The sequence below is a fragment of the Eublepharis macularius genome, chromosome 2, assembly GCF_028583425.1.
Source record: "Eublepharis macularius isolate TG4126 chromosome 2, MPM_Emac_v1.0, whole genome shotgun sequence".
Classification (NCBI taxonomy): Eukaryota; Metazoa; Chordata; class Lepidosauria; order Squamata; family Eublepharidae; genus Eublepharis; species Eublepharis macularius.
In genome coordinates, this window is record NC_072791.1 from 21,119,948 (window position 1) to 21,264,126 (window position 144,179).

General features: G+C 42.4%; 1 protein-coding gene across 6 annotated transcripts; it reads right to left on the bottom strand.

Annotated features, from left to right (window-relative positions):
* Nucleotides 1-10,350: 10,350 nt before the first annotated feature.
* On the bottom strand, nt 10,351-99,008 carry MARK3 (microtubule affinity regulating kinase 3). Of its 6 annotated transcripts, XM_054972936.1 has the most exons (19): nt 98,015-99,007; nt 86,247-86,285; nt 83,927-84,118; nt 74,573-74,626; nt 70,176-70,224; nt 60,530-60,595; nt 54,353-54,423; nt 51,033-51,089; nt 48,634-48,870; nt 48,411-48,530; nt 45,415-45,514; nt 45,077-45,189; nt 43,174-43,327; nt 37,075-37,280; nt 27,913-28,016; nt 22,783-23,040; nt 19,045-19,071; nt 13,572-13,616; nt 10,351-11,419 (listed from the first exon to the last, which is right to left on the bottom strand). In XM_054972936.1, exons 1-19 carry the CDS (start codon nt 98,069-98,071, stop codon nt 11,074-11,076), a joined length of 2,295 nt encoding a protein of 764 aa, XP_054828911.1. In that variant the 5' UTR covers nt 98,072-99,007; the 3' UTR covers nt 10,351-11,073. The 6 variants fall into 6 exon arrangements, with proteins under 6 accessions (XP_054828911.1, XP_054828914.1, XP_054828913.1 ...); XM_054972939.1 differs by lacking the exon at nt 13,572-13,616 and having other exon boundaries at nt 98,015-99,008; XM_054972938.1 differs by lacking the exon at nt 86,247-86,285.
* Nucleotides 99,009-144,179: the final 45,171 nt, after the last annotated feature.

Sequence of the window (144,179 nt, forward strand, 5' to 3'; positions counted from 1 at the left end):
TATCTTATGAATCGTTAAATGAGAAGAAGTGTTTGGTCCGCTTGCTAGCTGTTCACACATGAAAACATAATATTTAATTATCAGTAACTTGATACATCCCTGTTCATGGTGTTCAGTTCTCTGGTTCTACCACCCTCGGCTCTCAGATGGTCTCCTGCTACCTCAAATGACTCCATCTGCGTGGTGTCATCCTTTCACTTCAAGTCCGTACTCAAAGCCCACACACTTCTTGGCACAGCCCCTTATTCCCACCCCCTTTCATCCTGAAGCTAAGCCTAAGCATCTGAAACTGGAAGGAGTATGCATTCTACCATCTGTTTACCCCCGGATTTTATTTTCCCCTTCCTCCTTTGATTGTAAGCTCCTTGGGACAGGGGCCTTTTTCTTATATTCTCCAAAGCACCATGCACACTGATCAGGGCTAAATTGATGGGGGGGCAGGGGAGTAGTCTGCCCCTGGCGCTGCCAAAGAGGGGCGTGAGGCACGGCTGCCAGCCACCCGGAGTGCGCTGGAGCTGGTGGCAGCAGCACAGGCCATTCGCCTGCCCTGCCGACGGGACGGCTGGCTTGCCACATGTGCAGGACAGGGAGTGTGCGGCAAGCCGGCCACCCCGTCAGTGGGAGCAAACAAATGGTGTGAGTGCCCTCCCAGTGCTCCACTCATCCGCTTGCGCTGCCGCAGCCAGCTCCATGGCGCATCGTGTGCCGGGGCGGCCGGCTTGCCATGCGAGCAGCACGCCTCCAGGCCCCTGCGTGATGATATCATGGAAGTGACGTCATCACGCAGTGCCGGGAGTGTGCGCGTGCATGCACACGCAGGGGGGAATGCCAGTCTTGGGTTGCCCTGGGCGCTGGCAACCCTAGACCCAGCCCTGACACTGATAGCACTATATCCTTTCCTTTCCCTTTTATTCCCTTAGAAGCTCCTTGATTCATAAATATTGAGCAGCAGGAAATGCTTATTCCTTATCTTTTTTGGATACAAAGGCTAAAAGGACTGAGATATATTTTGCAATTGCTAAGGTAAATTTACGATCCTTATCGCGAAGCAGAAGAGCCAGTTAGTTAATTAAGGGCTTAATATAATAATCTCTTATATTTTCAAAGAACCTACATTCAAACAGGGCAAGGAAGGATGTATCAATCCTATTCAGGCCACAAGGGCAAATTCTGCCAGAATGGGGCCTATTCAAAAATCTCTCCTGTAAAACCATTGTGGGTATAATATTCAATCTTGCAAACAAGAAAGCTCTGCAATATTGTGGGATGGTAAGATAGTATGAACAGGTGGGATAGCACTATTATCAATACATGATAATCTAAAAGCTGGTGTGGGGATGCTCTAATGATCGGGACAATAAATTACTACCGATTATTATCAGGAGCTAGGAAGAGCATGCGTATTACTCCCATTTTGCAGTCACTTTATTGGCTGCCCATCAGTTGCCAGGCTCAGTTTGACGATTTGGCTATTATATACAAAGCCCTTGGACTCTCCTATCCATGGGAACACCTCTCTCCCAATGTTCAGCCAAGACAGCTTTGCTTATCTAAACAGGGCCGCCTTGCAAATGAACAAAATCAATAGCTGCCCACACACATTCATTGTCTGTAGTGGCCCCCACCTTACGCAACAGCCTGCTTGAAGAGGTCAAGGAAGCTCCCACTCTCCTGGCTTTCCACAAACTGCAGAACCGAGTTATTCAGGAAAGGTGATAAGTAGGGTTGCCAGCCTCCAGGTAGTGGCTGGAGATTCCCCAGAATTACAACTGGTCTCCAGCTCACCTGGAGAAAATGGCTACTTTGGGGGGTGGACTCTATGGAATTATGTCGTGCCAAGGTCCTTTCCCTCCCCCAAACCCACTTTCTCCAGGTTTCTCCAGGTTTCACCCCCCCAGATCTCCAGGAATATCCCAAGTTGGAGCTGGCAACCCTAGCGATAAGGTCTAGGAAACAGTTCAGAGGAAATGGTTCAGAAAGATGCTTTGATTAAGGGATAGGGACAGTAGACCATACTACTGCGTACTGTATGTTACTGTCATGTCAAATTGCTTATGTTCAGTTTCAACATTGTTTCAGTTTTGTATCAGCTTTCTGCAATCTGTGCCCTTTGTATTGTTGATTGTATTGGATTACACTGTGTGATCCGCCTTGAGTCTCAGTGAGAAAGGTGGACTATAAATAATGCAAAGAAATAAGTAAATAAACAAATAACTCCTTCTCAGCTGGCAAGGTCCTTTCGACTCTTCATAGCAAATGAGCAATGTTCTCACCCCACAACCACCATTTACAAAAGTCCTTTAAGTCTGATTCAAGAGATGAGGCTTAACAGAAGCACCTTTAGTGGTCCAAGCGTACTCCTGAAAATGTAGCAGTTTGTAAAAGTAAGTGTACAGAGTACGTTGCGTTTACTTATTTTTCATTGATTGGCAGCTTTCCGAAGCAATGAAAGGATGGTTAAAAGGCAATCTCTTCAGGTTTCTGAATGTGAGAGACACCATGTGGCCTACGACCATCATTACAGTTTCTTAGGTTTAGGGCTTTGGTGTAAGGAATCTCAGCCACAGGCCCCCACAAAAATAACACACAAGACACAAAATACTCATCACACTAGGGTTGCCAGCCTCCAGGTAGTGGCTGGAGATTTCCCGTAATTACAACTGGTCTCCAGGCCACAGAGATCAGTTCACCTGGAGAAAATGGCTACTTTGGGGGGTGGACTCTATGGAATTATGCCATGCCAAGGTCCTTTCCCTCCCCAAACCCCACTTTCTCCAGGTTTCATCCCCCAGATCTCCAGGAATTTCCCACCTTGGAGCTGGCAACCCTACATCACGCATTCCAAAGACTGCTGCATTCCCATTTGCCACAGCCTAACCCATCTTAGAACTGTTTAAAACTTGCCCCTCTCATTCTTCTCAAAGGTCGCCTTCTGATTTTATTTAATGTATACCCCCCTTTTCTCCCCAGTGGGGGCACAAACTGGTTTACAGTATCATTTTACCCTCCATTTTATCCTTACAACCCCCATCCTGTGAAGTCCAGGGTACTAGTCCAGGGTCACCCAGTGAGCTTCTGTGACAGAGATTCGAACCTGGGACTCGCGGATTCCAGTCTAGCACTCTGCCCACTACACCGCACTGGCTTTCATTGCCCTCTCAGCATGAAAGCCCTCTATCACTATATCTAATAATAAACTAGACCACACCCACACCCATGCCAAACAAGAACAGTACAAAGGGGCCTTTAACAGACACGGTAGGCATCTTGACCTACGTAGGTAGGGTTACCAACCTCCATGTGGGACCTTCAGTTCTCCCAGAATTACAACTGTTCTCCAAACCAAAGACATCAATCCCCCTGGAGGAAACGGTAGTTTTGGAGGACAGATTCTATGGTGTACCATAGAGTTTAGGAGAAATAGAAGTTCTAGAGTGTCACCACATCCCACTGAGCTCTCTCCCCTCCCAAATCCCCATCGTCCCCGTGCACCACCCTCAAATCTCCAGAAATTTCCCAAGCCAACTCTCTACATGATGGATGCTCCAGGTATGTAGAAAAAAAAGTCTTTGTAAATTAACCCCCCCCCCCCCAAAAAAAACACCCTGCAAAAAAGGATTAAGGATGCTCCAGAAGCATGGAGTTGAGAGCAACAGAAAAGAAACGTCGAAATCAGCCTGTTAAGTTGCTGAGAACTCAAAGAAACTTGGAAGGGGAAGACCTTGGGAATGGGAGATCGGGATTTTCAAACGCTCCCCTTCCAACACACAATTCCGCAAGACCACAGGATATTAACTTATTTCCGATCAGGGTCTTGTGCGACCACCTCCTCCTGTGACAATGTCATGATTCATCACCCCCCCCCCTTTAAAATCTTGTCCTTTGGGGAATGCATGGCATTGGGTCATACATCTCTACATTTTAAAAAACGCATTGCTAGTGCAGTAAACTGTCCATGACAGAACATGGGGAGATTACGCCATTCTTGCTGGAACAGAACTGGCATTGGTGGATCACTGTGAATAAAGTGTTTCCTGTCTTCTGAAAACAGCCATAAAAGAGCCCGAGGCAGTGTGTGATTAATACAAAAGAGGTCATTGTATCCGTGCACTTCCTTGGTGGCATTCAACATACAAACTGCTGCATGGTTGTGACATTGCACTGCTGAACCTCAGAGGCTGCCAAATATTCATAGCTTTCGGTTCCCACAGCAACATATTTTATGTGTGCCTTAATTAAAAAGCAATAGCTTTCAAAACTTCTTATGCATAAGGAACATTTTCTACATCTATTTTTCCACCAATGAATCCTTGGCTGTTGGAAAGATTTGCTGGGATGCACACGTCGGAGGATGGTTTTGGATCGTTAGCCTTGCACTAATTAATATCTACCACTTTTCTGTAGCTGCACAGTACTGGAGGCGTTACTGATGTAAACTGGCTTGTCATTAATAAACAAACTACTTCTACTAAATGGCCTGTAAGTGTCTATGAAATCCCAGGGTTCTTAGGGACACAGTTTAAAAGCCACTGAGATAGTTAACTATTTTTCTGTAGAGAGCAAGGCTGTGTTAGCTGTTGTAGAACTCTAGTTACTTGTAAGATTTCTGAAAGACTGAAATAATACAAAAGAAACCAGGGACCAGTCCCTGGCTAAATGTGCGGTTTGTATCACACGTTCAACTATACACACACCTCGATTCTAACCTGGGAATGACTCAGCGCATGAAGAACCATCATTGTACATGGACTGAACGTGTGTCCACTGTTAACTTGTGAACAGAATTTTCACTATCTGTCATCTGAGACAGCTCAGCCCACACTCGGTTAGTTGGAGAAAAACATGATTGAAGCTAGAATAGTTCAACTTATGGGAGAACCACTCAGGTCTGCTTCTCCAACAGGAAATCCTGACCCATCAACTTTTTGAAAGCGAGCATCAAACATGTAGAAAGGGATAATTCTGCTAGACAAAGTCCGAAAAGCTTTTTGAGAAAGTCTCTTAACAAAGGTTGCTAAGCAAACCTAACAGTTATGGGATGAGAGTTTCCGTTCTGAATCAGCACCCTGCTAAGTTGCAAGGAACAATTTTCACAGCGGACCAGGTGGCCTCAACTTTGTTGAGCTTGCATTCTAGGAATTTTGAGAAGGGATAGAGGGCACCACAACAAAAGGGCTGCAATGGGAGGACGGACCAATCTGAAACATCTGCTGGGGAGGGGCAATTACAAGCGTTGGGAGGCCAAGCATCCTCCTATGATGGGGGTAGCTATTTATGGACACTCCCTGCAGACCCAAGGGGGATGCTTTCTGGAGTCTTCTGAAGCACCTTCTGCTCTAATGAGATGGAGAAAAGCCAGAATTGCCTCTTTGCTTCAGGGGAAAGGTGTATCATGGTAGAGTCCAGGGGGCATCATGGAGCTCAGAGGCATCACACTGGAAATCCCTGCAATGGAGGGACGAAAGCAGCGGTCTTTCTTTCAAGGATCTGTATGGGGAAGTGGTGCTACTTAGCTTAGTCATAAATTACAGTGGGCACAAGTGAAGTGCTTGGGTATGGAAACGTTCCCACGTGCACCCCATCATGTATAAATGCACTAACCACATATAATCTCGGTGTAGCATTAGAAGACCAGTGGTGCAAAGTTTAGCTTTACATGGAAGTGGGCCCAGACAACTCACGTCATCTCCAAGCTACCCTTTTCTTCAGTCCTCAAGCATGGGCAGTGTAGTCACGGTAGCCATGTTTGCAGATGACACCAAATTATCGAGGAGGGCAAAAACACAGGTAGACTGAATAACACAGATACGAGCTGCCTTACACTGAATCAGATCATCCGTCCATCAAGGTCAGTATCGTTTACCAACTGGCAGCTGCTCTCCAGGGTCTCGGGTAGAGGTTTTTCACATCTACTGACTAGTCTTTTTAACTGGAGATGCTGAGGATTGAACTTGGGATCTTCCTGCACACAAAGCAGAGGCGTTCCCCATGAGCCACCGTCCCCACCCCCAGTAAAAAGCCAAGCAAATCTCTCAAAACTGAATAGGCAGCAAAAACAGCAACACAGATTTAACATTAAGCTGCAGAAAACGCAAATCCAATTTCACATATACAAGCTATGGTATATCTGAACTGACTTAACTACCTAAGAAAGCTGTTCAGGTCTTGGGTGACAGTCGAAAAGATGCAACGGTAGCCACTGGTTTAGACAGCTTTAAATTAGACAAATTTATATAGAAGCAGCAGTTATAAAGCAAGCTCAAAGGAATCTCCAGCTGCTTTTGTACTGTGTTGGGGGGCTTTTTAGAAATGTCTGCCTGGCCACCGTGCAAATGAACGCAGGACTTGACAGAACCTCGGTCAGCCACAGCCAGACTCTTTCGCAGCTTGTACGATGAACAACTTGATGGGTGTTCATGTCTAATCTATAACACACTTAAACTTGGAGCCGTTTGTGTGTGAACCATGATTTCACACACATTGTACAGCCAAAACACTCGCAAAGAGAGCAGTATTGTGTCTCCTGGAAGCTTTGCAATGCAGCCCGTCAAAGCAGCAAAGGCAGGTTAAAGATCCACCAGAAACAGAAGGCACAAAAAGTGAGCAGTTAACTAGAATTGGGCGGCGTCCAGTGGGAGCAGCAAAAACTCCGAGGATGGCTGATGATACAAAATGGAAGGCTGCTCTGGAGTATATCTATGAATTTCCATAACACTGGAATAATTTGCTTGCTATGAATGCTGAGGATAAACAGGTCATTGCATTATGTCCACTTCTCCCCCCCGCCCTGAAAAAGTATGCTCAGAGCACACACACTGAACGGTTTTGACTTCTGTCCCAGGCCTGTAAATGCTTGCTTCCAGTTCCAGTGGCCGAGAGAGACCCAATTCTCAGGAGAGAATTGAGATGCATTTAGACAGGCCATGATGTTGCTTAATGAACTATAAGCCCATCAGAAGTGGTGTGGCCTGAGAGTGGGTGGTACGTGACAAAGTGATTGTTACAAACCCAGGGAAGCCACAGTTGAAGCAAAGGAGATTTAGGGGCCATCTTGAACATTATACACCAGCAGGGGTTTGACAGTGACATCCACATTGAACACACATCTGCAGTATACCCTGATGAGTGTGCCACCTGCTTCATGCCCAAATTTGCAGATGTGTTTTTCACAAAGGGTTTAGAAAAATCATCTCTTCTATGGTCTACATCTCAAAATCAAAATGTATGAAGAAGTCTTAGTCCTTACTAGAGGCCAGGAGACTGTGGCAAGCAGAGCAACCCCCCCCCCCCACACACCTTTAGCAGTGGTTTGCCATTTTAGACTCTGTCCCCGCCCCAAGGGATAGCAAAGTAGCATTGGTAAAAGATAGGACAGGAGGTCTACCAGTTCACTGAAACCTGCATGCAGTAGCCCGAGTCCCTAGAATTTTGCTAGAATTTCTGTGTGCTCATCTGTGAAAGAAACAGTGCTGAGTTGTGAAGGCATACAAAGAGCTTGTCTAGTGTATCATCAAGGTAACTACAGTAACTAGCACAGCAAGGAAGTTACAAAGCAGGGTAAACTTGGTCTGAAGCATTCATATTAACATCCTGGGAGAATCCTGATAACGGGCACATCAAAATAAGAGTCTGATACGTAAGAAAAACTTGATCTTAAAAAAGGAAACACTTTATACTGGCGCTTCGTTCGCCTGTGGTCACAAGTATTAGATCAAAATGGCTTGCACAGGAAACATTTCAAGGTAATGGAATATCAAATCTAATTAATGGAAGATATTGATAGTGGGTTGGAATAAGGTGATTTTGCACTTCTGCAGCTCGACTCAAGGAAGACGTGTCCTGTAGTGGATCCACACTGCATATCTATTTTTAGCTGTCTAGTGGCTTGTAGGAAAGAAACTGATCACCGCAAAATCCTTAGAGAGGTGTTTGCATATATGGTGCAGAGTGGCAAATTACAAAACACCCTGCAATGTAGTTAAAAACAACATGTTTGCAGCTATCAGAGGAAATCTGAAATGCATTTAGTAAGATACCACAAAATGCTCAGAAAACAGAGCTGGGCACAGCTTTCAAGAGCTCAAGGACTGGACTTCTGCATCCAACATGACTGTTACTGTTAAAAGGCCTGTCCCTGTTCCAGCATATCTACTGTTGCACCTTCCATATGTAACACAACCTACTGTTTTTTCCCCAATCTCAGACTTATGTAAAGCCCCATATTTGGTAAAAACGCATATAAATCTATATAGATTTGCACAATCAATTCCAACTTCAACCTCTGGGTTTCCTGCTCAGAGAATATGGGATTTTTTTTAAAAAAATTGAAACATTTGTTAGCCACCTTGCAACTTTATGACACTCAAGGCAGCTTACAGCAGACATAAGAATACATAAAAACTTCAATTTAAAATTGCTATATAAAACTATCAATAAATAGTAAAATTAATTGGATGCAGTTCTAAGTAAAACTGTCTTCAGCTGCCTCCTAAAGATCGAGCATGAGAGGGCCACGTTCACTTCCCTGGGGAGGTTGTTTCACAATTGTGGGGCTCCCACCAAAAAGGCCCTCTCACTCTTCTTTGTCTGATGGGACAGTCAGGAGGGCCTCTCACTGTGATCTTAACTCCTGTGCAGGAAGATAGCAGAGAAAGTCCTTCAAATATCTCATCCCAAACCATGTTGGGCTTTAAAGATGAGAATCAACACCTTGAATTGGGCCCGGGAGCAGATTAGCAGCCAGTGTAGCTGCTGTAATATCGGGGTCACATATTCCCAGCATTTGGGTCCAATCAGCAGCATTCTGCACTCGTTGCAGCTTCCAAACACTCTTCAAGGGCAGCCCCAACTAGAGCACATTGGAATAGTCTAGTCAAAATGTAAAAAAGGCATGGGTCATTGTAGCTAGATCTGACTGAAACAGGAATGGATGCCGCGGATGCACCCGCTGAATTTGGGCAAACTCATTCCACACCATGGCAGCCATCTGGTTTTCTAAGGTGATTGCTGCATCAAGCCGTAGTCCCAAGGTGCAAATCCGACTTTTCAAGAGGAGCGTAACCCCATCCAAGACAGATCTTATGGTGCTGGCAGTCTTTCAATTAACTCAGAGAACCTCTGTCTTGCCAGGATTAAACTTCAGCTTGCTCATCCTTATCCAGCCATTACAGACCCAACCACCAGTTCAGAACAGCATCCTTGGAATTAGATGGAAAACTTGGTAAACGTCATACACCAAGTTGACCAGAGCAGCAGTCTCTGTTGCGAATCTAGGCCTGAAGCAAGATTGGAATGGGTCCAGAAAACCAGTCTTTTCCAGGAGCCGCTGGAGTTGAGAAGCAAGTACCTGTTCTAATCCCTTGCTTAAGAATGCAAGACTGGAAACTAGCCAGAAGTCCTCCAACATAGTAGGGCTCAGGGAGGGGTTTTTCAGCACAGCTCTAATTATTGCCTCCTTGAGCACGGTGGTACAACTCCTGCTCTCAAGAAAGCGTTTCCCACTCTCCTTACCCACTCAGCCAGTTCCCCCGTGTGTGAATGCTCAGAATCCTTAGCTCCGATATCCACAATACTAAAAAGGACGTATGAACTAGCTCTTTGTTGACAGGCAAGAAGACCCAAGACCTCTCTCAATAACAGAGGGGCAGAAATATTACATGGGATGCACTATCAATAAATGACAAAAGAAGACTGAAACAGCAGAGAAAGTTTAGGTATTGACTAACTGCCTGACTGTCCGGCCTCTATAAGGTAAGATTTAGAACATAAACACTGATCTGAAGAGGTGGTTCTTCTTTGTTTGCATCTTCATAAATTGTGCTCACAAGAGGTGGTCTTGTCCATGGAATCTTATGATGGAATGCAGTTTGTAAGGTGCAACAGACTAACATCTGAAGCTGATCATTAGGGGTCCCCCCTTTTTGAATATGCCCAATGCATATGTAAATATAGCCAATCAGTCAGTCACAGGGCAGTTCTAACTGCTTGCTGAAGATTGCACTTTCTCTTGGCTGATGTCAACCAGCTATTGTATGGCAGGAACTTTTGTCGCGCTGTAGATGTCAGTAATGGGGCAAGCGCCAGCACACTGGAGCTTAAATACATATTCCTCCTTCAGCATGAAGTATCAAACGGTAACATTAATGTAAACTCTGTAGGCTACTGGCAAAGAGCAAGAGGTTACCCAGCACAAGTCCTGCTGTAGAGTGGATAAGCAAGAACACAACTGTCTAAAATAATTCCCCACAACACCTGTAATTTCTAGCAATAGAAAAAGATAAAAGGCTCAACTTCTACTTAGTAAGAAAGGGGGGGGGGAGAAAGAAAGAAAAACTTTGAAGCATTTCCCCACAATTTTAATTATCACAAATGTGTAGTTTTAATTGGATTCAGACTTAAATAATAATAAATAGGAGGGAGAAATAATGCAAGGCTTTGAAAAAAAAACCATGAGTTTTAAATCACCTCATGAGAGCAAATAAAAAAACCCCACAGGAATAATTGTTCACAACCATTAAACCAAACCCTTCATACTAATCTTAAACATAGCAGTGAATTGTAAAAACCTGCATTTACTGGTTAACTAGTCAGTTATGTTAAAGTGTTTCCACTTTGGCTGTTTCAATTTTAGCACCAAAATTAGCCCAAAAAAAGAGGTACTGGTACATCTTTGATGTTTTTCAATGAATTGTTTACATATAATACTTTTATATCATAATTATACACACATACTGTACATTCACACATCCACACAAACAGGAGGCATATCCAAATGTATATATTGTGTGTTTCAGAATGTTTACCAAAGAACTTGGAGCAATGGAAATAAAGCAGAAGGGAATAATATTTTACATAGTAGGCAACTTTAATGCTGTAGTGCACTTATAAAAAAAAAGTCCAACTCTCCCTCCCAGCTCAGCAGCTTGTTTTTTTTTTAATATCATGATTCAGAAGATGCAGAAGTTATTGCCCTAGATATTATTCTATACATTTCCATTGGTGTTCTCCCAAAAAAAAAAAAAACCCACTTGAAATTGCTACTTTAAATTTACAAACTCGATTGCTCTTCTCTCATTACAGCTTTAATTCATTGGCAATTTTGGAAGCAATGTTTTTAAAAGCTATGGATGTTCCCGATATCCGTTTAAAGCGAACTCCGTTCAGGGACAGTCTTGGCAGCTTACACACCTCCATCTCCCACTGCACGAGGTTTTCTGCGTGGCCATCCCCGTGGACGCAGAAAAGCAAGAAACGCTCCCTCTGTTCATAGTCACAGTTATTGGCATCCAGGACTTTGCGAATTTCCCTCATCATGTCATTAGGATCCATAGAACTGGTGGTTTTCATGCTCCAGGTAAAACGCAGGGAACGGGGCTTCGCTTCCTTGTTGTCGTCCTTCTGATCACCAGCCACGTTACGGCTGAAAGGAAATGGTCCAGGTTTTAGTACTCATCAGCTACTCAATTTCCTTAGCAGTTGTTATGTTAGTAACAGCCGCCATTTTCTGCAGCATGCATTATTAAGCATGTTATTTTAGCAACTGCTACAAAACCCCACTGTGAGTAAAGAGCTGATCTGCTGGGCATTATTTGAAAAGCAAACGCTAAACAGAGGTTACATGCAAACACGCATAGCTGACCCAAACAATCTGATTTCCCATGGAAAAAAGCCGCTGAGTGTGTGTGTGTGTGTGTGTATGGGGGGGGGAGTCAAGCAGCAGCATGCGTTTGTGTGGGGGGGCGATCACAAACTTTCCCAGCCTGTTTGGTTCAAAACCATCCTTCCAAAGTGCTTCTCCAGCTTCCACTTCCTACACAGGGTACCAAGGGTACCCTGTTTGCCGTTGCAAAGACATACAGAATTTTGAAGATGTGTAATAAGCAGACCCTAGAGCCTGCTGGCCTTCAGCAAGGTTGCTATCATCATGTACGTTCTAATCTTGCCCTGGGGCTTGTGCTAAGAGAAAGGTCACTTAGGGCGCCTGTCTCATCCTTCAAATGCAGAAACTGAATGCAGCGCTTGAGAATTTTGGGTGCAGAATCCCACAGATCCTATACAATGAACAACATTTTTCCAACAGAGAGTGCAGTAAACTTTATCAACTCAGTGCCTGTCTTTTGTATGTATTTATTGCACAGATATCCCAACCTTTCATAGTGGCTTATACAGGGACCCCAAGAGGTCTCAAGCGATGACCAGACCCAGGCAGTCTTCAGCAAGGTTTCTCGGTCTTACAAGCTCACACTGGGAAGCTGCAGCAGGAAGGTCCCCAAGGACATCCTTCTTTAACATTGTAAAACCGCACAGTCAAAGCCTATGACTTGGACAGGCCTTCCTACTTTCCCACAAATAGAAAGCAGCTAATTTTTTTTTTTTTACTTTTTGTATCAGGTGCTAATGCTCTGGGGAATAGCAGCCACGCGAGTTTAGCTGCAAGGGGATGCAAGACTTAAAATCACCGTTTCGTCTAGGCACTGTTGATCAAAGTTTAGATTGACACTGGAAGGTATTAGTGACAAAATATTTTCCACTACAGTTGTTAGAGCTAAAGCATACAAACACAATGGCTGCAGTCCAGAGAGTGAGGCAAATGCAACCATTTCTGTAGCCACAAGTGGCTTGCAGTTCTCTGGATTGTCGTCTCTCTGTATCAGAACACGCTCATACTGAGCATGAGAAACAAGAGATTCTCATATTTCTGTCTTACTACTTTCTATGTCCCCACCCTTTTGGGAAAAGCTAAGAGAAAATTTTTAAAAAGTACAGAAACGTCTAGAATTTCATTTCACTCTTCTGTGAATTATCAGCCCTGATTAACAGGCTCTCTCTGGGCATGAACTCTTTAGGAAAACAGGTATCCTGGAGTTGAACTTTGTGCATGAAGCCAGTCAGTGCACAACTTGCCGCCGTTCCACAGACAATTACTGTGAAAGAGGCATCCACGGGAGTGGCACTTCATTCAGCCTTTGAGAACGTGACCCCAGCTTAACTCATCCCACTGAAGAAAATGTATCAATGAAATCCTAGAACGTCTGTTAAAAAAGGAGCTCCCCATTTAAAACCAAGGCCTTCTTACAGACATTTCTGTGATTAACTTACAGTGGCACTAAACTGGGTTCTGTGCTACAATGCTGGTGGCAAATTGTACTCAGTTGTGTCATCTCCCTAGAATCCAGACTGGGGAGTCCAGCTGTGTACACCAATATCCATTTGGTAATGGATTAGACACTTTTTCAGCAACAACCTCCGGCTGAGGCGGGGAAATCTACTTTTCAAGCAGCTTTGTAACCTGCCAGCTTTCTTGGCTGCAGTTTAATAGTCAATGCAGCTCTAAGGGTTATAAGGCTTTTTCTGGGGAAGGTATATGTTCAAGAAATCCGAGTTGTGCATTGTAAGTGATTTAATCACAGCTCTGTAAATAGGAAGCCTTCTTGGTTTTGCACATTTGTTACACGTCAACGGGTACCGCCACCAGTGTTCTATTACCTATGCCATATGAAAAGAGCAGAGAAGAGAGTTCAAACTCACCTAAGGGAACATTTTAAGCAAAAAAAGAAACCAGTTGCCCTCACCTTGAGCCCTCATATCTCCCGTTCCTCTCATATTCAGTCGGGAGCCTCAATGAAAAGAATGCCGAAGCACAAAGGAAGCGGGAAAAAGAAGACAAATCTTACACTAGCAGGAATAAAGATGGCAGAACACTTGCAAGCGACATCTCACAATTGTAATAAGAGCCTGAGTTTAAGCATACAAATGGATCAGTCAGCTTAGAATACTAAACATGCCTTTGCACAAATGAAATATATTTGGAAACTACAAATGCTTGGCCTCTGGAGCTATCTAGTTATACACATGATAGTAGTTTGATGTGAGGATTCTAGTAACAATCCCCATTCACCAGAAAGACTGAAGCTGTTAGGCAGGAAGGAAAATTAAAGTGCTAGAAATTCAGTTTACTTTATGATAAACTCTTTTAAAAGTCCGACATTATGGGTTTTTTAGCATCTCCCAGTCTTTCACCTTTCCTTTGATATATAAATGAACTAACTCCATGATCAACTGATAACTGCTACCTACTTAGGCTCCGGTTAGGTTTTGTCACAGTATGCCTCTATCCACTTAGCACCCTCTGTTTTCCCTTAGCATATAAATCTTTGGAAAGAAACAAATGGTGCAAAGATAGACATTTTAAAACTACGGAGGGAGAAATGGTAAACAAGAACTTGAGGACAGATTTAGAATGTCCACTCTTCACTTGCTCCCACAATGAACAGTAAAGCATTTCAATTATTATCAAGGTGCCATTATTTTTAACTTCTTCTGCCTAGAGATAAACTATTAGTAGCCAACAGAAACCCTTTCTCAAAATGGCTAAGTCAGCAGAATCTCACAAAACTGAAAACACTTTGGGAAGGAAAAGGCATGTCCAGTTTCAATCTGGACACTCAATTTCAATGTGATCCTAACAGCCTTTGGGAGAACTTGTGCTGATGTGGAATTTTGTCTGAGCTCAGAATACAGAGCTGACATTATGCACAATTTTCAGTACAGAAACACACAAATTGTGTACAAATCATACAAACGGCAATGCACTTGCTACAGTCTAGTTCAGTCATTCTTAACAGGGGAAGATCTAGAGAAACGAGAGTCATCTGGGATTTTAGGCAGCCTCCTTCTCCCCACTTGCAGTAACTTCTAACAGCCAATGTAGGGAAGTTATTTACACAGCACACTACACACCCCGAGGATAAAATCCCCAATCCTTCCCCCTCAAAGCATCACACCCCGAACATTTCTTGCATTAAGAAATTAAGCGACGGCCATCAGGCACAAGAACCTCACTAAACGTATGCCTGAAGTGTACTGTATGCATATGCCATAAACATACCAAAATAAATAAAGCGGTCCTACTTGATGTGCTGTTTTTACATCCTAATTTTCAACTTGTGCCTGTGGGGGGGGGGGCATTGAAATGATAATACAGTGTGCTTGGTGGGCAACAGAGGATTAAAGGTCTGGTCTAGTTACTCCACGGCCTCACACAAAGCTGCACACCACTTCTGTCTATACGCTTCCAATCTATTCAGCACAGAGTACAGAAAGGTGGTCAGTTTCTCCAAGAGCTTTTCAGCACTATTGGATTCAGCTTATAATCTTCAATAAATGTAAGGTCATATGTTGCAGAGCAAGGAAATTTGACCCCACCACTTAGCAGAGTGATTCACTGACTACTTAACATTGAAGCATCAGCTCATTATACTCAACGGAGTCTAACAGCACAGAGTGAGCTTGACCACACAATGGAACTGCCTCATACCGAGTCCATACTTGGGTCTATCAAGGTAAGTGCCGTCTACACGGACGGGCAGCAGCTCTCCAGAGTCTCAGATAGAATTTCCAGATTCTTTTCTAACTGGAGATGCTGGGAACTGAATGGAAAACTTCTGCATTTAAAGCAGTGATGATTCGAACCTGGGCTTTCCAGGTCACAGTCTGACATTCTGGCCACTACACTATCCCGGCTCTCCACTGAGCCACAGCCCCGCCTCTTCCTCCTTGAATTTTGCATTCTTTCAGAAAAATGAGGATATTGTGGGAAACAGTTGAGAAGATAAATTATAAATAGTAGATCTTACCCCCAAGTCGGCTGTTTGTTTTAAAACCTTTTAATGGAATCTGTAGATGATCACCATGTGAAATATGTATTTATGACATTTCAGAAATATATTAACAGATCTCAAAGCACTAAAGAGAGGATCTGGCATAATACGTTTTATAACATTATTGTAGGATAGTGACTTTGAATATTGAAGCACACGTTAGCTTGAGAGAGTTTTAGCTCAGCACAATGGTGCTCCAAGATATAAAAGTTGCTCTGCAGATGCATTTTGCAACATTATTAAAACTATTGCCAGCCAAGGGATTCAAATGACTGAACAATACAAAGCTGAGAAGACCTAAGAAGTGCTGGGACAAAATACTGCACACTAGAGTAAAGAATACTGTCAATTTTGTGTATTCATTACAAGAAACTAAATACCATAAGGATGGAGTGGAAAATGCATCTAAGCCACTGTGGGTGATAACCTGAGATGTGTCAGCTTAATGGAGATCTGCCGTCGCATGGTGGTTAAGTGGTTGGGTTACAAGTCAGCGCTCTGCTGATTTGAATCCCACTACTGCCATGAACTCAGCAGGTGGCCTTGGCTAAGCCACTCCTCTTAGCTGAGCTCCTCAGCTATATTGTAAGGATAATTATAACACTGTCTATGTTCACTGCTCTGAGTGGGAACTAATCTGGTTGGAAGAGAAGTATATAAGCATATTATTATTATTAGTTATTAAACTACATAAACAATCACAGCATCTAGGGCTGATAATTTGGAGGCATCTTATCTGGGACTCAAGATAAAACAGGAATTTACCACATTATATTTTTGTATTTCTGAGTAGTGACCACATCTCTTAGTAAACTGTTGCTATGTGCAAATTGGAGAAGCATGCAATTTAAGAAGCCCAGCTGTTAAATTCAAAATGTGGCCAATCAACAGATCAGTTTTACAAGAAGCCACAGCCAGGGTTCTCCATTCTCAAGTCTGGAATTTTCTCTTGACTTGCTATAGTAACCATACTGCATTTTTTACTTTGAGAATCAATGCTATAAGGTATGACACATTCCAAAGATCATATTCTTTTATCACCTGCAAAATGACTGTTCCCCAATTTGTTAAAACCAATATTCCATGCAGGAGAACACAATCTTTCACCATTCTTATACAGCATTTAAAGTTATCTGTTACTCAAACTCCCTTTGGATGATTTCTCACGCACCCTAAAATGTACTAGAATCAATGAATTTGTAGCATTTAAACAGAAGAAGTGATCTAAATGCATTTCCGTCTAAGAGCAGCTTTGGATATGATGATGATGTGGAAGGCAAGGCATGTTTTCCTGTGCTGCCCACTCCCATACATATATGACACTTCGGAGGCTGCTTTCAAATACACAGACATCGCTGCATCCCCTGGCCTGTTGGGAACACAACTGGGCTCATCATCTCAACTAAGAACCCCACGAGGTTCCAGAGTGCCATGAACCTGACATGTGGGAACTACCTTATTTAATGAAGGAATCTCTAAATGCATATAGTGATACCCAAACAAAGTTAATAACTTGCCCAGAGATAGTAAAGTACGGAAAGGTCTATCGATAGCTATCTGCCACAATGACTAAACAAAGGGCTGGATCTTACAGAAAATGTCTGCTAACAGAAGAAAGGCATTATTTGCTCATTCCTCCCACCTGCTGGTGGGGGGGGTCCCTTGGACCCCCAGGGGTTGCTTTTCTGGGGCCATTTTGGGTTACAACAGGATGAGGATGTGAAGGAAGTTCCACTCCACTGATTGGAATCCCTTTCATCTGCAGGGAGCTACTCCATGGTTCAGTAGAAGAAACCTGAATACCAGTGCCACATCCTAAAAAGTGGGAGGCCTTAGCTTCTGTACCTTGCATGTAGGCCTGCCAGGGGCATTTGGCTGCTGGACAAGGTGGACCACTGGTCTGATGCAGTAGGCCTAATCTTACGTTCTCACTCTGCCCTTCATCGAAATGACTGGGGAAGCTCTTAATATTACATAACCTTCATACGTGCTTCAGAACATTACAAAATGTTATTGGACTGGGGGAAGTGAAAACAGTGGTTGGACCCAACAAAGTGCAAATAGGAGAAAAAATCTAAGTGCAGTTGTGCTTTCATAGAAGGGATAGCACACAATCTGGTGCAATATCATGGCTCCCATCCTTGTTCGCTCATGTACACAATTACGTACACAAACACACAATCTTGTGCAACAATCTCCTCCTTCTTCCATACTGTACTACTACTAGCTTCAGTTCTTGAAACCCTAGGATCGGTTGCACAATATCTAAGTCTGACTTAGCTCAAGCGGTTACAATGGTCTTTTTTCGTTACATTTATCTTGTGCAAGAACTCTAGTACAAGCAAGTATTTTGTGCTAGATTCAACACAAAAACCCAAGTTAGAATGTTTTGGGACCAAGCAAAGGTGCATCACACCTCAGTCCTATTTTGTGAAAACCCTGTGACAAAACTCCAAATCCTCTGGCATTACTTATGCTATGCATAAAAAGCAGCATGCATCAAATCTTGCAAACCCCCCCCCCCCCAAACTACATAAAATCTGGGGGAAACTCTACTTTCCTGAAGTGCAAGAAGCTATGAATTTACATGACAAAAGCCATGCAGTGTGTGTGTGTAATGCCAGCTTTTCTGGGTGGCTTGCAGTCTACTCATTTCTTGCCCTTCAAGAGCGACTAAACTGTTTGAACATCTGACACAGCTAGAGTTCCAGCAGGCTGTTCTCAAAGAGGCAAAATAACTAACTACTTTTACTGTTTTAGATCTACCAAGCTGTGGAGGTCTCCTCTCCTACAACTGTCATTTTAAAAATATTATTTGCACCCTCTCAAACAGCAGAGACAATTTGTATCTACTGAATGAAAAGATTCTTCACAAATTCAGTTATAAAAAGATTTGAAGACGTATCAACATTTCTGGGGTAACCACCTGTATTTTTTTTTAAAACCTAAACTGCAGAGCTAGGTTCCAAATATATTATGTCCAAGGGAAAACAAATTAAACTCTGGAACTAAAATTAAGATTAATCAAATAAGTCCAACGTTACTTACCTCTGAGTTATACTTTTCATCAATTACTACATCATTCTTCAACCATAAGCATGCTAATTGTATTAGTATAAAGAACAAAATTATTTTGGGCACTATCAAAGTAAGTAGAGCGCTCAAGGCATGCTTTGCATCTCATTATTCAGGTGCCAGAGATCCTTAAGGATTATCATTAGTTAATGAATTTCTTTTCATATCTTGGGTACATGAAGAGTATTTAGTTCTCAGCAGAAAGTTTAGTTTGTTTTTTTTTCTTGAAAGGAAAACCAAAAAGGCTAGAAAAGCCAAATTCAAGGTTAATTGCGAGAGCTGGTTCTTAAAAAAATAAGTAAAATCCTACCTTTTGATAAACCTGAATGACATGTTTCTAAAAGAAATTAAGCCAAAATAATAATTAACAAAATGTGTTGGTATGAAGTAAACTGAAAATCTATTCAAAAAGTGAAATACACAATTATAAGAGACTGATGAGCAACAGGAAACAAGTGTTTCAAAATTCACTCTGGGAAATAAAGAATGGTTATTGGAATGGATGGGTTACGTTTAGAGAAACTTAATATCCTTACTCCTTCCGGAGACAGAGACCTTCCCCTTGTGTGTGAGAGGAAGGCTGTTGGTAGAGGAAGCCCTCATTCTGCTGCTTCTTTCTAAACTATATATATAGCTTTAGCATTTAAGCACAAACACTTAAGAAGTAGTTGGAGTCCACTGTTCTCCTCATCCAATGGAAACAGTCCCTCCTTTTGTGGAAGACTCCATATTTCGCTGAAGGGAATCACTGGATCCAATCCAAGGTTAAGAAGAAATTGAACACTTCTTCCAAGAACAGGAGTTGAAGCTCATAGCTCCCTGCAGTTCTCTGTAACCCTTTCCTAAAAACCTGCTCCTTCCAGTGCTTCATCTCCCAGGAATAAACTCGAAAATATTTTGAGTCAACCACACATCTTACAATTTGAGAAAATTGTGTGATTTATTCTGAGAACAAAGTAGTTGCAATCTGGATTGGAGAAAGAAACAATCCAGTGCTTTGGCTTACTGTTTACACAGCCCTAATCACTTGTGACTAGACATGGGCACAAACAGCATTACAAACGGAAAAAACCCACGAACAGGCCTCTCGGCTGCTCGCAAACAGGCTGTTTGTGATGTGCCATTCCAGCCGAACAGACGGTCGGCGCAAGCCTCGTTCGTTGCGCTCGGCCGCCATTTGGGAAGCTAGACACTCAGGCGCCTTCAATCAATTGCCTCAGCAACGGAGGCCTGAACTCTGTCTGCACTCCCTCTGTCGCCCCGGACACCCCAATCAAAGCCCAACTTAGCTTGATGGGCAGGTCTTCCTTCCAAGTGTGGAGCTGCAAATTGGTTACAATTGGTAACGTGGGAGCAGACACCAGGGGGGAGGGAGGAGGGGGGGGCGTTCTGTGGCCATGGGAACTCCAATCTCATCCCTGCAAACCCTGTTAGGCAGTTCTGACTGTCGACCACAGGCCTCCTACATTTCTCAATGAATCTTCAGCTTATAAAAGGGCACTGCGCTCCCAGTTCTGGTTTCACTTTCAGCAAGCAGTGGAGTGGGACAGAGCTCTTAATAGCCTTTTGGGAGAGAGAGAGAGGGAGAGTGCATTGGAGTTGGGCTTTTTTCTGTGTGTGGTGGGTGGGATAGAGAGCTATCCCCTCTGGTTCCAGGGCTGCTGCCAGGCCCTGGGGCCAAGCTCAGTGGGCACTTTGGCTGAGGGCTCACCCTGATTATTAGTGCCTGATCTCGTCAGGTCTCTGGGAGTGTTGGGCTAGGGCTCTACCCCCTCCCTCTGGGAATGTATAACTCCGAGATCCATACTGCAATCTTGACCAAACTTGGGTGGTGGCTGGAGAAGAGCCTGCTGCACATTCCCTGTGAATATGGGCTCTCTAAGTGCTAAGGGGGCCGCTCTGGCACTGAAGAACACCGTGCCAGTTTGGGTTTTTTCCCCCAGTCATACCCATGTCTACTTGTGACCCCTTGGAACAACAGAGCTCCCTCCTCAAATCAAGCTTCTGGCATTTAGGGAAACCTCTGACTAAGCTAACCCTACAGACTTGTCTACAAGCCTCTGGAGTCTTGGTCAGGCAGAGCTGGCCTCCTGCCTGCCGCTCGGAAACACATGAGGCTTCAACGCAAGCTCCCCTCTTAGTCATCATATGGCAAAGAGAGGATGCTGAACTTGCAAATGGTGCGGAGTATGAATGAAAATGAGCATTATGCAGTTATATTAAATACAAAAATGGCATAACTGAAAAAGGATAACCAGAAGGGCTCAGTAAAATATAGCAGGAAGAAAGCTGCTGTAGAAAGACGACGTTTTGAGTTTTTCAGAGGGGCATTTTTCAGGGCACACAATGTCACAATGGACACTGGAAAAATTCAAATTGATATTGTCTACTCTGACAGCTGTTCTCCATAGGTCACTATCATTTTCCAGGACTGCTATCTGAGACCCTTTTTCAGTTGCAGGGACTGAACCAGGAACACGGTGTGGTGCAAACCACGAGCTCCACCACTAACTGCCCCCTCTTCATGTAATCAGGCGCTGGGCATATGGATTTTTTAAAAAAAACATGGGCCTCTTTGAATACGTAGCTCCTGGTCACAAAAACTATTCTAAGCCGTAGGTAGCATCCATGAAACTATATTGCTGAGATACGGCAGAGGGCAGAGTTGTAACTTCTTAAGTAAAAGCCCAGAGACAAGACATAAATATGATCAAGTTGAAAGTATGTTGGATATTTCTCAACTCCTCTTTTTGAAAGCATCACTCAGCAATGCACACTGTCTTTCTGCACCTGTCTCTCTATGAAGACTTGAATTCTGACAAAATGTGCATAGTTTGTGCCTCATGCTCACTACTGAGATGCTACCCTGGTGGAAAAGCAGCTGTTTTGGTGGAACATCTCCTAATCTCTTGGCCTACTCTATGAACATGAGAAGCTACTGATAGGATAATCCTTAAGATTCCAAAAATTTTATATACTGTAAACACTACTTTACTTTAGTGGGTATTATATGTGCAAGTAGGTGTGAGAAAAGGACTGCTTTGCCATGAGGCTGAAATAGGCTTTTGCTAATAAGAATTCCTTTTAGATTAATCTCAGTAGATTTAAAAGAAAATTTTGTTAGGGTTCAGTATCGATGGTATTTAATGGGCATACAGAATACACTTGATATATGAAGTGTTGGAGCTTCCACACAAATAGAGTAGATTTTAAACATATCTTCTGGACATGTCCTAAAATTCAAGCTTTTGGGGGCTGTTATTTTGGACTAAGAATCTATAATTACAAGCTACAAACAGCCAACAAATCGTGCAGAAATAGTATTATGCTATCTGAAAAATGAATTACCTGTCATAAATTTGGAAACAGTTATAATATGTCGACTGCAGCAAAAATTTGTAAGGCAATACATTTGAAAAATGAATAGAAAATCTGGAAGATGGGTTTAATGATCAACATACTATGTATGTGGTCTAATAATGTCTAATTTGGAGGTGAACAAATTCTATGAATAGTGGTTTTTATCTTTAACATGTTGGAATTCCAAATTCCAAGATGGAATCCGCTCGTATATATTTTCTAAAATGCTATAACTGATATATCATCAGTTAATAATTTGTTAAATTATTTTGTTGCTTGCTGTTAACTATTTTAAAGAATTCTAACTAAAAATAGTACTGGTTGGTTATACTGTTCAAGATTATGGCAAATCACTGCTGAATGCCAAATTCCTCAATATTTCTAGTATTTCTAAGACAGGCCAATTTAACTTGGACTTTGCAACCCAATCCCATTAATGAAACAGTCTTGTAGATTAACTGTGCAAACTATCTTCTTTACATTATTGGAGCTCAATCCCCAATTCCTTTGAAAGGAATATTCAGAGGAAAAAAGGAAGGCGAAATGTTGTATGTTTTGTCCTACCATACCTCAAACAGGTTTTTAACATCTTAATTTTTAGCATAACTAGATGATCTACTTGGCTATTAAGAACCCCCATGCTGAGCAACTTTCTTATGCAATTGCTATTTTTAAAAGAGATACATACCTTCTTGTCAGCTTTGAAGTTAATTTACTGAATAGGTTAGTGGAGCCCCTACTTCGTGTCTGTGAAAGCGGTGTTGCTTCATGGGACAGACTGGGCGATGCAGGTGGTCCATTGTACGTGGCAGTACGCCGTTCTCTAAGCTGACCATGGAAAGTGCTACGACTTGCAGTTCCTCTTGGGAAACGGATCCGATCTGGTGTTGTTGCACTACTGATGCTGTGAGTTGAAGCAACCGGGGTTCTTTGATCAGGAACAGTGCTAAAATAAGGAGGGAAAAAATTCATCTGCTTTTGCAATAATGAAAATCCTTGTAAGCTTAACAGTGCAAGTTTACAAAGAGAAGGATGTAAGTTCTACAATACAGAACAAAATACTTCCTACAAATTATCATTTAGACAGTAACTGCAGAACATGAAATATTTTTAATAAACAATAGAAACAGACTAAAACTCTGCATAGGTAAGGACTCAGTTTGTAAAGAAACCATAAGGCTAATGCAAGAAAGGAGGACCAAATGAAGCTTTTTTTGAGAAAGTCCAATGTAAGAATTTTCATTCCCTTCTCTCTCCACCTTCAGATACACTTAGACTATCTATACAATGGAAAAATCACTACATTTCATCAATTCCACAGTTATATAATTACAATATTGAAACAGGGACATTGCAGAACATTCAAGATGTTCCCCAAGAAGGGATCACACCACAGACAACCTTGACCACAAGACAAATGGGAATGATGAGAATTCAGCTGGGGAGGGGGACACTCCACAGATATAGTTTTCTAGCACAGTCTATTGCTAAAAGTTCCACAGCACAACAGCAGTGGACACGTTAGTTTCACAGTAATTTCAGAATTTCTTACACAGACCTGAAGTTATCTGTGTCATTGTTTACTGCAGGCAACATCATCTTCGCATGCACAGAGGCTGACATGGACATCGACTTCTGATGTCTCAGCCGAACACTGGTGGAGGATGTGGTGCATACTGTAGTAGCAGGGCTAGCTGCATAAGCGAACATTTCTGTCAGGCTGCGAGGGGGTTTGGGTTCAGGCAAAGGCAGAAAGAATAGCATGATCGACCAACAAACAACCATGCAAGCTACGTGTAGGAAAAAGCAAGCATCTTTCTTTGCACAAATGTTTTCTATTTTGGTTAAATGCTCATAGCTGCAATCAAACCCACAAGGGGTGAAGGAGATAACACTGCTAGGGATAGTTATCTCCTTGCTGGTCACAAACATATGAAGCTGCCTTGTAACAAGTTAAACTGTTGGCCCACTAGCCTGGTACTCTGACAGGCAGTAGAACTCAGGTAGAGAGCTTTGCAATATCAACTACTCTAGAACCTTTTAATGAGAGGGGCCAGAAATAGAATCTGCCTGAGAACTTGTGGGTATGTAGCTGCGAAGCAGTGGGGAAAGGGCATTCTCCCCCTTGGATCAGCAGCTTGCCAAGCCACTGATGGAAGCCAGCTGGAAACTATGCAGTGGCACAGGAAGGAGCATTTTAAACCCCCGGGATCAGCTGTTTTGCAGGGAAATTCCCACCAAGCAGCTGATCCAAGCCCACTGGGGTTTAAATGCCCCTTTCCATGCCGCTATGCAGCGGTACGGAAAGGGGCATTTAAACCCCGGGATCAGCTGTTTGGCAGGGAAATCCCTGCCAAGCAGCTGTCAGCAGGGGTTTAAATACCCCTTTCCAGGGCCAGGTAAGTGGGGGGGGGGGGCTGGAAGCTTCCCTCCTCACTTCAGTATGCTCCGAAACTTTACAGAGCATACCGAAGTGATTTAAATACCCAAATCTGAAGTGGCTTGCCGCTTAGGTTTTCAGGTGTTTACGAAGCTTTTTCACGCTTTGGGTAAATCAAAGCGGGGAACTTGAATTTTTTTCTGGTGCACACCCCTAGTTCAGACCATGGAAGACCGCTATATAAGACTATGCTTCGAGCCTGCACTAGCCCACTCCTATTATTATTAGATATTTATATTATTAGATATTTATATTGTTTTTCTTCCCAACAGCACCCAAAGTGACTTAAAAACATCATTCTTCTGCTCTCCTTTTTGTGCTCACTAGAACCAGCCTGTGAGCAAGACTAGACTGAGAAAGAGTAACTGACCTGTGGTCACCCAGTGAGCTTTGGTGGCAGAGTGAGGATTCAAGCCTGGGTCTCCCGGTTCCTGGTCCGGCACTCTAGCCACTACACCATGCTGCCTGCTCTCCTTCTCACAGCCTGTTTACTTTGGTCCCATGTTCCACCACTCCCTTCTTCTGTTACTACTCATTACCAGTTATGAGGGACATGCTGTGGTTTGGGAATATGGCAGCGCTGTTTAGTTCGGCCACCCTGCTAAGTGATATCAGCCTCTATAGTGTTACTAAAGCACAAACATCTTAAAGGGACTGGACACAGCAACAATTTTAATAGTTTAAGCTCTGCAACACAGAGAACAACACATACCAATATCCTGATGGTAATTAGGAGTGCGCGTTAAAAAAAAAATTGGTAATTCAGGTCTGGACTTCAGCAATAAAAATTAATCCAGTATTCCTAAAATTTGGATCAGATTCGTTGATCCTGATTCAATCCTGGATTTAACAGGCCATTATTCCCAATGGGGGAAAATGTCCGAGAGGCGCGCGCGCGGGGGGGGGGGGGGGGCATTGTAAAGCAAACACCACCAAATTTGCAGGGAAACTACTACTGATTGTCCACTAAAGACCCCCCCCCCAAATTTCAGGACCCTAGGGTCCAATTCTATGAGTCTCTGAACAAACAGCCCACAGCCACTCCACTATTTCCTATGAAGGAAACATTTCCAAGGCTTTTAAACTCCACGGCTTGTTCCCTCTCCCCCATCATGGGATTCTCTGGTTTGACATTAACTCCCTCACCAGCTTAACCAACAACACCCAACAGAACCAAAACAGCAGCAAGAGGACCAATGTCAAATCAGTGAATCCCAAGAATCCCTTTACTGGAGGGGGGGGGAGCATGTCAAGCTGAAGGGTTTAAAGGCAGCCAGCAGTGGCTTGAAGGGCTCTTCTGGAGCTCAGATGAGGGGAGGGGCAGAATTGGATGGGAATCCACTCTGCCTGCTGCCCTCCCCCAGCCTCTGTGCTACTCTCCAGCAGTGGTATGGAACTTGAGTCTGAGGTGCTCAGCTCTGCTGTAGCTGACTGCAGCAGGCGCCTACAGACAGTTAATTTAGCCCAGCAGAATCTGGTTGCCTGGATTGGATCCAGAGTTCATCCTAGGGAACCAGCCTAACTGGATTATACTGGATTGGCATAAATCTGTCTTTTTTTGCTGGACTGGGGCACACACCCCTAATGGTAAGATGACAGTCTAGGCCCGTATTCTGGATTAGGGAAGGGGAAGACAAGATGACTGTTTGGCTAAAACTACCCACTGAATCTGGGCAAAGATCTGAAACAAGGACTCATCATAGGTTCTTATCACATTCTTACCTAATGTAGTATACCAGAATTTGCTTTTTATGGTCAATAAGTAATTAGCGCACAGAGTAAGATTACTCCCTTGATTACTCCACAGTATCAGTGCTCAAATTAGCTAAGGACTGCACAAATCAAACTTTTTATTGGGGTCCCCAGCTTCATATGCAACAAACTCTTCCTATAATACCAACTGAAGTGGCTTTTCACAAATACCAAGCATGGTTACTATCAGTATTAATTAGGAACCCCCTTTTCTCCATTTCCTTACTTGTATGAACCATCTACAATAAATAAGAACAATTTAGAGAAAGGGTCTTTCATGCACACTCTTGAAGTTAAAACTACTTTTCCAAAAGAATGTTAACTCCAAATCTCCTGTAGATTAGGACTACAAATTTTGTGAAGCCTGACTAAGCCAGTCCAAACAAAAACTAGTCACATTCTGTCCTCCCCCTCTCCTCACTTTAAACAACTACAGGTGAGACACTCTCTGGGGCCAGATTTCCAGCATCTTTACAAAAGAAGGCTCACAACTACTAAAATTCTGAAATCAAGAAGTCTTTTCTGAGTCACAGACTACAGAACATGCTAGAGGTGTATGTTTTCCTTTCCCCCCTTATTAGCCGGAAGGATTCAAGGGCAATACAACCTTTAGCATAGTATAAGCCGCTGGCCACTTTGATTCATTTCTGCCAGCCCTTCCTTTGTGAGAGGCCTGGTAGGAGAGGCTCTGTGACGGTTACTCAGGTGAAGAAACAAGTAATTCTTCTTTCTTCTTTAATGGGTCTACTGTATTATTTTGCTGCTGGACAGCAAAAAATCCTCACTGCTCCAAAATGAACTCGCCCACCCCAACAAAAACATCTAGAGGAAAAGAACAGCAAGATACTGAATTGTAACCAGGCACCAGCCAGGAAATAAACTGACTTCCAAGGGTGAGCATTATCAGTTTTATGCAGATTAATTATTTGGGAAGAACAGGCTTACCATTTCTACATGATGTTTGTTTTATGGAGCACTCTTTACTGTAATATACACACTATACAAAATGCAAGACAAGACACCTGTCTCAGTGAAATTAAAGAAGGCAAACCTCTATAGAAAACCTCTGCATTCTTATTTAATTTTTTCAAAAATGGAAAACCTCTGCATTCTATAGGAATATAATAAACAACACTGTATGGACTGATAGACACAGACACACAATTTCCAAGTGTATTTTCTTCAGGTTTGTATGTAAACAAAGCTTAGTTGCATTTTATACCACATCTACTTGAAAGCTGAACACCAAAAAAGTTAAGGAAAATAAATGCTAAAGAAATGGCTAAGAATTAAGATCCCTTCATCTCATCTTGCGCAGCTGAAGTACACTTAATTATCAATCGCAATTATTTCAAAACACGCTATCAGTATAATCAAACTAATATTCCACAAATTTTAGCAGGAGAACATTAAGCAAATGTTAGAAGTCTCTCAACTTTGGATGGATTTTATTTAGGGGTGCCAAGTTAGGATTTACTAAAGAAAAGTAACTGAAAAACAAATGTTGCAGCTGATTTCTGATACACCACAGCTTGTACTCATGCTTACTACCTTCTGAGGAGGGAAAATGTACAGCCATACAATGTTATACTGACACCGAGAAGAACATAACTGTTCCTTTTCTACCTGCTCTCCTTGCCGTTTTGAATGACCGAATGCCTGTCTGCAGTGGTTCGTTCACTACAAACGTATGTGTTTCGCCGGGTCATGGCTCCAGGTGCAGTGTTGTTCTGTAAAAAAAAGAAAAAGAAAAAAGTATTTATTAATTTTCTAGAGGAAGGGATGCTCAAGTTCTTACTGGAAAACAAACAGAAGAGTCTGTATATACTGAATACAGACCATCCTAACTATAAAGAAAGTAGAAAAATCTATTGTTTTTACTAGAACAAGCACTCATAACCACAAGGTCACTCAAAAACCAGATTTTGTTCAGGGAAGAAGCCCAAAGAAAGTTAAAGAGTTACTCTGCTTCTGTCTTTCCAGAGAAAGAGTGTGGAGACATGCCCAAGCCGTTGATCTGTTTCCCAAGAACGACTGAAGAGCTAGTGGATAACAGAATGATTTTAAAAATGCTATAGATGAAGCACTCTTTACTCAAGTGTGTAAGTCAAGACAAACATGCACTAAGCAGAGCTTCACAGGAAACTAGGAATGCTGAGAAGCCCCACATTCTATCCTTCCGAATCCTGAATAGTGCAGCAAGTCAGAAGTAGGATATAATCCCAACGAGGACTAGAATAGCACCAAGCAATTCCACCACCACCACCATCATCATCATCATCTTTTATTTATTTATTATTTATGTCATTTATATTCTGCCTTTCTCACCGAGAGACTCAAGGTGGATTACATCGTGTGAGATTAGTTACAGTCAATTTCAAGGACATTTCCATAAACTATGCCATAGGGTAAATAAACACAAGTTTACAAAGACATGGCATTTAGCAGGAATCCAATACAGAGTTGAAGAAATGCTGGAACAGAACATAAGCAATTCTGGGGCTGACATTAGACAACATGAAATGCAGGAAGCTCATAGGAGCACATATTTAAAACAACAGATAGTATGTAAGGCTACAGCGTTAAACTTTATGGACCTATTAGTGAAGCATCTGAGACCCCCTTCCTTGCCCTCCCCTCAGTTTCAGGGAACAACACAAGGAGAGGTCCCCAAGTCAAGCAATCCACTGGTGAAGAAATTTTTTTAGGGATAGTTCTGCACTGAAATCTAAAAAAGTCATCTGATAAACATCCATGGGGTGGTCAACAACTGTAAACTAGACAACAGGCAGAGGGAAAGCATGCTCAACTAATCTGCTGGAGCTCTTTGAAGATTTACTGCCAGAACAGACGAGGGAATTGCAGCAGATATTTACCAAGGGTAGGGACACGCTGTCAACTGTAAAAGCGTGCACCAAATAAAGGGCAAGAAGATACTGGTACAAGGCAGACAGTGACAGAAACCAATACTAATATTTCAAGCTGGAAAGTAAGAAGTCCAGATGGGAAAAAGCCTTTTGTTGCTTGTACCAACGGCATTGAGAGCTTTCTCATTCACCAGCTCCATCTATCTTGAGAATTTTCAGATGGCTAAGAAAGTAGGTAGACTGAGAATTCTTTGTTGTGAGATGGTTTCCTAAGGGCCTTGCTTTTTGTGCTACTAACATTACCTAGTATAAGGAATTGGTGGCTGCAAGGGACAGGGCCTTTTCTGTGGTGACTTGGCTCTGGAGCAGCTTCCCCACAGTTATGTAGCTTGTGCCAGTTTATCTTTATTTTTTTCATTTACAGCACCACCATAATACTTTTTAATTTGCCCTTGATTTGGTCTCCTTAAAAAAAACAAATCAATCTAAATTGCTATGGCTTTCTAACACCTTACTAAATTGCTCTTTTTAATTTCCAACTGCTATTGAATGGATGTATGATGATCTCTTTTAGATTTTGCTGTTTTTAATTCTCTTCAGACTGCTATTGCTGCAATGAAACGATTCACTGTTTCTCTTGCTGCTGTTATTTATCAATTTCAATTTATGAAACTGGATCAACAATTAATTAGTCTTTTTGATATCCTACATGTTACCTGCATCAATGATATTAATTTTAATACTGGTCATTTTATAGTTTTAATGATTTATTTTAAACTGCCTTGAGAACCCTTATAGCTGAAAGAGTGGTCTAAACACAATCCAAGCAAGTAAACAGACACAAACAGGGCTGGCCTGCCTGAGCCTGCAATGGTTTCTCTGAGAATTACTCCCCCTACCCCTGAAACTATTGCTGGGGAGGGGCTGGGAAGAAGCCCCACACTGGAGATAACATCGCCATTTGAATGTGGAGTGTTTCTCCTAGTCTGTTTTTCTCCTCATGCTAAAGGGAAGTAGAGGAGACAGTGTGGGCAGAAGAACTCAGAAAAGGTATATAAATATTCTTACTGAGCGTATATGGATACTGTAACTTAAACTCTAAACGTGCACATGGGAACCTCTTGGAAACAGGGCGCAGTACTACATGGCAAGCTGTTGGAATGAAGCAGCTCCTGAGGCTGTTTACACAATTCTGACTAGGTCAGCATGATAATGACCTGGGTTTAATAACAGAAGCTCAGCACAGAGGGAAGGCAGCATGGTACAGCCGGATCTCGTCAGATCTTGGAAGCTAAGCATGGTCAATACTGGAACGGGTGACCACCAAGTAAGACTCTGCAGCGGAAGGCACTGGCAAACCACCTCTGCTTCTCACTTACCTTGAAAGCCTCTTGCTGAGGTCACTCATAGTCGATTGTGTGCACACATGCGCACACACACACACACACAAAGCAGAGACAAAATGGACATGGTGATGTTTGTACGTGAGTGTGTGTGTGAGGGGTGTCTTCAGACCGGAGGATGGTTTACAGCTTGTTCCACAAGGAGTTGCTCTCCAATTAAAAGGACAGCACCTGTAACATGGTAGTAATTCTAGATCTGGCTTTAGCTTTGGATACCCAAATGTTTTCCACAGATCAAAGCACTTTGGGCCAACATCAGTTTGTATACCATCTGCACTCCTTGGAAACAAATGACCCTGGAACAGTTATCCACATTCTGGATCCATCAAGGGCTGATTTACTTTAATGCATTCTTTCTGGGACTGCCTTTGATGACCATTCAGAAACTTCTGATTCAGACATATGCTACACTCAATATTTATCCTGTGCTGCAATGTGGGCACTGGCTTCTTTTTTGTTCTTTGTGCAATTTAAAGAGCTGGTTCTGACTGACAAAGCCCTAAATGACTCGGGGCCAGGATATCTAAAATCAGTGCTGCTTCCTGAGGTCTTCCCCCAAACTAAGGTGCCATGAGCAGTGGCTACGAATCACAGAGTTGGAAGGGGCCATACAGACCTTCTAGTCCAAACTGCTGCCTAATGCAGGATGAGCCTAAAGCATCTCTGACAAATATTCATCCAGCCTCTTCATGAAAACTGCCAGTAAAGGGGACTCACCACCTCCGTAGGCAGCTGATTCCACCTTTGAACTACTCTGACCGTGAAAAAGTTTTTCCACCTTTCTGCATGTAATTTAAGCCCATTGTTTCGGGTCCCATCCTCTGCTGCCAACTGGAACAGCTCCCTGCCCTCCTCCAAATGACAGCCTTTCAAATACTTAAAAGAGAGCAATCATGTCCCCCCTCAATCTCCTCTTCTCCAAACTAAACATTCCCAAGGCCCTCAGCCTTTCCTTGTAGGGCTCAGTCTCCAGACCTCTGATCATCCTCGTCGCTCTCTTCTGCACCCTCTCAATTTTGTCCAAATCCTTTTTGTAGTGAGGCCTCCAGAACTGCACACAGTACTCCAGGTGCGGCCTGACCAAGGCAGTATAGAGAGGGGCTATGACCTCCTGCGATTTCGACGCTATGGCCCCTTTGATACAACTGAGGATTGAATTGGCCTTTTTTGCCACTGCATCACACTGACTGCTCATATTTAGTTTACAGTCCACTCTTACCCCAAGATCTCTTTCACATACACTACTACCCAGAAGTGTATCCCCCATCCTGCATTTATGCTTTACATTTTTGTGGCCCAGATGTAATACAGTGCACTTATCTATGTTGAACTGTATCCTGTTCACAACTGCCCACTTCTCCAGAGTATTCAGGTCTTGTTGAATTTTAACTCTACTTGGGTGTTGGCCATTCCTCCCAATCTGGTATCATCAGCAAATTTAATGAGTAGCCCATTTACCTTTCAACCAGATCACTGATAAAAATATTGAAAAGTACCGGGCCCAAAACCAAGCCCTGTGGCACCCCACTGGACACCTCCCTCCAATCTGATGAAACGCCATTGACCTCTAACCAGTTCCCTATCCACCTATAGTCCAGTCCGCAGTCTTCCAGTTTACCCATTAGAATGTTATGGGGCACCTTATCAAAAGCTTTACTGAAATCACGTCGACAGAGTTCCCATGATCCAGTAAGCTCGTCACTCGATCAAAGAAGGAAACCAGGTTGGTCTGACAAGATCTGTTGGGGACAAAACCATGTTGACTTCCCCAGATCACTCTCATCAAACCTCTGATTTCACTGAAGTTGGCCGCACGAAAATCTAACCTACGAGTTTGGCTACGAACTTCCTTGGCTCTCCACAGCAACTGGAATTCAAGAAGGACATGGTCACTTCCCCCTAAGGTCCCCACCGCTATCACCCCATCTACCAATTCTTCCCTGTTGGTTAATATTAAGTCTAGTATGGCCAAGCCCCTTGTAGCTTCCTCTACCATTTGAAAAAGGAAGTTATCGGCCAGGCAGGTCAGGAAGTTGTGTGATTCTTGTCACTTTGCTGAGCTTGTCTCCCAGCACACATCAGGGAAGTTGAAGTCACCCATAATTATAAGGTTCTGACGTCTGGATATTCTACCAATCTGTTCAAGGAGGGCAGCATCCATTTCCTCTCCCTGGTCAGGTGGTCCGTAGCAGACTCCAACAACAATACCCTTTGTCCTTCCTCCCCTTATTTCCACCCATATACTTTCCACTGGGCTGTCAACCACATTCTCCAGAACTTCCTGACAATCAAGCCCTCTCCTCACATACAATGCCACTCCGCCTCCTCTTCTACCCTTCCGTTTTTTCTTGAACAACTCGTACCCATCCACTATCACATTCCAGTCATGGGAATCATCCCACCAAGTCTCAGTAATTCCTACTATATCGTAGCCCTCTGTTTGTAAGAGAAGCTCAAGCACTTCCTTCTTATTACCCACACCAGGCATTGGTATATAGGCACTTGTAGCCTTGTACCTTTGTTTGATCTGTCTTACCAAGGTGGGCCCCTGCTGTTATCACTTCTTCATTGAAATCCCCATGTTGATCGTCCCCTTCCCCTTGTGACATCAGTTTAAAGCTCTCCTGATGAAGCTTTCCAGGTTCTTTCCAAACAATCTCTACACGGTTTTCTCTATAGAATGTCCTATCCTGGAGATCTTTTGGCTCCTACATCAGCATCAGTCACAGATATTTTTATTCCAATGTGTCTTTGATATCTTTTCTATTGAGTGTTTTGACCTTTCCTTGTTTGGATTTGTGCAACCTGCTGATGAATTTTTTGCTTTAATTTAAAATTAACTATGGTTTTTATATTAGCCATAAGCTGCTTAGAGAAAAGGCTTCTGGAAAACAGGGTTATAAATAGTTTTAATAAACCAATCTTTCCACCTACAACAATACAAAGGAAATCAGCTCCAGTGTGATATTTCAGAAAGTCATACATGCTGCTGTGTGCACACTTGTATCAGGCCTTTAACTTGCGATCTATAGAACTTACAAACCCTACAACAGAAAAGGATTATTCCCTAAAATTCTGAAATTGCTTTCTGCTGTTATGTACACCACTCAACAGTCAACGTACAAACATTTGCAACGTGCTAGACTGAGGATAAAGACTTCACTATCAGTACATTTTTTCCTGTTTCTAAAAGCTCCAAATGTTACTACTTGAGCTTGGAACAACTTTGCTATACTAAAATCTACTATAATTTAAGAGCAGCTGTTGTAGTCTGCTAATAAGCTTTAAAATCAACTCCTCTGCCAATCCTCCCGCACAATTATGCAAAATTTGCACATCTGATTTCCATAAATTATAGTTATAATTAGGAGTGTGCACTTCGGGTATCCGATTCGGGGAAAATGCCCGAATTAGACCCGATCCATAAAGATTCAGGAGTTCCAAATCAAAGCTTCCCGAAGCATTTGGATTGCTTCGGGGCCTGGTGCTGACTTCAGTTAGCAGGCTGAAGTTTAAAGGGCCCTTTCCCTGCCACTTGCAAGCAGCAGGGCCCTTTAAACTTGGGATTCTGGTAATTCCGGATTCCCCCCCCCCCCCCGCTTCAGGTAAACTCAAAGCGGGAAGCCCAAATCTTTTGGGGGTGCACACTCCTAGTTATAATTCATATATAATTTGCAGATTTCTGACATCTAGGTAAGAACCAGCAAGGTAGAGAGTGTAAGGAGAACAGGAACAGATTAAGGGGGAAAGTGATGAAGCATTAATGCAGGTACAGATACTTGAGATTCTACCACTTGAGATTCTACTGCTGGAGCATAAACTGAACACACTGAGGCCAGAACATTTTGGGAATGACAGTTCCCTATTCTGCAACAGAACTTGTACCACACTCATGAAGTTCATACAGTGCTGAGAATAATCTCAGAACCTCTTGTTTTGTAGTAATATACCTCTATTGGCTTCAGAGGAAAAACAGAGCTCCAAATAACTGATTTCATAATTCCAGCGTCAAACTCTAGGTAGCACAAAATGATAGCTGGTGAATTCCATATACTTCAGGACATTCCTTTTAAAACATTTTTACCTACAAGATTTATATCCTGTCTTTCACCCCAATCTGGGACATCATGTCAGCTAACAACTAAAAACAGAGCCAAAGCGTACCGTAAGGTTAAAAACAAAACTAAAAGACACACTTTATTTTATTTACACACACAACAGAGAAACATCAATTAAAAACATAGGGCAGGAAGGAGGGATTAATGAGGAAATGCCAAATGAAACAAAACATATCTTCATCCACCGGTAGAAGACAGTGATAAGACAGACAAATATCCCTGAAGATGGGAGTTCCACAATATTGTTGCCACAACTGACAAGGCCATCTCTCAAATTACCATTTATCTAACCTCAGAAGGCTGGGGCATCCAAAGCAAGGTCTGAGAAGACAACCTTAGTGCTTGGGTAAGGTCTATATGGGAGCAGATGGTATGCCCAGAGAGCACAGGGCTTTAAAGATCAACACCCACACCTTGAATTAGGCCCCCAAACAAATTGGGAACCAGTGACAGGGACACCCTGGCTGGAGCGTTTTGTACCAATTGGAAGTTTCTGAACACTTTTCAAGGGCAGCCCTCACATACTGAGCATTGCAGTAATCTAATCTAGATGTTACCAGGCAGGCACCACAGTGGCCCGATTGTTTCTGTTCAGGAAAGGCTGCAGCTGGCCAAGCAAAAGCCCAGACAACATGATGTGAAATATTTTTGATTTAGAAACCGCAACAGGAACAATTCACACTGTCAGTCCTGGGAAGGAAGATGCATACGTACGTACGGCAGAAGAAAAAAGGGAGAGAAGCATTCAGTAAGTGGATCAAGGGGTCTTAAACTGTTGTCCTGAAATCATATTTGGAAACATGCCATAGTCAAACAGACAAATCTTTGGCATAATTGTGTCGATTCAAGCACCATTTGAAAGCCCAGGTTGGTGTCTCGCTTTTGTCTATCTGATACATTCAGGGTTGAAACCCACACATAAGTGTGGGAAGAGAATGTCAACATAAAGACACAATAGCTCCGGATCAGTAAGCATCCTCAACTACTTGAGCAATGCTTCAGAATGAACAGGAAAGCTGAAAGATGTTCCAAAGTCAAACAAATAAGGAAAGAAGCGTCTCTGAGCAAAACACAGTCAGTCAGCACTACATAAGAGATTCTTACTTAATGTCAAGCACACCAGCAAAAAAGCAAGCCAAGATGCTTAACAGACAAGAGAAATATCAAAGCCATCTGAGAACTTGGGAATTCTTTCATCTTCCTACTCAAGGATTTCTGAAAGGAAACAGGTTACTTTTCATTTGACTATGAAGACAGACAAGCAGATGTCAGAAAAAAGTAGATGAAGTGAAGAAAATAGTCAGGTTTACTCCCACTGGAATGTCTTATGCTTCACTGGAAGTGGCAATAATGAAAGGTTCTAGGAATTCCAACAGAGAGACCAAGAAAGGAAATCTATCAAGCCCAGAGTCTTGCACAGAGTTATTTTTTACTACAAGCGAGCAGGATACTGTAGTTACATAAACCTCTCTCTCCTACAGTGTTAACGTAAATGTAAGTCTTAACTTTTGCTTTGATGGCATTTTAAAATCTACTCTACTGTAAGGCCAGGGACTATAGGAGTGTGTTTTTTTTTTAAAAAAAAGAATTAATTGCGACTGGAAAGCTATTTCAAAAAACAGCATGATTCCTTAAACAAAGTCTTTGTGAAAGAAAAAGATTTAGGCATACAGTAGACGAGATTAGCACATGAAAACTGTAAGTAGAGGTAGTAATAAAAATACAGCTGTGACATATGCATTTTGATACCATAATGATGTACCAAAAATATTTATCTTTCTGACCGATAAAAAAAATGAAAACCAAATAATTACCTGGAAGATAACGAAATATATTTGTGAATTTTAATTCAAGGCTAGATTAACAGATGTCAAACTGAATTCAATACAGAATCAAATACTATCTTTATGACATCTTATTGAGCTCTGAGCATCACTCACTGAAACATACATACCAACACAAGCAAACAAGAGGCAGAAGGAATCAATTACAAGCAAAATCAGACAAATCTTGTCTAAATCATAGTTTTTCCTAGGTAAACCTCTTTTTATTTGAAAACTTATGGTGAAACTGCTGTACAAGCTACTGAACTGACAGTGCACCTCTGCTGAGGGGAACCAACAGGTTTAGACTGGAGTAACTTGGCACTGGATTGCACTGCAAGGTACTGGATAGATGGTTATAACACAGAACATAAGAACATGAGAACTACCCACATTTGCTTTCGATCCATCAAAAAACTGATGGCATTTCACTAAAGCCTGCTTCTGATGACTAAGACTGGCTGAAGAGAGCAAGACAAATCTGCAAGCTCAGTGGCACATCAGAGAACAGCATTTCCACATATCTAAAAACAAAAATTAAGACTCCTTACAACTTAAAAGTAATGCTTCTACTTACATTGGGGGCAGCAGAGCTTTTCTTCCGCTCAGGAATATCAGCCTTATTGGGGTTGCTGGCATTCCCGAGCATGGGGCTAGCAGGAGCAATTCCTCTTCCTCCAGCAGCACTGCTGCCGGACTTCCGTTCTTCCTTAAGGTCACCGTCTGCAGTGCTAGTCTGACTTCTTTTTGGATATGCTACTACTGGAGGAATAGATGGACCAGCTGAAAAGACAGAATATATTGTATGTTATGAAAACAACGACCTACGTTCTACTTTCTGGAAGGAAATAATAAATATCCTGGAGCTACAGGAGACCTCCAGCAAAGACCAGGGTTGCAGAGGCAGGCAATGGCAAACCACCTCTGTCAGTCTCTTGCCATGAAAACCCCGCCAGGGGTCACCTAAGTCACCTCTGACTTGACGGCACTCTCCACTACCACTTTTAAAAATAAAAGACTATCGTAGTTAGAAGATGAAAAGTTCAGTTTGTTTCTGGAGACAATGGACTGGATCAAGACTAAATTTTCTCTTACAGAATGGGAGCTGTAACTTCTGCCAATCCTTCCTTCCTGCTGAAGATCCTAATTTTGTCCCTCCTGAGGGTCCCCTGACCCCACAGAAGCAGCATTTCAGGAAATTAGTGGGTTGCAGCAGGAAGAGGAGAGGCAGGTAAGTTCTGCTCTGCTGCTGGAAGTGCCTTCCGTTAGTGGAAAACTGAGCTTAGATCCAACCCACTGGAATTAGATCCACAGTACTCCTCTCGTGGAATGGACCTTTCTCTGCACCACCAAAAAATGCATCTGAGGACCCATGGAAATAGCACTAGCATGACGGAGGGATCAACAGAAGAGGAGACTCGGCAAAAAAAAATTACACCTAGCAAAAATTCCCTTCTGTTGGCGGGAAACTGCTTTAGAATTAGAGCTATAACCCGCCGCATGCTCTCCACCCTCCTCTTTATATAAAATTTAGTATCTTTTGGGGGGAACTTTTTCAAGATTACTGGGAAAATAATTATTGGAACTTCAATCAAAGGTTTTCTTCTCAGATTTCTGGAGGAATATATCACCACCTGCGGAAAAAAGTCTGCTTGAGAAAACGTATTGTTTGCAGCTGCTTGCATGCTTGTTAAGTTCCGCTATGGCCTATTAGATCCTCTAAAGGGAATTGCTTTAATGCCCAGGTTCTGCTTCAGTTTGTTTAAACTAATTGCAGATTGTGTGATATTTATGAAGGCATTACGTCCTAGGCAGGATTTCACGATGACATCGTCAAGTGTATTCCATAAAACATTCCTTTTAATTCTTAGATATGGGTTGGATCCAGATGCTTTTTTGGTCAATTCCCCTCAGCCTCTACCCTGCCTAGCTTTTGTCTATGCAGGACCCATGATTCCCAGCATAACCTTTTATTGGTGGTCAGTGGGGACCCCATCCTCCCTTTCTCTCCAGTGGAAAAGCTAGTGAGATCCAACCATATGTTTTTTACCGCTCTTACTCTTTTGTCCAAGAGTGGTTTAATCACCAGCTTTCCTAACAAATTTGTTCTGCAACGGTTCCCATGCAAGCAAAGAGCATCATTACACATAAAATTTCAATTTTTGTTTGCAACCACATTGCATACCAATCAGCATCCATGTGGCATGTGCCAATGAACAAGTCTATAACTGCCACCCCAGCCCCTTCTCCCTACATCTGACCTGGTAAAGCACCCCTTCTTTAATGAACAACATCCATTTCAAATTACGGCAACTAGTCACAATGCACTGATATATTTAGAACTGCATTTGTGTACCATCTTTTTGGTTTCTACTAGTGAGCGTATTTCATGTGTATGACTGGAACACAATGTACTCGAAGGAACAAAGAGCATGGAAAGACCGTAAGTGTGACAAGCTGAACAACTCAAATGATCTCAGAAGACGGATGGAGAAGGCCAACTGTTCCACTGAGAAAATTAATTCGATCAATGGTTTAAACAGATCTGCTGCTTCAAACATGTTTAAGAATATGACTGCCCACCACACAAATGGTATGCCATGCTTTCAAGACAAGTTTCCTTTGCCAGCATCATCTCAGTAAAAAAATTAAATCAGAGGCTTTAACTATTGTTTCCCCACTTCAAACTAGTCAACTGAACAGCATTATGGAGTGGACACATGGAATTTCAGTTGCTGCTTGCAACAATTCTCAGAGACTGCACTTCTCAGGTTGGGATAAAACCTTGCAGTGCTTTCAAGATTCAGAGGGTGATTGCTTTGCTAGGCCACAAGGCATCTGCTGCTCTGTATTCACTAAGTAGACTTTTTGAAGGCGACGTCAGCCGCGTAGGAGAGAGGAAATGCAAAGAAATTCTGGTAAACACACAGCTTCCCCGAGTTCTTTTAAACACTGGCTGACCCAGTAGTGTCAAAAAGAAAACAAAAGCCATACACTCTTGGTAAGGCTAAAAAAAAAAGGAACTTTTGTGCTTTTCCTAACAGACCTTGCAAGAGGCTTACTAATAAGTCTTCTCTAGGATAATCATGAATACCAGCGGACATACTGCCAAAAAGAGCACACATGATTTAAGTGGTCAAGGTAAAGCAATCCACTAGTTAGCCAAACCTGTTGCTAAGTAAAACAAATCACTGCTTTCGACTAATAAATGAACAGCAATGAGAAAAACAAATGAAAAACCTAAAGAAGAGACATTCTAACATCTCTCTCTTGGGTTAACTTGGTTTTAAACATCCTGCACACCAAATTTTCACTGGACAGATACACAAAATGTGGCAAGTCCCCCAAATGCAACTGCAGTCATTTTGTTATCTTCAAATAAAGATAACTTTTAGAAAATGACTATTATTATTTATACTCTGTTTTTCTCACTGAGATCGAAGGAGGCTTACACGGTGTGAGTGAAAATATAATCAACAGCTAGGACATTCACTGAGCAAAGTACAATAAAGAACAACAGTTAGAACATTCAAGGAAACAGATACAATGGTGGCAGAACAAGCATAAAGCCAGGCACAGAGATGACATCTATCTGAAGCAAAGCGTAATCCATTTCCATGGCATGTTTATCTCTGTGGAAACTCCTTAGCAGGCGCATATCAGCAGACAGTACCTAGCAGCGTATCATTTAGTCCCCATCCCTACTGTGGCTTCTCTCCGAGGTATTTATGATACAGTCCTGTAATCTGGGTAGAAAGTCTTCCTGAGTAATTCAGTTCGGCATAGTTTGCAGAAAGCCAGGAGAGCAGGGGCTTTCCTGACCACCTCAAGCAGGCCATTCTGTAAGGTGAGGGCTACCACAGAGAAAGCACACTACTGATTCTGCCCAATTACAGAGTGGTATCTGCAGAAGGCCCTGATTAGATGAATGAAGCTGTGTGACATTGTTGTACTGACTGCTTACAGCCATATATGAAGTTGAGAGTCCACTATGGGAGTGTATCCCCTGCATATATGACACATGTAGGATTAGGTTCAAGGGGCACCTGTTTTAGCGTACGTCAGAAAGTGGATTTGCAAAGCACTGATTGGCTAGCCCTTCTGTCTATCAGGAAGGTATCTCCCTTTTCAAAGACAATCTCATAGTTTACATTTACAGTAAAAGTTGAGACAGAAAATAAAGTGACAGGCAAGCACTAGAACAGATTAGCATGCAGGCATTTAGAGGGGGAAAAAATCTTCATGAGTTCTCTAGACAGGCCATGTTACATTTCCCTAACATTAAACCTTAATATTAGGTTCCTACAGAGCTTACGGAGGCTTCTGGGTATGCATTCTGAAAGCATTGTTAAACGTGGATAAAATTGGTTAGCACAGCAGGACAGAATGAAGAACAGAGTGTGTGGCATTTTGCTAGAAGGAACATGCTGTAGTAAAGATACGTTTTGATCACACTGTCACCATCTGAAACCACTACCAACCCACATGTGCTAAAAGATTAGAATCACGGGGGGTGCCAGGGAGTCTCTAGAGCTCTCCTTCCCTAAAGAATATTTATTACAGCAAGAGTTTGTATGTTTCTGGCTTGGTCTACAGTAAGCCAGGAGAAATCTCAGGCATGTAATTCCCTAAATTTTCTAGTGACAACTCAGAATATGGAATTTTCTTTTTCAGAACTATTAAAACCAGAGCTATTAAATTCAAGGCAAAATTTTCCATTATTCTTGGAAGGGAAGAGGGTTTAAAGTAAATCCTGGAATATCTTCAGCAACTGGGAGCGATATGAAACTGTGTTAATGACAAACTGCTATAACACCACAAATAAACACAAATACAGCAAGAGTTTGTGGTATGATAAAGTAAAGGTCAATGTAGACTTTTAAAATCATTGTATTAGGAGAGCCATTCTGATAATCTGGAATAAATACAAACTGAGATTATCACAGAAGACAGAGTTTGGGATTTCAACACAGGAAACGTTTTACAGAAGGGAGATGATGTCCAAACAGGGATGGCTGACTTACAGAGACTTACTAGAATTCTCACAAGGAGATTGTAAACTGAAGACACTGGAGGATTTAATAGCTAAAGGTTATAAATGTCAACGGTTTTTCTATGCTCAACTTTTAGAAAGGTTCAAATTAGATAAGAAACTATGGGGCTTTGATTATGAAAAGACTGAGTTTGAAAAAGAGCTTTGTTCAAATTATGAACATGTTATTTCCAAAATGTATAGATTGTTATTGAAATTTGAAACGGAAGAAGAATCTGTGAAAGATTGTATGGTAAAATGGCTAAAAATTTTGGGTATAACATACAGATGGATCAGAGGGAAAATATGTGGGTAAAGGGGCTCAAATTTACTTTGAGTTCCACATTTAAAGAAAATTTTTATAAAATGATGTATCAGTGGTATATGTCTCCTGACAAATTAGCAAAAATGAATAAAGGTATGTCAAATAAATGTTGGAAATGTGAACAACAAGAAGGAACCTGTTATCATCTTTGGTGGACTTGCCGTAAAGCTAAAAAATTTTGGTCTCAAATTCATATAATACAAAAAATGTTGAAGATTACTATACAGTTTAAACCAGAAGCCTTTTTGTTGGGATTAATGGACAAACAGTTGGAAAATTTTATTTTTATATATGACTATGGCAGCTTGGCTTTTATATGTGCAAAAATGGAAATGTACAGAACTGTCTCCAGCTGAGGACTGGACTATGAAAATGACAGAGTTAGCGGAGATGGCTAAACTTATGGCTTTGATCACAGATAAAACACATGTCTATTTATGGCTAACTGGAAACTCGTTGACTTTCTGGGTGAACCAAGGAGAAATGATTTGATGATACGTAGTTTTGATTTTTAAGAAGACAAATTTGGGGAAAATAAATAGAAGGGGGCAGTATTGGAAAAGGAAATTTTGGAGAGATTAAAATTTAAAGTATGATTTTTGTTAAAGTATGATAGGTGTAGAGAAAAATGGAAAACGAAACAGGTATTATTGTTTTCTGTTATTTCCAATTTCTGTCTTTCTTTTCTTTTTTGTATACTCTTTTCTTTATTTCTTTGCCCTTTTTATTGGGTTTTTAATAATATTAATAAAATAAAAATTTCTTTTTTTTAAAAAAAAGGCACTGCTATAACAGTGTATTTAGCTTATCTTTACAGCACTTGGGAGAAAGACGTACCAGCATCTCTTCCCCACATCAAGTATCACACTGGCTACCCTTTGCCTGTCTGAGATTTGCATAGCAAAAACGTTGAAATGGCAACCATCATAAAAAACCTACAATAAAGTTGTATCAGGTGTGTTGGTCTGTGGTAGAACACCACAATTCGGGCCCAGCAGCACCTTAGAGACCAACAAGATTTCAAGGGTATAAGCTTTTGAGTGCTGGAAGGAACTTTCACTCTCAAAAGCTTATACACCTTGGAAATCTTGTTGGTCTGGACTGGACTGGACTGAAATCTTGCTCTACAAACAACTGTAGTTATTGCCTACAGCAGATCTCCACATCAGATTCAAACCCTTCATTGTACAGAATGTGAAAACTCTTCAACCCACACATATTGCTTTTTAAAGGCTGAGGTATGGAGGACAGCTGCACTGATTTCCCCTACTCTTTCCCTGCAACAAAAATGTTGAAGCAATGAGATAAGGGAAACTCACCGTGATCACTGTACCGTCGCTGCTTCTGGCTGGAAGATATACTTCTCTGCACCTTGTGATGTGGAGATTGTCCAGTGCTATTGTTGAGATCACTACTTGGCCTGACTTTAGCAAGTGAAAGGTTGCTGCTGGAACTTGAATCACTGGCATCCAACTACACAGAAATTTGCACACAGGAAAAATGTTAGTCTATCACCAAAGCAGATGAATGCAGCAAGACTGTCAAGGGGGCTTCAAGTCATACTTCTGGTGTATCAACAGGGCAACATACCACCACAGCTTGCTCTGTGACAGAATATATTACCCCCTTTTTATTAGTTCCAGAACTCATGGATTAGGTATGCTGAAGAATTATTCACAGCACAAAGAGGAAGTCCTGAACAAAGCAGAACCAGTTATGGGGATGAATGGTCATGGGGCAAATTTCCAGACCCTCTTTACAACACAAGACCATTGCTCAATACTCTTGGACTAGCAAGGAGCTGCAGCTTGGTAGGATGGACTACAGAAAAAATTATATAGTATATAATAGTACCCTGGGAGAAAAAAGTCTCAGAAGCAAGGATAAGAAATTCCTTCCCTTGACACCTTGGGTTAGCAGCATGGGCTATGTCAACCACTGGTCTCATTCAGTACAAAGCACCTGCTTGTGAACGTGGTGCTGGATCCATGTGAGTAGGTCCAAGCCCATGTCATTCACATTCTTCACATATTGCAGGATCATTCAGAAAAACAGAACAAGACCAAACCAAACCTATTCTGGGTTCTCAGTGCTTAAGTTTAATTTTTTTGTTGCATTCATCAATCCAGGTTTTAGCAAGAAAAGAATATAACAGCTGTTAAGAGAATGATATACAGCATTTCTCTCATACTAGCTGAAACTTTTATCAATAAAGAGACTGTTTTCAAATAGAAGCTCCCACAATTTGTTGATTCACCATTATAAAAAATACCACCAAGTCCTGCACAACAGTCTCTTGCTGTGCAACCATACGCAACTAGCCAATACAAATGACGACACCAAGTGCATTCTCTTTTGTCTTCTCGTCTGCATTAAATTGGACAGTGTTGACTATGGCTCCAAAAAGCTTATGCCGCAATATTTTTTAATGTCTGAAAGGTGCCACAGGGTTCTTGTTAAACCTGTATTATTTATTTTAGCAGGTATCTTGAACAACCAAAAACCTTCAACTCTAGGCAAGCAAGAAGTTGAAGTAAACGCAAACTTAGAAAAGAGCCTTTTGGAGGCCTTTTTCAACACTGTCATGGTTTCAGAGTAGCTGGCTGATGTAAAGGTCAGGCTGTATTAGACATGTGGTTTTTCCTAATTAACTATTAGAGCTCGGGGTGGGGCAGGGGTTATAAGTAAGGAAATGCAATATAAAGCATTAGGCTTCCAATCCATGGGTCCCACAATTGTCTTCAATTTGTCGGCAACAAACATGCTTTTTCTGGATTCAGTAGGTGGCTCTTGAACATCCTGCTCCATGCACAAAGTAGCACCTGAATTGGGAGATTCCGCTTTTAAAGGTGTGACAGTGCAAGACACACCGCAAACTCACAACAAAGAGAGAGCTCTGATCCAATAAGGCTGTGGTACAGTCTTTGATTGTTATTACTTTATTAAGGATGGCAAGTTAATATGCCAATATGGAACAAAAAAAAGCAGTATTAAGTTACATGTTAGGACATCATGAAGCAAATTGTAGAGATCTTGAATATGCCACCTTAAGATGACAATGTCCAATATTATCTACAATGACAGAACAGGTACAAGGGACAATTTTGCTCACTTCAGCCCAGGCCCCTGTAGTCCACACGGGCCCCGCAGCTCTTGGAATTAATCTTCCCAGCATCAGAAAGGTACCAAAGGAAATCAGTGATCCTTATGTAGTGTACTCACCTCTGATGATTTCCTTCCCAGTAGCAAATATGTAGCAGTGATTTCATCATATTTCATTTTACTAAGGGATTCCTGTATTTCTTCTTGAGAATATCCCATTCCAACCATAATGTCTGAAAATAAATTGAAAATTAGCTCCAAGCTTCATTACATTGGTCTATTATAGCTAAGAGTTTCACAGGAATATTTAATGAACTGCTTAATAACTCAATCAAACATCTTGTTATGGCCAAGATCTTTGTTCCCTCCAGTCTACACATTAAATCAAGCAACAAAGTCTGTACAATACTCACAAAGCCACAAAATCACGAGCATTATCTGTGGTCTCCAATGCTTACCTATTCTCTTCTGGTCCGAGATGTCTAGTTCTGGTTCAACAAAAGGTTTAAGTTCATCATCCTCATGCCCTGCATTGATCCACCTGTCCTTCATAATTTGCTGCAAAGATCAGATTTTGTATTAGTGTAACAGGAACAAGAAACTCCCCTAAAGATAAAGGCTTATTTTAAATTAAGTAACAGGAGACAAGTCAGCTGGTTTTATACAAAGAGCCAAGTACTTGCCTTTTCCCTCTTGGACTTATGCTGCTTCCTCCTTGTGGAAAACAAAATAATCTATAGCGCCAAGACCCATTCCTCCTAAAGTTACGCTCCTAGCCGTCACATTTCCCACACAAGATATTCAAGCACAAGATGTGAATAATAAATTCTAGCAGAGGGGTGACTAGTTATAACAAAAGAATGCGCTAAGAACTTATACAAAATATACTGTCGAAGGCTTTCATGGCCGGAGAATGATGGTTGTTGTGGATTTTCCAGGCTGTATCGCCGTGGTCTCGGCATTGTAGTTCCTGACGTTTCACCAGCAGCTGTGACTGGCATCTTCAGAGGTGTAGCACCGAAAGACAGAGATCTCCCAGTGTCACTAGCATCTTCAGAGGTGTAGCACTGAAAGACAGAGATCTCCCAGTGTCACTAGCATCTTCAGAGGTGTAGCACCGAAAGACAGAGATCTCCCAGTGTCACTAGCAGAGATCTCCCAGTGTCACTGGGAGATCTCTGTCTTTCGGTGCTACACCTCTGAAGATGCCAGTCACAGCTGCTGGCGAAACGTCAGGAACTACAATGCCAAGACCACAGCAATACAGCCCGGAAAATCCAAAACAACCATCGTTCTCCAGCCGTGAAAGCCTTTGACAATATATTCATGGTTTTAATTACAGCCTGGAAAATCCACAACAACCAACCTGTACAAGACATTTGCAATTCTTTCCCCATGAGAAGACCTAAAGCAGGGAAAGGCAACTCCTGGCACATATACCGGACGCAGCACCCCCAGACCATTATGCTGCTTTTCTCCACTCCCCAAGCAGGGATGCAATTGAACCAAGCTGGGTCAGAGCTCAGTTCTGGAAATCATCTTCCCCCTGGAGCAGTGATGTCATCAACTGGGCTCCCAATGGTCTCACTCCCACACACACTGGGTGTGTGTTCACTCTACTTAGTATGCCTTTACATTTGGGATTTTAAGCCACCCTGAGCCACAAGGGAAAGATGGGGTATAAATATTTTGAAAAATAAGTCCCTCATCCTGCTTTCCTTTTGCTTGGCAGCCCACCAGCATCTTAAGATGATGTTATATTTTGCTCAGCCTTTAGACCAAAAGGGTAGCCTCCTCCTCAAGATGCAGCTGCAGGGACTCTTGGACTGAAGTATTCCAAGTAGGATGATACCATACACCACCTTGCCTCCTCCATGTAGCTCACTGGCAAGGTACTCTGCAGAGGAAACTGGCAAACCCAAAGTGACACCACTGCAGCCCTCCATTCCTCTCCATCTACTTTGGTGGGAGTAGGATTACATTAAGCCAGAGGGGAATTCCTGAGAGGGAAGTCTGCAGTGGCCACACACAGAGAACTATTCTGTTTACGTTGCCTCCTCCTGTGTACCTGTGGATTATTGTACAAGAGTCTCAAACAGCAGCTTCTGCCTCCACTGTAGTCACAGAACAGAAAAGGAGGACACCTGGGATCAAGATCACTGGAGGGGTGCTCAGCTAAAGGAGTTTGGAAAACTCTAACCTGAAGTAGAAGAGAAGGACTGGAGTCCAGTGCCACCTTAGAGACCAACAAGATTTTCAGGATATAAGCTTCTGAGAGTCACAGCTCCCTTCTTCAGAAGAAAGTGTCCGAAGAAGGGTGCTTTGACTCTCAAAAGCTCATGCCCTGAAAACCTCGTTGGTCTAGAAAGTGCCCCTCGACTCAAATCCTACTGTTCTACTACAGACCAACATGGCTACCATGGCAACATGGCAGAAATAGTAAACAGACTTGGTTAAAGCACTTGCTTACTTAATTTTAGCTGCGTATCATCTACCAGAGTACATTCCTTTCCCCTTAAAATGAAACGATTATAATAACTTGGCTCTGAAGGGCTGATTTCTATTCAACCACTTGGTTCAAGAAATCTCTTTTAAAGGGAGGCTCAGAAAGCAGGCAAATGTAGCATTACAAGTTTCCCAAAGAAGGATCCTCCAAAGAGCATATTGACTCCAAAGGGAATCTCATGATATACCAACTAGCAGAGTGTAGTTAGGCTAGCTTCAGATTAACCGAAAGAACACCCTCTAGGTGGAGCACACTTCCATAACATTCACAGAAAGGCTGAGAAACAAAAATAGGGATCTCAGGTCAAAAGAATTCACTGTCTACCATTCAGATTCACAGCAGCATGGCATGTTTGCTTAGTATGACACAAACTGATGCTTTCATTGACACATCACACACAGAGCAACTAAGGCAGTAGAGTGAGAGTGATAGAAAGAGAGAGAGTGTTAGAAAGACTGCAGGAGATGCCTAGCTTACCTGGGTTAAAATATTCCAATATCTAACTGTATCTTTATTATTATTATTATTATTATTATTATTATTATTATTATTATTATTATTATTATTATTATTATTATTGCTAAATTCCAAATCTGCAGTTTTTTCCAGCTGCAGAAAAACAATTGGTAAGGTGGAGGATTGGATTACAGACTAAATTTTCCATCAACAGAATAGAGTTTTCTTGCCTCCTCCCACCCTCATGGTTCGCTGATCTCCACAAACTGCTGTAGGGGGAGGTGGGGGGAGAAGGTCTGCAGTGGGAAGAGGAATTGGTATAAATTGCCAATTTAGTCTCAATCCAACTCTAAAAAACTTCTCAGAAGAGGCATAACATTAGCTAGTATCATATATATCTCATCAGAATTCCACCAGTAAATAATGTACAAATAATGCTGTAAATAACTTGAAAGGAGAAGAGTGAGGGGGGAAAAAAACACAAGCAGGTACCTCAAGAGTGCCTCTTTTAGTTGGGTTTAGCACCAGGAATCGTTTTAGCAGGTTTTCACAGTCTGTGGACATGTAGAAAGGAATCCTGTATTTCCCTCTGAGTACTCTCTCTCTCAGTTCCTTAAATCAAATCAAGCAACACCGACAAGAAATAAGAAAATGCCATGTGGTCACTATCAAACTCAGTGAGTTCTTCTCATTTTAGCATGCATTAGGCACATACCTTTAGATTTTGACCATCAAAAGGCAGAGATCCACTCACAAGAGTGTAAAGAATGACGCCTAAGCTCCAAACGTCAACTTCAGGCCCATCGTACTTTTTGCCTTGGAAGAGTTCAGGAGCAGCATATGGAGGACTGCCACAAAATGTGTCCAGTTTATTTCCAACTGTAAACTCGTTGCTAAAACCGAAATCAGCTATTTTAATGTTCATGTCGGCATCTAGCAATAGATTTTCAGCCTAGAGGGGAAAAGTAGAAAAGTATTTTTTTCCAAAAATCCCCGATTTGCCTATATTTGATGTTCTCCAAGGACTACTTTACATAATTAATATGAACTAATAAACTTAACACATAGTTATCTTAAAGATCATAATGCCATAAAGCTTATCAACACATACACTGCACATGAAGCTGCCTTACATGGAGTTAGGTCACTGGTCCCTCAAGGCTAGTAATGTCTGCTCAGACCAACAGTGGCTCTCCAGGATCTCAGGTGCAGCCCTTTCACATCACCTATGACCTGATGCCAGGGACTGGACCTGGAACCATCTGCATGCAAAGCAGACACTCCATCACTGAGTCACGGCCCCCAGGTTAATGAACATGAATCATATCCCTTAAAGTTAACTGATCTGCTGGCTTCTACCTGCGGTATAGTCAATGCCTCATTTTTTTTTAAGTGCCATGATATTGGGCATACACCGTATTCTACGGTCAAGTGAAGGATCTCTAGGCATCATTATTCAGAAAGCAGAGTGCTGACTGATTTCCACAATTTTCTGCAGCCTACGCTAGTTGTGGGATCTGTTTCCATGTCAATGAAACAAGAACCTTTGGGGAGAAGATGTAACAACTAACATGATGGAGGCCTTTCGCAGAGGAAAATTTCAGTGAAAACTGTGAAAGCAATTTCTGAAAGACATATTCAAGATAGGAAAAGGGAGCTATCAGAACTTCAACTGGTGCCGCAAAGGCACTGAGAACCGGGGGCCCAGGAAAAATGAGTTAAGGGGAACCCAGGGCCCAAGAAAGAAGAGGGAGGGGGGGAAAAGGCACACTGCAGGAACTTCTTAACACCTATCCAGAATGGAGATGGATCATCAGTCAGCCAGGGCAATCAACAAGCGCACATCAAAGCAACCTTTGCACTCCGGACTTGAAGGCACCAGGATGAGCCTGGGAACGAGCAAACTGCCCGGATCCCCTTCCTCCTCCCCATCCCCTCTCCCCAAAGGTGTCATTTATAAATTAATCAGACTTCAAACATGGTCCAATCAAGGCTGTTCCGATGGCCTCAAATCCTTTAAGTCGTGAGAACCACTGACAGGGGCGCCAGCCCCTGGGTGCTTTGAAAGTATATAAGCTAGCCCCTCAAACCTGAGGGTGCGCGTGCGCCAGCCCCATCCCAGCTTCCTTGCTGTCTCTCCGTGATTCCAGTGCGGGCGCTGGATCATGTCACGTCCATATCTCTGACCTGCCTACTGCTTGTGAGTATGCCCTTGCCATCGTGGGGTTCCTGCTCAGGTCTCTAATTTTCATACTCTGTATTTCTTAGATCTTGTATGTAATCTTGGATGTGTGTGTAAGTTCAGGCATACGCCACACTATTAGAAAATACACGTTATTGATTGAATACTTGTAGTCTGCCTCTTTGTTACGGGGAGCTCCGAAAATGGACCTTGGTAGACATTTTGCTGCTGTTATAACTTGATTCCACACACTGTCCTCTATGTACCCCCGAAAGAGTGGCTGCTCCCAGGGATGTAAAGGTATGGTATAAAGAAACAGGAAGGCAATTCTCTCTCATCTTCTATCATCCACAAAGCCAAAATAAAGAGAAAAGGTGACACGTGAGCCCTGCTCCTGCTGGGAGCCTCAAGCTATCGTCGTCTTGGGCTGATGGTATAAAAAAAAATGTGCTAGCGAAACTAGAGAGGTAAAATTTCTGGAAATTTTGAAGCCATAGGGGAAAAAACCTGTTTTTTCTCCCTCTTTCAATATGTTTTTTGCTCTCTCAAAACTGCAAACGGATGTACCTTATGCTACCTTAGTACTCGTATCTGCTAAAAAGTAGGAAAAACAGAGCAAAAAGCGCAAGCTTTGTGGAAAATAATAAAATATATTTTATTCAACGGAAAACGGATATAAAATAAAACTATTAGCATATTTTGATATGTAGTTAAACTTTATAACGGTAAAGCACTGATTCAGTACTGTTTCTTTTTAAGTTTTTATTGGAAAAACACAAGTAAGCAAAATCAGATATAAATTCAGGAAAAGAATAACTTAGATATCTTAATTAATTAAACATTATTTATTAAAACATTTATTTCTTGCCTTTCTCCATGGCTCAAAAGCCACCAGTAATGTTCACATTCAAATTATTGTTTTTTTTACTTACCTTTAAGTCTCTATGAACAATATGCTTTTGGTGGCAATACTGCACTGCAGACACTATCTAGATAGAAAACAGGTCCAATTATAGAGTGATGCAGAGAAAGCAAAGATTTGCAATCATAAAATTTTCAGCAGCAGTTGCTAAAATGGAGAAGCAATTATGAAATCCATAAAGCCCATTATACCAAGTAACAAAATTACCAAATGCTCCAACACCTAAACACACTTAATTGTGGGTAAGTCCCACTGAAATCAATAAGAATTATTTAAATAAGTGCATTTAGGGGTAAGGGTCAAAGTGACAATTCAAGGAAGGCCTATTACTTACTTAGGCTACTTCAAGCAGATTATGGTTTCTCTGTATGGTGAACAAGATTAACATGATCAGTTATAATAAATGGTAAGAGAGACATCTCAGCAATTTTGTTTTTGCATATCCCGATGATTTTTCAAGCTTTAACATTTTCCAGAGTATTTTATTTTAAGTTGGAGTGAAGGGGATTCAAATGAGGTCCAGTAGAAATGTGACATTCCTAGTTCCTTAATGTGACTGATCTGATTTCTCTTCACCATCTACGGCATGAACTCCTACAGCTGAGACTACTTGTGATTAACCGTTACACGAACACCAATGGGAGCCATGGTTACTGTTAACTAGGGGTGTGCACTTTGGGCCCGATTTGGAAAGATTCAAGTTTCTGAATCGGCCCCAGCATTGCTGAGCCAATTTGGGAATCCTGAAGCTAAGTTTCCCGAAGCAATTGCAACACTTTTCTTGCCGCTTGCAAGCAGCAAGAAAAGTGTTGCTTTCAAATGCCTGCCACTTTACAGTTGATAGGAGGGGGATTCCCTATCAGCTGAAAAAAGCTGCTGGCATTTGAAAGGAACACTTTTCTTGCCCTGCAAGCAAAGTGTTGCTGCTTTCAAATGCCAGCAGCTTTTTTCAGTTGAGGGAAGAGTCCCTCCATCCCCTCCTGTCAGCTGAAAAAGCTGCCAGCATTCGGAAGCAGCTTTCTCAGCTGAAAATAGCTGCTTTCAAATTCCCCCTTTTTTCATCTGAGGGGAGGGGGTTCCTCCTCTCCCCTCAGCTGAAAAAAGCAGGGCATTTGAAAGCAGCAACACTTTTCTTGCCACGTAAGAAAAGTGTTGCTGCTTTCAAACCCCAGCAGCTTTTTTCTACTGACAGGAAGGGGATTCCCCTCCCATCAGCTGTAAAGCGGCTGGCGTGCGAAAGCAATACTTTTCTTGCCATTTGCAAACGACAAGAAAAGTACTGCTTTGAGCTTCAGTGTGCTCCGTAAAGATTCCTGAATCTTTACAGAGCATACCATTTAAATCCAAAGCAGGAAACCTGAATATATAACCACATTTCAGAACAGGTTTCATCCTGGATTAAGGGGGAATCCTGGTTAGTGCTAACCTAGGATGGTGACATAATTGTTAGCTTGGGCATGTTCAGAGTGGGCGAGTTTCCATGGCTTGCTTCCACAATCAGGAGTGTTACGGCTAAACAGGGCTTGAGAATACATTAATTCTTAAGTTTAAACATCTTCTATTTTGATGGAGAATTTTGAGTGTGTTCTGCATTAGCTGTAAATGAATTTTAAGTATGAAATTAAAGTATTGATCATTTTTTAAGTACAGCGTGGCTTGCATTAAAGGGGGGGGGGGAGAAGAACTGTGGAGGAAGATCCACATTTTCATGAGAGACAGATTAACCCTGAAAACCACTTGTTTCCAATTCAGTGTCAAAATGCCACTAGATAACTTAAAGTTATATCTCCAGTTATTCTAACCAAATAAGAGTTAAAGGTTTCATTTTACCGAGCTCTCAACAGAACTTAAACCTGAAACCCTGTTTTCAATTGAAGATCTCAAGGGGCATGTGATTTGAAGAGTATCATCTAAACAGATCCTAAACTACCAATCTCACACAATTCTCAAGCCTTCTATTTCATGAAAGGAATCCTGGTTTTTGTTTTTTTTTTAAAGATGGGAATAGACATCCCCCTCTGCTTCCAATTTTCTGGGAAACAGATCAAAATGTTACTTTTCCTACATACTTGCACAGCACTTTGTGGTAGATTGGCTGAACAGGGAAAATAGTGACACTGAACAGGGAAGAACCGGGAGCAGTTGAAAGAAAAGGAAAGCAAGACTTTCTATTTGAAACAGGAGGAGCTCAAAAACAAGGACAAGCTGTTCCACTTGCTTTGGGGTATTTCCAATTCTTCTTCTTTGCATTACGGTCTTTTTTTAAAAAGAAAATCATCTGAAAAAACCCTTATAGTTGATATCAGGAGTCAATCTCACATAACACCACTTTTGCTGATCTAAGTGAATATACTAACATCAATCAAGGCTTCATCTGCACACTGGAGAGGTTTGTCGAGAACCTTGTGGTTTGGGAGCACTGTGGGAAAAGAGTTGCTGCAGGTTCAATTTTGCCAGTGAAGCAAGCTAAATGTGTAAGGTGTGATTGGTCTTTAACCTCAAACAGCTAAGCGGTCTGTGATGGTCAACAACCAATAAAAAAAGAACTAAAATCAGCAAACCTCTCACAGAGTGATTATGAAGCTAAAATCCTAATAGGTTTACTTGAAAGTAAATTTCAACTGATACAGAATATGGCAAGCAAACTAGTTGACCAAACCACACGTTACCTTTTAATTGTATTCCTGCTTTTGGCTATCTATTTTCAATTGCTGTCTTATGGTTGCTGCTTTGGCTTAAACGTTTATGTTGGCCGTTCTATGGTCCGTTTCTGATGATGGAAGGACAACTCTTGACAGTGGAAAGTGTAAGTCATTACTGCCAATTCCCCTCCAAACATTACAGAACCTATACACTGTTCATGAGCATCCCTTGACCACAGGAACAGTATTTCTAGGGGCTCAGTGGGAGGGGGAGACAAGAAAGCCCTGCTGTGAATTTTGCTTGTGGATTTTGTAGTGTATGCCATACTTTTAAAACTGTTAGCTGTCTTGAAGCCTTTTTAAAGTTAAAGATAGGGCAGACTACTTTAAAATAAAAAAAGAACCCCTATTGATTTCAATGGAGCTTACGTTCCAAGAACAGTACTTAAGATCATAGACAAAGGTCTCTTTCTTTCCCGCCACCACCACAATCAGTAACTTTCACAATGCTATCATACACAGCTAAAGAGACGGTGAGTGAAAGGATGTCAATATAGTAACCATGTGGGTGGTGCAGACAGCACGGGTCTTTCCCACTTCATCTGCACTCTATGAGGGAGGGCAACAACTGGGTAGACAAAGCATGATAAACCTAAGACATTCTAGAAATTTATTAGATTGTACGTACCTGTCTAAATTTAGCTCTTGCCTCCTTTTCCTTCATTCTTCCATGTGCAACTAGATAGTCAAATACCTCCCCTGTAATGGAGACACATGAAAGATGAAACAGGATTTCTCAAATATTTTAGCTAGCTTTTTTGACTGAGAGTGGTATTTTAATGGAGCTGGCATAGTTTACGATAGCGTACACAGGATTATAGGAGTCTTAAGATAGAGGAACCTTAAAATTAAAACCATACGCTATAGGAACTTAAAATTTAGTCTGGTGTACAAGGGTGTTGATTAAAATAGTTGCATATCAGTAAACTACACTAAACTAGAAACAGAGATTACAATGTCGTAATGGTTCTCTAATGCAAGACTGGCAAAAACAGAAGACCTAACCCCACCCCAATAATGCCGGTGCAGTCTCCTCTTTGGAAAAATCTGCTCATCCCTGTGGCTGCTCATATGTTAAATAACAGCAAAGAACTAACTGTTTGAAGAAAGGCCCTCGACAGTGCAGTCCTAAGCAGAGTAAGGATGTCAGTGGACTTAGAAGGGTGCTACTCTGCTTAGGATTGCATTGTAGGTCTCCTTTAAAACTTGCATAGGCAAGCTGATTTGGTTTTTGCCTTAGTCTCTTCCTTCCTCCTCTGTGATTTGTCAGCTGTTATAATTTCAAGTGAATCTGACAGTGATAATTCTGTTTGGTTTTTATTGTCTTAATATGCCGTTAGCCATTTTGTTCATTTTTTTAAAACTGAAAAAAGTGGGATAAAATTTTAAACACCCGTAGCTCTTGAAAGCAACCTGGGTATTATATGTCGTAAGACCTGTGTTATACACTCCATGTATACTGTTAAAATAGTGTTTTAGCAATAGATGTACCTTAAATAAAATGAGAACATTTAACCAGATTTCTTTTCACAGCGACAACTCTTTGTTTATTCATATTATAATTATGACCCCCCCCGCAATCTATTCTAAACATTTTAATTAACACACTGTCTGTGAGTGTATATATAAAACTATTTTAGCAAGACAGAAGAATATTTGACTTCACCTAATGCAACACCTTACAAAATTATTCATACATGCATAATTAAAATGTTTCTTTTATTAAGACTTTTTGAAGTCGCAGTGACTTCAAAATGTCTTAATAAGAGATACATTTTAACTGCACAAATGTTTTCTGTTAAGTCTGTTAAATTAAAAGGGGAGCACAAGAGAAATACAAATTGACCGGTAAGTGAATAAGCTCAAAGCGACTTTAACAACTAGCTTAAAGATCTGTTATTAGTTATCAGTGTTACCAATCCACAGTTTTGAAATAGCTGTGATGTCGCTAGCAGAGCAAAATACATGTATTTTCTTACTGGGAGAAAAAAACCCGCCATCTCATAGGGAGCATCTCCTACTGCCTGACCTTCAGAACAAACATTTAAAAAAATTACTACCATCTAAACTGAGATGGGAAAAGGCTTGTTTCAACTACAGTACACACTATAAGGAGATTTCTAAGATTGAGCAAATGAAGCACGTCACGGGAGCCACTTAAAAATTCATGCTGAAAACTCTAATCATAGTGCTGTGGGAATTAAGTGATTCATTCCAAGACAGACAACCAAGACAGGAAATTCTCAACAGATGCAGTCAATAGTATTAGTAACCCTCCGGCAAATCAGCTCCCACCCTTTAGGCTTGTCTTTCACTGTAACTATAAGAGGATTTTACTTCCGATGAAGCGGTGATGATGGGGCAGGATATATACTAGCATGCTTCTACCACATATACGCTCCATGAGTGTATAGAGTACATATCCCTGCAGTAACTACATGGGCATTTTTAGATGCAACATCGATTTTTAAAAAAGGGTCCAGAGGAGATCCAGGAAATTACAGACCGGTTAGCCTAACACTTGGTCTAGACAAATTAGAAAAAACTGTTACTAAAAAGACAATTATTAAGCATGCAGAGGAACATGGCTGGTTGAGGGAGAAATCAGTATGGCTTCTGCAATAGGATGTCCTACCTCACCTACTTTTTAGCGTTCTTTGAGAGTTAACGAACATGTGGACATCACATACTTGGGACTTCCAAAAAACTTTCAACAAGGTCCCTTACCAAAGACTCTTGAGTAAGCTTAGCAATCATGGGACAAGAAGATGGGTTCTCTTATGGATTAAAAACCGATTAAACAGAAAGCAGATAATAGATATAAAAGTGGACAGCTCTTGTGATGGAGGGAAGTAACTTGTGGGATCCCCCCAGGAGTTGCTATTGGGACCAGTTCTATTTAACACATTCATAAATGAAACAAAATTTAGGTAAGCGGTGTAGTGGCCAAGTTTGCAGATGATTATTCAGGATGGTGAAAACCAAAGCAGTTAATTTTAAAGTAAGGAGACGCTCAACGGAATATCAAAAATGGTAACTTTAAGCACATGCTGATGGGTGTCTAAACTCAACTAGTAGTGACAGAGAGGGAAAGGTTTGGGGGCTGCAGCACAGGCCTCGCCAAATTTTCTTTGGCTTTAGGAGCCAGCCCAAATATTCAGGAGCCAGACTTATCAGCAAAAAGTACAATATCATCACTGTCATGTGAGCTACCTCAAGCAGGTCTCTGAAGAAGGGGCATATAAGTTTACTGGAAACTGATTTAACGTGAAATACAGACTCACCCTGAATGATAAGCTCAATGCCTCTCATTTACCTTGGTAAAAAACCCACCACTATAATACCAGGATCGTGGACTATAAAGGTAAATACTGAGAAATATTCATTATTACTCCTCATACCTCCATCTCAGACTAACATTTCAATCAGTGTTGCACAGCAGACAGAATGTGCGACTTGGACTGGGGAGACCTGGGATCATTCAAATTCCATCACAGGCACAGCTCCTGGTTGACCTTGGATCGGTCTTAGCCTAACTGACTTCACAAGGTTGCTGCAAGGATACAGTAGGGATTCTTAGATGCTATCCTGAGCTCCTTGGCTGAAGGGTAGGTGGAAAACAGAGTAATTAAATTACACGTATATTGTATATACTCACTGATAACAGTTTGATTGCCTGCACTGTGGAGCATGGAGGAAATCCTCATATCGTTTTAAAAGTCAGCTTCATGAAACAGACTACATTCCAGGAGCCTACTAACAGGTTTTGACCCCACCACTATCCACAGTACAGGAAAACCAGAGTCTCCCTTCACCCCTTCGCATCTGAGAAAGTGAGCACTGACTCACAAAAGCACATGCTGGAAGAAATGTGATTAATCTTTAAGCGGCCACACTGGATTTCCATTTCCCTACACTTCTTCCTATTAATGCCCTTTGCCAGTTCTCCCACTTCTCGAATTGGGTGTGTTTCCTTTGGAGCCATTCACAGAGCTCTACTCATCTGCTCCCTCTGTGTGTCTGCTTCACAATGGGCAGAAACTCAAGAAGTTTTAATGGGCAGAAACTCCTGGCAGTTACCAGGCCACCAGCTTCTCTGTCACCTCCCATCAAAACCAGAGCAGCCACGGAAGGGGAGGTGGTCTTGGCTGCCTCAGTCTCTGTACCTTAAAAAAAAATATTGTAGAGCTGGAAAAAGTGCAACCAACACAATGTGGTTGGAGCCCCTTTCCTACAAGGAAAGGGGTAAACAGTCTGCGGCTTTTCAGTTCAGAGAAGAGAGGATTGTGGAAGAGACATGATAAAAGTTTATAACATTATGCTTGTGGTGGAGGAAGTAGACAGAGAACTTTTTCTCCCTGTCCCATAAGACTAGAACTTGGGGGCATCCAATGAAGTTATTGGGTTCACAACAGAAAAAAGGAATCAACTATTTAATCAACAAGTAATTATACTGTGAATTCACTACTAATGGATGCAGTGATGGCCATAAACAGAGAAGACTTGAAAAGAGGATTAGTCAGATTCATGGAGGAGGCAATGACTATGGGCCATGATGACAAAAGGCAACCTCAAAATTCAGAGGGAGTAAGCCTCTTAATAGCAGTGCTTTGGCCTCTAACATTCAGTTTGTAAGCCCTCGCAGGCAATGGATTGGCCACTACTGCAAACAGGATGCTACACTAGATGGACCACCGGGCAGGGCACCTCTTACAACTTCTTATTCAGGACCAATCATGGGTTTTTTAACCCATGCAGCCAAACACAGTGGGCCAGCCATATGTGGCAGCCTCTCCAGGGACCAAGGGATCCTCTTGTTTCTGCCTGCCTAAGACTAAATAGAAGGTTATCTAGCACGATACGCAGCTAAGCAGTCTGTGTAAGACTACACTGGTCACAAATTGTGTGCTGTCCACCCCCTTACATTTTTGCAATTTGCTCTTGTCAGTGTTTAAAAGTGCCAGCCTCCACTTTAAAAATATGGAACAAAAACACTCACAATCTTTACTATGCTCCTTAAAACCAGAGTTTCTAGTTGCTTTGTAAGCACGGTTCAATTGCGACAGGAAGAAACTTCTGGAAGTAACACCTGCATAAATATGTTTTAGTTTAGGAAGGGTAAGGGCAACTATCCCTGAAATGTGTCCAATGCTAGATGTAAGGCAAGATGTGTGTGCACATGCGCACACATGCATGCGCACACACACACCAGAACCTCAAAGAAGATGAAGCACTGGTAGGTGTAGCTTGCTCTCATATCCTGTAGAGACTAAAGATGTCCAGTATTAAGCTTGTTTGGAAAGTTGTTTAAAAGTGAATGAAGGGAAGGGGGTGAGGAGAGGATGGAAGATATCCAAACAGTGAAGAAGTTAAATGGCATCTTTTAGACGTGCTAAAACAACCAAACTATCAAAGCAGATGTTTTGGGGTGACATGAAGGGCACTCTGATCTCAATGAATAACTCACACAGAAAACACACACTCAACAGGCAATGTGGGGCTTGAGGACATGGTATTTCTAGAATGGTCGGAACAGTGACCCTAGATGGTGACAAACGAGTGTAAACATTTCACAATTGAAGCTTTAAGCTTCGAACAGGTACACGCTTGGTTTGGCTTTTAATATGAAAGCATCTGGACTGTTGCATCCTTGAGTTTATTCTTACTTTCTCTTTTTGGAGCTACAACTAACTGCAGCCATTCCTTGCACTTCTGTGTGGCAAAAATGATGACGACACATATTAGAAGAAATAGACAGGACAGCGTACGAGGTGGGATGAGGTTATAAATAAGATTCCTGAACGGGATGAACAAACAGCAGAAGAGTCTGCTTCAATGCACAAGCTACACAGTGCCCAAACTGGACATATGGTAAGATTTATGCTTAGGAGCTCTAGAAGGGGCATGTGGGGGAGGGGGTTTATATTTAATTAGGAGGCCTGTTTTGAAAAATAGGGTTGAATACTTAACCCTGTCACTCACATGCTTCCTTCATTATTCTAATACCCCACCTCTCTGTCAAACTGCTGCTACCCATGAGGGGGAAAAAACAGGTATGGAACTTTCACCATTTCCCCCTCATGGAGCTGTAAGTTCAGAACAACCAATTTGGAGACGAAGGGGCCGGGTGGGGGGCGGGGAGAGAAAGGATGAAATACACCAATTCCCAGTGATACTGCTCCAATCCAACCACATACAGGGGACTATTTATTAGCTTTACAAAACAGGTGGATCCCAATCTCAGATTTCTCAAATCAGTATATAATTTATTTACGTGTCTGCCATTTCACGTGTGTGTGTGGGGGGGGGGGTGGCGGCGGCCAATCTTTCTCCTACCACACCATACTATATCTTCTACTATATCAGAAAACAGAATACGTGGATAAGAGAAATGAAATCCGCTCCTTATTTTGCTGCATCATTTGAAGGCCTGTTCGTCCAGCCTGGCTCTTACACCAGAAATTAGGCAGGTTAGAAGAAGAAAACTTAAAATAAAAGTAACCAAGAAAAAAATTAAGTGGGGGAGGAGGAGGGGCTTAGCATTTCTCACCTACAAAGGTGGCACCCATCTCCCCAGCTTTACATGTGGACACATGATTCAATTCATAATGATCCCCTCATTCTGTCTAGCTTCTCCTAACTTACTGTCACAAGACGGTTCTGAGGATGAGCATCATTTCTGAAAACAGTTATAATACCTTTACATATATAACAACACCGTAGTGATTGAGCACTGATCCTTATTGCAATCCAATTTACAGATTTGTAAAGAAACTGTTTTTATTGGAAACATTTTGGTACTTACCCCCACTTGCATACTCCATGATTAAGTAGAGTGTTTTTTCAGTTTCAATTACTTCAAATAATTTAACTAGAAAGAAGGTGACAAAAATAGCCCATTAAGAGATTATACCAGTTTTACAAGGATAGAGAACACAACGCTGGGCCTCATTTTGCCATGTGATGTTTCTTAAAACCAACTTATAATACCAGAACATGGAACTGCCCAATGAAAATAATCAACAATAGATTTTAAAAGAAAAGTGCAAGAGTCCAGTAGCACCTGTAAGACTAACAAAATTTGTGGTATAATATGAGCTTTTGTGAGCCACAGCTCACTTCAGATTTTGAGCGAGAAAGAGACAAGGAACAACTATGAAATTTCCTGCAAAAAATATAAAAGACAGTAATGGCCACTGGTTTTAAAAGGGATTCGATAAATTTATTTAAAACATTTTTATGCTGCCTTTCTCTACCAAGCTTAAATTCCCAAGGTGGCAATAAAGACATTAATACAAGCTTTTGACACACATACTATAAAAATAATTTAAAGCCAGTAAGAAAACACATACACAACTAACATGCATATTCACAGAAGATAAATCTATCAGCAGTTATTAGTTATGAATGCAGAGGGGCCAATTAGTAAGGAATGGCTATAAGCCTTCCTGGTTTGACTCTGAGATTTCTGGAAAACACTGAAGGGTCTATATATGAACCTGCCTAATTATTGTGGTCATCATATCTGAAGCCCTATCCCATGTGTCGCCATTATTCAAAACAAGGTGGGCAGCTACCAGAGGAAGAGCTTTTCCGGTGATGGCATCTCAGTTGTGGAATATCCTCTCTACAGACACTAGCAAGCTTTCTGCCTGTTAAGTTTTCAGTGCCAGCTAAAGATATTTTTATGCAGGCTTTCCAATGATTATTCTCTGTTATTTTAAATGTGATTTAAACATAGGGCTATCGTCTATAGTTCTAGCTGTATTTAAGCTGCCTCAAGTCCCTCTAGTAGAAAGGAGAGAAAATATTCAAATAGATAAATCTGATTAACCACCCTAGGAAACCAGGTGCTAGACAAGCTGGACTCTTGGCTTGGCCAAGCAAGGATCTTCTTATATTTCTAACTCTATCTGAAACCAGTACGTTAATGCCTGGTAATGCAGCAGAGGTACTGAATCGTCATTGTCAATTGGCTGGAAGCAAATAAATAAAAATTGAACCCAGACAAGATGGAAGTGATGCTGGCTGGAAAAGCAGAAATCTTGAAGGACACTGTGCTTGTGATGGGGTTCAGTTGATCCCAGCTGACCTAGTTAAGAGCCTTGGGGTTGTACTAGATCTAGCACTACTGCTAGAGAAGCAAGTAAATGCAGCAGCAAAAAATGCATTCCCACAACTCTAGACTAGCCTGGAACTCTAGACAAAGCCCCCTCCCTTGGCATGATCTATCAGGCCCCATGGATTCATGGCAGAGTAACACTGGGACTAGACTACTGTAATACACTCTCCCCTTAAGGTGACTTGGAGACTCCAGCTGGTGCAGAATACTGTGGCTCATTTACTCTCAAGGAGCTAGATGCAGCATGCATATCACTCCCATTCTGCAGTCACTCAACTGGCTTCCCATCAGCTAATGGGCTCAATTCAAGATCATTATCACATTCAAAGCCCTTTGTGGCCTTGGCCCCGTATATCTGTGCAACTGTCTCTCCCTCTATGTTCTGCCACGGCAGCTTCACTCATCTAAACAGGGCCTTCTATGGATACCACCTGGCAGTTGGGCAAAATCAGCTGCTTGATCTGTGGTAGCTCCCACCTTATGCAGTGGCCTGCCTGAGGAGGTCAGGAAAACTTCCACTCTCCTGGCTTCCCACAAACTATGCAAGGCCAAATTATTCAGGAGGGCTTTCTTCCCTGATTATAGGGCTGTGTTGTAAGAAGCAGTTGAGAGAGATGCATTGGTAGGGACAGGGACTATATGCTACACTGCTAGGCACTGTCTATTAATGTAGACATACATCTACTAGGGAGTTTCTATGTTGCTAAACATACCATGTAAATTACGTTATGCTTTGTTTCAGAAAGATTTCATCTCTGTGCTCAGCTTTATGCTTGTTTTTCAAATTTACTGCTATCATACTGTTGTGCATATTTCCTTTCCTCAATACCCTATTTTATCTCTTTCAATGACTGTCCTAACAGTTGATTATATTGTATTTTTCACTTGCACAGTACAATCCATCTTGGATCTCAGCAAGAAAGGCGGACTACCAATAATAATATATTGTAGCAACTAATAAAGAGGAAGCCACTTAGATGTGTACAAGCGGCCCTGAACTGCAGAATAACTGGAAAAGTTCTATTCACAGTCCTTTCTGCCTCCTGCCATTCATTCCTCTATGCCTAGGGTGGAGCAAAGGCAAGGAAAAAAACAGTACTGTGGGAGAAGCTACTTCTTTTTCTAGACTCATTACTTGAAGAGTGAACACGTTTCCTGTTTCAAGACTGCTCCTGATTCTCCTGTTCTAAAAAAGAAAAGTTCTTTCGATCCTTTACTTTTGCTGTTTGTCAGTCTACTTTCTTGTTCTGTTTCAAGTCTGAATGCTTTGTGCCTACTGCTTCCATTTCTTTTGTTCCCATTCAACCAGTTTTGATGTGACTCTCTAACATAAACCTTACTGTCAAGTCACAAGCTCTTTCATTCTGTTCTTACCTTGCTATTATTTTGGCTGACTTCTCTACCGTCTCATATTGGGTTCTATGCTGTCAGTAGAAGCACAGCTCTTCCAAAAATTAGCATTTGGGCACATTTACATGTGAAGGAGTTATGGGGGAGGGGTGGTGGTTAAGAAGCCAAGCAGTAAAATGGACTATATCTAGGGGTGTGCACTTGAAAAATATTCGGGTTAACCCGAAGCGGTGAAAAGCTTCAGAAAAACCTGAAATCCGAAGTGGCATGCCGTTTCGGATTCGGGTTTCTAAATTGCTTCGATATGCTCTGTATGAAGGGGGGGGGGGGGAAATGGGTTTTGGATTCTGAATTGGGCCCGATTCGGGTATTTTATCCAAATCAGATACCCAAAACGCACACCCTTAACTGTATCACTTTAAGCCAAATGTTGAAGGGACCATTTCTGAATGTTTCTCCACATAAAAATAGGTCCCTTCAAGGACAAAACAAATACAGCAGAGAGAAGAGGGCTAACTTAAGACATTTCTCCCTGCTGTGTTTGTTTTCTGCTTTCAATGAGGAACGTCCAGGAAGTGTGATCTTATATCTGAAATCTCAAGTGGTATATTTATTCCTTATACCACTGCAGGATTGTTGTGCTACATATGGAGGATTCTGAGGGAAGACAGTCCATCTACCACCTCATTCACAGTAAACTGGACTCTCTATGCTTCTTGAGAAAAGGCTTTTCCTCCTTGCTCTCATTAAACGTCTTACCAAATCCCGTTTCCAATTTATTATTTCTGAAGTTTGCACCTTCATTTTATATGGTATTTATTTATTTGTAACAATTTTATGCCACCTTCCCACCCAACTTAGCCCAAGGGGGCAAAATGTAATACAAGTATTAATTCATTTCATACACTAACAGTGCCATATCAGGCAAAACTGTGTTAGTTTTCTGCTTTGAATGAGGGGCGTTAAAGCTACCTAGGATTGCACTTTACTATAATCCCACTTCGTTGCTCTCCTTTCTCTAATCAAAGGGCAATTTCTCACACTCACTGTTTTAAATCATCCTTGACCTTTTCCACTGTGTTTAGTCTTCCCCCACCCTGCTCCAGTTTAGCTCACTTTCAAATGCCTACACTCTCTTGCCTCTCTCTCTCTTCTATGTTCCCCTCATCAGACACTTGATTTCTCTTCTGCTAAACTCGCTGGATCCAGCATCACGACTCCCAACAGCCTCCTTTGTCACTGCTGTTCTCTATCAGATATCCATTGTGGTTTTGTTGAATGCCATGAGCTCTCCTGACTCACGTATCCCTTTCCTCTTTGGCTTTGCCTGTAGGCTGCCACTGACTTGACTTTTTTTAAAACAATCTTGGTAGAGGACCTGCCTGCAGTAGCCATTAGCAAATAGTCACCTGCTTCAAATTTTCAAAATCTTATTTGAGTCTGCAAGAAAATGACTTAGTAAACAAAATTATGGCTGTTCCAGGCCTAGGAACTATTCCTAGCTAACACTTTCAGAAAAAGCAGAACGAATAGGGGAAACTGTCAAGTTCCTAACCATTCTGAACTGTAAAAGGTTTTTGAGAAATTTGATCAATAAGTACATCTATGAGTAAAAGGAGCAAAGCAGGTGAGCCTTCAGCCTTAAAGGATACAGCCCTGAAGTGTGTTAAACGACGAGCCACAGGTTACTTACTCTGGAGTAGCTGCCATAAACTAGTCTAATCTAATTATATTCCAGAAGCTGTTTATTACTGATTGAAAGTACTGAATTTGTTTAATCGGTTTTAAAATGGTTCTTGAGGATGAGGGCGGCCTTTAGGAGAGCTTTCATTTCCATCTGCCACCATTTTATTTATTTGCAATCGTATTTTGTGTGTTTTTTAAAACTCTATTAATCTTCATTTTGTAAGCACATTGTCAGGTGGTAAGTTTATGATCTAACACTTTAGAGTTGATCCTAGACTGCCAACATGCACATGAATGTTACAAGAAGTTGCCATGTGCAGACTCAGATAATTGGTCTAACCAAGATCCTTTTACCGGCAATGCTAGGGACCAGCCATTCAGCTACAGCCCCTCAACACCGAAGCCTTCAAACAGAAGCCAGAACACTGCAAGAATATATCCGCAATGCTTAGCAAGCGTCTCAGTTTCTCTCCCTCAACTATTCTAAGCCACATTTGGGGGGGGGGGGAGAGAGAGAATGTGTGAAGGGAACAGTCTCAAAAGCAGTTTATAATGTGGCCCTGTGAGTTTAGAGATCACAGAACTCTGACACGGGAGTTGGAAGAGTTCACAGGAAACTGTCAGAAGCCTTCCTGCACAGGAACGAAACACGAACTCTCTAGAATGCGAATGCAGCTGTGAGTTATGCATCTGGCGATACACAGACTAACCCTGCAGTTCTGAGCAGTCTTCCAAAAATCGATGAGGCAGCTCCTTTAAGTGGTTTCAGGAAGCATCAATTGATTTATATTTTAGGGAAAAAATATTTTATGCCCCAGGAGAACAAATCACAGATCAATGCAGAAACAGACAACAGAGACAGTCCCATTATTTCATATTGCAATCTATAGAATTTTAACATACTGGACAAGTAAGTACTTGTTACATTTTATGGTGTTTATTATCTACCTATTACATTTGTACCCTGCCTTTCTTCAACGGGCATGCAAAGGATTTCCAGGGCATCTCACTCTGTCACAGACCTGCTTAGTTTTCAGCAAGGCTGCTGTTATCATGTACCTACCAAGCACACCCTGGGACATGAATTTATTTAATAAAGGTAAAAGAACAGCACCTCAACCTTAAGTCGGTGATTTGTCATGTACTGAGCCAAACAAATTGCCAACTCACAGACTCATTCCAAGAAAAAGCACTCTTGCATGATATCCATTTCTTCCCTGGCTGCTTAGACTGCGTATGTTAACTAATACCCTGGTTGCTCTTTTGGGGGGCTGTTCATCAAACCACCTCATGTTTTTCATGGCAGCAAGTTTTGGTCACAATCCAACACTCAATTATGCATGTTTAATTTCCACTGAAACAAATAAACACATTGAAGTATATGCTGGATTGCTCCTGGATTTTTAGTTAAGTCGGCAAAAGATCTCAGGGCAGAGAAGAGTAATTTTATCTGCAGTGTAGGATATAATGATGTTTATTTAAAAAAAATAAACTTATCCAACTGAAATACTTTGGCACTCATCATCCAGCTATCAAAGAACTATCAACAGACTCTTCAATAAAACCCTACCTAGTAGTCATCTATAAATCCCTATTAAAAAGATGAACACTGGAATTTGAGGTTGGAGGAGAATGCAGAATAAATAATGAATTCTGGGATTTTAAGAGAACTGACAGTTTCGTCAACGACTAACCTAGTCACTACTGGATCAAGACAGACCATGTCTTGTATGTATTTTAGCTTCCTAATGAAACAAAACTCTGCCATAAACTATGAAAATTCCATAACCTCTAATATGTTTTTTCTAAGAGTAATAACAAAAATAGCTAAGGAAGGAAGGAGCTGTGCCTTGTATGAAGAAGGGACCAGGTTAAATCCTTAGCATTTCAAATTAAAAGGAACATACAGAGAGAAAAATCTCTGCCTAAGATCCTGAAGAGCCACTGCACAGTTCAGGAGCCGGTCGTGAGCTAAGGGAACTGAGTGGCCACACTCAGTACAAGGCAACTTGTATGTTAAGGTGGTACTGATGCTATAAAGACAGCATCCATTGGCATTCTAAGGGTAGGAAACCAGGTCTGCAAATCCTACCATTCTGACCTTAGCTGATCAAAACCTTAAAGCAGCGGATCCCAGCCTTTTGGAGTACGAGGGCCCCTTTTTAACATCACCGTTTTTGCAACCCCTCCCCCGCAACATGGCAGTGGCTGTACTGTTAGTATCTGTTTTGACTGATAAAATACAAAATGGAAAAAAGATCAAAAGGACAATGGTTAGTGCACACAGGGGTTTGCGGACCTCTTGCAGTAACTCTGTGGCCCCCAGGGGGGTCACGGGCCTCCAGGCTAAGAACCACAGCCTTAAAGCAAGAGAAGAAACATAGAAGTGTGCATAAAAGGAGTTTGTGTTCCTCTAGTAAGTGTTCAGAATGGTGGTGCCACATTTGGTTTAACAACATCCTTTCACAATCCTCTCCTTGGGTATTTGTGGTCTCTTGAAAGTCACTTGAAGGAAAGTGAGAAGGGAAATAATTGCACAGTTTCATGATACATGCGTGCATCATCATCATTCAATTATTTATGCTACAGTATTCTTTTTGCCAAGAATGCTGAATCGATAGGTATTTATAGATTCAACTGGATGTAGACAGAACATACGGGAGTTGCGAGAAGTTTACAGAAACAAACGGCACTTTCAAAATAGACCCGAGGAGACCTGAACTGAAGCTTCTGTTCAGCACTGGAGGTATGCTGGGTCACCGCATGTCAAGACGTTATCTCTCAGTCTTATGTACCTGACAGGGTGGTTGTGAGGTTAAAATGTGTGTATGTGTACCATGCATGCCTCCCTCAGCTATGCAAGGAAAGGATGGAATAAAATGGCACCTATTAAATATTATACAAATATTTCAGTTAGCTATTTAATTTAGCAGTATTTGAATACTGGAAACTGCTAATAACCTACTCTACATATTACAGATGAGATTGGAAAACTGGACACTGGTTTCTTTTTAATTAATTTTTTAAAATTCGTTTTCCCCAGCTGAAGAAATCAGTGCCTGCCTGTTCCAAGGTACACCTCAAACATACATCAGGAGGAAATAAAAAGGCAGCATTATGGGACAGTAGGTCAATCTCAGTGTTTGTTGATTTTAAACAAATCTTAAAAATTGTTTCAAAAAGTTAAGATTCCTAAAAAACTACCACTCACAAAATACTAACATTAACATAAAGAGTGTGAACTGCAGATTTAAATCAAGGCCAATTTCCTGGCAGTAGAAGACTATTTACTCCTTATTTTGTTTTTCTCTCCTCATAAAAAGCCTGCCAAGTAATATCAAGCACAGTATAATCTAAGTTATTTTAATTGGAACTCTTTTTGAATTCTAGTTACAAGGGGCATAATACTAAGAAAAGGAAGAAAATTTTCACTTGGATTTTAAATTCCGTATGTACAACCTGCTATTGGATTCGTTAAATCCAATGCTTGAATGTTTTAGCAGCGTATCATTTTATCTACTGTACATTAGGCCTGAACTTTGTATATAAAGTTCTTGAATTAGACAGGAATGCCCTCAGAAGCCACTGCTATAAAATAGTATCAATTACAACATATTTTTATCCTGGGCTGAATTTTATGTTGACTTGAATATTTGCAAGCAAGTAAGTACTAAGTATTGGGAACATTTAAAGGCTGTCAGAAGAAATCTGAGTTAAGCCTGGAGATCTTAAGTGCCAAATAAGGGAATAACTGAATCGTTGAAGGAGACATGGGATTTATATTTTTAAGAAAGGAGACATAGTTAGGAGATAGGATGTCTTTGTAACCTTTTCCCCAGCCTCCACTTCTATCCGAGAGGGAAGGCAGCTTCAAATGTTGGGGCTGTAAGTTTAATTGAACTAGGTTACTACTCAGTATATGCCACAATTGCAGACAAGCAGAATGCAATCTGAAGACCCTCTCCAATATGGTCCAGAGAAAGAAAAAGACACTGGGGATGCTGACTGGAGAACAGGCCTTTGCCCAATAGTTTCTTTGAAGGGAAAACTGGTGGACTGATCTTTACAGAATCTGGCCACCATCCAAAGTCCCTCTTCCATCAGAAGAAGGGCTACTCCCAATTATACAAGGGCAGGGCACCCCTGTCAGATCTGCTACTTTCCCCAACAGCCTCCCAACCCTTTAGGAGCTGTTTCTTTGGGGGGGGGGCAAGATAGCGCAGGAGGCTGTAGTAATAATGGGGAAGAGGGAAACACCTATTCAGCAAGAGAAACTCTGTTAGTAGTCCCTGGGATCCAACCCCATAGTGGTGGGCAGTAAGAAATTTTTGGCATGTTACTCCGGAAACTGCTGTATTCCCCTGTAACTGGGGTCCCTAACATGATGCATGTGGGTGCCATGGCACCCACCAAGTGGTTTTAGAAAGTGGGTGGGACCAAGCGGGTTTTTTGCCCCACAAGACTTCTGATTGGCTGTGCAGATTTTTAAAAACATTTCTTTGGCAGCAGCTGCCAGCACAATGCAAGAATCTTCACTGTGTGACTGAAGGTAAGTTGCTGCAGCCATTTTGTGGCTGCGCCTCCCATACTTTGTCAGAATTCCAAAAGGTGCCTACAGACTCAAAAAGGTTCGGGACCCCTGCCCTACAATATGCAACTTGACTCAACTATGTGTATTATCTGGAGCTACCCCGCTGCATCTTAAGGAATGAAGGCTACATTATTATGCATTGGCACAAGATGGCAGGAAGGGAGAACCCAAGAAGTTCAGGCTCAATTTCTTTGCCTCTCAGCCCCCCTCCAAAAACAGATGATCATGTGAATAGTTTTTGATTTTTAAAAAACTATTTATGAAACTTTGGGGAGACAATGCAGTTTTATAAACTGCTTGAATATGGTGGGGAAAAGAACACTGTCATAACCCTCCCCAAAATATCTATACAGAAAACTTGGGCTTGTTAAAGCAACAGCATCATGCACCTGACTTTTTCTCAAACAAAAAGATCATCCAAATACAAATTTAAAACGACACTGCAGTTATCAGCATGCACATGTATGGGACTAAATGGTAAACAATAAAAAAATCTACACAATTTATGCACACAGCACAATGTTTCAGCATAAAACACACAAAGACCCTATTAGGTCTTCTGAAAATAAAATGTGAATCTAGCCAAAGAACCCAAATGTCATGGGAAAGCTTCAATTGACAGACATTTATGCTTATTTTAATGCAAATACAAATACATTAAACATTACATATACAAACACAATCTTAAGACGTGTGCATTACCTATATTTGGATGATTTAAAATCTTCATTATCCTTACTTCCCTGAACAGCTAGAACAGAACAAACAATGCAAGAGTTAATGATAAAAATGACTAGCAATTATCTTTTCTTCCTGTCTCTCCTTGTCTGTCTTTCTTTAACAGGGCTGTAATCACATTCCAATAGTTTAGGAGCAGCACATCTATGTCTGCAAAGGTTTAAAGATGTGTCATTCCCCCCTCCCCCCAAAGCCACAGACATCGGAGTCAGGGTTCTTAAAAGTGTATGCTAAAGAATCACTTCCAAGAAAGTCCAGGCTTTGCAAATATTGTTAGTCTGAAATCGAGAAATACTTCAGCGCTTCAAGAGCCAGGGGACAAGCATTCCAGCAATAACCATGCGCTTTGATAGGCACCTGGAGCCTGTTCAATTCTAGGTCAAAATCAAATGTTTATCTCAAAAGTTGCACAACAGTCTTTGGGATCTGGCCAGCAAGTTAGCTCCAATATTTAACAGGAACACAGGGTGAGGGGAAGAGGAAAGAAGACTTCTTGCTCTAATTTTCTAGCATTGAGAACTGAGCTACAGATGCAGATACAGAAGAACAGTAGCATGCATTGCTGCACCGAGATGGCCAACACAATGCAACAAATTTCTTACATTGGTGAAAACTGCACACGTCTAGGGTTAGATGCTGAACAAATTTCTGCTTGCACCAGACCTCATGTACAGACGCAAATGTAAGAAAAAGACTACTGCTGTAGTCTTTTTCTTGCATTTGCGTCTGTACATGAGGATCCAAGCAGTAAAAGAAATCTACTTAGCAGCATACTCCTGCATGCTAAGTCAAGCAGAAAAAGAAATCTACTTAGTATAGTCCTGCATGCTAAGTCAAACTTAGCATGCAGGACTACGCTAAGTAGATTTCTTTTTCTGCTTGGATCCGACCCCTAGCATGGCCCTATAATAAAGACATCTCCTGCCAGTGGCCAGATTGCTTTCACTCTCTCTATTACCTGAAGCACAATTCTTTCTTCAACATCAGTCGAACTGCATAGTGTAACCAAACCATACAGGACACCATATAGCTCAAGATCTCAAACAATAAGCTGATCTTACACATTGCAATGGAAACAAACAATAGCGCTAATAGACAGCAACAGAATTCTGCACAGAAAAGGCCCAGGGTATAATGAAACATTTAAGAAATTAAACCAACTTTGTGAGTTGGCGGTGGCCTTCAAAGAAAAAGAAAGAATCCACTGGGAGAAGGTTAACTTATTTAGAAATCTCTCGTATCTGTTCTCAAGATCAGTGGCAGCTAGCCATTCAGGGAGCAAGGTAATGCTCACTAGAAAACATTCTGAAACTTTGGGGTTTTACAATATAGCAAGAAGAAACAGGAAATGGGGGAGGGGGTGAGTCCTGGTATATTTTAAAAAGATGCCTAAATGGAAGAATAGAAGGATGAATCATTGTGGGTTTCTGCCTCTTGAGGCATCAGATACAAACAGGCATGATCTTAGAAACAGCCTTCTTGAGACAGGCTAACAAGAAGAGAAATGGTTTGAGGCCAATTAAGTGATTCTTCAGGTTAAGTTTAGCTGGTGGTAGCAGAATGATCTGTATAATAAAAGCTTTGTTACCCAGCACCTGATTATCCAGAATTCTCAGTTGCTCAGCGCTGCCCAGAGGGCAAGCTCTTTCCCTTCAGTCACCATGCCCTTGGCACCTTTGGGTATGCACAAGCCCCATCTCTGCCTCCCCAGCAGGCCAGCTTGATGCCTTCACCCTTTGCTGGACTTCTGAACACTCGCACTGCCAGCTGATGTCTCCTTCCCCTTCAGTCTGCCTGGAGTTGTTGGGAGCCAGATCCACTGGACAGCTCCCTGGCAGCTGGCCCACTTGTCTGCTGGCTCTCTAGCTGGGGGCGGGGCAAGGAAGGGGTCCTGCCAGGCATGGGGGTTGTTGCCATGGCATTCCCAAGGGGGTGGGGATTGGTCACTGCAGTTTGCTCTGGGCAAAAGACTGGGCAGAGCAATAATGTGTACCAACACATCTGACTAACTGGTAGCCCGTTCTCCCATTAACTGCATTTTCATAAGCTTCCATTACATGAGATGAACACAATTTCCTCCAGAAGCTTCAAGATGTACTATCTGTTGACAGTTTTTATGCTGATCACGTTCTTCTAAAATGAGCTTGAATTCACAGACTGTTTCCAATTTTATTTGGCATTTTTCAAATATACAATTTATATAAATATACAAATATACATAAGGAATACATTTTACAAGCTGTAAACATGCATTTCCTACTTTTACAAGTGTTGGTTAGGTTTAAAATACTCCTGCTACTCTGCTTCCTGGTTAAGTGTCAAGGTTTAGCTTCATTCTGATGACAGAAGGGCTCCAGTTTGTTTGTGACAAGCGTACGCCTGGTTTATTCTCAGGCACAGGCACTCCATACCTACCTCTTTACCTTGCCTGAGTAAAAGAAACTGAAAATGTACTGATTAAGAAACCTTCAGCTAAGCCACAAATTGGTACTACATTTTCATTTAGATACTTCAACAAGACAGGATTCTGAACACAACTAAATCATGATTTAGAATCTCAGTTTGCGGACAAGAAACCTATCCCAGTCTGCTGAAGTGCCTAAATACAGACATCATGATAACCTGCAACTGAAGACTCCTTGGTTGAGGAAAACGTGATTAAGCTTGGCTCCATGTGGAGTCCCCTCCATGAAAGGGGAAGAGCACACAAGTCCAAGAATAAACCAGGCTCATTCTCATCATGAACTGGAGTTTACTTGTTAGGTCTAAGTATGGCTTACATGATAAAATAAAGTGTGAGGTTAAATGATGCCTTTCTACTCTTATGTGTAAAACATGAAACTCAACAGTGCTATGGGTTGGATCCCACAGACGTTTCCTCCTGTGCAAGAGAAAACACAAGAAAGACATTGCAAGTAGTCCTTGTACTAAATTAACCTGGTTGTATCCCATCTTGTGTTTCCACTTGTGCAAAACAATGCATATGGAATATCTTGGAACCCCCTACAACCACCTTCGATCAAGTCATATCACACATCCAAATCGGATGGTAATGACGGCATCTGATAGTCTTTTGTATATAGTGACACTGACTGGAAATCAAATACCAGCACTTGATTTTACAGTAGCTTCTAGACAGTGTCTTGCACAAACTAAGTTATGTGTGGGATCCAACATCTAGATTTTTTTCCTGGTATTAAATGCACAATGACGGACTTTAATTGGCAAAGCTGAATCTCGCCTTGAAATATTTTTACAATTCTTCGGTCACAAGGTAAGAAACTTTTTTTCATTAAAACACTGATCAATGAGGCACATAAAGCTTGGGGAGGATCACTGGGATGGGTGGTGGTGGTGGTAAAGATGCATGCCCGGTCTTAAAAGGCTTTCTAAGAATACTAAGTCTCTGACCCTTAGGAAGTGTACAATCTTGTGATCCTCTGCACAGCAGCATTTTGCTTTTACATCCTTTCAAGTTATGTACACAGGACTCCAGATGGTTGAAAATCCCAACCTCCTCTTATTTTCTAAAAGCCGTTCTCAACATGGAAGGAGACAGCAATCAAGTGGTTTTATTTAAACAAAGCTACTATCCTCACAAGTACAGTACTAAACTAGCAGGTCATTGCTACAACAGTAGCATAGAGAGAATCTCCCATTCTCCCCTGCTACTTACCACCTGTTCAGTACCACTCTGGTTGTGTTGCCAAAGTTGTCGTTTCAGTCTGTAAAATTATTTTTCTTGGCAAATGTTGTTTACTATAGACTTTCCAGGGGTGGGCAAGATGGCAGAGCAATTTCTCACCCCACCCCCAGTAGTTTTTCTCTGCCAGGATTTCGTAAGTGTATCTGCTGTATCTTTGGGGAAAGAAGCTGGAGGAAGAAGCTTGCTGAGAAAAGCACTGGGAGGGGGAAAGAGTTAAGCTCTCAGATGCAGTTCAGCTGTCTGGTTGCACTGGAGTTCTCAGCCCCACTGCTAAGCTCTAGCCTAAGCCAGTGGATCTTGGTAAATGTTATTTCTGTAAATTCTGCCCGCATGACAAAATAGTGAAGACCCTGGGTATTTTGTTCAGTTTATGCAGAGTAATGAAATAAGACTCACAAATGTTGTGTTTTGTAAACATTGTGTATATGTTTCTAATTCAAATTTGGATTTTCCCCAATGATACCTCATGATTCTTACCCCAACATATACACTGGAGTGGTTAGCATTAAAATGCAAAAATCAGTAAAGAATGTCCACTCTCCTCAATATAAATCACCCATTGTTTAAATAAACCCAGACAGAACTAACAGAAGAGAAACCTATCAGGCAAATAAGCCAAGATACTTGGATGAATGAACATCTGAAATGGACCTACCTTCTGTAGACTAGTTGGATTCAACTGAGTTTTGTCAATTATTTTTATCGCAACCTAGAGGAAAAGAGTTTTCAATTAATGTGTTTCAGAATACGGTTTGGTCAAGTTACAAAGCAGAGAACAGAGCAGGCACTTTACAAAACACAGAGTTAAATACAACCTCTAGAATTATAATGAATGACAACAATTACATCTGGCATTCTTGAAAAACTAAAAAATGTGTATATTACCAGATCCCAAACAACAATCATATTATGATCAGAACTGCTTTGGAACTGTAATTACCCATCCGCAAGAGTACTGCAGGTAAATTCTGCCCTAACAAGCTAAAAGTTGTACTCCCCTTCAAGTATCATAAGGTTAATAAAGCAATTTAATATGAAGATGATCAGCACCCTATAAAATGTAGAACTACTGAAAAAGCAAATATATTAATTGGTTACATAAAACTCAGGGTCCACCACACTAATGAGATCCGAAATGGGTTCCAACTAAAAAATATTAAATATAGAATGAGTAATCATATGGGAGGATAACTGAGGAAGAGACAGTATGGCTTCTGCAAAGACAACTTCTGCTATACCAACTGCTTGTACTTCTTTGAGACTTCTAACAAACAAGTGAATGAGTGACCTTGTACTCATCCGGGGTAGATCCTCAGATCCATTCTGAGGAATAATCTTTCCATGGAAGGAATTATTCCACACGAGGAAGACTTATTCCTCACCAACCAGATAGCTTCTTTAGGATCCAACCCGATATCCTTTGACTTCCCAAAAGCTTTTGCTAAAATCCTCAACATGGGTTCCTGATTGAACGTAGAAATCACAAGATAAAAAGATACATCCTTCTATGGATTGGTAGTTAGCTATACAACAGGATGAAAAATGTAAATGGGTAATTCTTGCAACAGAGAAAAGCAAGAAGTTTGGGATCCCCCGGCAATCTGAATTAGAACAGCTGCTATTAAACTTGTTCATAGATGACCTAGAATCAGAAGTGAGCAGCAGAGCAGCCATATTTGCAATGGATGGCCAAATTACTCAGGATGGTGAAGGCAGACTGTAAAGATGTCCCCAAGGAGTGAATAGGCAACACTGGGGTGGTAACTGGCAATGACTGATCAAGAAAAGAATCTTACGGTTATGACAGATATCTCAGTGAAAGCTTTCAATCAGTGCAATACAACAACAAAGCAATTTCCATATTACAAATTCTCAGGAAAGGGTGTGAAAGAAATATTATTATATGCCCTTATGTAAACCTACTGCACTGGGAATACTGAATATAGTTCTAGTCATTCATTTTTTTTTAAAAAAGGCATTACAGAAGTGGTGAAAATCAAAAGTAATCAAGGGGTGGAGCACTCCCACAAGGAAACGAGTAGATATTATTGTAATACAGTAATAATGCATATACTAGGGAAAGTGGAGACAACTCCTACCAGTAGTCAGAATCACCTAACGAAATTGATGGACAGTAGATTCAGGATAGACAAAAGAGTAATTCTTCACACAATATGCAATTAGCTCAAGGAATTTAGCAGGAAGTCGTGTTCTTTGCTTGTAGACTTCCCATAGGCCTCTTGTTGGCTACTATGACAGACCCTCCCCTTCACTCCCCCACTCTGAGGCAGATTTTCCCACCAAAATCCAAGTTTGCCTGCTTTGGCTGTGCAGGCCCAGGTATCATGTCTCTATTTGTGGTTTTAAAGTTCTTTTGTGTCTCACCCTGTTAAGCGATCATAATTTTGGCTTTTTTAGCCCAGTCCAGAAACTTGATAGGGGAAAAGCAGGGGCCCTCTTCCTCTGTGTTGGAAGTGGCACTAGACACAGTATAATGTTCAAAAGAAACAATAACTTTACTGAACATGCTGGGATGGAATAAGGGCAGTCAAGAAATGAAAGTGCTGGGGTAAAATTTGCTGGTAGAACAGAATACTCCTTAAGTCACTGGCAAAATCGTTTTCTTGAAGCTTAATTTTTATGTTCATAATCCTTAACAGTGAGAAGTGTTAAACAAAATACTTTGGTTACAGCAACAATATTTCTTCACAGAGATACCTTTAACAACTCAGGTTTCCTGGTGTTTGTTCAAAATGGTTTTCCCTTTACGATAGATCCAAGGTCCTTCTCAGAGCCAAACCTCCTTTAGACACTGGGCAGGAATTAATCTTCTTCTTCCAAGAAGAATTAACCCTTCTTCACTTGGCTTGAATGGGAGTCTCCACTTACTACTCAATCACTCTTTGCCAAAAACATACCCCCCATCTTGCTAGGTAAACAAGTTTCAGCTTGTTCTGGCTTTTATACTTGGAATTCTTAATTACAATTCTTCCTCAAGACAATGATGTTACAGTAAGGGCAAAAGATTTTCTCTCACTCTAAAGGGAATCTGTCCAACCTTCCTTGTCAGACTCACTCACAAACTCTTCTGAACCCAAAAACCTGTCAGCAATCAACTCTCACCCTAAAGGCTGGTTCTCACTGGCCAATCACAACGGAGGAACAGCCTGTCAATCAAGCTCTCATTCCAGGCAACTGATAACTCCTTCCCTTTCAGCTCTCTGAGTGCTGCACTTAGGAAACCATCTTTAAAGTGTATTCCATCATATGTCCCACACTTTGAAAACATTGCAGGCAAGTGATCTGTGCATAAAGTAATTCTCTCCCATAGGTAGAGTTTTAATTTACCTATGGCCCACACAATAGCTAATCACTCCTTTTCAATAACAGCGAGATGTTGTTCCCCTTACCCCGGTTTTCTACTGAGGTACAGGATGGGGTGTTGTTTTCCATCTTCCCCACACTGACTCAACCCAGCCCCAATACCTATGTTTGAAGCATCAGAAAACAGAGTAAGGGGTTTTATGAAGTCAGATGCCCTCAACACTGGCTCTGTAGTTAAAACAGATGTAAAGTGATCAAGTGCAGTTTGGTTATAGGAAGATCTATGCCCAAGCAATCAAGACACTAGCAGCACTGCCAAGGTCAGCATGCGGGAGAAGTCAACAGGCATAGCTGATGCCTGTCTCCCAAACCTGCACAGTCAACAAATGAGCCAAAGATTAATCCCTGAGATGCTGGCACCTTTCCTGGGGCTTGGCTTGCTCTGAGCATGTCCGGCCAAGTATAACCTTTGTCCATCCATCCACATCAACACCTTCACAGGTAGATGTTGCATTTTCCCCAACACCTGAGCTCAAAATGTTGCCCGACCATGAAGTAGGTGGATTCTTTGCATGATAGAACAGGGCTTTTTTAGTGTTCTTAATGTTGGAGACTACAAAGGTATATCTTCAAACTCATACAAGACTGAAGTAGTGCTAACCAATTAAATCCCAATCTTAAGTGTAAAAGCCTAACAACATTTCTGATAGTCAAAACAAGAGACACATGTATATATTATATATTTAAAGGTAGTGATAAAATAAAGCTTATAAAAATGGTGCATTCATTTTACATGTTAAAACTCAACATGAAAGTCACAAGAGCTACAAACTTCATGAATGCCCAGCACAAAGGGAAAGGTCGTTCAAATTTTCACAACCAGTTAAACTAACACAGCATCTCACCATATGTGTTATCAATAGTGACAAAATGAAAACATGGACATCCCATATCTTCCCAAGTTAGCAGCAAAAACAACCACAAAAAACCCAACCATTTTTTCTTTCCCCCAAGCTATTTAGAACATGACATTATTAATATTTTGCCTTATAAAAATACAGCATTAGTATGTGGTCTTTTTTACCAATTGGAAAAGGAACTGTGGTCATATTACTGCCACCTTAGCACTCCTAGGCAGAGAAATGCAGCACAGTTTCATGAAGGCATGTACACACATCTTTAAAAGTACATCTTTAAAACCTGGAGAGAAAAAGAGCCAGCAGCACAGCAAATGCACAGCCACTATATCAACAGGGGCTAGAAACAATTTTAGCAGCAGAAGCACTGGCAGCAATTAGGCAAGTTACAGTACCGCTGGTTATGCAAGTGTAAGTCTCAAACATCAAAAATAGTGACAAACACAGCCTCTCAGATAATAGCCCCAAAAATTAACTCTTAAGATAATGTAAGCTTTGTGACAAACTTCTGTGGCAGCAATATTTACTGATTGCTACTCTGGTCAGCAGATTCAACCTAGCAGAAGTTCAAAATATTCAACAGTAAAACTGTCTGCAGCTGCAACAATTAGGGCAAACGTTTAAAGATTTTCCACAAATTGGATTTTCTACCTGCACGTTACAATAAAGTTTCATTCTCTTCTGTTTGTGTCTTGTCAATGTGCCTCAGATAATCGATTTTGACGTAAAATACACACTGCCCCATACCGGGCAATAAGCCTCTTCCCCTTGGTTCAACTTTCTACAGTGTGTTCAGCACAGATTGCCTCTGCACAATAGTGCCAGCTCATCCTCATAAAGACAACACAAGACCACTAGCCACAATCCTCCTTCTGTTGCTCAGCAGATGCACACTGATCCAGAGCTTTATCACCTTCAGACTGGATTAATTGTAACACCATATAGATTGGGAAGAGAGGGAGATGAGAGGACAGAAAGATGATGCAAAACTGAAACATCAGCTGGTAAAAAGTTGCCCGTTGGCTATGATTCTTGTAAGAAACTTCATCACAATTGCTTGTTATCTGCAATGAATTTCACTTTGTACTGATTTTAAAATGTAGTAATTTTAATGTTAGGAATCCTCAAATAGATCTGACCCTTAAAATCTGAGGCTACATCATTTCCTTACTCTATGGCATTGTTTATGGAAATGTCCTTGAAATTGACTGAACTAATCTCACACTGTGTAATCCGCCCTGAGTCTCAGTGAGAAAGGCAGACTGTAAATGACATAAATCTATCTATATAATTGAGAAACTGTGTTCCAGATGATGCACTTTTATCCTGGTGCACCTGCCCCTTCAGACTGAGCCATGGTGGCAGGACGGCAGCCGTGGCTCCCTCCAGAGTGGTAGGCGAGTTCACCTGAACAGGACTGCACTGGGCACGTTGGCAGGAGCAACAGCGCCCTGTTGCCGCCTTCCCTTTCCCCCCACCAGGCAAAATGTGCCTCCAGCCTGCCCAGTGCGGCCCCAAATGGGGCCACACCAGGTGAGTTGGCAGGCGCAGCAGCACCCAGCCGCCGCCTCCCCTCCCTCCCCTGCCGGGCAAAACGCACCTCCAGCCTGCCTGGTGCGGCCCCAAATGGGGCTGGACCAGGTGAGTTGGCAAGCACAGCAGCAGCCTGGTTTGCACCATGCTGCCTGTTCTCCTTCCCCACCCTCACCCCTGCGAAAAACAGCCAGTTCTCCCATCCCTTTGCCAGCCAGCAGTCCTGCCTCCAATCGCTTGGAGACCAGGTCTACCTCCCCTTCCTTAACCAGCAGCCTGGTCCAGTAGACCTAGCCTCTGGGCCTTCAGAGACCAGGTCTTTCCACCATGGCTCTGCTGGCAGGGTAGACCTGGCTTCCATACTTTTGGAGGTCAGGTCTACTGCCCGTAGCTTTGCCAGACCAGCCGACCTGGCCTCTGGACCCATGAAGGCCAGGTCTATCTCCTATCCCTTTGCTGGGCTGGTACACCTGGCCTCCATACTCCCAAAGGCCAGATGTACCTCCCATTCTTTCTCTGGACAGGTAAACCTGACCTCCATTACCTCAGGGGGTGGGGTGCACAACAGGCCACTGCTGGGCGGTGCCTGGTCCTGCCCCCCAGCAGTGTTCCCTGCGTGTGGCGTCCTGTTTTGACCCCAACAGGGTTGGAATGGGCCTCTGTGGGAAGCAGGAGCCTGCCAGGGCACTCCCCCACCCCATGGCACTCCATGCCTGCAGCGGCTGGATTCAGTACCAAGAGGACGAGAACGGGCTGCTGCCTGGCATAGGAGCCTACCAGGGCACCTGGCCCCGCCCTCCCCAGCAGCGCTTCCTGGGGTTGGAATGGGCTGCTGCTGGTTGCAGAAGCCCGCCATGGCGCCTGACCCCCTCCCCACTGCCCCCTGGGGAGGGGGCAATGCCAGGCCCAGCCACCTTGCCCTCCCCCTGACCAAATCAGGGTGCAGCAGAGGCAGCAATGCCTGGCCCGCCTGACCTGCCCTTTCTGGAGCTCATTGTATTCCCCACCCCCAACGGGCTTTGTTACTAGTAATTAAATAAAACACATGAATCCTGCTGTATTAATTGTTTTTACTTCATCCTAGCTCTCTCTGGAAAGAGTCAGTCACTTCTTGAGCATTGAAAGATGTGGGCTTGGATCCTACGAACAAGTTCCACATGTGATAATCTCTCCTGCAAAGCAGGCTTCTTTTCCTACTAAAAATTCTGTTTGCACAGTTTTCAAGGGCTTTTGTGCAAACCGAAGTTTTAGCAGAAGACAACGCGTGCTTCACAACAGAGACTTTCTACCTCTTATGGAGCACCCATTCACAGGATTCAGCCTTATGTCACCATCACTTTCTACAGCGACTTTCTGTACTTTCTCTAAAAACTAAACTAAAAAGACTTTCTCTAAAAACGAAAAACTTAGCATAAATATTAAGAGTGAGCATATAGATCAAATATTCCCACTGTTTCAAAGCTGAATTTTGCACACACTCTTAAGACATAGGTGCATACTAAGAAAAATCTAACTTTATACATTTAAAAGAATGAATATTTCATTCAGTGAAGATCACAATGACCACAAGAGGAGCTGCCTCCCCCCACAAGAAGTCAGAACTCCTGAAGTTATCAAAAATCAACTTCATCCAGATTTGGACTGCAAAACAAATATTTATAGCAGCAGTCTTTTAAAAAAATCTGTTCTGTTTTGATCCTGTTTTGCCAGCAAGTTCAAGGTGAACTAACTGTCCCATTTTATTCTCCTAAAACCCTATAAAATAGGTTAGCTTGAGAGACTGACTGAAGCCTAACGAGCAAGTTTAAAATCCTGGCTGAGCCGGGATTTCTGGGTCTCCCACCTCTGTACCTAATACACTAGTTGTCATTATGCCACACAGAGGTGGCATTCTAGCAAATGCAAATATTCAGCTGTGAAAGTGGAAAAGACTGACCTCAAGAGAAACTTATCCTCTCATTTCTCTATTGCACTGAAAGGTTTAGTTTTGTATAGATTTAGTACGTCATGTTTTAACATTGAGATTACTTAGTGGATTTGACTGGGGTTGATTGAGTTACTAGCTCAGTGAGTGGTGGGCATGCTGTAGGCAAAATATATCTTAAGTTGAACAAAGCATTTGACAAAGTCCCACATGTTAATTTTAGAGAGCAAGCTGATTAAGAGCTGGCTAGAAGTCAGCAGAGTCAGGAGGATTCACAGCTGGCTGGAGAATTGTACTCCAAGAATGTGTGGCAATGGCACTTCATCAATCTGGAGGGAGGCTTCAACAAGACCCTGTAGAGGTATGCCCTGAGCCATTTTATCAATGACCTTTTTAAAAATCAATGACCAGTGTCTTGTTTTAAAAAAAGTGCCAGTACTTATATAAAAGGTTGCACTGATTTCTACCAATTCCCCCCTCGGAACATGGGAGAGACCTCCAAAGAGGTGTAGGTATTCAATACCAGTGAGTACTGCCACGAAAAAGCCTTGTCAATGACTTAGATGGAAGCAATCCTTATCAAATTTGCAAGTCACTATTCATCTCAGTTTTGCATTAACACCTCAACAGAAATAAAATTGACCTTGATGTGTTAGAAAACTGAGATGAAGCTAATAAAATGAAATTCAATACAGTCAAATGCAAAATTCTAAATATATGTAAAAAGAATCGAAAGTACAGTTAAGGGGATGGGACTGGGGGGAGAATACCTGGCTTGGCAGCAAGCCATGTTAAAAAGATCTTGGGTTACAGCCTATCACAAGCTGAATGTAACTTAGCAGTGTGATGAGACTGCAGAAAAGGCCACTGCTGTTTTAAGCTGCATTAACAGAAGCATGATATCCAAGACAAATAATTGTCATTCTGGTCCACACAATCCTCATATCTCATACTGCATCTAGTTCTGAAGCACTGCACTTTAAGAAGAATGTAGTTGAACTGGAACTGGTGCAATGGAGGGCAATAAAGACGGTCAGGAAAACAAGTCTTACCAGGAAAAGTTGAAGGAACTGGGCATATTTAGCATGGAAAAGAGAAGCCTAGTTTGGGGGAGGGGGGATGAAAGCACCCTTCAAATATCTGAAGGACTGTCTTATAGATGAGGGCAATGGCTTGTTCTCTGCTGCACCAGACTAGATTCAACGGGCTTACGTTACACAAGTCCCATGTTAGGAGAAACTTCCTAACAGTGAGAGAAGTTTGAGCGCACATGCGCTCTCCCTTGCTAGAGTTCTTCAAGCAGAGGCTGGACAGCCATCTATCACAGATCTTACAGCCTTGAATTTCCTGAATGGACCACAGGCTTGGACTAGAAAGCCTGTAAGACTTTACCACTCTATGGTTCTAAGGTATGTCTATCACTTCGGGTCAAAAATAAAAATACATTCCCTATGTGCCCAATACACCTCAGGCCTCGAGCCTGATACGAAGCACGATCATCTGGAAGGAAGAATGGTTTAACTGAACTGACTCCCTCGTGTGTTTACAACTACAACATGACTTTAAAAAAAAATCCTGCAAGTGTCAGACAATGCAAGTTTATATAAAGTAATAATGTGCCTTTCAATTTAAGTTTGTATATTACACTCGTCACCTTAAGCCTTTTATGGCAGACTCAGATAGGTAAACACAAAATTCTCTATAACGATACTCTAGGTCTAGTAGATTAATACAGAATAATTTTCAGAAAAATCACCAAAATCTAGGAGGTAGTCAACTTTTTTTAAAAAAGCATTAAAACATACCTGGATAATTATTACCACCATCCCCAACACACAGGGGCAACACAGCCTAGATTTAAGAGGAACCAACACTGTTTGCAGTCTTAACTGGGCAACACTAATCAGCAAAACTGGCAATCAGAATCCCAGCCTGGTTCCAATGACTGGCTGAAAGCCAATATAAAGGCTAGGGCTCCCCGTTGCAGCAAAGAAGAAAAATGTATATAAATTGCCACTGCAGAAGATTAAAAGCAAGCTATTATTTACTAAAAACATTGCTGGCAATTTTCCAGTTCTAATTTTCAGCTGTAGATCTTCTTCCTAAGACTTTATATCCATTACAAAGACAAACCATCAATGATTTTACTCAGCTTACATGAATGCTGGCTGACTTAACGTTATTATTTCACTTGCAAGAAATTGTAACACAGCATTTTCACACAACTTAAACCTAAAGAGTCTCCACTGCAGCTCTTCTGAAGTTACACGCGCCATTTTAAACATGTTTCCAATCTAACACAACGCTTTACCTCTCTGCCAGTGAGGATGTGCCTGGCCAGTTTCACTTTTGCAAAATTCCCCTTTCCGATTGTTTTAAGAAGTCGGTAATTCCCAATATGGGGCTGCTCATCTGCACAGGAAGCTATAGAATTCCTACAGCGGGCCCCAGAGCGACTAGTCCGAGAGGAAACATCCTGCCGTCCTTCACCGTGAGAGGTGTGCTGTAACAAAGAAAAACACATGTTTAAGTACATAAGCTTCAGATGGTCTACATGTCAACAAGGGCACAGAGTACAATGAACTATAATCAAGGGTAACCCAATAATACTCAAGAGCGGAAGATAATGTTTACCGAAACACTGGTTAGGGCACAAACAGTTTCCTACATCTTACTACTAGCAAATAAGCAACGCAAGAGTAAATTAAAAACAGAAAACAATACTTTGTGGCTATCTACATTTGACAAATTCAGGCCCAGTTACAATGTTGCCACTACATTTTGCACACAGAAAAACCTAAGACCAGTTATCTAGTCCTACCACCATATATTTTTCATGTCTTTCACCAACAACTTCAACAGATAGAAGGAATAAAAGGTTTAATATATGCATAAATTACAGTATGTATATGTACAGACACACAAGTCTGCTACAAAGACAGGAGAGCACTCCTCTCAAAAAAGGATTATTTACAAATTATCAAAAATAATTAGCAAGTTTAGCCACACGTCTTCAAATGCTAATATGTTATACTTGGTGAGAAAAAAGTGGGTAATTGGCACCAAGAAAAATACAGTCTGCTAGGTAAAGGTAGCCCCTGTGCAAGCACTGAGTCATTACTGACCCAAAAGAGTCCAGTAGCACCTTTAAGACTAACCAATTTTATTTTAGCATAAGCTTTCGAGAATCAAGTTCTCTTCGTCAGATAAAATTGGTTAGTCTTAAAGGTGCTACTGGACTCTTTTTGATTTTGCTACCACAGACTAACACGGCTAACTCCTCTGCATCTATTACTGACCCATGGGGGGATGTCTCATCACGTTTTCTTGGCAGACTTTTGTTATGGGGTGGTTTGCCATTGTCTTCCCCAGTCATCTACACTTTACGCCCAGGAAGCTGGGTACTCATTTTACCGATCTCAGAAGGATGGAAGGCTGAGTCAACCTTGAACCAGCTATCTGAACCTGGCTTCCACCAGGATCGAACTCAGGTTGTGAGCAGAGCTTGGGCTGCAGTACTGCAGCTTACCACTCTGCGCCACAGGGCTCCTAGCCTTGTGTCTGATACCATATGGAAAAAGACAGATTACATTTTGTTCCAAGAGCATTCTCTTTGTAACAATCTTGAACACACTTTCACTATGAAATGACCCAGCATTTTCTAGATGTTTCCTACTTTCGTTCTTTAATCATTCTTGTATTTTCTTCTCTCTTTTTTCCAACCATGACCCCATATTCCACAACTGGTTCCAAGTTACCCTAATTTGCCCCATCCAATCAACATTTTATCTGACTTTACCCAACTTTATGACCCCCTCCAACTATCCTGTTTTTTTCATAAGATACAATAAAACCACTGACGAGGAAGTAGCGAGGCGTATCGGCGCAAATAGAGACCATAAGTGCTACATAAGGAATACAACTACTACCACCCTCATTCTGGTTGAGCTTGCTATCATTCTGTGCCACCGGCTACAAGCCACACAGCCATCTCTATACACGGTAGGGCTTTACCCCATCCTAGTTAGTCATATTAAGTAGTAGGAAGAACTGCTTTTCAAGGAACAGATTTTCAGGGTACCTTTAAAGGGAGAAAAGGTTTAGTACGCCATGTTACCACTTGCCATTCTGATTTTCTTCTGCCACAGGTACCCAAACATTTTGGGTTCAGGATCAGAATATGAGAACAGGGTACGACACTGGACAGAACACATAGGAAATGCCAAAATTATTAAGCCTTCCTTGACTTCCAAATCATTCCCTGTGGGAAATGGATCCAAATCTGACAGAGCAGAGTAGGCAGGCACTGTGAAGTCAGCAGTGGACAGGGAGCAAGCAGCACAGATAACAGCTGACCTGTTCTTCTTGTAAAAAGCATTACTGAGAAAACAAGGCTGGTCTTAGATTTTGTCCTTGTAATGGAGTCACTATCTTTTTCCAGTTAAAGAAGCTTAAGTCTACAAAATGTAGTTGGCAAATCCACAAGGCCCATCCCCGTCAGCAGTTAAAGAATATCTTATCTTCTAGGAGGACAGGAATAAAGCCAGCACACTAAGAAGACTGACTCACGCGCACATACACATTAATGCCAAAGAAACAAGTCTTCTTTTCAAACAAAATTTAAAACCCACCTTTTCACAAAAGCTTTCCCCTACTGACGTTCCAGCATCCTTTCATATTGTGAAATAAGCATGATATGAGAGAAAGAGAGAGAGAGAGAGAAAGAAGAAAAAATAAAACACGGGGAAAGTAGCACTGGAGACTTCTTTTGGTAATCCCTTCTTTCAGTTTGTACATACTGTGAGTATAGTAATGTATTACCAGCAACTTAAAGAGCACGCTATTAACCAACCAGCAATGTTCATGATTAAATGCTACTCTACAAAAGTATTAGCAGTCAGAAAATGTAACAGATGAAATGTGGTGCATCACTTGAGGAACAGAAAACGTATTATAAAACTAACTGCAAATCTGGATAATCCGTTTACTTATGGAACCCCCCTCCAATACTCTGCACAGAGGTTGTTTATATTAGTGTCCACTGTCAGATGAAACACTACACGGGAACAAACTCATACATTCAGCTGAGTATGACACATTATGCTAAATCTATGTCTAGAGTACTTTGTTCCTGGTAAAAATGAAGGCTCCTTTTTTTTTATAGTTCTCTGCACATAAGGAGCAGATAGTCACCCATCTTCAGAATCCAAAACAGTTACTGTGGAGAAAAATACCATATTATGAAGCAATACACATTTAAGCATAAGTGTGCATCTGCCTCTACATTAACATCCATGTTTGTAAGACTCCCTGCCCTGACCTCACACTCACTGCATGAAGTGCACGTTAAGTACAACTGTTCAGGCAACAACCTGCTCCACTCAAAAGAGAGACAATAGACTTCTCCAGCTAGGGGACTTAGAAGGAAGCAACATTTCCAGAATCATGCATTATTTAGAAAGAATATCCCACAATACAGAGTTCCTAATTTTTTGTTGCAACTTCCTCCAATATATTTGGTTTAGAGATAAAACACTAAAATCATCTTAATCTTAAGTATTAATCCGCAACAGGACCTGAGCCTGCTTGCGGGGTGGGTGGAATAGAAGCTGAATAAAATTTTTAAAAAGTGCAAGTATCAACTTTTGTTCTACAGCAGTCAAAAACTAATTCTTTCCAGTTTCTATAGCTGCTGTTTAGAACCTGCTGTACAACAGAAAAGTCAACTTTTCAGTTTCATGATACACTAAGCATGATTTCTCAGGTCCATGAAGAAACTTTGTAACCTGCAAGAATTAAAAAGCAGTTGAGAATACAGCACACAGGACTCTTTTAATTTTTCCATCTTAATAGATTATACTTTAGATAAGGGGATGCATTTTTACTATACATCTTGAAATTCCATTATCATTCTGTGATGCTTTGAAGGGAAAACATGAAAAAGTGGCAAATGGTGCTTTTAAGTATCATGACCAGCTGTAGCTGAACTCCAACTGGGAACAGACACAGTTTTGTTCCTGTGTGCACTCCTCACCCCCTCCACCTCTAACTGGATATGGAGCTTCACTGAATACTTCCTGGGCTGTTTCCTTACAGGGTTTTTAGCCCAAATGGGGAGCATGCTCCTGCACTTTTTCAGAGCTTCCACATAACATTGTGCCCCTTCCAAGCATGACTTCTGGGACTTCTGGGGATTCCGTTTAAATTAGATCAAAGGATCCAATTTAAAAGGAAGTGCAAGGTGGAAGCTGTGCCCACAACCAATCTTGGGAGGTGTAGTGCTTAGTTATACCTTCAAAATGGTACAGCTAAGCTCTATATCCCGCCCTTTAAGGCTTGTTTTTTATATGTAGCTCAGCTGTCTGTACCACAGCTCAACTGGGACAGAGGAAGGGGGGTTTTCTAGCTGCCGGGTGACACAGGATGGACCAAAAAGGGAGGGGCAGTGTCAGGAGTGAGTGGTGCAGGAATGGGCCATGCTCCCACTTTGCTTTCTACTGCAGCAAGTGTACCTTTTCATACCCTTTGCAGAAACAGCCCTGGGTTCAACAAGCTCCAACTAACTGTAATGTTCAATTGCAGTGGCCTCACTGAACTGGAGTTTTCTACTGTGCACAATCTAGGAATCTCAAATGAAATTAAATCAAGGATTAGATTCCCAGTACCAGAGAACTGGAAAATAGAAAATGTTGTAAGAATTTTATAAAAGGTGCTCAGAGGAGTTGCAGAAACCAACATTTTGGAGTCCTTTCAGATAAAGAGCACACAGACAAGAGTGACCCAGTTCCAAAATGTTTTTGACAAAGTCCCTCGCTAAAGATTCCTGAGTCAACTTAGCAGTCATGAGTTAAGAGCACAGGTTCTCTTATGGATTAAAAACTGGTTAAATGACAGGAAGCAGAGAGAAGAGTTAAATGGGCAGTTCTTGCAACACAGGGAAGCAAGTAGGGTCCCACAGAGATCAACAGCTGTGCTATTTAATTTGTTCATGAGGATCTGGAAATGGGAGTAAGCGTTTTAATGCGAGTGGCTTGGAATGAATTCTGTGTGCCTCCACCATGGAGTGTACTTCCTTTTGCACTAGCACTTTTGCTGGGCAAGGTATCACTGAAACCCACTGATCCTGCACAAACAAAAACATCAGCGCAAGACTAAACATGCTCCATGGCAGAGGCTATCTAGCACACACAAATCTCATTTGTAGGATCCAAGCCCAAGTTTGCTGCTGATTTGGGATGATGGCAACAGACTGTGAAGAGATACAAGAGGATCTCTACAAGCCAAATGAATGGGCAATGATGTGGCAAATGAAGTCCAATGTAAGTAAGTGTAATGTGACATACACATCACACAAAACCCTTAACTTTAAATATATTCCGACCTGACAGTGTGAGAGATCTCGTGCTTGTTGTGGATTGAGCAACAAATGAATTGCGTCAGTGAATAGCCATGGTGAAAAGATGAACTTGTGCTGGAGGTGATAAAGGAAGGGATCGCCTACGGAGATTTTCAAGCCATGGAAAACCATGGGTTGGAGGGGGAGGGGTTTGGAAAAACTGGAAGGTTTTTTTGAAAAACTGAAATATATGCAATGCTTTCCTATGAAACCTTACCTTATTTTGCTGCTCTACCAACAAAATGCATCATTTATAATTTAATTAACACACATAATTGTAGTGACTGGCATATTTATGAAACTTTAAAATATAAGTTCCACCATTTTCTACAAGCAAAACTGAAAATATACTCAATACTTGAGAGGGTGCTGCAAACTGCTGCATCCTGTGCTACTTTAGCACATGTAACTTTATTTTTTCTTACCTCTCAGATGTCAAAAAAGAAGAGATAAAATTAGAAAACAAATTTTATAGCAAAAAAAGGCATATGTACAGTTGCTTGTATAATCACAACAGATAGGACTATCAATTTATCTGGATAGCAATTTAAATTTGAACACCCAGAAATCTCTATTAATTTATTATTAACTAAAGGTTATTGTTACCAAAATTATTCATGCTTCAATATATCCTTTAAAATATGTTGAATATGTTTCTGTAGGTCACCTTACATACAATTTTTTCATGCCATATGTTCAGAGTAAAACCTCATTTAACAGCATTTCACACATTCTAAAAGAAAAAAAATGTGTGTTTTTAAAGTACTCTTCAAAATTTCCCAATTTTTCATCGGGAAATCAGAAAAAACTCATGGGGGGGGGAACAGACCCCCTCCCATTTTTCCAGTTTTCTTCCAGGCCTTCTCTTCTCTAATTGAAAGGAAAATTGCTAATATTGCAATGCCATTGTATGAGACTATGGAGTGGACTGACTTAGAATATTGTGTTTAGTACTCTTGGGTATTGTTTCTTGAAAAAATACTAGAGTTGAACCAAGGGGTTACAGCTCCTTTCTTACAAATTTTAACAATAAAAATAGGGGGGGGGGGACCAGAGGTTTATACAGTTAGGCATAGAATGGAGAAAGTGTACAGAGAGAACTCTTTCTCTCTCCTCCATAATACTACAACGCAGGGGAACCCAATGAAGTTCAGGCAATAGATTCATAATTAAACTGCTGAACTGGCTGCCAGTGGGTGTAGTGACGGCCGCTAGCTCAGATGACTTTAAAAGGGGATGAGGCATATTTGTGGAGGGCAGGTCCACGGCTAGTAGCCAAGATGCCGGTAAACCTCTGAATACCAGTGTAAGAAGCCAGCATCGGGGGAAAGTCCTGGCCTCTATGTGTTGTTTATCTGACTGGCTGTGAAACAGGATGCTTGACTAGATGAACCACTAGTATGATCCAGAGATGAACATCTCGTGTTCAGCTTCTGTGGAGTAAACGAGCTCCAACTTACCAAGGCATCTGCATTTGGATACCATGGTGAGTTAAAACCTGATCAATCCAAAAAGTTGTCCATCAAGCGTTGCACAAGAAGGGAGGTGGGAAGAGTGAGGGGTGGGCACAAATTCAGCAACAAACTGTGTTTGTGCCCAAATGTGAAGCTTAATTACAATGTCAAATAGCAGCCAAACTCTGTCCCCAAAGACAAGGATAGAAACAATGCTGTTATACAGAGACATTCACAGGAAGCAGGATTGTCTCTTTTTAATATAAGAGCTACGTTAGGTAGCCTGATGGCTTACACAAAGTATTGACAAATTATTTTTAATGTAAAATCACAGAAACTGAGAAATACAATGAACAATTCTAAACAAGCAATACCAATTATATATGAGTGATACCATCGAGGAATTCTCTGTATTATTCCAGCTCTAAGGCTGTAGTGGAAAGCCTACAAACATTGTGATAAGCCATGCTAGCCCCCGTGACATTAACCTCTCCAAATTAAGATGTATAGAAGACAGAACACCCTTTCCCATAAGTTTCTATCCACTCTCTACACCAGCTTGCCATTAGGTTTGTGCATGTGAAATAGGTTGAACGGATCAAAATGCCAGCAATCTGTTCTTAGACAAAAAAGCTTCTCTTACAGAGGTGGGGAGGGAGCAGGAGCACTTTGGGTAGTTACACCAGGCCTGGAAAAGTTCTCTTTGGCTTTAGGAGCCACCTGAAAAATTTAGGAGCCAGACTTCGCAGCCTTCCAGAGTTTCTGTTTCAATGATCATACTTTCTAATTATTGCTACAAAAAAACCCTAATCCTAACTCTTCACAGACGCATGCCATTTTTTTAAAGCTATAACAAAAGTGTTCTAAAATATGGGGTAAACCTGGTTGACCTCATAACAAAAAGCTAATCTCTATACCTCATCTAAATAAGCTTTGTCTTTCTACTGAGAATCACCAAGAGGCACTTGCAATAAATGAATACTTGGGGCCACAATGAAACTTCCAGGCACCACGGCACCTGGAGCTTGTCAAGCCCTGGGTTAAGCCTCACGGAGGGTCCCATGCCATCATCTGTTCCTCTCCAACCTTACTGCCCACAGGATGGAGAACAGGGAGTTTCTCTCTGCTTTCTGCTGGATCTTTAAAAATCAATGACCAACAGTAGACAGCTTCCAGCATTTATAAAGGAGCTTCTATTTCAGAGGAATATTTTTTTTATTTTTATTTTACTGAATTTATACCCCATCTTTTCCCCCAATGAGGAGCCAAAGCAGCTTACAACATTCTCCTCCATCCCCCACCCCCCGATAATAACCCTGTGAACTGAGTTAACCTAAGAATATGTGACTGGCTCAAAGTCAGCCAGTTAGCTTCCACGGCAGAGCGGGAAATCAAACCTGATTCTCTCTGATTCTAGTCCATCACTTTAGCCCCTACACCACACTGGCAAGGTTTTATTAGTTTACTGTTAGTTTTAATAGATCAGCAGAATCTGATTATTAGCCAGGAGGCATGGTACACAAATATACTGAGATCAAGTATTGCCCTTTGCAATAACTACCTGTGCTTTAGGGCTGGGCACCTGGTAATAGATCATGTAGAGCACTTTCCCACTGACCGCTCCTTTGAGCCCCACCCCAAGTCTTCCTCCAGGCTATGCTTATAATTGGATCTTGGCTGGAAGCCAGTTTCAATATCCTCTCTATACTCCACCCTACCCAGACACTCTGAACAGTCAGCATTCTAATTCACATTCTACTCTATACTCACCTTGGAATTCTGAATTTGCTTCGACTAAAGATATTTAATATATTGAAGTCAAAGTCTGGCAGAATTTTGCCACAGTAAGTTTCAGGTGGGTAGTCTGCAGTAGAAAAGCAAGATTCAAGACCAGTTGCACTTTAAACATCAGCAAGATTTTCAGGGTATAAGCTCTGTCAGATATATCTGACAAAGGGAGCTTTGACTTGCCAAAGCTCATACCCTGAAAATCTTGTTGGCCTTTCAGGTGCTACTGGATTTGACCACTGCCACAGTAAGAAACCTTTGGCCTTTTGTGGACTCTGGGGGCATATTTTGTTCTGTTTTATATTTTTACAATCTTTTGAGTTGATGAGGTCAATTTAAGCTCTGAAACAAATCTGTGGAATTTGTGCGTGCACATATATGCATGTACACACATACTCCTACTTAAAATCTCAAGGGTAATGTGTTTTTTTCACTACAATAATAATCTCTGAACACTTTTACTAACAAAGGGTGCATACGTTCTTTGCTTTCTGCATACATTATGTTACCTCTTTCTGCTAAAGAATTTCATTATTTATATAGTCTCTGATTTACAGAGTTGCATCCTGGGATGAGGCAAATGTTTCTTTGTAAACAAAACAGTCACTAAAAATAGAGTCAAGGGAACATATAGCTAGACGCACATCTTGGGCTACTGCGCTGCACTCAATGTGAAAAGAAAAGAATTTGTTTAAGAACTATATAATATAATTGCCAGGTGCTTGTAACCAACACCAATCTCAATGATAACAGAGTTTATTGTGCAAATACAATCTCTGTGCTCCTTCTGCCCAATTATACAGCTTCTACAATGGTTAAAATGATCGGCCAATTTAACCAGGTCATTGCCAAACAATAAGAAGTTTTAAAAGATAACTGGCAGAGCAAGTATAATTGTTACTACAAATAGCTTGATCATCTTGACACACACCCTAATTTTCCTCTGCGTTCACCACTGCCACCTGACAAATCAAACCTGCAAAGGCAAGGGGGGGGGGTTATAGCACTAGACTCAAAGGGGCAAGATTCGACAACAATAGTACATTCAGCGACCAACTGGCAGCTAACAGTATTGATCTGCCAAGGGCCAAGTATGTAATCTGCTGTCAAACATTTGTGTTCAAGGGCTCTCTTCTTCCCATAATGTTTTCATGTGTCACTGTGACTATTCCTCTTGCAAGTCTAATCCCGTAGGTCAAAGACAAGCACACATATTCCAAATATAGAATCCTTTCCACAGCCAACCTGCAGACAGGGAAGGGTGACAAAACTGGGCATCATCATGCCAAGGAGCCAGAAATGGGAACAGCTTGTTAAGCCCTGGCAGTCAAAAAGACGCTAAGCAGCCTTAAAGGGACTACTATATTACAGTGCTGAAATTGACTTTTTTTCATGAATGGTTTGGGTTACAGCTGTAGTGCTCTGCTGCATGGGTTAAGTATGAATTAGCTACTATCAGTCAGAGTGCTGAAGTCTGACATTGGAGTCCTGCTGTTCTAAAGAACTTCCCTGACTATCTGGATGCTGGGATGGGGGGGGGGGTGTCACAGATTTTAGGGGAGAAGTGACATCAGCAGAATATGTAATTATCCAAAAAGGAGATCTGATGATGCAACCTTGTAACAAAACGCATCTTGTAAGGCCAAGTGTGTTCAGACAGGATATGTTTCAAAGGAAATGGTGAAATTGGTACACACATCACTGTACCTTTCAAATCACACTGACTTTGTTCACTGGTCATAACACGTTTTTACTGACATCAGCACTGAACTGTAAATGTAGCAGTTGAAGAACACGACATCGTCAAGCCTGAATCATCAATAAAACTGCCAACTAAGTCCAATTCCCATATAGCCATTGTTAGCAATCTATGTATGAAGCCAGGACACCAGATCCTCAAAGGTTTGAGACAGAAAACCCCTGCTTAGATTTTAATCCCATGACTCAACCGGATGCTATTTTTGAGACATAACTTTTTTGCTCCAAAAGTTCATTCAGGGATTTCATCTCCAGAGGCCTGGTAAAGCATGACTATTGGGAGTACAGTAGTTCTAAAGGTCAAACTCTGTGCCTAATGGGATATACAACAGAACCTCAATTACTGAAATGGCTGGAATCAAACAAGGATAGTCAAAACTAAGAACTGTGGAATGTACAGTCCTTACTGCATCTTGTAAGAAGGGCTTCTCTGTGGCCATGTTTAGGATATAATACCGAGCCTTGGGACATGATCCCTGCCTAAATATATTAGCTTGAAAAAAGAGATACTTGTACAGCTATTCCAGCATTATGAAATACATGTATTTCATATGTAATTATCCAACTGTGTGTGAAATGGAAATGTGAAGAGCACACCTGGTTATTCTGCAGAACTGCATGGCCTAATAGTAGGTAAATTATGGCTGGGGCCCTACAGCAGTGTCCTAATCCTTAGGGGGGGGGAATGAAAAGTAAACTTGCCATAAGCAAAAAAATGGTTTATATAAATTAGCTTCTTAGCAACAGTAGTGCAGTGCAGTTTCTCTGATCAAATAATACAACAGCAGTATTCACTGCTAAGCCTAGAGGCCACTCAAGCAGACTATATTGAGATGCATTGTATTAAATCCAGTGAACACACTCAAAAAGTGCTATTTTTCTCATGCAATAAAGCCTTAAGCTCAGTTCTTTTGACCGGAGTCCAAAAATTGCGCTGCCCCAATTTTAGGTGGCCAGAGGAAGCTTTGACTGCTGGTTTCTCATTCTGCAGAACAAGCGTGGTTTACAAACACACACATAAATATAACTGCTTGCAGAAACCTTTATACTGTCCAGAAAGACAGATTGAAAAAAATTATTTTAAACAGTCTAAGCCAATATGATAGACCCATAACAAGTACCTTAATAATGCAAAAAAAAAAGTTTGTCAGACATGTTTTGTTATAGAAGCAGAACTGAAATACTGTTATAATGTTCTGATTTGTAAGAAGCATTATAAGCTGCCATTTGAACTAATTAGGCACAATTAATTTTAGTCCCCCTTGGCAATTAACTGAATATCTAAACCGTAAGAAACTTAGAAATGCTTCATAGATAACATACATACAGCTATATCCTTAATCATTAGTGAAATCTATGTAAATGCCCATTCTCTTATGAATATGGAAGCTGTTCCTTGCAAGTAAAAAATCGTAATTTGTGAAGTTTCAAGAGAGAGGCCAAGTTCAAATGGTTAAGTCGTTCACATTCACATACAACTCAAGCATGCACCATATCAGAGCAGGTCAGACACGATACAAGCAGAAATGAATGGATGAAACAGCTATAAAAAGTCAGGGGTCAGGAATCAGAGGTTCAGAGATAGGTCTCCTGAACACTGAAGATTGCCTTTGATTAGTCACAGTTTATAAATTTTAAATTGCCTTTAGAGGATATCATTGTGCCTAATGATTCTGAAAGCAAATAAACAAAAAAAATGTTTTTGCATGGACTTGAAGGATTCAAGAAGGAATCCCTAAACATAGTTAAACTTTCAGGCATAGATAAGAACAATGCACAATCAACATTTTCCCAATACGAAACTGTAACAAACATTTTCCATCTGTGCTGATAGATGTTATTCAGTACTAACTTGGAAAATTCAGCAATGGCCGAGTTACATCTCTTCCCATAGTCAGAAACTGTATTTTCCTAGCGTAAACTACTGAAGTATACCATGATCCTTGAACCCAAACACACTTGAAGTATTTTTTCAAATTATGCATTTTGTGTTAAAAAAATTCCCAGGAAAACAAGGTCAGTTCTTCACCACTGTTTGCAGGAGTGGGAGCCTGTTAGAACTTGCGAAATCAGGATGAAAGGACATTTCTTCACCCAACTGAAGTTATGGGTATGCCTATACACAAATTTATAATGTCATCCGGACAACACTAACACATGCACTGTTCTTATGCTGAGGCTCCTCCTTCCATTTAGCACTTCTGTGGTCAAGAAGAGCAGGCCTCAACTGAAATGGTGCTTCTAGTACAGCGGTATTGTTGCCGATAAGTAAATCCCATGACCAACCAACCCAGTTTTGTTTAGCTCACAAGCTCTGACAAGATCAAAGAGGCAATATGACCAGAAGCAAAATAATCAAACACCATATTACATGAATTTTATATTTTTAAAATAAATCTGGGCACATTTTTGGAAATGAACTTCAGACTGACCACAAATATTAGGCTTACTTAATTTTAACTTGAGAAAATAAAAACCAACAACATCGATTTCTTTCTTAGATTCATGTACTACAGGACAGTTTGGAAAACTGGAACACGCTGGAAACCTGTAGTTGGACAGTTTCCAGAAGACCTCTAAGCTTGATGAGTTTGCTGATGCAGGTGATACAAAACTACACAAGAGTGGACTAGCTAACAAAAGAGTGGGTGGCCAAATTATTCATACCAGATCTAACGAGTATTCAGCTGCCTTCAGGGCTGGCTCAGCGAAAGACAGAAGTGTCCAATTTTGAATACTTTTTCTCAAATGCAACTTCTGACGCTTGCACTGAGATCTATAAATATTCTATAATTGAATTACTTAATTGATTTTTGCTTAATACAGTTTGCAGGCTGTATAAAGAGCTAAAGCAAATAAAGACCAGAGAAGGTGTTATCTGCTATGTCAATAAATCCAAAGCCTGGACAATGAAGCAATTGTTCCGTTGAGCATGTTTTCCATTTCTGTATCTAAGCATGTTGGAAGCATCTTCAATTACACTGGAGAGATTGGGTGCATATATGAACCATCATGATGTACAGCTAAATTTGTTGTTTTTTCTTTCAACTTCTCAAAGTTTACAATAAAATTGGCACGCAAATCAGCAACATGGAAGAGTTTCATCTTCAGCTGCATATAAGCCAAAATGTGTCCTTTATACAATTTCACAGAAGAGTCATTACAAGCAAATTTTGCCCTAACTTCAGTAAAAACAATAATTTACCTCTCCACATTCCATAGTTACAGTGAATTTTCATTTTCAGTTTAACATAGCAACATCAATACAAAAATGCAGTTTTGTTTAGAGTCTAAGTGACACATACTCAAGTACAATGCCTGATGAAGGAAGGAATCTCTTTCATACCACCAGCTAAGTGATTATCAGCATAAAAGCTTCAGTTTTCCACTTAAAAGAAATACAAACATTGAAAGACACATTATATAGGTCACCAAGTCCATTCTTTGTCAGAGCAACAATCCTACTCAGTGTTTTAAAAAAGCTTTACTTTTAGTGATTAACATGTTTCAATGAACACATCTACTAAATGTTTAATTTACATTTGCATTCTGAAGATGAGTGACTAAAAGGCAAGGGCCTTAGCAAGAGCAGCAGAGATCTCAACTTTGAATGAACAGAAGCCAATTGTAAAGAGGTCTTAATAACAGCTTCCCCATTGATAACATTTTTCTTAACAACCTGTGAAACATCTGTTCCCAGCTGTCCAACAATGTCTCATTACAGTAGTGGGAGAGGATGCCCCATGCAACGCTAAGTTTCTACCTGAAAGGATTTTAATGATGATAGTTTGAAGACATCACAACTACTTGCACTCATTTTCTATAACAATGTAAGTTTTCATTATAAAATATTGTCATTTATAATTTAATAACCACATTATGTGAATTCCTTATGGGGAGGCAAAATATATTAATATACAGACTACATAGATATTATGAAGTTCAGCCGACAAAAAGTAGTTACTGTAAAACTAACAAATGGACCATCCTGAAATACACTTACATTTTCAGTGTCGCGTTCGTTCACCGTGGGCAAAGGCGTTCTAGTGGACATTTTCATTCACTTGTGCTGAAGCACGTTTGTGAGGGCAAAACCCAGCTATATGTTATATAAAAAATTTTTAAAAAATCCTAACACCCTCCTCCCCCCACAAAACCCCCCTATATATATTTACAAAAAAAAATTGTAATGCTACTGCATGATAGTGGTTACAAAGGGTCACCATCAAGAAACCATGGAGTGTGGGAAGGAAATATGGGTGATTTCCTCCGCCGGTACCACTCTCTCATCTATATTCCAGTCTGGCAATAGGGCATTGCATCCCCCTGGGAGTCTTCAGGGATCATCCTACAGACAAGATTAGGATCCACAGAAGGTGGTGGCAGAGGATTAAAGAGAAAGGGGATTCTCATGGAAGCGCCAAAAAGGGGGGAGGAATGGTAATAGTGGGCTGGGATTCGAGGAGAGGGGGATAAGAACGGACTAGCTAGCAGCTTGCAAGGCGGAGGGATGGGGCTGTGGGCGAGGAGGGGCGCAGGACGCTGCAGCAAGAGCAACAGAGCCCGACGAAGAGGCTATGTGGAGAATTACTGCGGGAGGAGGCCGTTTAAAACCCGCTTTCTGCTCCCCTCACGCTCTCCCTCGCCACCTGCGGGGAAGCAGCCCCTCAGGTCTGTTCCCAGGAGGCTTCTCCGCCCCTCTCACAGCCTCCCTTCCCCTCTCTCCCCGGCCCCCAGCCCCGCTTCACCGGGCCGCGGCTCTCATCTCGAACCGCCCCCCTTGCCTCTCCCCCACGGAGGTCCCCCCCCAGGCAGCGGGGCAGGCCGAGGCCACGCGGGCCTTTCCCCTCCCTCCCACCCCCTTCAGCTCCCTTGCGCGGCCCAAGGCCTGGCTCGGTCTAGGCGCGTGTGGAGAGGAGCCGAGAGGGCGGGCGGGCTTTCCCCTCAGCCAGCAGCAACAGCAGCAGCACCGCCGCCGCTCCCGGATCATCCAAGATGGCCGCCCGGCTTCCTCCGCTCCGACATGAACCGGAAGAGCCCGCCCCTTTGGACTGAGAGACAGGCCGAGGCTACGGAGGAGAGGCGGCTGAGGGCGGAGGGGAGAGAGTTAGGGTGCGCGCAAGCGCAAGCGCAACGGCTGGGGTGGAGGGGAGAGGGCTGGGAGAGTGCGCGTGCGCGACGGCGTGGTCCTCTTGTTGCTAAGGGCCGTCGGCAGGTGTGGGGGAAGGGCGGAGAGGCAGGATTTGGGCGTTTTTTTGGTGTGTCGCTGAGGGAGAAAAAGCTCAGGGGAAGGAAGCGGGCGCGACCCTTCCCGCTCTCTTCTCCTTTCTCTCGCCCTTCCTCAGCGATCATCTCGCCCGCTCCAGTCTGAAATCTGGTTTCAAGCACAGACACGTCTATCCGTTTTACACCACAGTCTTAAAGAAAGCAAGCAATCATACCTAGGTGATAATCCCAAAAGGGTGGATGTGCTACAGTGCCACCCTAAACATCTGACGAAGGGAGCTTCGACTCTCCAGAGTTCATATCCTGGAAATCTATTAGGTTTCTAAGGAGCAACTGGACCAGAATCTTGCTATCCTAAACAGAGTTACACCCTTCTTCTTATCTCTTGTTATTTACCTTATTTATAATCAAAAAGAGTCCAGTAGCACCTTTAAGACTAACCAATTTTATTTTAGCATAAGCTTTCGAGAATCAAGTTCTCTTCTTCAGATGCCTGAAGAGAACTTGATTCTCGAAAGCTTATGCTAAAATAAAATTGGTTAGTCTTAAAGGTGCTACTGGACTCTTTGATTTTGCTACCACAGACTAACACGGCTAACTTCTCTACCTTATTTATAGTCAGCCTTTCTCTCTAAGACTTAAGGCGGATTGCACTGAATCAGTTCAGTCAATTTCGAAAACATTTCGATAAACAATGTGATAGGGTATATAAATGCAAATTTGCAAAGATTTAAAAACAGCAGAAACCCAATACAGAGTTGAAGAAATGTTGAAACAGACCATAAGCAATTCTAAGACTGACAAGTTAAACAACATAGACACTGCCCAGCAGTGTAACAGCAACATATATAGAGTAGTACAGCCATCGAATTACTTTAAAAGGGTGTAGTTTCAAGTAGGTAGCCCTGTTGGTATGCAGTTGGAGAGCAAAATCTTAAGTCTTAAGACCAAAGGTCTTAAAGATGTTATTGGGCTCAGACCAAAGGTCTAGTTGGTCTTTAAGGTGCTACTGAACCCCAATATTGCTATCCTAAACGGAGTTACACCCTTATTATTACTTGTTATTTATTTTATTTATAATTCACTTTTCTAAGACTCAAGGCGGATTGCACTGAATCAGTACAGTCAATTTCGAAGACATTTCAATAAACAATGTGATAGGGTATACACATGCAAATTTGCAAAGATTTAAAAGGAGCAGAAATCCAATACAGAATTGAAGAAATGCTGAAACAGATCCTAACTGACAAGTTAAACATAGACACTGCCCGGTAGTGTAACAGTTATATACTGTTATATAGTAGTAAATCCATTGCTATAGTAGTAAATCCATTGAATTACTTTTAAAGGCTGTGATTTCAGGTGTTGGTCTGCAGTTGGAGAGCAAGATCTTAAGACCAAAGGTCTTAATGGTGCTATTGGGCCAGGATCTTTGGTCTTAAGTGATATTGGATATTGGATCTGGACCAAAGGTCTTAAAGGTGCTATTGGGCCAGGATCTTTGGTCTTAGGTGATATTCGATATTGGATCCGGACCAAAGGTCTTAAAGGTGCTATTGGAACTGGATCTTGATCTCCTACTACAGAGCTGCAGGACTACCCACCTGAAAAGGGTGCACTGCTAGTTCATAGCTGCAGAATCAAACAGGAGCCCAGTGGTGCCTTAAAGCCTGACAAAAAATTTGCAGCGCCTAACAGCCTTTCCCTGGGAGAAAACCCCATTGAATAAGCCTGAGAAGGTTTGTAGGCAGACCTGTGTAGGATTGCTCCCTTTATTCCTGCATAAGCTTTCAGGAGTCAGAGCTCACAGAATTTACTCCAGTATAAATTTTTGTGAGTCAGAGGGTATTTAATCAGATGTGTGAACTATATATTCATAAAGCTGATGAATTTATATTAAAGGCTGCAAACAACACCCTCTCCCCACATTTCTGTTGTTTGTGGTCTTTAATATATATGTATCAGCCGCATGGATGCACAGTTTATGCATCCGATGAAGTGAGCTCTCACTCACAAAAGCTTATGCAGAATAAATTTTGTTCTTCTCTAAAGCGCTACTGAAATTAAACAGAAAGGACCTAAGAGCAGCATGTCTCTGAACATGTGTGAAGTAAGGGAGAGGGGCTAGATGGAGTGCTGGACTAGGAATAAGAAAATCCAGCTGCCCAGCTTCTTTGGGTCATTCTCAGTCTGACTTGACAAGGGTGTGAGGGTAACGCAGCAGAGGAGAGAACTATGTACACCATCCTGCACTCCCTGAAAAAAAAGTGGGATAAAAACTCAATGGTAAATATTTTGGGAAGGGAAACAGCAATGTGCCAAATTGATTTTGTTTTCTTTCATTTTGTTACTAAGCAAAAGTATGACTGATCGTTGCATCTGAAATATCAGGTAAAAAGTAGCAAATTAATTAGGCCCTAGGGATTATGAGAGTGCTTTTTCACTTCCTCTTTTCATGCATCACATAATAACAATTACAGTGATGAGGACACGGTGTGAAAGTATTTTTGCAAGCATCCTCTTGGGATATACAAAATTAACTTCGCTTAAGGATGGCTGAAGAATCCCAATAGCCCAGACTGGTCCAGGCTCATCAGAGCTTGGAGGCTAAGCAGGCTTGACCACAGTATCTAAATGAGAGATCTTCAAGGAAGACAATGGCTTTGTGGAGGAAGGTAATGGCAAACCACCTCTGCTCATCTCTTGCCCTGAAAAACCCATGGTCCAAAGATCGTCATAAATTGGTTGCAACTTGACGGCACACAGTTATTATTAAGGATTTCTGAAGAGGTAGCTTGGAGCTGCTGTTAGGGTTGCAGCCTCAAGGTGCAGCCTGGAGTTTTCCCACAGTTACAACTGATCTCCAGACTACAGGTAATCAGTTCTCCGGAAGAAAATGGCAGTTTTGGAGGGCACACTGTATGGCATTGCTGAGCTCCTTTTCCTCCCCAAACTCCACTCCTTAATCTTTAGGAATCTCTCAACCCAGAGTTGGCAACCATAGCTCTGCTGACTTCATGATGACAGATGGTCTTTCAGACCTACTAGCTACTAGTTCTTGGTCCCAACTCCCAAACCTGCTTGGCTAGTGGCTGAAAAAAAAATAATTTGAAGTTTTGAAGTTTGGTGGTGAAGGAGAAATGACACTGTGGGTTTTGCAGATGCCTGTTAAAAAGCGGGTCATGGGGGGCCCTTGAGTGTGCTAGTCCTTTCTGTGGAACTGATTCCAGTTTAAACACTATTCTTGTCTAGCTGTGTTCTTTGAAAAGGGATAGCTGTGTTACAGCTAAACCACACATGAGGAATTAGACAAGGATGCTCAAGTGAAGGGAGACGCAGTTAGCCGGGAAGCGTAGTTTGAATGTCACCTCTCTCTACAGAGCCGGCTAGATTGCTCTTCGGAGGCTTTGTTAATTTCCTCTTTGCCTCCCCTAAGGCTCTGTCAATTATTAACAAACCCTCTGAGGAGCGATCTAGCCGGCTCTGTAGAGAGAGGTGAAATTCAAACTACGCTGCTCGGCTAACATTATGTCTCCCTTCACCTGAGCGTCCTCGTGTAATTCGTCTCATGTAGTTTAGCTCTGAGTCACTTGTAGCAAAGTGAAAGTCCAGTAGCACCTTAATGACTAACAACAGTTATTTCAGTATGTGCTTTTATAAATCACTGTTCACTTCTTCAGATAGATATGTGAAAGGAAAATCATACTGGGAATTTTGATGGGGAAGATAAATGTAAAAGATAGTCATGATACTAGTCCCATTCATGTGTTACACTGAACATGCATATTTAACGAGCATGTACACCAAACGAGGTACACAATTTGTATATTAAGGAACAGCTTCTCCAGTATGAACCTACTTATCCATTCCAGCCAGCTTTGGAGACCCTGTTTCCAGTAGGGTTCCCTGGTCCCTATAACCTCCTGATGGGGGCAGGGGACCCGGGACTTACCTGCTCCAAGCTTTTCATGCACACATTTTGCACATGTGCACTCCCAGGGAGCAGTGATGATGTGATATCTGGGAAGTGACATCATCGTGCCAGCCATGGGTGTGCTCCCACACTTCTGACCTGTTTGAGGCCAAAATTGGTCCCAGTGAAGCATGGGAGCATGCCTGTGGCCACCACAATGACGTAACTTCAGGAAGTGACATCATACCCCACCGGAAGCACAGCCAGTGCATGCTTTCCCAGGTTGCCTGCCAGTGGTGGGAGATATTTGATGGAGTTTGCCACCTCCCGCCGATTGTCATGGGGCAAACCTGCAGGAGATTTCCTGCCACTGGTGGGCAACTGAGAAGCCTAGCTCCCGGACTTCCCCCATCTGAGGCTAAATGGGTGGCAAACCAAGAAAGGGCCTTCTTGGTTGTGGCACTGAAACTTTGGAACTCCCTCCCCAGCGAGATTTGCCTGTCTTCTTCTGTCATTATCTTCTGCCAGTGGGTGAAGGCTTTTCTGTTTCTTTTGGCATACCCCAAGTAAACTCTTATTGGCCCTCCTTTCTCGTTGTGTTTGTTTGTGTGTCTCTATGTGCTGTATTGATAAACATTTGTGTATAGATTTTAACTACTGTTTTAAATGTTTTAATGCCTTGATGTTCCACTGCCTTTGGATAGTAAGCATATAAATGTTTTAAATAAAATAAATAAGAGCCAGCGAGAGTTCACTATACAAATGAAACCAGGTGACCAGTACCTGGATGAATCTGGGTTTTCAATCACACATTCAGCTTTATATACATTGAAAGTAATGTGAGAATTACTCATCTCATGTACTGAGATGAGTAATCTGTAAACTGAATGTATGTGTATTCACAGTAACTTATGAACAGGACTATTGTAATGTAGATAATATCTGTACAACTTAAGGCAGTATTTTTATACTGTTTTATGCATTGTCTTCTAATTTTGCACATACACACATACACACACAAACAAAATCAAGTGATACAGGGAGAAAAATAATTGACTCAACTTGACAACCCCTACATGTTTTGCCTGTGCTTCGTCAGGGAGATCTAAGCATACAAACGTAAATGAATCTGAAAAATGATACACATGAGTATTGTCTAAAACACACATATTTTAAAACAATTGTTAAAAGATGGGTAGATAAGCATGTAAGAAATTTAATTGGCATGTACATGTCCCAATAGTCAGAAGCCAGACATCTATGTAACAACTATATTTTTTACATGTTCAGCTATCCCTTGTTTTAAAATGTGTTTTAGATGATACACATATCTATCATTCTTCAGACTTCTTTATGTTTGTATATTTCTACAGATACCCCTGATGAGGTACAGACAAAATGTATTAGGGGTTGTCAAACTGAATACCTTATTTTTCCCATTGCACCCAAAACATTTTTTCTTGTTCTGGATATTAGTGCAGCTCTTTTTTTTTGACTGATTTTGTTCTCCAGCTTTATCTTCATAGGTAATATAACATTTTACTGCACTGTCCTCCAGTCTTCTTTATCTTTACTGTATGGTATTTTTACTACACTTGGCTGGCTGTATTTATTATATTGTTACTGCACTGTTTCTCGTAATCAACCTTGAGTCTCAGTGAGAAAGACTGTAATGGAAGCAAATAAGTAAATAAATACATCTCCAATATCCTTCTTTACAGGCAATCTGTCTCTGTAAAAGACTGTCCCTGTAACTTCTCTGGGGAGCCAAAACAATATTTTATTTCCAGTGGTGTACAATTTTATCTTCTCAGTCAGAGGCATATACATGAAAGTAACACCATCTTGAGAGTTACTCAAGGCTGATACGGAACATGTCAAAACAGTAGAGTGAGATGGAGATATACTTCTCATCGTTACGATTTGACGAGACATAGGCTGATTCTGCACGGCTTACCTGAAGCCAGAACGTTGCAGAACATGCCGGAAATACGCAGAAGATCGCATTTTCTCGCGCGAGTTTTGCACGACATCATGCAAAACTCACGTGAGAAAACGCGATCTTCCGCGTTTTTTCCGGCATGTTCCGCAACATTCCGGCTTCAGGTAAGCCATGCGGAATCGGCCATGTTTTCATTTATTTAGATTTTTATACCCTATTTTCTTCCCAATGGGGACCCAAAGAGGTTACAACATTGGTCTCCCCTCCTCCATTTTATCCTTACTACAACAATCCTGTAAGGTAGGTTAGGCTAAGAGAGATTGATTGGCCCAAGGTCACCAAGTGAGCTTTCATGGCAGAGCAGGGATTCAAACCTTGGTCTCCTGAGTAATGTTTTCACTTTCCCCCGCTCCACTATAAAAATCTGTGAGATACAAACTATTACAAAGATTTGCCCCAGGCACCATCTGGCAGCCTAGATAACAAACAGGTGGGGCAAAGTGATTTTGTTGCAGGGGGAAAAAAATCTGGAAAAACCTGCACAGCTTCCAGTTGCCATCTCATTTTGCTGTGTGATCAGAATGTGGCACGGCACCAGTTTGTCTTCTTGGTTCTCATGATGAGGAAAGAAACACAAATGAGAATTACTCAGCTCAAAACTCTCATTTGTGAATGCTAAGCTGTTTGGCTCATTCCTGTGTGTGTTATGTGATGCCGAATCACCTTCAACCTATGGCGACCCTATGAATGAAAGACCTCCAAAACGTCCTATTATTAACAGACTTGCTCAGGTCTTGCAAACTGGAGGACATGGCTTCTTTTACTGAGTCAAGCCATCTCGTTTTGGGTCTTCCTCTTTTCCTACTGCCTTCCACTTTTCCTAGCATTATTGACTTTTCCAGAGAGCCTTGTCTTCTTAAGATGTGACCAAGGTAGCATCAGTTTTGTCATTTTAGCTTTTAAGGAGAATTCAGGTTTAATGTGTCAGTACGGAAGTATAAAAAAAAACAAGATTATTGCCACCCCCCACCTTGTGGCCTGGAAACCCCCTCTTTGTAGCTGTGGCTCTGCTGTGAGATGTTAAAAAGCCCATTAAAGGGCAGAAGGGTGGGGAGAAACTGAGAGCAGCTTTGCCATTTTGAAGGCCACAAAGAAGCTCTGCTCAGTCTAGGGATGCCATCTTCAAGGTGGGGCCTGGAGTTCTCCTGGAATTATATCTGTTCTCCAGAGTACAGATTAATTACCCTGGAGGAAATTGAAGGTTTTTTGGGGGGGGAACTCTATGGAATCACATCGCCCCTGAGCTGCTTCCCTTTCCCATTCTCCAACAATTTCCTAAGATTTCCCCTTTAAGTTGATTCAAATAAAGGGAGCTTAATGGGAAAAGCTCTGGGAACGTTTGGAAAAAGCATGATGTTGTATGGAAACTTGCCCAATAAAGGGCATGCTGCGATCCTCCTGGGGACAAATCCCCTAGAGGAAGCAGCCGTAGAGAGACCAATGGTTTGACTCAGTAAAAGTCATTTTAACCTGTTCCATACATTCACTAGAAGATGGCTCTTCTTCATTGGATGGCTTAGGGTGTCTCATAACTGGGTCACACCAGTGACAACATCACCACTTCCCATTTTTGTTATTAAGGGTTTATTTCAACAGACAAGGAGGAGCAAATGGAGAGACAGAAACAGACAGAGGGAAAAAAGGAAAAAACAGAGAAATGGCAAAAGCTTACACATAAGTTCACATAAATTTTTTCTTTCAGTCTCAAAAGAACAGAATGTTATTTGACAAACATTTCCAAACAGCTTTTTCACATTGTTTTTCCATGCTGGAAGGTAGAATTTATGAGCACATTTTATTCCATCCACTGAGGGCTTAATTGAGACCAGAGATTTTTCCTCCCACTATAGGTGTTAACTTAGCAAAACAACGCTACAAAGATTGCGTTATCACCAATTTATACATTTGAGCTTTGCATAGAAATGTCACAAGCAGGGCTCCCCATGGAGTTTACACTCCCCCACTCCCCGCTCCCCTGGCTGTGATTGTGTGCAAGAAATAAGGGTCACACTATAAACCTGAGCGAATTCTAGTGCACGAAAAATCCTGCAGCCATAAATCTTAGCCATGAGATTCGTTTTTGGATCTTCTGAAGCAGATGCAGATGATCATGGCTGCCTCTCCCAGAATACCTTGCAGATGTTTGATCTCTTCTCGTTTTGGAGGTTAATAGTCAGTGATTGGAGCCGGATTTCCTTATCCTTGCCGATGGAAGCAGAGCTTTGGGACCTCTGGCCAATGGCTGTGGCCAGGCAGATCCCTCCCTTTGTTGCCCTGTTCTTCCTGGGTGGGAGGAGTGCAAGACCAGTAAGGTTGCCAATCTCCAGGCAAGGCCTGGAGAGCTCTTAGACTTACAACTGATCTCCAGGTCCCCTGCATAAAATAGCTGCTTTGCAGAGTGGTCTCTAGGCATTATACCCTGCTGAGTTCCTTCCCCTCTCCCAACCCTGCCTTCCCCCATGCTCCACCCCCATTTGCAGGAATTTCCCAACCTAGAATTGGCAACCCTAGTTCTCTCCTCATGCTCTGTAATTTAAACTGGACCCATGCATGCCTGGAGTGAATTCCCTAGCACAGAACTCATACTGGATCATGATTCCGCAGACCTTGGCAAAAAAATGTAACGTGTCAGAACTTTAGATGGTCTGAATCTCTCCCCCTTCCATCCTTCTTCTGTTTGTACCCATCTGTCTGTCGTGCACCTGGTCAAGCTTGCTCAGGCTTGCAAAAGTTTTGGTCACCATAAATGTGCAGGACTTTAAAGCACCACTGGATTCTTTGTTGTAGTAAGTCAGGTTATAAACCAGCTTAAAGCTACAATGCTATGTCCACTTTGTCCCATTGAACTCAGTAGGTCTTATTTCCAAATAAATACACCTAGGATTTGCTGGCAGTAGATTGAGTCCACGGTCCAAAGCCTCTGATGTGGTACCAGTATGAAAAATAGTGGAGCCAGCCAGGCTTCCAAATGAATGTGTTTAGGGATACAGGCTTAAAATTCCTTTTGTAAAGTTTTGTTTAGGGTACTATAAAACTAGGATTGTTCCTGGTCCACAAAGTGACCGCTGTAAAGGGCAGCAGGTCACAGACTTTCCTCCTTTGAAGCCCAAGATGTGCTGCTAATAATTAATTTGGCTCAACATGTTTAAAACCAACGAACTTGTTTTATGGGTGCCTTCTATTCCAGTAGCTGCCTGTCTTTCTTTGGAGCTCCGTCTCCGACATAAATCCTGTCGGATGCTTCGCTTTCTGACTCAGGCAAGTAACTGTTCCGGCCTATGCTGTATTTCCTGTGTAGTTAATATTGAATCAAAGACTCCATTCACAAGGATGGGAGAGAAAAGGAGATGCCCAAGCAGCATTTTTGAATGCAAATTAATAATTGATATGCCTGAACATTAGGAGGAAGAGACGTCTTCTGTGGCCCTGAGAGATGCAAGCCAAGCCCCTTTTTTGATAGTAGCAATCATAGGAAAGGTGTTGAACAGGGGTCATTTCGTAGAAGAAGAGCTGGAGGAACTCATTAGCATATGCCATGCCCCTTGCCAGCACCAGAAATGTCATTAACATAACTGATTTGCATATGCCACACCCCCTGGCATCACCTACCCTGGCTGCTTTGGACCCAATCCTGGCCATTCAGGGCCGAAATTGGGCCCAAAATGGCAAAAAAGGGCTGAAAATGGCCGAAAAGAAGCCCAAAATGGTCAGGATTGGGCTGCTGCTGAACAGGAGAGTGATCCACCACATGTCAGAGGCCCAATCCAGGCCATTTCGGCCCCAATCCAGGATGAAACGGGCCCAAAATGGCTGAGAGTCAGGTGGGCGGGGCCACCAGACATATGACCTCTTTGGGGAACTGCCGGAACTGTGTTCTGGCATGTTTCCCCTCAAAATGAGCCCTGGTATTGACGATGAATTGCATGAAGTTTCTTGAAGAACTTACTGACCTCACATAAGATAGATGGGAAGACAACCCAAATTAGCCTTATCATTGTGCAGTATGCTATCACACCATTCTGCAAACGGCAATGGTGTCCCCCACTGCCTGTAGGTTTCCTCCAAGTCAGGAGCATTGGAAGAAGGTGCTACCATTAGCTGAATAGACTGGTGATAGACAACCCATTTTTTTTCACAGTTTCAAAACTCCATGATATAAAAATCTACAAGATTAGGATTTTTGTTCCTCTCCCACAACAGCAGCGAAGCACATCCCATTGTGATTGCTAACAACCTTTGAAACTCCCCCAAGTTTCAAAAGCAGCATGCCCAGGGCTTTTTTTCAGCAGGAACGCGGTGGAACCGAGTTCCGGCACCTCTTGAAAATGGTCACATGGCCAGTGGCCCCGCCCCCTGATCTCTAGACAGAGGTGTGGAGGGCAACCTAAACTCCCCTCTGTCTGGAGATCAGGGGGTGGAGCCACTGGCCATGTGACCATTTTCACAGAGGGCGATTTAAACTTTAAAAAACTCCCCTCTTGTTCCAGCTGACCCAAAGTGACGTCATTGTGCGGTCCTGAGTTCCACCACCTCTTTTCCCAGAAAAAAAGCCCTGAGCATGCCTATAACATAGGGGATGGAAGAAAAGACGGGGGGGAGGGGGGGAGAGGCTACTGTCTGAAAAAAATCTGCTGCATAACATAATGTAGTGCTAGGCTGTACCATTTGGGCTGCATGTGACAAATCATAGGGTTCCCCCATTTGAAACACTTTCAGCATACAGAAATCTAGCCTATCACAGTGAAGGGCTACATCTTCCTATATATGCTAGTTCTCTCTGACTTTATTTTATTTTACCAAATTTATACCCTGGCTAACAAATTAAAATATATGTAATAAAATCACCTCTAAAAACCATTAAAGCTAAACCATTAAAACCAGAGCTATAGTACACACAGAGACATAAAAACAATAATGAAAACATTGGGAAGAAGGGATTGCAGAGGGAATAACTTGGATTCAAAGCTCTTTTTCTGCCTGCAGATGTCCCTTCTTTGCAGATGTCCCTTCTTTCCAGTGAGGCAGGGCAAATTTATGGTGCAGTATTGGGGGGGGGGTGGCTGAGGAGGCAAGGAAGTTGTACTCTGCAAACAGAAATACTCAGTTGGATGAAGCCCATGGTCGAATCCACATTACTCATTCTAAGTCGCATGTTCCCCGCATTCCCCATGCAATCCTGAGTGCCGGTCACATTACCTCATTAAACAGATGCATTTCATTCGCATTTCTCCCGAATATGTGGTCACAGGTTTTAAACGGGATTTTCACGGTGGCCGTGAACGGGCCAATGCGCAATTTACGCAGTTTTTTTAAAAACCACCCCCCTTCCTGTCTCTCTGGCCGTTCCAAGAGTTCCTATTGGCTGATTCAACTTGCAAGTGCTCCGTAGTCTGCAAAAGACTGTTTTTGACTTCATAGCATTGGATTTATTGATTATGCTGTTTCTGAATCAAATCTGGTAGTTTGAAAAATCATTTTGGGGTGAAACCATCCTCAGAACGGACTCGCGAAACTTCCTTTTTAACAGTTTTTTATTTTTTTTATTTTATATTACTGTAATATCGAAATTACAAAATATCAAAATAATGACACTCCAAGGAAGTGAAACTTCAGTAAAATTCAGGCACTGAACTGTCCTGCATAGGAAATGCCCACGAAAGCTTCCCACATGCTTCCAAATTTCCAAAAAAGAAACGGGAGAGAGCCATCAGTGCTGTCAGTGGGGGAAAGAGAGGTATCATTATCTTCAATGATGTTTCTTTATAAGGCAAGATCAAAATAACGGAAAAGTGAGACTTCCGGTTTGGGATTCATGGAGGTCTAACGCAGCTCCATTTGTGGAGCTGACCGGATTGCCGTTTTAATCGGCCGGAGGGGTGAAAATAACCCGCGGCCGACTGCTCTCAGGCGGGGAGCAGGCAAAGAACGCTCAAGACCCTAGGGTGAGTTAGATCTCGGACGAGGGGGGGCTCTACACAAGGAGTCTCCCCCCCGATCCTTGAGGTCCCACCTTGCGACGGGTCGGCTATAATCTCTGCGGCAATTTTGGGGCCAATTCGGCTGGCATAAGACCTACATACCCAAGCTTCGATCGGGGAGGGAAGTCGAGAGGAGAATTTAAGATCGAAACAGCGATTACAACCCGAGAAAGCTGGAGAGAAGGTAAAGATCGCTATCTCTTGAAACGGGACAGATTGACAAAAACAGAGAGGAAAGAAAGTAGACTTTTAAACTGCAACAGACTAGCGAAAAGGAGGTGAAGACTCGGCAGGAGTTGTATTTTAAAAGAGACTAAGTTTAAAGAAGTTATTACAAAAATCGGACTATTGTTTTGAATACCTGTGGTTTTGGAGCTGTGGGAAAAAGACACCATCGCGAGACCTGCTGTGGGAAGACGGGAGACAGGAAGTGCGTAACAACAATAGAGTGGCTGGAGGGAAGCGGCCCTTGCCAAAGGACAGGAAGTGGGGAATCGCCATCTTTGAAAGTGGAAGGGTCGTGGCTTCAGCGGAAGAGGAAGTAGGCCATCTTGGATTATAATAACATAGAGAAACCATAGAGAAAAGACGCCCGACATTTTGGATATAAAAAATTAACTTTGGCAAAGATTGGGACTTTTAAAAAAAAAGGAAAACGTTTAATTATACGCCACGGAGCTGAGGAAGAGAGCAGATTCGTGGGAGCGAGCTAAAGCAAGCCCCACGATGTCGAAAAAAGAGTGGCAATCGGCAATAGAAAACTTGGACAAAAAACTTATAGACATGATGAAAGAACTTAAGGACACGAAATTGGAGCTTATTAAAGAGGTCAAGGAAGTTACACAGACAGTAAAGTCGGAGCTGTCAGAAGTGAAAAAAGGTGTGGAAACGATTAGCAGTGAATTACAAGGAACGCAGCAGAGAGTTAAAACAGTAGAAGACGCGATGGAGAATTTAATAGACACGCAACAAACAGAGATGAGGCTGGTGAAGGGGAGGATGTCAGTTGCAGAAACTAAACACATGGAGAAGCAGCTTCGTTTTCGTGGTCTGCCAGAAGTGGAAGGGAAGTCAGCGCAAGAACAGATGACTGAGGTGTTGGCTGATTACCTGGGGAAGGAGGAGGAGGAAATTGTGGCTATCCTAGATGTGGCGTATCGTGTGAACTCGAGAATTGCAACCCAGAGGAAACTACCAAGGGATGTGATTGTGCAGTTTACAACTAGAAATATGAAAGAGAGGATTGTGACCAAACAATTTCAAGATCCATTGGAGATTGATGGCAAGACGATTATTATAATGAAGGAACTGCCCAGATCAGTGTTATTGGACAGGAAAAAATATAGAGTGCTAATTCAGACTTTGAAGGGCATGAATATCAGATACAGATGGGAGTTACCGGAAGGAGTGTCCTTTGAGTTTGGAGGGGCAAAAAAACGTATCAGATCTGAGCGGGAGATGGAGAGATTTATCAAGGACAATGAAAAAGACTTACCAACAAAACCATGAATATGGAGTGTAAAGTATTATCTTGGAATATAAATGGACTAAACTCACCGAATAAGAGAAAAAATATTTTTCATTGGCTACTAAAACAAAAATGTGATATTGTTTGTTTGCAGGAGACCCACATTAGAAAACAGGATGTAAAATATTTAAAATCTGGAAAATTGGGCAAAGAATTTGTAGCGGCTTCCAACAAGAAAAAAAGAGGAGTGGTGTTGTATATAAAAGAGGAGCTGCAGCCAAAATTTGTTATGAGAGATGTGGAAGCTAGATTTGTAGCAGTGGAATGTAATTGGAACTTAAAGAGAGTGTTGGTAGTCGGACTTTATGCACCTAACGGTGCAAAGGAAAGCTTCTTTGAGGACTTAAGGAAGCACCTAGACGATCTTGTATATGACCAGATAATTCTTGCTGGAGATTTCAATGGAGTGACAGATTTGGAATTAGACAAAAAGACTACAAAAGCACAAAAGAAAAGAGGACTATTGCCAAAGCTTTTTTTTGAGTTGATTCAACAAGAGACTCTCGAAGACGTATGGAGGAGAGAATATCCTAAAACCAAACAGTTTACTTTTTATTCTGCAAGGCATCTTACATTATCAAGAATTGATATGATCTGGGCCTCAAAGGACTTAGCGCTATGGACTAAGGAGGTAGAAATAATGCCGATGGTAGGCTCAGATCACAACCCAATTATGTGGAAATTTGGAAAAAGGAGAAAAAGGAAAGCCTGGAGAATAAATGAGGACCTGTTACAGGAAAGTGAGAATATGGAAACACTGAGAAGAGAGACTAAGTTTTTTATACAATACAACGTGAATAAAGAAGTACCAACCAGTAAAGTTTGGGACGCGTACAAGGCGGTTGTAAGGGGCATACTAATGGACTTAAATGGTAGAGCAAGGAAAAAGAAAGAGGAGAAAAGACAAGAGATTGAGGAGAAAATAAAGGCCAAAGAAGTACAGTTAAAAAAGAGACCAGGGAAAAAGAAAATACATCAGGAAATCAAAATTCTTCAAGAACAGTTAACAGCAATGAGTAACAAAGAATTGGAGTGGAACCTTAAAAGATTGAATCAAAAAGCTTTTGAGGGTGCTAATAAACCTGGGAAATATTTGGCATGGCAATTAAAGAAGAAAAGGGAAAAGAAAATAATAAATAAAATTTGTGAAGAAAACAAAACGTATTTGGAGCAGACTACCATTAGCAGAGCCTTTTATAAATTTTACGCTAAGCTGTATAATAAAAAAGAAGTAAACAAAGAATCAATAGCATCATATTTGGAGAAAACCAAACTTCCAGAGATCTCGGAAGCTTGGAGAAATAAGTTGAACAGTGAAGTAACTGATGAGGAAATAAATATGGCAATACAATCCGCAAATCTAGGAAAGGCGCCAGGGCCAGATGGACTTACGGCTAAATTTTATAAGACAATGGCCAATGAACTGGCACCATTCCTAAAAGAGGTGATGAACGGAGTTTTTAGGGATCAAAGAATTCCAGACACTTGGAGCGAAGCGAATATATCATTGATCCCAAAAGAGGGCCAAGATCTGACTAGCGTGAAAAATTATAGGCCTATATCACTACTCAATAATGACTATAAAATTTTTGCGAAGATATTGGCGGAGAGATTGAAGGGGTGGCTCTCGGAAGTCATAGAGGAGGAACAAGCAGGCTTTTTGCCAGACAGACAAATAAGAGACAACTTAAGGACAGTGATCAATGCTATTGAATACTACGACAAGCGTTGTGACAAAGAGGTTGGTTTCTTCTTTGTAGACGCTGAAAAAGCGTTTGACAATTTAAACTGGGATTTTATGTTTGCCACTATGGAAAAGCTACAACTGGGAGAAAGATTCGTCAGAGCAATCAAGGAAATCTATAGAGACCAGACTGCAGCAATTGTAGTGAATGATGAATTGACCAAAAAATTGACGATTAGTAAAGGAACAAGACAAGGTTGCCCGTTATCTCCATTGTTGTTCATTTTAGTATTGGAGATTCTGATGATACAAATTCGACAAGATGAGGAAATACGAGGAATAAAAATAAAGGACTACTCATATAAGGTCAGAGCATTTGCAGACGACATAATGTTAATTGTAGAAGACCCACTGGAGAACATGCCAAAAGTGATAGGCAAGATCAAGGAGTTTGGAGATTTGGCAGGTTTCTTCATTAACAAAAAGAAGTCAAAGATATTATGCAAAAACATGACTAAGCAGAAACAACAATTGTTAATGGAAACAACGGATTGTGAAGTAACTAGTAAGGTGAAATACTTGGGAGTTGAGCTGACTGCAAAAAATATAGATTTGTTCAAGAATAATTATGAAAAATTATGGACTCAGATAGAGAGAGACTTGATCAAATGGAATAGATTGAACCTGTCATGGTTGGGCAGGATTGCAGCAGTTAAGATGAATGTGTTACCAAGAGTAATGTTTTTGTTACAGACAATACCAATCATCAGAGACTCTAAACAATTTGAAAAATGGCAGAGGAAAATATCAGATTTTGTTTGGGCAGGCAAGAAGCCTCGAGTGAAAGTAAAAGTTTTACAAGATGCAAAGGAGAGAGGCGGAATGCAACTGCCCAATCTGAGACTTTACCATGATGCAATCTGCCTAGTTTGGCTAAAAGAGTGGATGACATTAAAGAATAAGAAACTATTAGCCCTAGAGGGATATAAAAAAATTTTTGGATGGCACGCATACCTATGGCATGACAAAGTAAAGGTCAACTCGATGTTCCTGCATCATTTTGTAAGGAGAAGTCTATTTACAATCTGGAAGAAGTATAGAACTTACTTACAAGAAGGAACCCCCTTGTGGGTGGTTCCATATGAGGTGATAGATCCGAGAGCTGTGGATAATGAACAACAATGTTTAACGTATAAAGAAATAACTAAGATTGAAGTATCTAAACTTAGAATAAAGACGCAAGAGGAACTATCACCTAACTATGATTGGTTTCAGTATAGACAGATTAGAGACTTATACAACTCAGACTTTGCAAAAGGGGGCATACGAACAGAGAACTCGGAACTAGAGCAGACCCTTCTTAAAGAAGACAAGAAAAGAATATCCAAGGTATACCAAGTATTGCTGAAATGGTATACTGAGGATGAGATAGTTAAAACACAGATGGTGAAATGGGCTATAAATTTCAATAAAGAAATAACAATGGAGGCATGGGAATACTTGTGGAAAACTACAATGAAGACAACGACATGTATTAATATTAAAGAGAACATTTTCAAAATGATCTATCGTTGGTACATGACACCAAAGAAGATTGCGCTAGGGAATTTGAATACTTCTAATAAATGCTGGAAATGTAAGAAACATGAGGGCTCCCTCTATCATATGTGGTGGTCGTGTGAGGTAGCTAGGCAGTTCTGGGGGGAAATAATAAGAGAAATGAGTGAAATTTTACAGTTTCAAATAAATAAGAACCCAGAACTCCTGCTGCTAAACTTGGGAATGGAGGGAATTCCAGCCCATCATAGGACGTTGATTTTTTATATGACTGCAGCAGCTAGACTTTTGTATGCGCAGAAATGGAAAGTACAAGAAGTACCAACTATTGAAGATTGGATCTACAAATTGCTGTATATGGCTGAAATGGACAAGATGACAAGAAAACTGAGAGATCTGGACTCAGGGCAGTTCAACACAGACTGGGAGAAGCTGAAACAATACCTGGAGAAGAAATGGGAGGTGGGAGGAAAACTGTGGCAGTTTGAGAATTACTGAAATATAATAAAAGTATAAAAGAGAGGGGTGACTTTACCGGGGGAGGAAGAGAAATGTGAATTTATAAGCAGTTAGATTAATTGATTGAGATATATATAGATATGTATAGGTCAACTGATAGAGAATAATTAATGATAAGGTTTAAACATGAGGATTGACTAACTAACAATATTTTCTTTTTTTTGACAAGATTTATAGGCACCAAACTGAATGTATAGAAGAGCTAAATTGATTGAGTATCTGAGGAGTTATATAGAATTACCATGAAAAGTTGAAATGAGTAATATATAGAGAACAAATCAAATTGTTTGATTTAAATGTGGGAAATTTTTATGGTTTATGATATATAGGTTTATATAGAATTATTCAAAACTGGAAAATGGGATAAATTGTTTATCTAAAGACGTATAGTTTGGGTGTATAATAATTAAAGGAGTTAATGATGTACTGCTTAATATAATGGAGAATGTATATCTGTTTTAGACAGAGGAATTTAATAGAAGTAAGGGAAAAGGGACAGAGGGTGGGAAAGCTGTTGGAAGTCAACAAAAGGGGGGGAAAGGGAGGGGGTTAGAAACGAAAAATTAGGGGAAAATTGATTGTAATGTAAAAATAAAAATGTTCTAACCCAATAAAAAATTTTTAAAAAAAAAAAAAAATAACGGAAAAGTGCGCTCAAAAAATTTTTTAAAAATGGGCGGGGAAAAAAAGGTCCCACCCCAAAAAGCGGTTTTCGAGCAGCCATGTGACCGGAGGGACACGCGAGAAAGACGGATTGGAAGCAGGAATGTGAACGAAGAGGAAAAAAATCATGGATTGGACGCAAACGGAAGATATCCGATAAACATGCGGGTAATGGGTGAATGTGGATTTGACCCTTGTCTCACAAGTGACGCCTGACACTAGTTGGACACTTGTCCGATTCCCTCAAGTTTTGATGGGAAATGTAAGCATCCGAGTCTTGCAGCTTGGCTCTCCAACTGCTGTCCAATGGACTTTTCAATTGTCACTTGTCCAACATTTTGCCAAGCTGCCTACATTTCCCATCAAAACTTGAGGGAAGCTGACAAGTGTCTAACCTGTGTCATTCATCACTTGTATTTTGGCCCTCAGCTCTCACTGGTAGCAAATAAACCAGAACTTCCAGGCACTCTGTTTAGTTTTGATCATCTGCTGCATAAACCATGGTTAGTTCTATAAGCCGCATTTTAAATTACCCATGAGAAATCATGACAGCTGAATGCAGCTAAAGTCACAGAAACTGGAAACTCATCAAACTAACCCTTGTTTGCTAAAAGAAGGGGGGCAGGAAATGTTTTCTGAAAGTTCTGCATTTTATTGTGCTTTATCAGCTGTTGTCTGATGCCTCTGCCTTTTAAAAGTTTTATGGAATAGGCGACAGAGCAATAAAGAATCACTGCTTCCCAGTAAGAGAGATTTCCACATTTGTCAAAACAAGAGAAAACGGAAAATGATACACAGAAGAAGCATAGCTCTGCTTTGGAAAGACAAAGGGAAATTAATAGAATATTAAGGGCTATTTATATCAACCCCTCCAATGGAAGATGTTGTGTGTCCAGATGCTTGAAAAAGAATGGTGGCTAAAATGAATAGAGAATGCATCATGAGGTCTCATTACTTTACACAAAGAAAAGATGCCACGGCTGTTTTATCATAATGTGCTGTCATGATCTCAAACAGAAATGCCATTTTTTAAATTCATTACCATGCCTATAAAAACACGTGAGCCTCACTCACTGGATTACTAAACCTGTAACATATAGAAGGCTAATATTTGGTGCTGCAAGGTTTCTAAATGAGGTTCATCTTACAACAGTTAACAGGATGTCAGGGCTTGCCGCGGCCACCACTGGGCGGGGCACTGGGCGGTCTGCTCCTGACATCAGAGGGGTGCCAGGGGTGCTGCAGGACCCTGCTCTGTGAAAGGAGGGGCGGTATACATCACCCAGACTCCCTCTCAAGCCACTCGCTGGTCTGCTCAACCTGTGCCACTCACCCCCTCCTCCATCCACTCTCTTCCTGCTCTTTGCTCTCACTCCACTCCATCACTCCTACTCAAACCCACCACCCCAGAGCTCTTCCCAGCCATCCTTTATAGGGCTTCCTTTCTCTGCTCCACCCTCCTTCCAGCCTGGTCTTGGGCTGCCCCAAGTAGTTGCAGCTGGGGTAGCAGATCTGGCTCCACTGACCAGCACCAGCTGTGCCTTGTTCTTTGGCTGCCAAGCCTCCCTGCCTCTGCTGATTGCCAAAGGCAGCTCCAGCTGCAGCCCCCTGGCTGGCTGCCAGGCCTCCCTGGCTGAGCTGATTGCTGAAGGCAGGCCCAGCTGTGGCCCCTTGGCTGGCTGCCCAGTTCCTCCAGCAGAGTGCCTCCAGCAGCTCCACCTGGAGGGGCTTGGCTCTTGGCATCTCCTGGGCCAGGCTACTATCCTCTAGCTGGGGCATGGCTCTGGGCTGTTGCGGCTGCTGCTCCTTCTCTTCAGGTAAGGGCTCTGTCTGGGTGACTGCTGGGTCCCCAAACCCGCTGTCCTTGCCCCCTTCCTCTGCTCTGCTTAGCCCCCTTTCCTCCCCCAGGGGGGTGGGACTAGCTGGGCTCCCTTTGTCTCCTCTCGCCTTCTGAGGCCTTGGGGCCTCGCCCCTTCCCCCTGGCACAGGCAGGTTCTGGCTCTGTTTGCCAGTCAGAGTGGTTGAACTGCTGTCTCCTGGCTGCCCCCGCTGCTGCCTCCCGCCAAATCTGGGGGCTGGGCTGCTGACCCCAGACACAGGATTCTAGCAGATAGCAAGCCAAGTCACATCTGTAATAGCATGTTAGCAGTGCGGTGTAGTGGTTAGAGTGTTGTACTAGGATCTGGGAGATCCAAGTTCAAATCCCCACACAACCATGCATGTTGTGCATGACACAACAGAGAGCCAGACACTCTTTCTTGGCCTAACCTACCACACAGGGTTGTTGGGAAGGTAAAATGGACGAGGACAGATCAGCTTATGTTGTCTGGAGTTCCTTACAAGAAGGGTCAAATAAAAATGTATTTGATAAATAAATATAGTTTCAGGTAGGTAGCCATATTGGTCTGCAGGAGAAGAGCAAGATTTGTGTCTGGTAGCAACTTAAAAAAAAACCAAGATTTCCAGGGAAAGGCTTTCGAGAGTCAAGCTCCTTTAATCAGATTTATTTATTTATGTACATTTTTTATAGCCTGCCTTTCTCACTGAGAGTCTCTCTACACGAGACATCTCAGCGCATGTTCATCAAGTATAGGGAAATGCAATGTTAGCCGGAAAGCATAGTTTAAAAAGACAGAGCCGACGGAGATTGCTCCACAGGTTTGTTAATTTCAATTTCACCTCCCCAAGGACTCTATCAATTTCACCTCTCCAGACTAAAACTGTGCAACCAGAGGGCAGTGAGGAATGGAAATGGGCCGGAGCAGCCTTCCAGAGCCAGGCTTGGACCTGGAGAAGTTATATAATGGGCTGAAGTTTCCCTTCTGGCATTTCACAGCCCCTTCACACAGCTCCAGTGTATAGCAATGCTTTCGCCCTGCCGTCAACTCTGTTTTTTTAAACTACCCTTCCCGGCTAACATTGCATCTCCCGACACATATTTTTCACGTGTCAGATCTCGTGTAGAGAGACTCCAGACAATTATACAGGGTAATTCAATGCGATCAACAGCTGGGACATCCAGTAAACAATACAAGAAGGAACAGAGATCCCCGAGCCCTTATATACCAGTCAGAAGATGGGAGGGCTGTTGCGAAGAAGGGAGTCAAGATGCGAAGGTACAATGCAAAATGTATTCTTCTCAGCATGTACCTGAGCAAGTTTTGTGTGTGCGGTTGCTGGATAACAAATATGGGGAGGGATCTGGTTTTCCCCTTCACCGATCTCAACAATCCTCAGTTGGTGGGGGGGCAGAACTGGCAGTGGCAAGCAGGAACATACCTGTGCTTGCAGAATACAAACATTTACTATTTATATATGCAGACCTGCTTGAGCCTTACTTGCCCATGCATGCTGGCAAATGTAAAGTGATTCTGCTGCTTTCCCCATAGGCCAGGCCATACATCGGCCTCCCTTCCCCCATGGTGATTAATCTAGGGATGCCAACCTCCAGGTGGTGCCTGGGGATCTCCAGGAATTGCAGCTGATTTCCAGACTGCAGAGGTTAGTTGCCCTGGAGGAAATGGCTGCTTTGGAGGGTGACGTTCATAGCATTATACCCTGCTGAGGTATAATCCCCTCCCCTCCCCAAATCACAGCTGAAGTCCCGATTTAAATTTTATATTGGCCACATGGAACAAGAAACCAGTCACCTTTTTTGGTTTGCCCATTTAGATTAGTCCTTGTGGAACAGGTCTCTGACACAGGATTTTTGTAACTTATAAGCCATAATGACTTATTTTCTTGATCTCAGATGTATGCTTAGGATTGCCAACACTGTTTTGGCAAGTGGTGGGAGATTTTGAGGGCGGTGCTTGGAGAGGGTGGAGTTTGGGGAGGATGTGAGGTCACTTCTGGGTGACACTAGGAATTTCCCTTAATCTCTTTGGTAATGATCATAGACACATGAGGAAATTCTTAGAGAGTCATCATGGAGACTTGTTTTCCAGTAATTTTTTTTCCTGCTCCTCAATTTCTCAAGGGCATTAAAAAGACCAAGTCCTGGTTCACACCTGCACAAGAATGAAGCGGTAAAATGCTGAGCTGATAAAACTGACTGCACGACTTCATGAAAAAAATCAATATAAACAGAAAATTAGCACAGCAAGGGGAAGGAGTTCTTCGCCTCTCTTTGCTTGTTCTGCTAGTTTTCTCCTTGCGGGGAGTTTGCAACATAGGGGAGCATTCCAAAATGGGACCTTCCATGCTCCTCTACCTGAAGTGGTACAGTCCATTCTACCATCTTGTGTCTCTGCCACCTCATTCCCCTGCATGTGTGAACCAGGCTTAGTCAATTGGTAAATATGTGCTCACTTTCCTTTAGATAAAACACAGGGTAAGATACAGTCATTATATCCTTGGTGGTTCTGAGTTTTTCTTCTCCATACTATGACTCCTGGTTATAAAAAATTTTTAAAAATCTTTTTTCTCCTATTGTTGAAAAGAGATACCTAAAAGTGACTCCATGGAATTGCAGTTCGACAATATCCTCTTTGTACAGTTATACAATTGCTGCAAAAAACAGCATGCAGAAACACGGCAGATGAGTCACAAAGGCAAAGCGTTCTTATATAATTAATATAATTATTTAGCATACATTTTAGCTGGCAGATAACTGGAGTCCTCCTGTTAAGGGAAGCTGCTTTGGGGGGTGATGGGGAAGCTGAATGGGAGAAAATCCTGAAATATTGCGACAGAGGAAGGTCCCAGATGGGTTCAAGAAACATCTGGGTCAAAGTCTAATATTCTGGATAGCAGGAGAGGGGGGTAGCAGATGTGATTGTGATGCATATCATTGTATGACAGGAACCAGAAGTACAAACCAGAAGAACCTGTACAGATATGCCTTCTCATCTCTCTACTATAGCTTTTTGTTTAAAAAAGTTCTTACCCTTCCTCTTTACCCTGCCGTTAATAACAGCCTTGAAATCTCTGGCATCTCTTTTGGTCTCTTCTGTCTGCAAAAAATCATTTGGTTTGCGATAAGAATTTTGCTCTAGTCTGATAGCAACCATAGCAGAGTAACTGAGGGCTAGCTTTATGTGACATTTTTCACGTTTCTTCCCTGGGTCTGCCCCAAGCACTTTCAGTCAGACGTCAGCTGCGAGTTCAACTGCTGGGAACTCAGTCCCCAAGCAGAAGGGAGCCAAACTCGAATACGGGGCTTGCCTGCCCACTCTTGCCCATTCTTGCCCACTGAGTGGTAGGAGAAGACTGGGGACTGCATCATGGGGTGCAGCAACACCACTTTTGATCAACGTGGCAGCCACGCTGTAGGAATTTCCCCACTCCCTATATTGTCTTTACCACAGAGATTTGGAGAAATTCCTAGAGTGTCGGTGAGATCATTGGTGATGTCACTGCATCAGCACTACACCCCCCCCCCCTCCAAGCTTTGCCCTTAGAGTTACCAACTCTTCAGGCTCCACCCCCAACTTTGGGGGTGGAGTCTGAGAAGGGTGGAGTTGGGGGATGGGAAGGACTTCAGTGGGATATAATGCCATAAAGTCCACCCTCCAAAGCAGCCATTTTCTCCAGGAGAACTGATCTCTGTAGTCTGGAGATCAGTTGTGATTCCAGGAGATCTCCAGGCTTCACCTGGAGGCTTCTAACCTTATCTGTCTTCCTCCGCCAAAACTCCCAGGGCATTTCCCAACCAGCTCTGGGTTGGAAAATACCTGGAGATTTTGGGGGTGGAGCCTGATGAGGGTAGGGTTTGGAGAGGGGCTGGAGCTCAGCAGGTTATAATGCCATGGAGTTCACCCTCCAAAGCAGCCAATTTCTCCAGGGGAACTCATCTCTGTGGCCTGGAGAGCAGTGGTAATTCTGGGAGATCTCAGGGTACCCCCTGGAGGCTGGCAACCATACAGGGGAGCATGCAGGTAGAAAGAGTTTAAGCCTCCCATGTTCTTTTCCTGATCTGAAATGACCTCTGAGGATGCTATTTGCTCTCTTGGGGGTTGCATGCTCCTCAGCAGGGCAAAGAGCACCTCCCAGGGCCACGTCAGGTAGGGGAAATGGCACAGGGCGGAAGGCTGAAGCCTCTTTTCCTTGCACAGTGCAGTTCCTTCTGAATTGAGCCGCTATGCTCTTGTGAACTGAGTCCTACCAGGGAACTTGCAGCTGATGACTCACTGATAGTCTGAGTGGAGAAGTCAGACTCCACCTGCAGAAAAAGTAACATGTTTTTAGGCCCCAAGGCCTGCTTTACATGTGGTCAACTTGAAATAGAAAATGTACTTATGAGGAATTTCATATCCATGACACAAGATAGGTTGGATCCAGGCGAACATTTCCATGGATGCAAAGGCCCTCAGAGCACCATTTGTCTGCCGCCCCCCCCCCCATGGCAGCCTAAATCGCCCCCAATATACTGTTCCTCGGGCTTTTTTTCTGGGAAAAGAGGTGGTGGAACTCAGTGGTGGAACTCAGGACCGCACAATGACATCACTTTGGGTCGGCTGGAACAAGGGAGTTTTTAAAAGTTTTAATCGCCCTTGGCAAAAATGGTCACATGGCTGGTGGCCACGCCCCCTGATCTCCAGACAGAGGGGAGTTTAGATTGTCCTCCACTGGACAATCCGCTGGAGTGGCACGGAGGACAATCTAAACTCCCCTCTGTCTAGAGATCAGGGGGCGGGGCCACTGGCCATGTGACCATTTTCAAGAGGTGCCAGAACTTTGTTCCACCACGTTCCCACTGAAAAAAAGCCCTGCTGTTCCTGGGGAGGGTGGAGTTTGGAGAGGGAAGAAGCTCAGGAGGGATTTCTGATGCTGCAGAGTTCACTTTCCAAAGAGCAAAAGGTTCAATTCCTCTTAGAGGATTCTGACTCCAAATGCACTTATTTTATGGCTCGATTTTCAGAGGCCACAGAGAAATGGAGAAAGGAGGTGTTTCTAGACATGGGTTCTGTGTAGGTTTTCTTTTAGCCTTATTGTTCAAGACCTAGGTCCAAGAACAGGGGGAGAAGATGATTCCATGGTGTCACCAGTCTGTAGGACATAAGGGTTCTTTATTTCCACAGGTCTCTGTGCTGTAGAATCTAGCCTATGTACCTTTATTCCATCATCATCACTCCAATGCATCTCCCTGATTTTGAAATCAGATCTGGCATCCTTTTTGGCGTTGAGAGATTGGCTTTTATAAGAAGCCGCATGGGAGTGAGGAAGCTTGTTTTCTTCTGACAAACAGCATCAAAATTACCGAGACTGCAAATTAGCTCATATTGCAAATTATACAGAAGTATGTCACATGCACACATTCAAAAAAGAAGCCAGTTTCTAAGCTGACAAGATGTTTCTTCCAGAGAGGGATTTCCTTCACCCCCATGGGAAAGATTTCAAACAGATACCTTTTATCAGCAGTTTGAAATGGTGCGATTCAGATATTGCAGTCCTGTGACGGGCAATTTGTCTAGACTCTACAGAGAAGCAGGAAAACAACGGCGCTGACTCCTCCTAAGCAGGCCAAAATTGTCTTGCTGGCAACTACAAATGCCTGGAAATTCAGAGCACTCCCTACACCACTATGCATCTAATCTTAACTTAGGGCATTAGAGTCAACAGGTGTCTTCAAGGAAAGAAAGATGAGGGGATATCGGTACAGCTGGAATGAGTATTTATAGCCCTTTTTTTAAAAAAAAGCACAACAACTTATAGATCACATCTCTGTTAATTTATGTAACACAATCAGGGATCTCTCTTTCCTTTCTGGATTCCTTCAAGGCGGGATTTCCTCTGGAATCCTCCTGACCACAAAATTAGGTTCAAAATAAGTATTTGAGCCCCCCGCCCCTGAAATTGACACAGGGAGATGCCATATACATTGCAGTTTAAAGATGGGGGTAAATCATACATTATAAGTGACTGCAGGAAAACCTGGTGTAACTCCAGAGAACCTGCTGCAGTTGACGTTTCCTTTCACAGACCCATGTGAACGAGTAGGCTGGTGATTAATTTTTGTTGTTTTGCAATTACTCGCAAGCCTGTGCTAACGTTTCTAGTCAGGGTTTGCTCTGCCCCAACAGTTTAATCTGTCAGTTTAGCCTTAACACAGCGACGTCTCTTTAGATTTGAGTTTCACCATTGCACAAGTCCCTGGGGAGTGATAGTTTGGCACCTACACACAGCTGTTCACAGCACCAGAAGAGGCTCCTGGGGTGGTGGGCAGGTGTACCCTCAATGTTTGAAGGTGGCATTCCATAAGCAGGCCTCCTGGCTTCATGTCTTTGTAGGCTGCATGTGCAGGGAGGTTGAAGAGGGGGTTTAGGAGCTCAGCATAAGCCCACCAGGAAAAAAGCCCATAGGAACACCAGAAACACCAGGACAGAAGCCCACCAGGAACAAAGCCCATAGGAACACCAGAAACACCAGGACAGAAGCCCACCAGGAACAAAGCCCATAGGAACACCAGAAGCCCACCAGGAACAAAGCCCATAGGAAGATGCTTTATGCTCAGCCAGGCCATTGGTCCATCAAGGTCAGTATTGCCTACTCTGACTGGCAGCCGCTCTCCAGGATCTCAGGCTGAGGTCTTTCACTCCATCCTCTACATAATCCTTTTAGCTGGAGATGTCAGGGATTGAACCTCGGGACATTCTGCATGCCAAGCAGAAGTTCTTTACCACTGATCCACAGCTCCTCTCCTACGCTGGAGGCAGCTTCATTAAGATGACCTAGATGAAAAAGAGAGGCAGGGCTCCTGCATTTTGTCGAAGATGGCGGTTTGGGGGCAGGAACAGCTTGTCATGATGTCGGCACAGGAGAAGCTGTGCCTGTAAGGATGCCCTCATTTGCACAGCCCTCTGCCCTTCTTTCCACCTCTGGCCACCCCACCGTTATGCCAGCTTCTCGCCAAGTGGCTGTTAAAGGTGCAGAAGTGTAAGAGGACTGTTTCCTCCCAAGATCAGGCCCAGAGAACAGCCCGAAGGCTGACAGAAGATGTGGCACTGGCCACTGGTTTGGATGGGTTAGGCGAAGGACGGTTCCCGGTGTGTCCTCATTGTCACTCTGAATACAGATGAATTCATAGCCATGACATAACATCTACGAAGGGTATTCTCTGTGCTTTCCTCAGTTTCTCCTCGAGCCTACCATTCCTTCTCCCCTGTGCTGCCAAAAGGCTTTTTTAAAAAAATCAATAGTAGCTGTATCGCTATAGCGTTATGACGTTATAGTGAAATAGCAACTACTGATTTTTTTTTAAAAGCTGGCAAAAAAACAACCAGCGGTGTAGGTTAGGTGTGGAGGGATCCCACCGGGAAACAGTGCTGAGCTGGGCAGGGCAGTCTGAACATCTGCACCTTTCTTCCCATGCAGGGGGCAAACCAGCTTCGACTACGATCTTTCCGAAAGTAGGTTTGGGAAGAGACTGCAGCAAAGCAGGGGGAAATCCAGATGGTGGGCGATTGCACAAGGATGTCACGCACACGCTCTGGAGGAAAAAAGCGCTCCTGGAAAGGTGGAGCAAGAGGTCTGTGGAAGGGTAGGTAGATGGGGGCGATACAGGTTGGCAAGGCGAAGGTTCTGGAGGGCTTTCTCCTGTCTATTTTGAACAGGGCGAGGCAATGGCTGCTTTGAAGGGGTATGGAATTATACCCCACTGAGGCCTCTCCCCCCCAAATCTCCAGGAACTTCCCAACCTGGACCTGGCAACCATAAGATAGTATGCATGTTCACAAGGGTATATTTCAGAGCAGCAGTATCCCTGAGTGTGGATTTCCCCCCCCCCCCACCCCTTATGGTGGTTGGGAAGGCTGCTGGCACATATCCTGGGACTGAACATTAGGCTGTTGGTATAGCTTCAGGACTGAAGGGTTTGCCATTAACAGCTGGCACTGCCCTGCTAACAGGACACATTGTTAATTAGCACCATATGAGGGCAACTCCGGAGCTGTAAACTGGGTGTCCCTCCTACAAGGAGAGAATGCTATTTTGGGCAGCAGGCGCTGAATCTTTTCTGTCAAAACTGTGTAATTACCCCAGGATGCTGCAAATGTCATGATTTGGAAAGGGAGGGAGGGGGGAGAAGAGGGGACCAGTCCTGGCAGCGCTGGCAGGGGAGAGAAGGGAGTGACTTAGAGAATGTGTAGCAATGATATGATGCAAATTTGTTCTGCTGGCTTCTGTTCAGTTGGCTTATCTCATTGAGAAGCTAGCAGAATCGTGACATTGGGGTGGGAAGGTAAACACCTGTAGGGTGGCAGGAGGAAAGCACAGGAAATGAGGCGCAGGAAGGTTGGTCCAGCAACAGGAAGTTTGTGTGTGCTCCTCTGAAACATGAGATCCTTGTACATTTATAGTTATAACGGCTGGCAACAAGGGGAAAGGATAAACGATAAGCAGAATTCGTTTTTCAAATTCTGTGTTAGCCCACTGACACTTGGCTCGTTTTTGTTTCTGTAAAACCCTCCTAGCTTCCTCAGGCAGGCCATTCCACAAGGCAGAAATCACCTTGTGTGTGAATGGGCATCTGTGGCTCCTGTTAGGGTTGTCAACCTCCTGGAGATCTCCTGGAACTACAACTGATCTCTAGACTGCAGATAAATGAAGATGGAAGAATGACTTTTTTTTTTTTTTGCAGCTGCATGAACTTGCTTCTTCAGCAATAATTCTGACTCCAGGATAACCCTGAGGCTCTTAATGGAGTCAGTGAGTGTCAGCTGGACCCCATCAAAGGAGGGAGCACTATGCCCTTACAGACCTCTGCCTTCCCATTACCTCTGTCTTGTCAAGATTCAGTTTCAACTTGTTCTCCCTTAACCATTTAACCACAGCAGGGAGGCACTAGTTCATGAGTTCTAAAGCATTACCAGGCGATTTGGATTTTTTAAAAACACAGATCTGGGCAGGGCTCATTTTGAGGGGGAATGCGCAGGAACGCAGTTCCCCAAAGAGGTCACATGTCAGGTGGCCCCACCCACCTGACTCTCGGCCATTTTGGGCCCGTTTCAGCCTGGATTGGGGCTGAAACGGCCAGGATCGAGCCTCTGACGGGTGGTGGATCACTCTCCCACTCAGCAGCAGCCCGATCCTGACCATTTCAGCCCCCTTTTGTCATTTGGGCCCAATTTCGGCCCTGAATGGCCAGGATTAGGTCCAAAACAGCCAGGATAGGTGATGTCAGGGGTGTGGCATATGCAAATCAGCTACGCTAATGACACACTTCCGGTGATGGCAAGGGGCATGGCATATGCTAATTAGTTATGCTAATGAGTCCCTCCAGGTCTTTTTCTACAAAATGACCCCTGGATCCGGAAAATCACAAATTATTTCCATTAAGAACTTTACATAGAGATTTAATAGCATTGGAAATAGAAGGATAGAGTCTTGTGAAACTCCACAAGACAAGTTGCACACTGATTGACAACTGGTATCCAACACCAACCCTCTTGAGTCTTGCCCATAAGGACTTGTTTTATTTATTCTATCAGAAGCCACTTCAGCTTTTGGAGAGGTTGGGCATAAGTAGAGATGCCAGTTCTCTCAATATAGTTAGAAAGGCCTCCCAGCATTCACTCTGTTGGGAGAAAAAGGTCACTTTCAGTAAAAACTGGAAGTGACATAGTGGACATTCTAGCATTCTTCAAGAACTCTATGGTAAAACCATAATCTCTATGGTAAAACCACTAAGCATGCTAGTGCACCAAGCCGTATCCCCCAATTCCTCCTGAAGAGTTGGCTTTGCTACCTGGCAACTCTACATAGGTTGCTAGTTTCCTGGTGGTGGCTGGAGATTTCCTGGAATTACAACTGATTCCGAAGCCTTAGAGACCAGTTCCCTGGGAGAAAATGGCTGCTTTAGAGGGTGGGCTCTGTGGCATTATACCCTGCTGAGGTCTCTCCCTCAAACCCCACCCTCTCCAGGTTCCACCCCCCAAATCTCCAGGAATTTCCCAACCTGGAATTTCCCAACCACGCTCCTACAATTCTGCAGAATAAACATAACAGAAGTGTTCAGCGAGACATTTAGAGTAGAAGGAACATTTTGGGATGGTGTTCTTATAAGGAAATAGGATTGTAGTTACTGAAATGATTATTTTGAGCACCGTCATGCATTGACAGCATCGTCTTCTACCTTTGTAATTACACTTTCTGCATTGTTTACAGTATATCTTGTCTTAGACAGTTTGTCTATGTTTTCTAATTCTGTAATTCTAGTCCATCTGGGACATGGGGAGGCTTTATGGTGCCTGATTTCTTTGTTCTATATTCTGCAAACCTCCTTGATCCTCAGCAAAAAAGGTGGGTTATAGCAATATAACAAACGAAAATCAAGACATCTATTGCCTTTCTGTTTGACCCTTCCTCTTGGTAGCTCAGGATGGTGTTATTCAGGGCTTTTTTTCAGCTGGAACGCAGTGGAACGGAGTTCCGGAACCTCTTGAAAATGGTCACATGGCTGGTGGCCCCGCCCCCTGATCTCCAGACAGAGATCAGGGCAATCTAATCTCCCCTCTGTCTGGAGATCAGAGGGCGGGGCTACCAGCCATGTGACCATTTTCTCCGAGGGCAACCCACTGAGTTCCACCACCTCTTTTCCCAGAAAAAAAAGCCCTGGTGTTATTACATGATGTTTCTCTTATCTGTATTAACCCTCATAATTACCCTCTGAGGTTGGTGAGGCTGAAAGGGGTGGGGGACGGACGGACGGATGGACAGACAGACAGCCCTAAGTTCATTGAACAATTTTTACGATTTCACTACTATTACCTTTATGGAAAGTTCCCTTCTGCACAATTTCATTTTACCAGGTTCCTGTTCCCTAGTATAAAAACACCCTCCTGTAATGATTTTAAGTAAATGTATGTATGTGTCTTTAAATGCTATCCCATTCCTTTCCTCAGGGCCACATAATACCATGAAAAGCCTGACCCTTGGGCACGTTATTAAAAGGAGAAATTTAAGTTATTCTGGAATTTAATTCCTGGTGGCAGCAATTCACCAAGAGGGGGCAAGAATAAAAGGCTTAAAGATCAAATCTACCCAAGATAAAGAAAGGGGTCGTAACAAGTTCCGCTTTACACATTCCATGAAAAGTGTGAAAACCTCCCTGACCTCCTCAGATAGGCCATTCCACAAAGCGGGAACCCCAGCAGAGAATGCTCTGGGATGGGCAGCTGTTGATTTTACCCATCAGAAGGGTTTGCTCAGGTGAGCAAAACTCACTCAGTGGAGTCTATTGAGAGAAGAGATCCTGTAGATGTGGATTCTAGGCCATGAAAGGCTTAACCCCCCTTCCCTGTGCGAGACTGCTGTGTTAGCTGTGAGTGTGGTAATACAGTTTTCCTCCTAGCACAGATAGAGCTCTCTCAGCCCCACCTACCTCACAGGGTGATTGTTGTGGGGATAGTAGTAACATACTTTGGAAACTGCTCTGAGTGGGTGTTAAGTTGTCCTGAAGGGCAGTATATAAATTGAATGCTGTTGTTATTATTATTGGTGTTATTATTATCTACTCTATGGGGGAAATTGTTATCAAGGAAATAGGGGGAAAGGATTCCCCCCTCGCACACACATTGAGGTCATAATCCAAGTGGGATAGTGGCTGTTGCTTTTTAATGGTGAAAAAATATTAGGGACCTCTCCTGTAAGAAGTGTTGTCACTTCCAGGTAGCGCCTGGAGATCTCCTAGATTTACAATGGATCTCCATGCTAGAGAGATCAGTTCTCCTGGAGAAAATTTGTGGTAAGGTATGAGCTTTTGTGAGTCTCAGCTCAATTCTTCAGCTGAAGTGAGTCTCACTTCAGAAGAAGTGAGCTGTGACTCACAAAAGCTCATACCTTACCACAAATTTTGTTAGTCTGATAGGTGCTACTGGACTCTTGCCCTTTTCTACTGCTACAGACAGACTAACATGGCTACCCCTCTTGCTCTATCTCTCTGAAGAAAATGGCAGCTTTGGAGGGTGGACTCTTTGGCCTTATTCCTTGCTTATGTCCCTGCCCTTCCCAGGCTCCACCCCCCAAATCTCCAGGAATTTCCCAGCCCGGAGTTGGCAACCCTGCAGCTGCCACATGTAATCTGCCTTTCACCTTGTAACGCTGGCAGAGTCTGCAGATGCCTTTCAAGATCCTGCTATGCAAATGGCTCACACAGACTCTGTGTGTGGTTTTGCACATTGCACGGCTGCCTCGCATCAAGCTGTGGCATGACTCTGCAGACACAGGAGCAGCTGCTGTGTGTATCGCCTGCTGTGTGTTAAGGCATTAATCCATGTGGTGGTGGCTGAGTTGGAGGAACCTTTGTGTACACAGCCAAAATGCAAAGCTGTAAACTTGGCCATGCAGATAGATCAAGATGAGGAGCCGTGTTTGTCTATAGCAGTAGATCCAGAGGAGTTAGCCGTGTTAGTCTGTAGTTGCAAAATAGTAAAGAGTCCATTAGCACTTTGAAGACTAACCAAATTTATAGTAGCATAAGCTTTTGAGAACCACAGTTCTCTTCATCAGATGCATCCGACGAAGAGAACTGTGGTTCTCAAAAGCTTATGCTACTATAAAGTTGGTTACTCTTAAAGATGCTACTGGACTCTTTACTATATAGTAGTAGAAATGAGCAAGAGTCCAGTAGCACCTATAAGATGAACAAAATCTATGGTAGGGTATGAGCTTCTCTTCAGTATCTGAAGAAGTGAGTTGTGGCTCACAAAAGCTCATATCCTACCACAAATTTTGTTGGGCATGCAGTCCAACTATGTTGCTGGGGGAGGATAACAGGATGGAACAGAATAGAACAGGGCCTCCCCAAATGATTTGTTTTAAAAGAGAGGAGCATGTTTCTGGCCCTCTGTGATGGAATTATGCACATCACATCTGGCAAGGACTTGGAGGAGCCCAGAACTGTTTCATGACTGCACCACTGGGGCATTGTCCACAGGTATATCCCTTTAGTGGTAAACAGTCATCACATGGTAGCAAGTTCTTCAATGGGGCTTGGGTGGAGGGAGGCATTCTGGGAGTAGCCTGGTTTTCACCTTCTATACCTCTCCCCGATTCTCTGCCTTTTCCACCCATCTGGCCTTTCTCCTCTTCTCAGCCCCCAAACACCCCACCCTCAGCCACCCAGATGACAACTCTGGGCATTGGAAGAGTCATGAATGAGAAGCAGAAACAACAACAATAACAACTGTGGTTATAACAATAACCATGAATGAGAAGCAGAAACAACAACTGTGTTATTGTTGTTGCTACTCTTCTAGATAGATTAATGCCCCCCTCAGATAGGTTAACAAAGTCAGTATTGTTATTATCCCCACAATACAGCTAGGGAGCTGGGGTTGAGACCAGTGGCTTACCCAAGGCCACCTGCTGAGCTTGTGGCAGAAGTGGGATCTGAACCAGCAGAGTGCTGATGTGCAGCCCAACCACTCTGAGGGATGGACCCAGTACCCTTTGTAGTGCTTCAAGATTCTTTCTTTCTTTCTTTCTTTCTTTCTTTCTTTCTTTCTTTCTTTCTTTCTTTCTTTCTTTCTTTCTTTCTTTCTTTCTTTCTTTCTTTCTTTCTTTCTTTCTTTCTTTCTTTCTACTTACCTATCTACCTAATATTTACATCCCATCCCTTAATTTAAAAAAAAAAACATGGGGAGGGGGCTTAAACACTCGGAAACATCAAAACACAAACACATCATATAGTAAAATCAATCAGAACAAAATAAGAGGAAAAAATTATACTCCTAAAACATTAAAATCAGCAAATAATCTCCAATATGGAAATGAAGCAGCAGCAACAGTTAAAACAGCTAGGATGATATTAATTAGGAGCAGAGGTAGGGAAGAACAAAGGCACTGAGAAGACCTACAAAGATGTTTTCACCTGGTGCTGGAATGTCAACAAGTTGAGCGCCAGGTGAGTATCCAAATTCCAAAGCGGAGAAAGCTCATTCTGGCGTAGGGCCGTCAATCTCTAGCTGGGACCTGGAGATCTCCTGGAATTACAGCTGCTCTCCAAACAACAGAGATCCGTCCTATTGGATAAAATGGCTGCTTTGCAGAGTGGATTATATGGCACGGTATCCTGCTGAGGCACCTCCCCTCCCCAAACCTTGCCCTCCCCAGGCTTTACCTCCCAAATCTCCAGAAATTACCCCAATTGGATGTGGCAACCCCTATGAATCTGGAGGGCTTGGAGCATGCACAGAAATGACTGGCTTCACACGGTCTCTCTCTCTCTCCTTTCCTGCAATGCATTGTGGGAATGCACTCTCGGATTGTGCAGAGCAGAAGGATCCATTTCGATCTCCATCAAAATCTGTCAGTCCCATTCACAGCATCACATCAATTCCATCCTGCAGATAGATCCAGAGGAGTTGGCTGTGTAGTTGCAAAATAGATGCTGACGAAGAGAGCGGTGGCTCTCGAAAGCTTATGCTTAAGTTGGTTAGTCTTAAAGGTGCTACTGGACTCTTACTATCCTGCAAATGCTTATGATTCACCCGGAGTGCAACATTTGTATTACATTGTAGCAGAACCTTTTGTGTTCTTCTGTTTGGTCCCATAAAGGACCAACGATATTCAGAGATTCAGGTTAACTGATTAGCAGATGCCTGTCTGCTTTCTGACGCCAAACATCTTGCTTGGCTTTGCAGTCGTAATCCCTTTTCGCTGAAGTCTTCCTGTGTGTCAAGGACGCGGTGCTGTTATCTGCATACCTTGCTTTTAAACGATGAAAACTTTTGTGTGGCCATAAACAGTATTTCCAGCTGCGTCAGTCATATGACTACTGGGTGGCATTCGTCTCCGATGTATCTCTTGAACAAAGAGGACCATTAAAGCAGGAGAATGAGGTGGTGGAGGAAGATGGGTTAGTACAGGGTGGGGTGGGGGACTGAAAAATGTAGACTCACTGGGAAAAGAGAATCTTAAGTTTTCTGGCCCTTGACACACATTCTCTATGATGGGAACGAGTGCTACGGGTTGAGGTGGCCAGCCTGTAACATTAAAAATAACAGCTTAGTGGGTAGAGCTTGGGTGGGTTTCGATTGGTCAGGGGATGGAGTCTAGGTATAGTTGCCAGTCTCCAGGTAGGGGCTGGAGTTTGCCAGGAATTACAACTGATCTCCAGATGGCTGTCATTTGGAGGCTGTCATTTGGAGGAGGGCAAGGAGCTGTTCCAGTTGGCAGCAGAGGGTAGGACCCGAAGCAATGGGCTTAAATTACATGCACAAAGGTACCGGATGGATACTAGGAAGAACTTTTCCACGGTCAGAGTAGTTCAAAAGTGGAATCAGCTGCCTAGGGAGGTGGTGAGCTCCCCTTCACTGACAGTTTTCAAGAAGAGGCTGGACGAATATTTGTCAGATATGCTTTAGGCTGATCCTGCACTGGGCAGGGGGTTGGACAAGATGGTCTGTATGGCCCCTTCCAACTCTATGATTCTATGATTACAGAGATCATCTGGAATTGGCAGCCTTAATTCTTTGTCAATCAGGGGCGGGGCTTGATCACTTCTGTGGGTAAGGGGGTGGATCCTAGTGGAACGTGGAAAGTGCAGACCGGTCTGAGGGAGGAGCTTGGTGGATTCTGGGCAATCGGAAAGTGGAGCCAGGTACGTTCGGGAAAGTCAGGGTCTGGAGAATGATGGGTTTGGGTAGGTGGAAGAGGAAGCCTGATGGATGCAAACAAGTCAGGGATCAGAGCCCCCAAAATATAACCCTCTGGAGGCTCCTCACAAAGCTGCCTTTGTGTGGGTTCTCATTGAACAAATCTCAGTTTTACTAGTCCTTTGTTAGTTTCCCCTCAGGTTTGGTATCTGGTATTGTTTCATTGAAAGAGGGGTGTGGAATCTAAGCTGCCTTGGCGCTCATGATAGGCGCTTAAAGGAATGGGGGAGAGATGATTTTGTCAATTTTCCCCTCTCAGTGCAATCCCCTGTCATAATGCTCCTGGGATTCCACTGACCCACAGGGGAACAATTAAAGTTGGGGGCAAACATGACTGCATTGGGAAGGAGAGGCAAGGAAGTTGCAGTTTATTCGGTTCAGCCCCACTTGTTCCACATAAGATACAAGCCTAGTTATTTTGAGCGGGATGGGTAAAAACCATAATCCGATCCCTGTAGTGCAGTGGTTAGAGTGCCAGTTTAGGCTGGAGGAACTCCAGATTTAAATCCTTGCCTGTCATGGAAACTCAGGGTGACCCATGGAGGGTGCATCTGATGAAGAGAGCTGTGGTCCTCGAAAGCTTATGCTACAATAAAGTTGGTTGGTCTTAAAGGTGCTACTGGACTCTTTACTATTTTGTAGTTTCTTTACACAACCTTACAGTAGCTGATTCCGCACACATTGGATAATGCACTTTATCAATCGTTTGAGGTGGATTTTTTTGTTCCGCACACAAAAAAATCCGTTCCAAATGATCTATAAAGAGGATTGGAAGTGCATTATCCAACGTGTGCGGAATCACCCAGTGACTGACTGGCAATATTTTTTTTCTCTTACCTTTCCTCTGAAAACTCTGTGTTTATCATCTTTCCTCATTTGGCCCATTGTCTGCTTTCACAAAGTGAGGAAAAATCTTCCTTTGCAGAAAAGGAAGGCCCTATCACTGCAATCTTTGAAAACAGTTCAAGAAAAAAAAATAGACTCTGTGTGTGTGTGTGATTGCATGTGATGAATTCCTCATCCAACTGCTGTGAGACGCATGAGCCACTGTCGGGGCACTTGAATTGCGACTACCGTTTGAGGAGTTCCTGGTGCTTGGGGTCTGTCCTTCCTCTGCAAATGTCGTCCAGCTCAGAGTAGCAGCTGTAGGCCTTAAATACTCCTTCTCTAGAACTTATCTCCTGGGGTGATTGGCTGGGGACGCTCTTCATCCCTTGGAAGGATCCAGTTGGAAAGGAGAAATGCCATCGCTGGGGAAATCAGTAGAATCAAACAGGATCAAGATGCCTGCTGATGGCAAACAAACATGAAAATGACACTCGTTTTTTTAAGGGGGTATTTTTTGTAATACCTGAGAATCCCAGATTTGTGTTTACTGTTCCGGATACCATGGTAATGACCCAAAACAGCACTTCCCATGTGTATTTTCAGTTCAGGAATTTTGGGATGTACACCCCTACTTTTCACATGAAAATATCTATTTTTCCAGCTATTCTTGCATATTTTAATGCACAGCAGTGGGGCGCATTGCACTGTCCATGAGAATCCCCACAAGAGAATCCCCGTGACTTTATGACGGCCTTTAACTGTAATCGACAGTAGTGGCCTTTTTGTATTTGTACTTACTGGTATTTATGTAGTTTTATTGTTTTAATGCAAATTGTATTGTATGTTTTAATACTGTTGTGACTCGCCCTGAGCTTGCTTGCAGGGGGGAGGGCTATAAATCTAATAAATCATATCAAATCAAATCAATAGCTGTCAAACTGTTGTTATGGGCTTGGGGTCATCAAGAAAGCCAGACTGACTTTGGGGGAGTATCAATATAGATTTTATAAAGATATGTGATATAGTTTTGAATATGTGCCTTAACTTGGTATTTTTTGAGCTCACATTGGTTGCCAACTCTGGCCTGAGAAATTCCTTGAGTCTTGGAGATGGTACCTGTAGAGGAGGAATTTTGGCCGGGGGGTGGTGTTCACCTACAAGCTTTGACTTTGCCCTCTGAAGCTGCCATTTACTCTGAAGGAATGGATCCTTCTTGTCTGGATATTAGTTGAAATACTGAGAGAACTCCAGGCCCAACTGGGAGGTTGGCAATTCTAGAGCCGAATAAGAAAAATCACACAATATATTTGGAAATCTACTGAACTCACTTCAAGACTATAATGAAGGGGTGTGTTGTAATTATTCTGGACTTTGAATGTTAAGCTTCTTTCTGAAAGCAGAAGTGAATCACAAAGTCAATGTTTCCTCAGGCAAAAACAAGAAGAAGACAGAACAGCTTCCTTTTTATGAAAAGTTACTTGGAATTGATTCAGAGAGTTAGAATTTCCCTGGCTTGTAGTATTACATCAATCTCCCACTTGAATTGCTCCCCTCCCCTGCAAGAAACCCATTTTCTTGCAATGAAATTGGAAACTATTTGTGATTTAAGACCTGCTTCCGGGCTATATAAATCATTACTACATGTTTTGAATGGCCTAGGAACTTTCATTGCACCTGAAGGAACATGGAATTTATTCCTGTTGCGTCCAACTGGGGTGGTGGAAAAGGAGAGAAGAATCAGCTGGATGAAACATGGTTATATATTTTGCAGTGAGTTTAGGAGGCGATTTTCTGTGAAATGCCAGTCAGCAATTCTTTTACTAGTAATTTTTTTCAAAAGTGCGTGAGAAAGACAGAAAGAGAACTTAAGTGAGCTTAGTCATAGCATGGATAGTGCACAACAGTGCCCCTGTACTACCATGTCAGTGTGTGTGTGTGCTGGGAGCAGGGCCAGTCCCACCCACATGTGCAAATCAAACAGTTTGATGGATTTCCCAAATCAAAGTGGAAATGAACGGGCATGCGCTACTTTATGAGTAGCATATTTGAAATTTTGTGCTTCTTCCCAACTCTGCATCCAAATTCAGCCCCCAATGATGGGAGCGAAGTCAGCAGGTGTGGACATCAACATCTCCTTCTTAAGGAACAACATGTTCCTTGGGGTTTTTCCTGGTTTGTTGAGCTTCAACACAGCAGAAAATTTTCTCATGCACCACTTGCTTAAGCTGTCACCCTGACAGAGAGCATGCAAATCCAGATAGCCAGACCCAGTTAGATGGATGATGGAAATCTACAGTTGAATTTCTCCTCTCCTTGAACTCTAGGAAGCAGTAGGAGCAAACTGGGGGCAGGAATTGGCATAATGCCTATACCACGACGTCACTTCCGGGGCAAACCCAGAAGTGACATCACTGTGTCGGGGGGGAGGTGCTCTAGGATTCACCTGAAACTCTATGGGAGTTTCGGGTGAATCACAGAGCTTCACCTGTTGTAGTGATGTCATTGTCAGATTTACACTAGAAGTGATATTGCGGCATCGCCACAACATCAGTTGTCCTGTCTCTGCCTCCTGTGTCCCCATCTATTGAACTTCCTTTAATGAGAGACGTGGGGAGACTGACATGTGATGCTGTCAAAGAGCATCACCCTTTTCTTAATGTGATCTCTACTTTTGAATCTGCTGCAAAGCAACTGCAGGGCAACTGCTGCAACTGCTGAAATCGCGGCTAAACACGACTCCTTTTTTGCTGATCAAAAATGCAACCAATGAGTCGACAAACGGTTGCAGCTCTGCATGTGTTCGCCTCATTTTCACAGGCCAGAAAATCAGCTGAAAAGCTGGATTTCAGGCAGGAGCTGCGTGCCTGGCAATAGTTTTCGAGAGATGATGTGCAGCACTGGAACACAAGTTTCCAGCAGTCTGGGGGGCGACAAGGGGGCTTTTGTGCATAGGCAGAGTGCCCTTCTTGTTACTAAAGCACTTGCCTTAAGTACAGGTATTAGCAAGTCAGGTGCCACAAAAATACAAGAGATTAAGAGAGCGATCCTTAACAGGTCTACTGGAAAGTAAAGTCTCATTATGGGACACACCCTATTTGGACTGCCTAGGCTGCTTGGGACCAAATAACACCGAGGACAACATATTTTTGCAATAAGACAGTTGGCTTGTCCCCGGCAGAACCAAAGCATGCCAGATCTATTTCTGGAAATTAAAAGGAGGTAAATTATACTTTGCGTGTTCAGCTTAATCTTTGCTCATTTTCATGTAGTGAGTGAAGATGTGTAAATAGCTCTCCTGTGTGAAGGGGTTTTTTTGGGGGGGGGATAAAATATCCACAGATCTCTAATTCTAGAGGAATTGGATTCATGTAGATGGTATGTTTGCTACCTACTTGCGAAGGGTCCAGACTGCTTCCTTCTGTTCCCTGCCTTTCAGGTGATACAGGCCCTCTTCAGTTAGAGAGGGGAAGAAAGCAGGGATCGTGTGAATTAAGGAAAGGGTTAAAACTTAAGAGGGACAATAAGGCTGTTGGGACTAGACCATGACTGACAGGGAAAGAGGAGGGAACAGAACCCTCGAGGAGAAAAAGACAAACACAGACGTCTGAACCACCACAGGACAGTCAGCAGAAATTTGAATGTGTAAATGGCAGAGCTCCAGTTTTTTTCCAGAGAGCAGTAAACTGGCAATACTTCTGGTGGGTTTGCTTTCCAACCAGCAGTCGACGGCTGGTTCTTCCAGAATTACCAACTCGTAAAACTGTCCACTCAAACATAACTCTGGGTGGCGTCTGGGAGCCATAAGGGCTGAACACTGAAAACGGTTAATATCACCTTTCCATTTCTGCTTCTTTCCAAGTTCAGTTTTATAGCGCACTACCGACCTGTGTTAGCTGCCAGAGACAGATCACAATTTCTTCTGGCTGTGACGTGACAACATTTCCACTCCTTTTGACCTTGAAACTGGACAGAAATTGAATGCGGGTGGCAAAACTAGTCGTTGGGACCGAGACCCACTGTCTTACTGTCCCCATTCTGAAGGGGTAAATGCTTGGGGAAACGTGTGTTTTGCCACTGGGGCTATGTGGCGGGATGTGGCTCAGGAGTAGCGCGTGTGTCTTGCCAGCAGAAGACCTGGAGTTCTGTCCCTGCTGTCTCAGATGTTAGGAAGGACTGTTCTTTGCTGGAAATAATAAAGAGCTGCTGCGGCCATTCAGAATACACAACACTGAACTAGGTGGACCAATTGTCGGGCTTGTCGGACCAATTGTCTGGTTCTACCACTGGGCCACGGTCCTTCCTTGAGTTGTCCTTCATCATTGCTACTCCATGGCTCACAGAGAGCCACATTTGTAATTACTGTCAACCAAAACAGCCTCATTTCCTTCCATCCCTGGAAGCGGGGGGGGGGGGGGCTGTGCTGGAGATGTAATAACATTGTTGGTGACAAGCTGACATTGCTCCCCATGCACCTGGAAGCGACATCAGTGTATCACAATAACTCTGGAGATTTGCCCAAATGCTACAGCATCCCTAGCAACATGCTGACATCACTTCCGGGCTCACAGGAAGTGACGTCAGCATGTTGGAACACTGCCCATGGCCCACCCCTCCATTTTCCTCCTGCTACCCAGCCACCAGTAGGAACATAGCCAACCTGATCCCTGGTATGAGACCTGTGCCTTAAGGAGACACACAGCTAATCTGTTCCTCTGGTGGCAGTTTTAAGGTATGAACCGCCTGCCAACCAGAAGCCCCACTAGGCAAGGGCCCTGCCCACTTTCTTGAAATAAGGAGCATGTGCTACAAAGGCAGACAATAAATAAAGAGCCACAAGTGGCATGTCAAAGGGACATATGTGGTTCCCAGGCCACTGAGTGGGTATCATTGTCCTACACAGAGTAAGACCGTTATTAACTCAGTACAACCTATGCAGACTAGGTCACAGGCAGATAAAAGGTCATCCTGCTATCTGAGATCTTTTAATGAGAGATGATGGAGATAAACCAACACGTTCTGTATGCAAAGCAGATGCTCTACAATGGGCCTGGGTTCAAATTCGCCCTATGCTGTGAAACTCAGTGGGCAACTCTGGGCTATTTGCATACGCTCCGTCTACTCTACTTCACAGGATTGTTCTAAGGTTATAATGTATTTATTTATTTCACTTATACTCTTTCTTTCTCCGTAACAGGGACCCAAAGGGGCTTACATCGTTCTCCTCTCCTCCATTTTATCCTCACAACAGCCCTAAGAGGTAGATTGGGCTGGGAAGGTGTCTTCTCTGGCAGAATGGGGATTTAGACCTGGATTTAGACCTGGAGTCTGACACTACACCACAACAGTGGATAACCCTCTAAGCTCCTTAGAGGAATAGTGGGATAAAAATTAATTAGATGAATGTTTTGGGACCCGACTAACCTGAAAGTTGTGGTTTTCCTCCACTGAGGTTGTTGCCACGGTCCAATAACAGAAACCTTCAGGTGAGGGAAGAATACATGATAATATGACACATCAGTGACACCTGCTGGGCAGATCTGGCATTGCAGGCAAGGTATTTAACCTCACCATATGTCAAATCTTATCCCTGACCTAGATAGCCCAGGTGAGCCTGATCTCATCAGATCTCAGCAGCTAAGCAGGGTCAGCCTTGGTTAGTAATTGGATGGGAAACCTCCAAAGAAGACCAGGGCTGCAGAGGCAAGCAATGGCAAACCACCTCTGTTAGTCTCTTGCCATGTAAACCCAGCAGGGGTCGCCATAGGTCAACTATGGCTTGAGGGCATTCTCCACCACCACCATGCCAAACCTTATCTTGCAAGAGTATAAAAGAACCATGCCCTGGACTTAGATGGCCCAGATCTCATCAGATCTCAGAAGCCAAGCAGGGTCAGCCCTGATTAGTATTCATATGGGAAACCACCAAGGAAGTCCAGGGTTGCTACATAGATGTAGGCAATGGCCAACCCGTTTGTCTCTTGCCTTGAAAACCCCACGAGATCACAGAGAAATAAACCAACAGGTAAAGACCTCGACAGAATAATACAATTTATATGAAAAATTAGCTACAATACGTTGTCACATAGAATGAAACATAAAGTACTATATGTAGAAATGTCCACACGTACATATTTCTATAAAATGAAAATAGGAGTAATTAGTTCCACACAATTCTACAACAGAAACAATTCACAGCTGAATAAACATCATATGTAATACATCGAAGAGTTTCAATATAGCTTACATCCAGTGCAATAATTCTCAGTGTAAGGAATTGTATGTATGAACTATTCATATATATGTTTCCACAATGTAAGGAGAGCAGCAATAGTATTTGAATACCAAAATTTTTACACACACACAACATTTTATATATATTCATAAATATGGATAGTTCACACATACAGTATTTTATTATGAGAATTATTGTACTAGTTGTAGGGTGTACTGAAACTTCTAAAAAATGTATTGCATATTTTCATTCAGCTGTGAACCGCTGTGTCTGTTTTCAGAATTTTGTGAAATTAATCACTCCTCTCTTCATTGTATGAAAATATAGATGCGCGGCATTTCTCCATTTAGTACTTTATGTTTCATTCTATGTCCGAACATATTGTAATTCATTTTTCATATAAATGGTATGGTTTTGTTGACGTCTTCTTTTCCTGTTGTTTTGTTTCTCTGTGATATCATTAAGAGTAAGACCTCTTCCTATTTTTTTAGTTTGGTGTTGTTAACCTTATAGGGAACCACTATTGCACAATGACAAGCATTCCATTCAATTTATGTTTCAATCGGGTTTTAGTTTTTCTATACTCTTTAGCCAGTGGAGGTAAAAGAGGAGACTGAATCATATCATTGCTACATCTAGTCCCGTGCTCTGTATTCAGGCAAAGAATATTCTCTCTCCAAGATCTGTCCCAGGCAGCACTGCCACCCTACCTCCTTTTCAAAGATCAACACTAGGGGTTAAAGAAACTCTTAACTAACCTTGGATGAGTTCAGCTTCTAAAGTGCGGCTTTTATAATGGAACTTTCTCTAGAATAGTTGCCCCCTAGTGGTTTCCCATGGAACTGCATACATACTGTAGGCTTATCCATCAAGATGGGTAGCCGTGTGTTAGTTTGTCTGTAGCCATAGAAAAGAGCAAGAGTCCAGTAATACCTATAAGACTAACAACATTTGTGGTGGAATATGAGCTTTCATGAGTCACAGCTCACTTCTTCAGATACCAGGGTTTGGGGGATTTTCCCCATGTTAAAAGATGAGAAGGCCGCACTTCATATAAGAAAAGAGAGGTAGGGGAGATGCAAATGCCATGACTTAGTACCATATCCACTGATACCAATGTAAGGTGCTCGGTTACAGGGACTGATGAAGTCCACTCCCTTTCCACAAACTTTTGCAACTGGATCAAGATGGGTAGCCACGTTTGTCTGCACAGGAGAAAAGAGCAAGAGTCCAGTAGCCCCTATAAGAATGACAAAATTTGTGGTAGGGTAGGAGCTTTCGTGAGTCACAGCTCACTTCTTCAGATAGGGAATAGATTCTATGTTCTGTTCTGTGCCATTCTATGCCAAAGTTGCAAGTCTTCTGGTGCCTATATACCAATGCCCAAAGCTTGGGCAATAAGGAGGAGAAACTTGATGTACTAATGCAGACAGAAAGAGATGACTTAGTAGGCATTGCAGAGACTCGCTTGGGGACTGGAATACAGTAATGGATGGGTATGGGTTATTCAAGAAGAACAGGAAGTATTGTAGAGGAGGTGCAGTGGCGCTGTATGTGAGGAAATGGCTTGATTGTTAGGAAATACTGGAGAAAGGGAGTGACAACCTAGTGCAGTGATGGCGAACCTTTTTGAGCCCAAGTGCCCAAACTGCAACACAAAACCAACTTATTTATTTCAAAGTGCCAGCACTGCAATTAAACCTGAATACTGAGGTTTTAGTTAAGAAAAAACAACTCGTACAGTTGTCCCAGCTAATTAACATCTCTCTCTCTCTCTCTCTCACTCAGGAGCCACGAATGAAAGTAAAGCAAGTTAAATCAAAGCAGTTTGCCCTTCTTTAGACCAGCATCCCTGCTTGCAAGCACTCTCTCTCTCTCACTCAAGAGCCACACCTGAAAGTAAAGCAAGTTAAATCAAAGCAGCTTACTCTTCTTTAGAAAGCCAGCCCCAGCAGCCTTGCTGCTGCATCCGCTTCCTGCTGCTAAAGAGATGGGCAGCAGGGAGTCCGAGGCAGCCTTGAGGAAAAGGAATCACGTGGGCACGGCCAAAACCCATGTGATCTCTGCTCAGAGCTACTGGAATGCCGTTGCAGGTGTTCCCCCTCCAAATGAGCCCTGGAACTAGCGATCCAGCGACTTGGCTTGCATGCCCACAGAGAGGGCTCTGTGTGCCAGCTGTGGCACGTGTGCCATAGGTGTGCCATTGCTGATCTAGTGGAAAGTGTCTGGGTGAAGATGAGGGAGGCAAGGACGAGCAGTATTGTGGTTGTGGGGTCTGTTATAGCCTGTCTGACCAAGGAGATGAGATGGATTCTGCCCTCCATGAGTAGCTTAATAGAGTATCCAAGAAACATGACCTTGAAGTTATGGCTGACTTCAACTTTCCTAATGTGTGCTTGGAGACCAACTCTGCTACGTGCCCAGGGTCACACAACTTCCTG

Bases quoted from the DNA above. Each gene is read 5' to 3' on its own strand.
- MARK3 (XM_054972936.1), bottom strand. From the start codon at position 98,071: ATGAAAATGTCCACTAGAACGCCTTTGCCCACGGTGAACGAACGCGAC. The intron at 19,072-22,782 runs GTATGTATCTCT...AATTTCTTTTAG, and splicing joins ACTTCAAAGCTGACAAGAAG to AAACATGTCATTCAGGTTTA. The intron at 11,420-13,571 runs GTGAGGGCAACT...ATTTCCTTTCAG, and splicing joins GGGAGATATGAGGGCTCAAG to CCGTAACGTGGCTGGTGATC.